Here is a 144179-nt window from a genome sequence, read left to right on the forward strand (position 1 = left end):
GCAATTTTCTCCGCCAGAGTGGGAAAGTCAGTGACTGTCGAGGGCAGATATTAATAGCCTAGAGAGGGACCATCGTTATTGCCCCCCCTTCCTCCGGCTAAAAACATCTGCCCCCAGCCACCCCAGAAAAGGCACATCTGTAAGACATGCCTATTCTGGCAGTTAGCCTCTTTCTTCCCACTCCCCTGTAGTGGTGGGATATGGGGTAATGAAGGGTTAATGTCACCTTGCTATTGTAAGGTGACATTAAGCCAGGTTAATAATGGAGAGGCGTCAATTATGACACCTATCCATTATTAATCCAATAGTACGAAATGGTTAATAAAACACACACACATTATTAAAAGGTATTTTAATGAAATAAAGACACATGGTGTTTTAATATTTTATTATACTCTTAATCCACCTGAAGACCCTTGTCACCTGAAACAAAGTTAAAAAAAACAAACAACAATATTCCATACCTTCTGTTGTTAAAGTCTTTTCCCACGCTGTAAATCCATCTGAAGGGGTTAAATCATTTTACACCCAGGAGCTCTGCTAATGCAGCTGTGCTCCTGACTGTAAAACTTGGTGAATGAATGGAATACAGGGGAATGTACTGTAGTTGCCTCGAGTCGCGGTGATGCGTCCTCTGCTGGATAAACTCATATGAACTCGAGCGTGGGAAAATAATCTGAAAAGTTCCCAGGCTCGAGTTCATATGAGTTCATCCAGCAGAGGGCGCATCAAAGCGACTCGAGGTTACTACAGTACATTCCCCTGCATTCCATTCATTCACCAAGTTTTACAGTCAGGAGCACAGCTGCATTAGCAGAGCTCCTGGGTGTAAAATGATTTAACCCCTTCAGATGGATTTACAGCGTGGGACAAGACTAACGACGGAAGGTATGGAATAGTGTTTGTTTTTTTAAAATTTGATTCAGGTGACATGGGTCTTCAGGTGGATTAGGAGTATAATAAAATATTAAAACACCATGTGTCTTTATTTCATTGAAATACTTTTTAATAATGTGTGTTTTATTAAACATTTCGTACTATTGGATTAATAATGGATAGGTGTCATAATTGACGCCTCTCCATTATTAGCCTGGCTTAATGTCACCTTACAATAGCAAGGTGACATTAACCCTTCATTACCCCATATTCCACTGCTACAGGGGAGTGGGAAGAGAGAGGCTAAGTGCCAGAATAGGCGCATCTTCCAGATGTGCCTTTCCTGGGGTGGCTGGGGGCAGATGTTTTTAGCCAGGGGGGGTCCTATAACCATGGTCCCTCTCTAGGCTATTAATATCTGCCCTCAGTCACTGGCTTGCCCATTCTGGCGGAGAAAATTGCATGGGAGCCCACGCCAATTTTTTCCGGGATTTAACCCTTTAATTTAATAGCTAGAGACCCCAAATTTGACACAAAGACACTTCTTACATTACTAAAGAGGAATATGTAATAAAAAAAGGGATATGAGATGGTTTACTGTATGTATACCATGTCTCATAGCCTGTCGGGTTTGGGAAAGGGATAGGAAAAGCCGGAAATTGAATTACTGACTTTTCTGCTATCTAGCGCTGAATATATATATATATATATATATATATATATACATATATATATATATATATATATATATATATATATATATATACCTATACTATGTGTACACATTTATTCTACCTATTCTATTCTGTTAGTGTGATTTTACTGTACACCGCGCTGAATTGACGGCTTTTCTATAGAACACCGTGCGTATTTCTCGCAAGTCACACTGATGTTCCGTGTGTAATCCGATTTTTTTCTCGCCCCCATAGACTTTCATTGGCGATTCTCAGCCGAGATACGCTGACAATCGCAGCATGCTGCTATTTCACTTGGATCCTGAATACGGCTGAGCAAACAACGGATAATAGGAGCTGCCCCATTGATTAACATTGAGCCGAGTTCTATGCGATTTTTTATTGCATTGCACTCGGCCGTATTACGGTCTAGTGTGACTCCGGCCTTACAGTTGTTATATCCAGTTCCACTGCTAAGCTTTGCTAAGCGTGTTTGGAATGCAGCAGCTATCAGGATCCATCTCATCAAGTGAGACCTAGCACTTTGGGAGTATTTCCCAACATATTCCACTGTATAGGAGTGTGGTGCCCCAGGGTCCCGATCGTCACTGTAACATCGCTTTCTTCACGGGGAGAGTGATGTTATGCTTGGAGGCAAGGAAGGATAACTTTCCCCAGGTAAACACAAGCATGTTCACACTCCAGGCCACAAGGGGGAGCTTTTGATCCTATTCCTACGTGACTCCACTATATATTGTGGTCTTGGAGGGAAACTTCAGTTAGTTCCTGTCAGAGAGACAGAGGGGAAGGAAACAGAGGAGCCGTGCAGCCACAAGAAAGTGCTGCAGCTCCAGGACAGAGACAACACCAAATGCCGAATACAGTTAGGGCCAGAAATATTTGGACAGTGACACAAGTTTTGTTATTTTAGCTGTTTACAAAAACATGTTCAGAAATACAATTATATATATATATAATATGGGCTGAAAGTGCACACTCCCAGCTGCAATATGATAGTTTCCACATCCAAATCGGAGAAAGGGTTTAGGAATCATAGCTCTGTAATGCATAGCGTCCTCTTTTTCAAGGGACCAAAAGTAATTGGACAATGGACTCTAAGGGCTGCAATTAACTCTGAAGGCGTCTCCCTCGTTAACCTGTAATCAATGAAGTAGTTAAAAGGTCAGGGGTGGATTCCAGGTGTGTGGTTTTGCATTTGGAAGCTGTTGCTGTGAGCAGACAACATGCGGTCAAAGGAACTCTCAATTGAGGTGAAGCAGAACATCCTGAGGCTGAAAAAAAAGAAAAAATCCATCAGAGAGATAGCAGACATGCTTGGAGTAGCAAAATCAACAGTTGGGTACATTCTGAGAAAAAAGGAATTGACTGGTGAGCTTGGGAACTCAAAAAGGCCTGGGCGTCCACGGATGACAACAGTGGTGGATGATCGCCGCATACTTAATTTGGTGAAGAAGAACCCGTTTACAACATCAACTGAAGTCCAGAACACTCTCAGTGAAGTAGGTGTATCTGTCTCTAAGTCAACAGTAAAGAGAAGACTCCATGACAGTAAATACAAAGGGTTCACATCTAGATGCAAACCATTCATCAATACCAAAAATAGACAGGCCAGAGTTAAATTTGCAGAAAAACACCTCAAGAAGCCAGCTCAGTTCTGGAAAAGTATTCTATGGACAGATGAGAAAGATCAACCTGTACCAGAATGATGGGAAGAAAAAAGTTTGGAGAAGAAAGGGAATGGCACATGATCCAAGGCACACCACATCCTCTGTAAAACATGGTGGAGGCAACGTGATGGCATGGGCATGCATGGCTTTCAATGGAACTGGGTCACTTGTGTTTATTGATGACATAAGAGCAGACAAGAGTAGCCGGATGAATTCTGAAGTGTACCGGGATATACTTTCAGCCCAGATTCAGCCAAATGCTGCAAAGTTGATTGGACGGCGCTTCATAGTACAGATGGACAATGACCCCAAGCATACATCCAATGCTACCCAGGAGTTCATGAGTGCCAAAAAGTGGAACATTCTGCAATGGCCAAGTCAATCTCCAGATCTAAACCCAATTGAGCATGCATTTCACTTGCTCAAATCCAGACTTAAGACGGAAAGACCCACAAACAAGCAAGACCTGAAGGCTGCGGCTGTAAAGGCCTGGCAAAGCATTAAGAAGGAGGAAACCCAGCGTTTGGTGATGTCCATGGGTTCCAGACTTAAGGCAGTGATTGCCTCCAATGGATTTGCAACAAAATATTGAAAATAAAAATATTTTGTTTGGGTTATGTTTATTTGTCCAATTACTTTTGACCTCCTAAAATGTGGAGTGTTTGTAAAGAAATGTGTACAATTCCTACATTTTCTATCAGATATTTTTGTTCAACCCTTCAAATTAAACGTTACAATCTGCACTTGAATTCTGTTGTAGAGGTTTCATTTCAAATCCAATGTGGTGGCATGCAGAGCCCAACTCGCGAAAATTGTGTCACTGTCCAAATATTTCTGGCCCTAACTGTATATTGCAGTTAGCATGTAGAAGAGAGGAGCACAGTCGAGGACACCAGGGGGAGGACAGCAGCGAGCAGACTGTCTCCCTGGCCAAGCGCAGATAACCGGTAACTGGAACACCAAGGTTGTAAGGGACTCTAGGACTTACATGAGAGACTGGCAGGACAGCTGAATTGCAAGTTACCTGTCCACCACACACACCTGAAGACACAGTAATGCATAGAGCCCGGGGCGTGATAGAGTTCCTGTAAAAAGGCTTGAGTTACCTGTCATATGGGTATTGTCCTATCCTATATGGGGGACCGAGATAAGAACTGTGAGGACCTTATCCGAAGCCATAGGTAGTAAAGTACTATAATACCACCGTGCTAGAGGGAAGGCTCTTAATCTCCACTTGGAAAAGGGGACTCCCAACTTGCCTCCAAGCCGGCCAGACTCTGCCTATTCTGTGTTCTGGTACCCCGGACTGTGGCTGCCTGAAGTCTTCAGTAAACAAGGTAAAGAGACTGCAAACCTGTGTCCTCGTTCCTTACTGCACCATTCACCATCATCTTCCATCTACACACCGGGAGCCCTGAGGATACACTTCACCTGTGGGAAGTTATACCATCTAGCTGCCATAACATCACCCCAGAGGACCCCTAAGCAGCGTCGGTCCCCACTGACCAAATACCACAGGTGGTGTCACGAACACAAACTATATTTAATTTCCTTTTTACATGGGCGCCCAGGGCCACAGACCGGGTCGCCACCGTGACAACCCCCTGTGAACACCGGACCCGGTACCAAGTACCCCACGGCCCTGGCGAGCGACTCAGGTATATAGTAGAGTATATAGTCTAAATTGTGAGTAAAAAAAAAAACATGTACCGCCTTATATATTCTTTGTTGTGGATCACTGCATAGGAAAAAACACTTGTTCTACTTTCTTATATAGCTGTAAAAAAAAAGGGGGAAAAAAAGAAAGAATGCTGACACAGCACCTCGAAAAAGACAGCAGGATGCTATTTTGGGTGAATGGAAGCCGTGGGAGACCTTTGCCTTATACAGAAATTGTAAGGTCAGAAACCGGGTGCACAGAGATAACCGTTGGTGGGTAATGTGAAGCTTCACACCTTTTTGCTCAACTAGAGTTGATCAAGGAGTTTCTCACCATTTGTTGAAAAAGGAAAAAGTGATTCCCGTCCCAATGGCTGTTACATACAATCCATATATAGTAACCTATGACACGTCGAGAAAGAACTACGGCCTCTATAACATGGGGATGAAACATTGCCCGACTTGCCATAGAGGCGCAGATAAATGGTGAATAGCAATCCAATGAAATCATTGACAAAAATGTTGCTTCTAAGAGTAAGAAACCGCGTTCCTGACCTGAACTGGATGACTTCATAAGTCTCAATAATAACTTGCTGATAACGGAAATGTAAAGAAGCTAAATATTGTAGCTATATATAGTCAATTCCTGCCTTAAGATCTCCCAGGGTTATTGCATTTTCTGGATCACTTTGTGGGATCGGAAGCTTTATGAAGTCATGAGAAAACCTTGCAATGTAGAATTCATGCTGAGGCAGGAAGGTTCGTTCACAGTTGGATGTATGTGATGCTCTTCACGCAGTGCTTTGTTTTCTATATGTGCCTAATGTAACATCGCACTGACACTAACAGCCAGCCTACATAGGACACAAGTTAGGGATACATGTATGTGCAGAGTCCAGCTTCTGTACACACCAGCACTACCAATACTACAGTCATTTCTTATTGTTGTGGTAGAACAGTCGGCAATAATTTGTCCTACAGAAGTCATAACAAAATGTTTATCTCTCTTTGTGGTTTCTGTCCTCTTCCTTCTTCTTTGCTTGTTCTGCTCCTGGATGTGGTTTGGCTCTCAAATCATGAGCGTCTGATACCTGACCTCAACATCTGAGGTAGTTTGCTTCTACTCCTGAGTCTTTGTGCTTACAAAGGTTCCATATGTGAGCCATATGTTTGTTATTAAAATGTCATACTGGAAAGGAAATGTATCTTACAATTAAGGCTATGGACAAATTTGGGGACATTTATTTTTACTTGAAGCACCACTGTAGCGTTTATTTTGCTGCTGGAGTGGTGTCACTAATGTAAGTTCCCGGCCCCTATTGCTATACTTACCAGTAGTGTTGAGCGATACCTTCCGATATCGGAAAGTATCGGTATCGGTTGGGATCGGCCGATATTCAAAAAATATCGGATATCGCCGATACCGATACCCGATCCCAATGCAAGTCAATGGGACCAAAATATCGGAATTAAAATAAACCCTTTCTTTCCTTGTAGGTTCATTCTACATCAAGGAAAACAACTAAGAATAATGTAGGATGTATTGTGGGAGGTGGCGGAGACATTAAAGGCAATGAGGTTTAGCCCAATCAAATAGAATAGCATGTTTTTTTTTTTTTAAGACGTTCGGAGTGAAAAAGATATTGAGTATGTAAATTTTTTTTTATTTTGTCAGATATTGATGTTTCAGTATTCCATGCCCTTCCCCTTCTTTTTTTTTCTTTTTTTTTTTACTTTTCCCACACTTTCATCTTCATCATCATCAGCATCTTTGACATCAACTTCTTCTTCACCTTATTCATCTTCTTCTTCATCTTCTACCTATTTTTTTTTTTTATTACATTCTTCATATTCATTTTATTCAACTATTATTATTCTTCCTATTCTACATATTCTTTTTATTCCACTGTTATTATTCTTCCTATTCTACTTCTTCATCATATTCTCATTTGTGACAGGCATTCCCGTAGTTGTTATCTATAAAAGTTGGAAGATTACACCTTCCGTTCTGCCAGTCACAAAAGTTACATTTGTCCGCGTTCAGTTTGGCCTGCAGCATCAGGCTTTATCCAGGGGCACCACGAGGAGGAACGGACTCACCCCCATACACTGCTTAGTCTTCTTCTGCATATAATTTAGATAATATCTTTTGCTCTGATATTAAGTCTTATGCTTAATGTTCTTCTGCTCTTTGTTCTGCAGCCTCTTGTTCTTCTGCTTCTCGGTCTTCCATGTCGTCGTCTCCAGGGTCGTCGTCTCCAGTGTCGTCATCTCCGCCGTCGTCGTCTCAGCCGTCGTCGTCTCCGCCGTCGTCGTCTCCGCCGTCGTCATCGGGGTGGTCTTCCGGGTCGTCGTCATCATCGGGGTGGTCTTCCGGGTCGTCGTCGTCGTCGTCATCGGGGTGGTCTTCCGGGTCGTCGACTTTAGGGTCTTAAACTTGGAAATGTAGCAGAAGGTACAAGAAGGCTGAGAAAATGCCAAGAACCAGCTGATGGAACTGGAACTCGGATGGCTACCCGAAGGTTCAAGAGCCTATGGAACTACCGAGGACCAGCTGACGTTACTGGAACCCGGTAACTAAGCAGGAGGTACCCGTGCTAAAAAGCACTACCAAGGACCGCCTGGTGTTGGCGGAACTCTGATACCCAGAAGGAGGCACCTAAGCCAAAGGCTCTGCCCGGAACCAGCTGACGTTACTGGAACCAGGATGGGGAGCAGAAGGTACAAGAGCAAAAGACACTGCCGAGAACCAGCTGACGGTACTGGAACCCGGATGGGTAGCCGAAGGTCCAAGAGCCAATGGAACTACCGAGGACCAGCTGACGTTACTGGAACCCGGTTACTAAGCAGGAGGTACCCGTGCCTGAAAGCACTACCAAGGACCACCTGACGTTGGTGGAACTTGGATACCCAGAAGGAGGCACCTAAGCCAAAGGCTCTGCCCGGAACCAGCTGGCGGTGCTGGAACCCAGATGCGTTGCCCCAGTGTGCAAGAGCCAATGGCACGACCGAGGACCAGCTGGCGGTGCTGGAACCCGGTTACTAAGCTGTAGGTGCCCGCGCTTAAAAGCACTACCAAGGACCGCCTGACGTTGGCGGAACTCGGATACCCAGGAGGAGGCACCTAAGCCAAAGGCTCGGCCTGGAACCAGCTGACGGTGCTGGAACCAGGTGGTGGACCCCAAGGCCCACAGGAGAGGAGAGAACAGCTAGGCCGCGAGGCAGCCGCAGTTACCGAACCCCAACAGTCCTACAGGGGGAGCTGGGCCTACTGGCACTACAGAACCAGCCTTGACTACCAGTTCACGCAGCCCACATAGGAAGCTCCTAAACTGGAGGCACCCTGGAGTTGGCTAACCCGACCGCACCACGACGGGGCAAACATAGGCGTCTCAGCGAGTTTGACACACCCCGGAAACAGCTGACGGTGCTGAAACCAGGTTTGGCACGAGGGAGTACCTGTGACAAAAACACTGCCGAGAACCAGCTGGCGGTGCTGGAACCCAGATGCGTTGCCCCAGTGTGCAAGAGCCAATGGCACGACCGAGGACCAGCTGACGGTGCTGGAACACGGTTACTAAGCTGTAGGTGCCCGCGCTTAAAAGCACTACCAAGGACCGCCTGACGTTGGTGGAACTCGGATACCCAGGAGGAGGCACCTAAGCCAAAGGCTCGGCCCGGAACCAGCTGACGGTGCTGGAACCAGGTGGTGGACCCAAGGCCCACAGGAGAGGAGAGAACAGCTAGGCTGCGAGGCAGCCGCAGTTACCGAACCCCAACAGTCCTACAGGGGGAGCTGGGCCTACTGGCACTACAGAACCAGCCTTGACTACCAGTTCACGCAGCCCACATAGGAAGCTCCTAAACTGGAGGCACCCTGGAGTTGGCTAACCCGACCGCACCACGACGGGGCAAGCATAGGCGTCTCAGTGAGCTTGACACAACCCGGAAACAGCTGACGGTGCTGAAACCAGGCTTGGCACGAGGGAGTACCTGTGACAAGAACACTGCCGAGAACCAGCTGGCGGTGCTGGAACCCAGATGCGTTGCCCCAGTGTGCAAGAGCCAATGGCACGACCGAGGACCAGCTGGCGGTGCTGGAACCCGGTTACTAAGCTGTAGGTGCCCGCGCTTAAAAGCACTACCAAGGACCGCCTGACGTTGGCGGAACTCGGATACCCAGGAGGAGGCACCTAAGCCAAAGGCTCGGCCTGGAACCAGCTGACGGTGCTGGAACCAGGTGGTGGACCCCAAGGCCCACAGGAGAGGAGAGAACAGCTAGGCCGCGAGGCAGCCGCAGTTACCGAACCCCAACAGTCCTACAGGGGGAGCTGGGCCTACTGGCACTACAGAACCAGCCTTGACTACCAGTTCACGCAGCCCACATAGGAAGCTCCTAAACTGGAGGCACCCTGGAGTTGGCTAACCCGACCGCACCACGACGGGGCAAGCATAGGCGTCTCAGTGAGCTTGACACAACCCGGAAACAGCTGACGGTGCTGAAACCAGGCTTGGCACGAGGGAGTACCTGTGACAAGAACACTGCCGAGAACCAGCTGGCGGTGCTGGAACCCAGATGCGTTGCCCCAGTGTGCAAGAGCCAATGGCACGACCGAGGACCAGCTGGCGGTGCTGGAACCCGGTTACTAAGCTGTAGGTGCCCGCGCTTAAAAGCACTACCAAGGACCGCCTGACGTTGGCGGAACTCGGATACCCAGGAGGAGGCACCTAAGCCAAAGGCTCGGCCTGGAACCAGCTGACGGTGCTGGAACCAGGTGGTGGACCCCAAGGCCCACAGGAGAGGAGAGAACAGCTAGGCCGCGAGGCAGCCGCAGTTACCGAACCCCAACAGTCCTACAGGGGGAGCTGGGCCTACTGGCACTACAGAACCAGCCTTGACTACCAGTTCACGCAGCCCACATAGGAAGCTCCTAAACTGGAGGCACCCTGGAGTTGGCTAACCCGACCGCACCACGACGGGGCAAGCATAGGCGTCTCAGTGAGCTTGACACAACCCGGAAACAGCTGACGGTGCTGAAACCAGGCTTGGCACGAGGGAGTACCTGTGACAAGAACACTGCCGAGAACCAGCTGGCGGTGCTGGAACCCAGATGCGTTGCCTATTAAAGATTGTCTTCCTAGAGCCCCAACTAGCGGTGTTGGAGCTAAGGGTAAGCAGGGGGAGCAGAGTGTAGGCCGAAGCCTGCACTGGAGGCAGCTTTGTGTCTGCGTTGCGTTTGCAGGACACTTTGCCGGCTACACAGTGGGGGAACAGCTGGCGTTGCTGAACCCCACTAACACAATGGCGTGTGTTTTTCTCTGTGCAGCTAGCACTTGCGGTCAAAAACTAGCGATGTTAGAGCCCGTGTTGAAGCAGGAGGAGGAGGAGAGGAGCAGAGTGTAGGCCGAAGCCTATTTGAACCAATTTCAAAGGAAACCTTTAACCCCCCCTCAGGTGTTACAAAGTACAAGAGACACACCTTGTGCAGTATTAATGCTGCATAAGTGAAAGGTTGCTCTATTAATTTGTCTACTTGCACACGCTGAATGAAAGACGTACACAATTTAGCCCATTCTACAGTCAAACTGTAGTGGATGCGTGACTTGGCTTTTTAAGGAGACGCAGCACAGGTGTCCCAAATAACGCCTTGGTGCTTGGCGCAGCTTCCTGAGCGTTGTTATTTGCTGTACAGGAGTCTGCGCTCTTGTGTTATCCCTTGGCAATGCCCTGTTAGAGCTGCCCGTCTTATGACCTCATTTCATGTCGGCCGGTGCGGTTAACGATGGCCATAAATCCCAGACCCACAGTGCCTTTTCATAAAGTCACACGGTGCTGTGATTCGTGGCCTTGAGCAGTAAATATTTTGGCCGCTCACACACGTCCTTACACCTGCTTCAGACTGGGCGGCCTCTGCTGATCCCTTCTCGCATGCCGCGGCCATGAGGCTGCACAGTCTGAAGAAGGCGGAAGGAGATGAGTTAAGACAGGTGAAGATATGCACTGCTCGTGCCCATCAATCACACCCTCGCAGTCAAAATAAGACAACGAGGAGCATTGTTTCAGGCAGGGCGGACGCACAGGCGCAACAAGCCAACCAATGATGTCAGAAGACGGGAAGCGCTACCAAGGGGGGTGCTGCGTATCATTAGAAAGGAAAGTCACATCTCAGGGACAGTGGAATGGTCTCAATGAGACACATTTTGTACGTTTTGAGTTCCACGTGGGCAAGGACAAAAAGTCAGCCACCTTGTACAAATGCAGCAGTACTGCTGTACAAGGTGGCTGTTATACATAGAAACACCTGGGGGTGGGGGGCAGGCTCCCTTCAATTTCAGTTCATGTGCCTGCGTGGCGTTTGCAGGACACGTTGCCAGCTACACAGCAGGGGAACAGCTGGCGGTGCTGAACCCCACTAACACATTGGCTGGTGTTTTTCTCTGTGCAGCTAGCATGTCCGGGCAGAAACTGGCGTTGTTTGAGCCCAGGGTCAGCAGGAGGAGGAGAGGAGCAAAGTGTAGGCCGAAGCCTGCACTGGTGGCAGCTTTTGGTCAGTTGTGCCAGCGTGGCTTGTGCTGGACACGATGCCGACTACACAGCAGGGGAACAGCTGGCGGTGCTGAACCCCACTAACACATTGGCTGGTGTTTTTCTCTGTGCAGCTAGCATGTCCGGGCAGAAACTGGCGTTGTTTGAGCCCAGGGTCAGCAGGAGGAGGAGAGGAGCAAAGTGTAGGCCGAAGCCTGCACTGGTGGCAGCTTTTGTTCTGTTGTGCCAGCGTGGCTTGTGCTGGACACGTTGCCGACTACACAGCAGGGGAACAGCTGGCGTTGCTGAACCCCACTAACACATTGACTGGTGTTTTTCTCTGTGCAGCTAGCAGTTCCGGGCAAAAACTAGCGGTGTTTGAGCCCAGGGTCAGCAGGAGGAGTAGAGGAGCAGAGTGTAGGCCGAAGCCTAGTTGAACCAATTTCAAAGGTTACCTTTAACCCCCCCCTCAGGTGTTGCAAGGTACAAGAGCCACACCTTGAACAGCATTAATGATGCACAAGTCAAAGGTTGCTCTATTTAATTTTGCTCCTTGCACACGCTGAATTAAACACGTACACTATTTAGCCCATTATACTGTAAAACAGTAGTGGAGGCGTGACTACTAGTCTTTTTAAGGAGACGCAGCACAGGTGTACAAATTTACACCTAGCTGCTGTGCGCAGATTCCTGAGCGTTGTTATTTGCTGTACAGGAGTCTGCGCTATTGGGATCCCTTGGCCATGCGCTGTGAGCGCTTCCTGTCTTCTGACCTCATTTAATGTCGGCCGTTACGGTTAGCGATGGACATGAATCCCAGACCCACAGTGTGTTTTCAAAAAATCACACTGCGTGGCTGGGATTCGTGGCCTTGTTCAGTAAATATGTTTGACGCTTACACATGTCCTTACACCTGCTTCAGACTGGGCGGCCTCATCTGATCCCTTATCGCCTGCCGCGGCCATGAGGACACCTAGTCTGAAGAAGGCGGAAGGAGATGAGTGAACACAGGCAAACATATGCACTGCACATGCCCATCAATCACACCCTCGCTGTTCAAAAAAATAAGACACCGAGGGGCGTTGTTTCGAGCAGGGCAGACGCACAGGCGCAGCCAGCTAACCAATGATGTCAAAAGACGGGCAGCGCTAACAAGGGTGGTGCTGCGTATCATTAGAAAGGAAAGTCACACCTCAGGGACAGTGGAATGGTCTCAATGAGACACATTTTGTACGTGTTGAGTTCCACGTGGGCAAGGAGAAAAAGTCAGCCACCTTGTACAAATGCAGCAGTACTGCTGTACTAGGTGGCTGTTATACATAGAAACACCTGGGGGGGTGGGGCCAGGTTCCCTTTAATTTCAGTTCATGTGCCTGCGTGGCGTTTGCAGGTCACGTTGCCGGCTACACAGCAGGGGAACAGCTGGCGTTGCTGAACCCCACTAACACATTGGCTGGTGTTTTTCTCTGTGCAGCTAGCACTTCCGGGCAAAAACTAGCGGTGTTTGAGCCCAGGGTCAGCAGGAGGAGGAGAGGAGCAGAGTGTAGGCCGAAGCCTGCACTGGTGGCAGCTTTTGTTCTGTTGTGCCAGCGTGGCTTGTGCTGGACATGTTGCCGACTACACAGCAGGGGAACAGCTGGCGGTGCTGAACCCCACTGACACATCACCTAGTGTTTTTTCTGTGTAGACAACACTTCCAGGTGGCAACTGACAGTGTTGAAACCCAGGGAATCAAAGAGGAGCAGAGTGTAGGCCGAAGCCTGCAGTGGAGCAAGTTGAAAGGGAACCTTTAACCCTCCCCCCCCCCCCCAGGCATTTGTTGCTGAAAGAGCCATCTTGTACAGCAGTAATACTGCACATGGAAAATGGTGGCTCCAAAAATTATGCTCCTTGCAAACGCTGAAGTACACACTCATATAATGTGTCCCCTCACACCGTCAAACCATCCCGGAAGTGGGACTTTCCTTTGTAATGTGACACAGCACAGCCGTCATTCCAACCCCCTTGGTGCCGGGCGCCACCTCCTCAACGTTGTTTGGTTCTGTCACGGAGCCCGCGCTGTAATGTTATCCCTTGGCCATGCACAGTTAGCGGTGCCCGTCTTCTGACATCATGTAGGTGTCAGGCTGGCAGTGCCTGTGCGTCCAAGCTGCCCGAGATCCAACCTTGCAGTGTCATCTAATGTAGTCCCACTGCGGGCCAGGGATCCATGGGCATGCGCAGTGCATATCATAGCCTCTCACTCACCTCCTTCCTGCTTCTTTAGACTGTGCGGCGTCACGGCCGTGGCATGCTATTAGGGATCAGCTGACGCCGCCTAGTCTGAAGAAGCGTGAAGAAGGGGAGTGAGAGGCTAGTATATGCACTGCGCATGGCCATGGATACCAGGCCCACTGTGGGATCACATTAGACGACACTGCGAGGTGTGATTTCGGGCAGCGTGGACGCACAGGCGCAGCCAGGACGACAACAAATGATGTCAGAGGACGGGCAGCGCAAACTGTGCATGGCCAAGGGATAACATAACAGCGCAGGGTCCATGACGGAATCAAACAACGCTAAGGAGGCAGCGCACGGTGCCAAGGGGGTAGCAATGACGGCTGTGCTGCGTCACATTACAAAGGAAAGTCCCACCTCCGGGACGGTTGGACGGTGTGAGGGGACACATTACATGAGTGTGTAGTTCAGCGTTTGCAAGGAGCATAATTTCAAGAGCGACCTTTCCCTTGTGCAGTATTAGTGCTGCACATGGTGGCTCTTTCAGTAACAAACGCCTAGGGGGGGGGGGACAGGTAACCTTACATTTTAGTTGTGCCAGCGTGGCGGTCGCATGACACGTTGCCGGATACACAGCTGGGGATCAGCTGACGTTACTGAACCCCAATAACAGAGGAGCGACTGTTGACTGTGCACACAGCACTTCCAGGCACCAACTGGCGGTGTTAGAGCCCAGGGACAGCAGGAGGAGCAGATTGGAGGTATTGCCGCACACACAGCTGGGGATCAGCTGACGTTACTGAACCCCAATAACAGAGGAGCGACTGTTGACTGTGCACACAGCACTTCCAGGCACCAAGTGGCGGTGTTAGAGCCCAGGGACAGCAGGAGGAGCAGATTGGAGGTATTGCCGCACACACAGCTGGGGATCAGCTGACGTTACTGAACCCCAATAACAGAGGAGCGACTGTTGACTGTGCACACAGCACTTCCAGGCACCAACTGGCGGTGTTAGAGCCCAGGGACAGCAGGAGGAGCAGAGGAACAGAGTGTAGGCCGAAGCCTGATTGGAGCAAGTTGAAAGGAAACCTTTAACCCCCCCCCCCCCCAAGACGTTTGTAGCTGAAAGAGCCATCTTGTGCAGCACTAAGGATGCAAAAGGAAAAGGTTGCTCTTTTAATTATGCTCCTTGCAAACACCGAAGTAAACACTAAAAATGTGTCCCTTTATACCGTTAAACCGTTCCGGAGGTGCGAATTTCCTTCGTAATGGGACACAGCACAGCTGTCATTCCTATCCCCTTCATGCCGTGCGCTGCCTCCTCAGCGTTGTTTTAAGCTGTCACGGAGCCTGCGCTGTTCTGTTAGCCCTTGGCCATGCCCAATTAGCGCTGCCTGTCTTCTGACATAATTTGGTGTCAGGCTGTCAGTGCCTGTGCGTCTACGCTGCTCCAGATCCCACCTCGCAGTCTCGTCTAACGTAATCCCACTGCGGGCCTTGGAACCATGGGCATGCACAGTGCATAACCTCGACTCTCACTCCCCTCCTTCCCTCTTCTTCAGACTGTGCGGTGTCACGGCCGTGGCATGCTAGGGATCAGCTGACGGCGCACAGTCTAAAGAAGGCGGAGGGAAATGAGCGAGAGCCCGAGGGGAAGATATGCACTGCGCATGCCCATGGATCCCAGGCCCGCAGTGTGACTCAATCAGAAGACACTGCGAGGCGGGATCTCGGGCAGCGCGGCCGCACAGGCGCAGCCAGCCTGACACCAAATTATGTCAGAAGACAGGCAGCGCAAATAGGGCATGCCCAAGGGATAACAGAACAGCGCAGGCTCCGTGACAGCTTAAAACAACGCTGAGGAGGCAGCGCATGGCACCAAGGGGGTAGGAATGACGGCTGTGCTGCGTCACATTACGAAGGAAAGTCCCAGCTCCGGGACGGTATAACGGTATCAGTGAACACATTTTATAAGTGTTAAGTTCTGCGTGTGCAAAGAGCTAAAAAAAAAGAGCTACCTTTTCCTTGTGCAGCAATACTGCTGCACAAGATGGCTCTTTCAGTAACAAACGACGGGAGGGGGACAGGTTCCCTTACATTTAGGTTGTTGTGCCAGCGTGGCGGTCGCAGGACACATTGCCGGCTACACAGCTGGGGATCAGCTGACGTTACTGAAACCCAATAACACTGGGTCGTATGTTTTTACTGTGCAGCCTGCACTTCTGAGCCGCAACTGGCGGTGTTGGAGCCCAGGAATAGCAGTTCAGGTGGTAGAAAGATGAACACAGCAGGAGACCTGGATGACACCCAATTACTTAATCAGGCAGAGGAGTGGCAAATTCCTGCGAGATCCAGGCCTGGTTCATTTTCAGGAAAGTAAGCCGGTCAACGTTATCGGAGGATAGTCGCATGCGACGGTCTGTTAGTACACCACCTGCGGCACTAAAGACACGTTCCGATAAGACACTAGCCGCAGGGCAAGCCAGCACCTCCAATGCATACTGGCTTAGCTCTGGCCATGTATCCAGCTTAGAGACCCAAAACTTGAACGGGGAAGAGCCGTCTGGGAGTACAGTAAGAGGGCAAGCCATGTAGTCTGTCACCATCTGACGGAACCGTTGCCTCCTGCTGACTGGAGCCGCCGGTGATGGTGTAGACATTTGGGGCGGGCACACAAAAGTGTGCCAGAGTTGTGCCATACTGGGCTTGCCTTGGGCAGAGGCACTGCTTCTGCTCCCTCTTTGGGCAGAGCCTCCCCCACTGCCTCGACGCACTGAGCTGCTTTGTAAAGCACTAGCAGCACTCCTCTCAGTTGGACAGGAGAAGATGATGGAATTCACCAGTGTGTCGTGGTACTCCCGCAATTTACGCTCCCGGGTCAACGCAGGGATCAGGTTTTGGACGTTGTCCCGGTAGCGAGGATCGAGGAGGGTGAACACCCAATAATCAGGCATGTTGAGAATGTGGTCGATGCGGCGGTCGTTTCTCAGGCACTGCAGCATGAAATCCACCATGTGCTGCAGAGTGCCAACTGGCCCAGAAACGCTGTCCCCTGCTTGAGACATGATCTCTGCCCGCTCGTCATCACCCCACCCTCGCTGTACACACTGACCACTGGACAATTGTGTCGCTCCCTCCTCTGGATGGAGCTCTTCCTCCTCCATTGACTCCTCCTCATCCTCCTCACAAATTGGCCCCTGCGTACCCCTTTGTGAGGAACCACGTGGCGCTGACTCTCCAGAAGCTGATGGAAAAGGTGACTCCTCATCCTCCACCTCTTCCACAACATCATCCCTTAACCCTTGCAAAGTTTGCTGAAGCAGGCAGATAAGGGGGACAGTCATGCTGACTAGTGCATCATCTGCACTTGCCATCCGCGTGGAATAATCAAAAGGACGCAAAACCTGGCAGACGTCCTTCATAGTGGCCCACTCTGTGGTTGTGAAGTCTGATCGGCGCTGACTGCGACTTCTTTGCGCCTGATGCAGCTGGTACTCCATAACTGCTTGCTGCTGCTCACACAACCGCTCCAACATATGTAACGTGGAATTCCACCGGGTAGGTAGGTCACATATGATGCGGTGTTCCGGAAGGCGGAATCGGCGCTGCAGAGCAGCAATGCGGGATCTGGCCAAGCTGGAACGCCGCAAGTGAGCACACTCTAGGCGGACCTTGTGCAGCAGGGCATCAAGATCCGGATAGTCCCTCAGAAAACTCTGCACAACCAAATTGAGCACATGTGCCAGACATGGGATGTGAGTGAGGTTGCCAAGGGCCAAAGCTGCCACCAGATTTCGGCCATTGTCACACACTACCATGCCTGGCTGGAGATTCGCTGGCAGTAACCACACATCGCTCTCCTGCTTTATGGCATTCCAGAGCTCCTGCGCTGTGTGGCTTCGATGCCCCAATGAAACTAGTTTCAAGACGGCCTGCTGACGTTTGGCCACGGCTGTGCTCATGTCGGTCATAGGTAAACGTTCACGGGTCCATGTGGAGGTGGACTGTGACGGATCCTGCAGAGAGGAATCAGAGGAACTGGTGTAAGAGGAGGAGTCGATGCGTACAGACTGGATTCCTGCAATCCTTGGAATGGGCAGGACACGTCCTGCGCCACTCGCACGATCTGTACCTGGCTCAACAACATTAACCCAATGGGCAGTGAGGGAAACATATTGCCCCTGTCCATGCTGACTGGTCCACGCATCGGTGGTGAGGTGGACCTTGCTACTGACGGCGTTCAGTAGCGCATGTTTTATGTTTGCCTCAACATGCCTGTGCAGGGCAGGGACAGCCTGCCTGCTGAAGTAAAAGCGGCTGGGCACCTTGTACTGTGGGACTGCCAATGCCATCAAGTCACGGAAGCTGTCAGTCTCCACCAGCCTGAACGAGAGCATTTCCAGGGACAACAGTTTGGCAATGCCTGCATTCAGAGCCTGTGCTCGGGGGTGGTTGGCCGAGAATGCCCGCCTTTTCTCCCATGCCTGGACTACCGATGGCTGTAGAGTAGACTGGGAGTGTGAGGATGACTGGGAAGGTGGTGCTGTGGGTGGAATTACACTAGGTTCTGTTATGCTGTAATGTCTATTGTCTGTACAAGTCCCCTCTATAATTTGTAAAGCGCTGCGGAATATGTTGGCGCTATATAAATAAAATTATTATTATTATAGGTCTCTGGACAACAGTGGAGGAAGAGGCAACACGAGATGAAGAGGTGGTAGCTGCCGCTGTTGGTTGGCCTACGTCTTCACTGTGTTTCTGTAACTCCACCGCGTGCCTGTTCCGCACATGTTTCCACATATTTGTGGTATTGAGGTTGCTGACACTTTTACCTCTTTTTACTTTCTGATGACACAGCTTGCATTTGACAAAACAAATGTCATCTGCAACTGTGTCAAAAAAGGACCAGGCACTGCAAGTCTTGGGAGCGCCCTTTTTGGCTTTGGAAAGAGACAGGCTCCTAACGGGTGCCAAAGTGGAGGCTACAGGCTCCGCAGTCTTCCCCCTCCCTCTCCCTCTTTGGCCCGTAAGGGGAAGCTCTTCCTCAGAGCTGCTCCCACCACCTTCCTGTTCCTCACGCCACGATGGGTCAAGGACCTCATCATCTCCACTACCCTCTGCCACCAACTGCTCCTCCTGGGTAGTCTCGGCAGCACAGTACGCATCAGAAAGCGGCACCTGAGTTTCATCATCAGATGCGTACTGCGCTGTGGTCACCGGAGGCACTGGCCCACCTGCCTCTTCAGAGTCAGAGAGATAAAGCTTTTGGGCATCACTGCACACTGCCTCTTCTTCCATTTCTCCAATGCTGCTTGGCTGGCCCCCTGTTTCCAAGCCAAGAGATTCAGAGAACAGAAGTAGAGACGGCTCCTGTCCTGGGCTCTCTGACTGCCTGGCCAATTTGGCAGGTGGTGAAGAGACAGATGGCTGCTCTCCAGTGCTCTGTGCCTGAGAGGATGTGGCACTAACTGAAGTCGATGCCGAGGCGTTAGCTGCCATCCACCCGACAACGGCTTCAATTTGGTCTTCACGTAGCAGCGGTGCACGGCGCTCTCCGACAAAGCTGCGCATGAAGGACTGTTCCCTGCTGAAACTGAGTGACGACGAGTCACCGGCGCCCGCAGCAGGCACAGAATCACCACGTCCTCTCCCTGCTCCTCTCCCTGCTCCGCGCCCACGCCCACGTGCCTTACTCCCTGCCCTCTTCATCTTGGTTGACAGATAAAGATAAGCAGAAAAGTACTAAGGCCTTAGTGTGCTTATTCCTGAAATGCTCCTCCTAACAGGTGTAAGAAACACTAATGTTGTAAATTGTGGACTAAACTTTATTATTTTTCAAATGTGGCCTACACAAGTGTTAAGTTGTGTTTGGTGAACTTAACTTTTTTTTTGGTGCAGATCGGGCTACAGAGCTAGTTTAAATCACACGGAGACCGTGTAGACAGCCGTAAACGGCGCTGCAAGGCCAAAAAACCCTCCTCTCGGTTATCCTATATAGTGTTTTTCCACTATTTAGCTGGATACGAGTGGAAAGACACTAATAGGAATTTTTTTTTTCAAATTTTAAACTGGCTGCACTATTTGAAAAAAAGGAAATTGTTTTTCAAGGTATGAGGCAGTAACGCACCCTGAGCTGAATCCAACCGGCTATGGCTGCACACAGACTACAGGGCGAGCTGCGCTCACACAGAGACCGTGCAGACAGCCGTAAACGGCGCTGCAAGGCCAACAAACCCTCCTCTAGGTTATCCTATATAGTGTTTTTCCACTATTTAGCTGGATACGAGTGGAAAGACACTAATAGGAATTTTTTTTTTCAAATTTTAAACAGGCTGCACTATTTGAAAAAAAGTAAAATTTTTCTCAAGGTATGAGGCAGTAACGAACCCTGAGCTGAATCCAACCAGCTATGGCTGCACACAGACTACAGGGCGAGCTGGGCTCACACGGAGACCGTGCAGACAGCCGTAAACGGCGCTGCAAGGCCAAAAAAACCTCCTCTAGGTTATCCTATATAGTGTTTTTCCACTATTTAGCTGGATACGAGTGGAAAGACACTAATAGGAATTTTTTTTTTCAAATTTTAAACTGGCTGCACTATTTGAAAAAAAGGAAATTGTTTTTCAAGGTATGAGGCAGTAACGCACCCTGAGCTGAATCCAACCGGCTATGGCTGCACACAGACTACAGGGCGAGCTGCGCTCACACAGAGACCGTGCAGACAGCCGTAAACGGCGCTGCAAGGCCAAAAAACCCTCCTCTAGGTTATCCTATATAGTGTTTTTCCACTATTTAGCTGGATACGAGTGGAAAGACACTAATAGGAATTTTTGTTTTTCAAATTTTAAACAGGCTGCACTATTTGAAAAAAAGTAAAATTTTTCTCTAGGTATGAGCCAGTAACGAACCCTGAGCTGAATCCAACCGGCTATGGCTGCACACAGACTACAGGGCGAGCTGGGCTCACACGGAGACCGTGCAGACAGCCGTAAACGGCACTGCAAGGCCAAAAAACCCTCCTCTAGGTTATCCTATATAGTGTTTTTCCACTATTTAGCTGGATACGAGTGGAAAGACACTAATAGGAAATTTTTTTTTTCAAATTTTAAACAGGCTGCACTATTTGAAAAAAAGTAAAATTTTTCTCAAGGTATGAGCCAGTAACGAACCCTGAGCTGAATCCAACCGGCTATGGCTGCACACAGACTACAGGGCGAGCTGGGCTCACACGGAGACCGTGCAGACAGCCGTAAACAGCGCTGCAAGGCCCAAAAACCCCCCTCTAGGTTATCCTATGTAGTGTTTTTCCACAATAGAGCTGGAGACTGGTGGAAAAACACTAATAGGAAATTTGAGAAAAAATGTGCAGCAGGCTGCACTAAGAGCAAAAAAGGACAACTGTGTGAGGCAGTGTGAACCCCCCCTGAGCTGAATACAACCGGGTATATGGCTGCACACAGACTACAGAGTGAGCTGCACACACACACACACAGAGACCTTGCAGAACGCTGTTAAAACAGCGCTGCAAGGCAAGAGCAAGGTGAACAGTGAAGAACACACAGCGTTTTGCTAAATTAGCCTTTGGAAAGGAAAATAAAGCAATTAGCTAGCTCGACTGGCCCTCAGTTAGAACACAGCGTCCTGTCCCTAACTGAAATCACAGCAGAGTGAGCGCAAAATGGCGGCAGCGTTTTTTATAGTGCAGAGTGACATCATTTCAGCAGCCAATCCAAGCCTTGCCAGTACTTACATGCCCACCATGCTAAACAGGATGTGCCCACACTTCCAATCATTCCTCATTGGCTGCTGCGTTCAGTTTGAATTCTGGGAACTTCCGATTCCGGTATCCGATACGCGGGAAGTATCGGAATTCGGTATCGGAATTCCGATACCGCAAATATCGGCCGATACCCGATACTTGCGGTATCGGAATGCTCAACACTACTTACCAGTCGTTGTCTTCTTTTGTTCTCGGTGGTCCGGTTGTTACCTGCCAGGTAGCTCCAGTGTTTGTTGGGCGATCCGGAAGACACGATTCAATGCAAGTCTATAAGATCCAGATCGTGGCCCTAACAAGGCTCAAATTGAGAGCTTATGACCAAAGATGGGCGAACCCGAACTTAATAGGGGCAGCACGGTGGTGCAGTGGTTAGCACTGCAGCCTTACAGCGCTGGAGTCCTGGGTTCAAACCCCACCAAGGACAACATCTGCAAAGAGTTTGTATGCTCTCTCCGTGTTTGCGTGGGTTTCCTCCGGGCACTCCGGTTTCCTCCCACATTCCAAAGACATACTGATAGGCAATTTAGATTGTGAGCCCCAACGGGGACAGTGATGATAATGTGTGCAAACTGTAAAGCGCTGCAGAATATGTTAGTTGGAGCGCCCCCAGATGCAGGGCCGCGGGTTACTCGGTACCGGTCCTCTGCTGGATCAATTCTGGGGATGTCACGGTGGCTGGACCCGGTCCGTGACCCTGCTAAGTGGCGTCCAATGAAAGGTGATACGAGTCTGTCAAGGTTTGGTGACGCCACCTGTGGTATTCGGTCAGGGTGACTGACGCTGCTTGGGGCCCACTGGGGTGATGTGATGGCAGCTAGATGGTAAACCTTCCCACAGGTGAAGTATGTCCCCAGGGCTTCCCAGTAAGGTGGATGGTGATGGTGTGAGGTGCAGACAATAACGAGGACACAGGGTTGCAGTCTCTTTACCTCTTTACTGGTGACTTCAGGATCCTCAATCCAGAGCACAGTTAACAGGGCTGTCTGAGACAGGCCGGTCCGAAGGCACATCCAGAGTTCCCTTTGCAGGTGGAAATCGTTGCCTACCACTAGCGCCTGTGTGTTGTAGTGCTTCCCTGTTGAGCATTCGGGATAGTCCCCCCAACTTCTGTTCTCGTTCTTTCTAGTTCTTTCTCGTTTCTTTCTAGTTCTTTCTATTCTCCGTCCCCCAGGTTTGTTATGGCTAGGACGCACCTGTTTGACGGGAAGGCTCGGAGCTCTTCCGGGACCCTAGAGACGCCCCTCTCCACGCGTTGCCCCCTATGTCTGCTTAGGTGATGTAAGGTAGACAGCCAACCTATAAATTAACTGTCCTGCGGTATTTGAAGTAAGGCATAAAGTCAGTTACTTCCTCGGTGTTCTGGGCACCGGCTACGCACGTCAGTAGGATGTTGCCGTTCTCTGGGCACAACTCCTACTGGCTCTCCTTTGTGCTTGATCTTGTTTCTCACTGTCCACAATATCCTTCGCTTCGTGTCCTTTCTTAGGATACCTGTTATGATGCGGTGGTCTAGGAGCAACATGGAACAAGCTCTGAAGGAAGTGGTAACTGTACTGACCGCAGTCCCTAAGCTCAACACAACACTAGAAGTAGCCGTGGAATGCTCCTAACTCTCCCTAGGCATCTCGTCACAGCCTAAGAGCTAACTACCCCTAAAGACAGAAGTAGGAAAACTATCTTGCCTCAGAGAAAATCCCCAAAGGATAGATTAGCCCCCCACAAATAATGACTGTGAGTGGAGAGGAAAAAGACATACACAGAATGAAACCAGGATGAGCACAGGAGGCCAGTCTAGCTTGATAGATAGGACAGGATGGAATACTGTGCGGTCAGTATTAAACACTACAAAAATCCATGCAGAGTTTACAAAAAATCTCCACACCTGACTAAAGGTGTGGAGGGTAAATCTGCTTTCCAGAGCTTCCAGCAAGACAGAATTAATTCATACTGATAACGCTGGACAAACATAGAAAGCACTGAACGGATAAGTCCACAATCTGTGAACAGAAAAGCGCAAGCAAAAACTTAGCTTTGCTGAACTGGTCAGGATAACAGGGAAATCCAAAGAGATGTGAATCCAACCAGGAACCATTTTCAAGTGGCACTGGCTGAAGGAACAGCCAGGCCTAAATAGCCGAGCAGAAGAGACAATAAGTGGAGGCAGCTGAAGACAGCTAACTCCAAGGAGCAGCCATACCACTTGAAACCACAAGAGGGAGCCCAAGAGCAGAACTCACAAAAGTGCCACTTACAACCACCGGAGGGAGCCCAAGAGCGAAATTCACAACAGATAGTAAGGTAGTGCAGGCACGGTTCCGTAATGTTCTGCCTTGTCGCTAGGTACCTGCCAGGTTCCCACGCCTGACAGGGACCCCCCTGAATCTTCCCCACAACACCCCCTGCCACGGGATGTTGCCTGGACAAAACCCAGTCAGCTTCTGACTAACTTCCTATCCAACCCCTAGTTTTACCAGTGTGAGGAGTGGCCTAATAAAACCTTTTGCTCCCCCTAGTGGCCGGAGTGTGAAGTATAATGTGTGCTGGTGATACCTGGTCAGATGAACTCCTTTAGTGCCATCAGACATACCATCACTCCCCTTAGTGGCAGAGCGACGTTACTGCAACGACCAGGTCTCTGGGGCGCTGCACTAGCGCTATATAAAAATGATGATTATTATTATTATTAAGTTTGGCGTTCGTACCGGACAGTTAGCTTCTTGTGCTACACGCCGAACACGGACTTCTACCTGGAAGTCTGGAGAGAGAGATTTCCATGGGACTCGGGTTCAAGTTCTGATATCAAAACCAAACTTTGTGATAAATTTTGGGTTGGGAACCAGAATCCAAACTTCCACGGGTCTGCTCATCCCTACTTGTGACCATTACCTCTTTTGGTCAGTCAGATATTACGGTCACTAAATAGTGGATCAGAATCATAGCAGAGCCGGGAACAGCTGAAGACAGTAGCTGGTAAGTATAAGACTAGGGTCCGGGAACTTTGATTAGTGGCACTCTAGTGCTGAAATAAAATATAATGTTTCATTAAAAATGATGAACATTTGGCTTCTACAGCCTCTATGTATACGGTACATTGCACAATGCAGAAGGAATGGCAGGCACGGTACCGCATAGGGAATGTGCCTCGGACTGCGGAGCCCCTTATGGAAAAAGCTAATAGGAACCACCGTGCAGTGCCTATTCCCCTCTCACACTACTCCCCCAGGTGATGCCCTAATTGGGACGCCCAGCTGACCAACAGGAAGAGAGAGGAAGGGGCGTCCGGCCACACCCACAAGGGTTAAATCCAGTTCCTTCCTCTTTCTCCCCGGCTGACCTTCTGGAAGCAATTGTCCCATGCTCCCTCCCCTACATATTTACTAATGTTTTTGTGACGTTTAAAAAATGTTTTTAATACTTGAACCTTAAAGCTGACGATAATAATACTGTTATTTTTAAGGGGTATCGTTTCTCCTTATGGAGAGTGACATACCATCTCTGGCTTGTCAAGGTAAGGAGGCTTATTCGCCGTGCAATGCTCCTCTGGGAAATATGCATGTTATTTTTAAGTCACAGCGGAAGTGGAGGGAGGGGCGAAGCTTCGTAGCCGCTCATTGGCTGGCCGCTTGTCAGTCGCAGACAAGGCCCACGGCTGTGAGCCCGTTGCGAAATGTAATTTGCCCCTTCCTGCTTATCAAATTAATAAACTGTGACCGACTAGTTCAACCCATCTGAGCCTGTTCGTGTTGTCTTTTCGGGATTGGTGGTAGGGGGGAGGGCACTATTTACGACACACGGGTCTCCACAGTCTTAACAGTGAATCAGTTATTGAGCTCATTCTGACAAAATCTTGAACCCTTATTGCCATATCCTTGATGGTCAATCAGATGAGAATATTACATGGACATGTACTATCCACGTAAAAGTCAGACAGCAAATAAAATATGTAAGACACCAAGAAACAAGGAGAAAATCCATTTAAAAATTATACATAGCTTTAGTTAAAAAAAATTCCAAGATGGGTATGTACAGTAGCTATATATATGTATACAAAAAAAGACAAGGTCAAGTGAAGGGCTCAAGTGGTAAAAGGCTAGCTCATCCAAGAAAAACGTAAAGTGGACATGGGAGAAAAACCATGAAAAATAATTATAATGGTAAAAAATGTCATTAATAAAGTGCCAGTGCTGCAGCATTTAATACAGTCCTAACACTATGCATAGTGGGATAGGTACTATTGATCAAATTGAGTCAGTCACCCAAGGAAGCCCACTCGAAATGCGTGTTGGCACTGCTGACTGACTGACTCATCCTGGTGTTATATCATGGGCAAGAAATTACATATTTTACCCTGAACACATGTATGGTTGCACTGGCTAGGAGTTTCCCTTACTACAGATTTTGATGGTTTATGATAGTCTAATTTTGACAACTTACAGTGGGGCAACAAAGTTTTTGAACCCTTCAGAATTTTTCATATTTTTGCATAAAGGGGACGTAAAGCTACATCAGATTTTCACACAAGTCCTAAAAGTAGATAAAGAGAACCAAATCCAATATGACATCTGTGAATAGTAAAAGTATGTGGACTTTTGCTTTCCATATCTGGAGTGACTCTCTTATGCAGTAGTGACTGCATCTAAACATTTATGGAATTGTTGAATAGTCCTGCGTATTGACTTGATGGAAGTTTAGCCCATTCCTCCTTTCAAAACAGCTTCAACTCTGTAATGTTGATGGATTTTCCCCTGTGAACTGCTCGCTTCAGGTCTTCCACAACATTTCTATACGGTTAAAAGGACTTTGACTTGGCCATTCCGAAACTTTATTCTTCCTTAATCATTCTTTTGTAGAACGGCTTGTGTGCTTTGGGTTTTGTCTTGCTGCATGATCCACATTCTCTTGATTTAGCTTATGGACCTAACATTTTCCTTTAGAATTTGCAGAGATGAATCAAACAGTCCCATATCAAGATAATACCACCACTGTGTTTCACGGATGTCATGAGGTTTTCATAGTGTAATGCAGTATTTAAATGAAAAGTGTTACGTTTGGAGAAAGATTAAACAATAAAACTCTATATCAGTCTCACTGAGCCACAAATCACTGTTGTAAAAGCCCTTTGGTTTGTCCAGGTGATAAGAAAACTACAGGATAGCGACATTTAAAAAAAAAAGTGGCTTTCTCCTTGCAAATGTGTCATGGACACTATTCTTGTTCCATGCTCTCCTGATTATAAACATACGATGGGCCTTTTGTTGCTTAGAATCCTCCTTGGGTTCCTTTGTAACATTGCAGACTATGATATGCCTTGCTGGTGGCATGATCCCTGTTGGACAGTTACTCTTGGAGAGTGCAATAATGGTCTTGAATTTCCTCCTCTCTATTCCATGTGAATTGAAGGAGTCCAATCTCTTCAGAGACTGTTTTGCAGCCTGATGAGTATCAACAACTCTTCTCCTGAGGGTGACAAAAATCTTCTTTGTTCCATGACACAAGTGTTTGTCTAAGTGTATTAAAAAAAGACAAAAATACAACAACTGAAATTCCACTTTATTAAAATAAAACAAATTGTCCACTCACACCTGATTTCAGACACTAGTATGACAGACACTTGACTTTTATTTGATCTTCAAATCAATTGCCAAGCCTAAGGGGTCACATACTTCTGCCTCTCAGCCATTTTATATGGAATAATTCCCCCCCACTCCTCAAAAAATAAGAGTAATATTTTTCACTCATTCATTTCATTTTAATCTCCTTATCTTCATTTAGAACCTGTGAAAATCTTGTCACTTACTCACTGATTTTGACGTAGGAGAAACCTACAAAACACTGAAAAAATTGACATGCTGCAAATTTTTAAGAGAACAAAAAAGCATTAATTTTCTGATTCTGCTGGGGTAGGGGTGGGGCACTGGTCCATGAGAATTCAGAAATCTCAGCCTTTTTGGTAGCACAACAGAAAAATAATTATTATTGTCTATAAATCTGTCCTGGTTATATTCAAACACTAGTAGGGGGCAACAATAATGGTAAACTATAACAAGGAAAAGTCGAGGGCACCACCATAAATAAGGTCGGGGGATCTACTAATCACATGCACAATGTGGAGCGTAGAAAAAGCAAAGAAGGTATGTTGGAATTCATTATCATTTCCGGGATTTGCTTTGTGTTCCACAGTGCACAGGGGAACATTTCCGGGTGAGCGCCTAGAACCTTCCAATTTCATTCTGAATTACATCTATTATGTTGGGGAATACTTTCTAACTAACAATGTGTCTGTAGCTCTAGTTGGTGACACTAAGTAAATATTTGCCCTATCGTTGTCTTTATTTGGTTACATATATGATGTTCGGTTTAGGTTTTGCGCTCCAGTGATGTCATTTCTGGTAGGTGCGTGTGCATTATGCCATTCCTATAAACCTTTATTGATAGGACCGAATGTCTCGAGGCAATGAGGGCTCGTTCACACCGGCCTCCCATGATTGGTATGAATCCAGGTGTATATGACCTAACAGGCCATACATAGCTACACATCTACCCCTGATGAAGCCACAGTTCTGAGTGGCGATATGCGTGGGGTGTCCTATCCATTTCTGTTTAAACAGGTTACCTTTTCAAGCCTTGACATTCTAATCTGTGTTACTTATGTGCATGTTATTAGTATTGTGCTAGCAGTATATACCATTTCCATGTCTGGTGTGTATATGGTATGTCTGAACAAGATCTAATATTATTAAGCACTGGATACCATTGCTGCACCAATAGTGCACACTGCGTGACACATTACGTATGTCAAATTCGCATTGAATGTTAGACTGTGTACTGTATAACTAGATACACCTAAACAAATCCCTTAAACAATGCCATGAAGTCATCATATATAAGACACCTACAAACAAAACTTTACACTGGGCCAATTAAAATGAACATGATCTTTATTAGAAAAATATTAAAGGTATTAAGAATGGGCAAAACCACAAGCACAAGAACAAAAGGGTGGGTAGCCCAAGGAGTAAGCCAACAACAAAGTGTATACATAAGGTAAATACAATCAAATAAATAACAATATTAATATGTACACACAAAAAGATCAAGAAGGTACTGTGTAACTATGCACCCAAGGCACATGTAAGCGCCACATCATAAAGCATTCTTCATACTTGTGTATGTACAAGCAGTAGATATAGTTACCTGCGGAGTACTCCTGGGGGACACACCACACCCGACGCGCGTTTCACACTGAAATGCTTCGTCCAGGGGTGGTTGGGTACTGGCCAGATAAGGTATATATACAACAGGAGGAGCAGATGCAAGCCGTCTAACCCTAAGGAAGAGGGGCAGAAGATTCAGGGAGTGGTATCCCACTTACAAAAGGAACACAAGACACAACAAGAAACTGTGATACCCAAGGTTAAGGAAATTAATTTACAGATTATTAATTTATCTCCTTACTCAGGAGGTAAAAACACTCCTAAGAATCTGCCATTCTCACCCTTGAGTACACTTGATAAGTGTATATATTAACTAAAGACTTGTATCTCTTTTGTAGACAATTGACCTTCAAACTTACTTACCTTAAGATACTTTACCTTAAGATAAAAAAAAAATGGTGTTCTGTAATTTGATTGAATTATTGACAGAAATTGAGGAGGGTCCAGACAAAAAGATCAGATTTCCTGGCAGATTACCATTTCAAGCCACTCCTTTCTTCTCCCTCTTCCCGGCAGTACAGATCTTCTTTGACGTCGTTCACTGGGATATTCAGCAACTGAAAATTGAAACTGGTAGGTCTAATAATATCTCGATACACTAACGAAAGGCACTTAGCTATTTGAGGGAGAACACTTCCTTTACCATTAAGGAAGCTGAAAAAGGAGGAAACATTGTGTTGTAGCCCCCTGAGATGTATATAAAGGAAGCCAGACGTCAATTAACAAATAATCCTGGTTATCGGTCATTAGCATCAGATCCCACTTTGGTTTTTAAAGCAAGAATGGACGGATTACTATCTTGGGCACTGCACCATAGCATAATCAACAAGATTCAGAAAATAGAGGGAAGGTGGCTGGATAAAGCGCTGCCAGGGATATAAGGATTATGATGTCACCAAGGATTATCATATAATTTTAATTTTAGCATTCAATAAAGGTCAAGTTGTATGATAATCCTTGGTGGCATCGTAATCATTACATCCCCAGCAGCGCTTTATCAAGCCACCTTCCCTCTATTCTCTGATTACATTTCTGGACCTCCGGGTGAAGCAACAGTCATCGGAGTATATGCCTTACCTTGCTCAGTGTAGTGACTGCAGTTGCACAACCAATCCAGGTGAGCACTTTCACAACTGAGTTTTTTCTACTTGTCTAGTTTAGACTGCACAAGGTGGGCTTTCCTCTCTACCGATCATCCACATTTTAAATGCTCCCCAAAGTACACAAATACCTCCAAGAACCACAAGGCATGACCACTTGTTTCAGGTATTGGGGGATTGTTTGAGCGACCTTGTATATACTTGGATCATTATCTACAACCTCTGGTTCTGTCTTTAGGATCTTACGTTAGAGACTCATCACATTTGATACAACTGGAAAAGGTGTCCATCCCGGCAGGTATGTTTTTGGTCACATTAGATGTAGACACTCTCTACACGAGTATTATACATGATCTGGGTCTAATGTCAGTCTCCCACTTCCTTAATTTACATAGCACTGCACTGGCAACAGAAAACATGACTCTTATTCTGGACCTCTTACAGATGGCACTCAATAACTATTTTATATTTTGATTGTGCTTTTTACAAACAGATCTCAGGCACTGCAATGGGGGCCTGATGTGCCCCATCATATGCTAATTTCTTTTAGGCTGGTGGGAGGAGACAGTGGTGCAAACAAAACCGGCTTTTCAACAACATGCCATGGATTGGTTTAGATTTATAGATGACATACTTATATTGTGGACTGGAACCCTTGAAGATTGCAGACTTTCATTGCCTCCTTGACTGACAACCCATGGAACATTACTTTGACTTCCAACTTTTCATGTTCCTCTGTAGATTTTCTTGATCTCAAAATTTCACTGGAAGGATCAACAGTAAAGATTAATCTGTTTTGGAAACCAACAGCTGTAAATAGTCTGTTACATTATGAGAGCTTTCACCCTCTCCATATACAGAATGATATCCCTAAGGGGCATTTTTTACGCCTTCAAAGGAATTGTAGCACCAGAGGACTTTAAAGTACAAGCACGTGATTTAACGGACAAGTGTGCAGCAAGGGGTTACCCATGTACAATTATTTCAAGGGCATATCAACACTCTCAGAAGACTGATCATAAGGATACATTACAGCCAAGATTGTAAGAAACAAGTACCATTGATTTGATAACCACGCATAAGAACCAGTGGCAAGACATCAGATTATGGATAACAATTGGGGGATACTCCTCAGTGACCCAAGATTACGACAGTTTATTTCAACACAACCGAAGATGATTGCCAGGAGATTAAAATAATCTGAAGGACTATCTCATGGTTAGTCATTTCGATCAATGGTCAATGGTTCGGTTGAATAGGGGAACTAAACTCAAGGGCTTATACCCTTGTGGCAATTGCACAATCTGCCGATTCAAGAGAATGAGTGAACAATCTCATTTCCCTACCTCTTTTGTACAGATTTGTTCACAAGACTATTTCAACTGTAAGACACAAAATCTTGTATATGCCCTTGTCTGTGTGTGTCTTAAAATCTATGTTGGGCAGACCAAACAGGAACTCAGACGTAGAATACAACAACACTTCTTGTACATTAGGACAGGAAAGAAGGACATAGATAAAGGCAAAACACTTACGTCTGTTGCTGCACATTACCTACATCACCATAATAGCAAAACTAAGGGGACTTGTGCCATGACGCTGGATTGGGTTTTTCCGAATATCCGCGATAGGGAACCAGTCAAGAACTCCTACGTTGAGAATCAATATGGATTTTGAACCTACAGAGCCTCGCTTCAGTGGGGTGGAATGAGGAGCTATTATTTTCTGGCTTCTACAAGCAGATTTAATACACATAAATAACATCATTCTCTGATTTTGTTTGATCTATATTTTACTATTTATGTAGACTCTAAAATTCTTTTACACACGTCGAATGCTTTTCTCTTTTATAACTAGATATAGAGTTCCCTCTGTTGAACAAAATTAATTAAAATTTTTCTTTTATAGATCACTCACTGGATTGGACAACTTTATTAATTACTTACCTTTCGCACGGATCCAATTGATATTGTTTCCACTGAAAATCTTGGCCTATATAATAATTTCTTCTTCCTACACTCCACTTATGATATTGTCATACTGCGCGAATTCTTAAGTGGCTCTATTATTTGTATGTGGCACCACACATCACTTTACCCCCAAGGGTGGTTTGCACGTTAAGGACCGGGCCAATTTTTACAATTCTGACCACTGTCCCTTTATGAGGTTATAACTCTGGAACGCTTCAACGGATCCCGGTGATTCTGACAGTTTTCACGTGACATATTGTACTTCATGACAGTGGTAAAATTTCTTTGATATTACCTGCGTTTATTTGTGAAAAAAACAGAAATTTGGCGAATATTTTGAAAATTTCGCAATTTTCCAACTTTGAATTTTAATGCAATTAAATCACAGATATGCCACACAAAATACTTAATAAGTAACATTTCCCACATGTCTACTTTACATCAGCACAATTTTGGAACCAAAATTTTTTTTTTGTTAGGGAGTCATAAGGATTAAAAGTTAAGTAAATAAGGCAGCACACTGCAGCGCTAGAACATGCAAACTTGAAATATGAAATTTGAACTGCATTACTGCACTAGAAATATGAAAAATGAGAGCGTTTAGCGCATAAAAATGGCCAATTTTATGTGTACCTGGTAGCCCCTTTACGGCATCTCTCTTATACCAGGTCCTACACTTGCCTTACCTCGCTGAGAATAAACGTCTCCATCTGAATGGGTACATTGGATGTACCGGTCAGGTTTTTGAAAGGATTAAAAGTTGACCAGCAATTTCTCATTTTTACAACAGCATTTTTTTTTTTAGGGACCACATCTCATTTGAAGTCATTTTGAGGGGTCTATATGATAGAAAATAACCAAGTGTGACACCATTCTAAAAACTGCACCCCACAAGGTGCTCAAAACCACATTCAACAAGTTTATTAACCCTTCAGGTGTTTCACAGGAATTTTTGGAATGTTTAAATAAAAATGAACATTTAACTTTTTTCCCCCAAAATTTACTTCAGCTCCAATTTGTTTTATTTTACCAAGGGTAACAGGAGAAAATGGACCCCAAAAGTTGTACAATTTGTCCTGTGTACGCCGATACCCCATATGTGGGGGTAAACCACTGTTTAGGCACATGGGAGAGCTCGGAAGCGAAGGAGCGCCATTTGACTTTTCACTGCAAAATTAACTGGAAATGAGATGGGACGCCATGTTGCATTTGGAGAGCCACTGATGTGCCTAAACATTGAAACCCCCCACAAATGACACCATTTTGGAAAGTAGACCCCCTAAGGAACTTATCTAGATGTGTGGTGGTGAGCACTTTGACCCACCAAGTGCTTCACAGAAGTTTATAATGCAGAGCCGTAAAAATAAAAAAAAAAATCATATTTTTTCACAAAAATGATCTTTTCGACCAATTTTTTATTTTCCCAAGGGTAAGAGAAGAAATTGGACCCCAAAAGTTGTTGTACAATTTGTCCTGAGTACGCTGATACCCCATATGTGGGGGTAAACCACTGTTTGGGCGCATGGCAGAGCCAAGAAGCGAAGGAGCGCCGTTTGACTTTTAAATGCAAAATTTTAACAGGAATTGAGATGGGATGCCATGTTGCGTTTGGAGAGCCACTGATGTGCCTAAACATTGAAACCCCCCACAAGTCACACCATTTTGGAAAGTAGACCCCCTAAGGATTATATTTTAGCCCCCAGTTTTGTATTTTCCCAAGGGTAACAGAAGAAATTGAACCCCAAAAGTTGTTGTCCAATTTGTCCTGAGTACGCTGATACCCCATATGTGGGAGGAACCACTGTTTGGGCGCATGGCAGAGCTCGGAAGGGAAGGAGCGCCATTTGGAATGCAGACTTAGATGGAATGGTCTGCAGGTGTCACATTGCGTTTGCAGAGCCCCTAATGTACTTAAACAGTAGAAACCCCCCACAAGTGACACCATATTGGAAACTAGACCCCCAAGGAACTTATCTAGATGCGTTGTGAGAACTTTGAACCCCCAAGTGTTTCACTACAGTTTAGAACGCAGAGCCGTTAAAATAAAAAATCCTTTTTTTTTCCACAAAAATTATTTTTAGCCCCCAGTTTTGTATTTTCCCAAGGGTAACAGGTGAAATTGGACCCCAAAAGTTGTTGTCCAATGTGTCCTGAGTACGCTGATACCCCATATGTTGGGGTAAACCCCTGTTTGGGCACACGGGAGAGCTCAGAAAGGAAGGAGCACAGTTTTACTTTTTCAACGCAGAATTGGCTGGAATTGAGATCGGATGCCATGTCGTGTTTGGAGAGCCCCTGATGTGCATAAACAGTGGAAACCCCCCAATTATAACTGAAACCCTAATCCAAACACACCCTTAACCCTAATCCCAACAGTAACCCTAACCACGCCCCTAACCCTGACACACCCCTAACCCTAATCCCAACCGTAAATGTAATCCAAACCCTAACTTTAGCCCCAACCCTAACTTTAGCCCCAACCCTAACTGTGGCCCTAACCCTAGCCCCAACCCTAACACTAACCCTAGCCCTAACCCTAATGGGAAAATGGAAATACATTTTTTTATTTTTTCCCTAACTAAGGGGGTGATGAAGGGGGTTTGATTTACTAGTTATAGCGGGTTTTCCAGCGGATTTTTATGATTGGCAGCCGTCACACACTAAAAGACGCTTTTTATTGCAAAAAATATTTTTTGCATTACCACATTTTGAGAGCTATAATTTTTCCATATTTTGGTCCACAGCGTCATGTGAGGTCTTGTTTTTTGCGGGACGAGTTGACGTTTTTAGTGGCAACATTTTCGGGCACGTGACATTTTTGATAGCTTTTTATTCCGATTTTCGTGAGGCAGAATTACCAAAAACTAGCTATTCATGAATTTCTTTGGGGGGAGGGGTGGGGGGTTTATACCGTTCCGCGTTTGGTAAAATGGTTAAAGCAGCTTTATTCTTCAGGTCAGTACGATTACAGCGATACCTCAGTTATATCTTTTTTTATGTTTTGGCTCTTTTATACGATAAAAACTATTTTATGGAAATAATAATTATTTTTGCATCGCTTTATTCTGAGGACTATAACTTTTTAATTTTTTGCTGATGATGCTGTATGGTGGCTCATTTTTTGGCGGGACAAGTTGACGTTTTCAGTGGTGCCATGGTTATTTATATCCATCTTATTGATCGCGTGTTATTCCACTTTTTGGTCGGCGGTATAATAAAGCGTTGTTTTTTGCCTCTGGGTTTTTTTTTTTTTTTTACGGTGTTCACTGAAGGGGTTAACTAGTGGGACAGTTTTATAGGTCGGGTCGTAACGGACGCGGAGATACTAAATATGTGTACTTTTATTGTTTTTTTTTAATTTAGATTAAGAAATGTATTTATTGGAACAATATATGCAGTCATGGCCAAAAGTATTGACACCCCTGCAATTCTGTCAGATAATACTCAGTTTCTTCCTGAAAATGATTGCAAACACAAATTATTTGGTATTATTATCTTCATTTAATTTGTCTTAAATGAAAAAACACAAGAGAATGAAGCAAAAAGCAATACATTGATCATTTCACACAAATCTCCAAAAATGGGCCAGACAAAAGTATTGCACCCTCAGCCTAATACTTGGTTGCACAACCTTTAGGCAAAATAACTGCGACCAACCGCTTCCGGTAACCATCAATGAGTTTCTTATAATGCTCTGCTGGAATTTTATACCATTCGTCTTTGGCAAACTGCTCCAGGTCCCTGATATTTGAAGGGTGCCTTCTCCAAACTGCCATTTTTAGATCTCTCCACAGGTGTTCTATGGGATTCAGGTCTGGACTCATTGCTGGCCACCTTAGAAGTCTCCAGTGCTTTCTCTCAAACCATTTTCTAGTGCTTTTTGAAGTGTGTTTTGGGTTGTTGTCCTGCTGGAAGACCCATGACCTCTGAGGGAGACCCAGCTTTCTCACACTGGGCCCTACATTATGCTGCAAAATTTGTTGGTAGTCTTCAGACTTCATAATGCCATGCACACGGTCAAGCAGTCCAGTGCCAGAGGCAGCAAAGCAACCCCAAAACATCAGGGAACCTCCGCCATGTTTGACTGTAGGGACCGTGTTCTTTTCTTTGAATGTCTCTTTTTTTCTCCTGTAAGCTCGATGTTGATGCCTTTGCCCAAAAAGCTCTACTTTTGTCTTATCTGGCCAGATAACATTCTTCCAAAACGTTTTAAGCTTTTTCAGGTAAGTTTTGGCAAACTCCAGACTGGCTTTTTTATGTCTCGGGGTAAGAAGTGGGGTCTTCATGGGTCTCCTACCTTTTCATTCAGATGCCGACGGATAGTACGGGTTGACACTGTTGTACCCTCGAACTGCAGGGCAGCTTGAACTTGTTTGGATGTTAGTCTAGGTTCTTTATCCAACATCCGCACAATCTTGCGTTGAAATCTCTTGTCAATTTTTCTTTTCCGTCCACATCTAGGGAGGTTAGCCACAGTGCCATGGGCTTTAAACTTCTTGATGACACTGCGCACCGTAGATACAGGAACATTCAGGTCTTTGGAGATTGACTTGTAGCCTTGAGATTGCTCATGCTTCCTCACAATTTGGCTTCTCAAGTCCTCAGACAGTTCTTTGGTCTTCTTTCTTTTCTCTTTGCTCAATGTGGTACACCCAAGGACACAGGACAGAGGTTGAGTCAACTTTAATCCATGTCAACTAGCTGCAAGTGTGATTTAGTTATTACCAACAACTGTTAGGTGCCACAGGTAAGTTACAGGTGCTGTTAATTACACAAATTAGAGAAGCATCACATGATTTTTCGAACAGTGCCAATACTTTTGTCCACCCCCTTTTTTATGTTTGGTGTGGAATTATATCCAATTTGGCTTTAGGACAATTCTTTTTGTGTTCTTTCATTAAAGACAAATTAAATGAAGATAATAATACCAAATAATTTGTGTTTGCAATCATTTTCAGGAAGAAAATGAGTATTATCTGACAGTATTGCAGGGGTGTCAATAATTTTGGCCATGACTGTATATATATTTTTTTTTAGGAATTTTTTTAAATTCTTTTTTTACACATCTGAATATTTTTTTTTTTTTACACTATAACATTGTGGATCATTGGGTGGATCATGTTATAGTGTAAGATCGCTGACGTGCACTCCTGGAGGCTTCCCGGCGCCTGCTCTGAGCAGGCGCTTGTAAGCCACCTCCCTGCAGGACCCGAATGCAGCCCCACGGCCATTTTGGATCCAGGGCCTGCAGGGAGAAGGTAGGAGACCCTCGGAGCAACGCGATCACATCGCGTTGCTCCGACGGTCTCAGGGAAGCACGCAGGGAGGGGGCTCCTCTATACCGCCGGAACACTTCGATCATGTTTGATCGCAGTGTGCCGGGGGTTAACGTGCCGGGGCGGTTCGTGACCGCTCCTGGCACATAGTGCCGGATGTCAGCTGCGATAGTCAGCTGACACCCGGCCGCGATCAGCCGCGCTCCCCCGTGAGCGCGGCTGATCGCGCTGGACGTACTATTCCATACTTGGGAAGTAGGGCCCACCCCACATGGACGGAATAGTATGTCCAATGGTAGAAAGGGGTTAATACACACACACAAAAAAAAAGATTTTTCCAGACTATATCTGTATTAATTTTTTTTTTCCAATAAATGCCAAGCCAAATGTGCTAACTTTATCCTTTATGCGAGACTTCCATAGTCAAGTTCTTCTTCTACATATGATTGTCTTCCCCATAAGTTGACTAAAATGCTTGTCTATGTGCAGGTCCCCATATCTTGCAAACATACGTCAAATTTGTGTTTTCTGTTCTCTACCCAATGTTTATCCATGATTGTATGGCCATGCCAATGTACCTAACTTCACATGTGCCTGTCATTTATGGTTATTATCATAAGTGCTTCAATTTATTTTTAAGAAGGGGAAAGGAAAGGGTGGTAGGTGGGGGAGGAAATAAATTGGGGGATTTTGTTTTGTATATATTTCTATAAATATTTACTATATGTTGCATTGCTGTATAATCAGGGATGTCTTATAATCTTTATATTCTTAATGTATATCTATATACATATCTAGAATTGGACGTATACTATATACTTCTATTGTCTAGGATGGGCCCTTAAAAATGTTTATTGGAGGGCACAACTGTCGGTGGCTGTTATTCAAGATCGCGACTACGGTGTTATCGATACACATTCATATCCTTTATATTATTTAATAGTGTATCCTAGCGCTTTGACTTTGTTGTCTTGGGACACATCACCACTTTTTGGAAGTGTTCTGCGTTCCACAGTGCACCTGGAAATATCAACTTCCGTTGTGTACTTGTGTATGATCGTTCTAGTTTGTTGGGGAATCATTATCAAACTAGCATTGGGACCAATGCTGTTGTTAGGTGGTGCTGGCACCTTTTTGGTTGATCCGCTGCTATGTCCACTTCCACCATTTCCAGCAGACATTTTGCGATCCACTCCTTTTGTTGGAACACATTACCATTTTCGGGATTGGGTTTGCGTTTCACAGTGCACCCGGGAACATTTATTTCCGATGAGCACCTAGATCCGTCCGATTTCTTTATGAATTTCATCTATTACATTTTGGGAATACTGTCTAACTAACAATGTGTCTGTATTGCTAGTTGGTGACACTACAGTGCTGGTCACAATTATTGGTACCCCTTCATTTTTTTCAATATCTTCAGAAATAAATGTATCAAAGTTATATCCTCAGGATTTTTGAATTAGTGTTCAAAGTAATAGAATAAAACATTGTTTTTCAACTTACATGTTGCAATTTCAAAGAATAAAGAGAATAAACACCCTAGGTGAAAGTTCCACCGGGGCAACAGTGCATCTACTTCCTCCGGGTGTTCTTCTGGATCAAGGGAGTAGAACCGGTTTACCGGTCGGTTTTTTCTTGTGGCAAATAAATCTATTTCCGGCATGCCCCAGATTTTCCCAAACACGTCTTGGTTCAGGGACCACTCGCCCTGGCGTAATACATGATGGCTTAAGAAGTCCGCCACCAGATTCTCTGATTGTCCTGATAAGGACAAAAGGTTGCTTTCTGCCCATTCGAACAGTTGTTTGGCTTCTGACATCAGGGATGTTGATCTTGTTCCCCCTTGATGTTTTATGTAAGCTATCATGGTACTGTTGTCGGATAGTATTGTGAGGTTTCCCTTTGACCCTTTTGCCTTCATGAAGAAGTGCTCGCCTTACCGCTGTCAATTCTTTTAGATTGGAGGATGATGTTCTCATTGAGGGTTCCCACGGACCCTGCAGAACTAGGTCTGACAGATGTGCTCCCCAACCTAATGGCCCTGCATCTGTAGTTAGTACTACCGGGTTTTGGATTGACCATGGTACCGCATTTTTTAAGTTTTCCGTGCTCAGCCACCAATTCAACGATTCTTGCACCTGCGGTGATAGAAAAATCTTCCGATTCAGGTTGCATGGAACCACTGACTGATCGGACAATATCTGGTGTTGTAGTTCTCTTTTATGGGCTTGTGCCCACTTTACTGCCAGAATTGTTGCTGTTAGGACTCCTAGCAGTGACATCGCGGACCTTAGAGAAACGGGTTGAGTCGTCTGTACCTGGTGTATTTTTTTGAAGGACGGAGTGGACTTTTTTGTCTGAGAGAACGCATTTTTGTTCGATCGAATTCATCTGGATTCCCAGGAATTCCTGTATCTGGGTTGGATCAAATCTTGACTTTTTGAAGTTTAAAGGGACACTGTCACCTGAATTTGGAGGGAACAATCTTCAGCCATGGAGGCGGGGTTTTTGGGTGTTTGATTCACCTTTTCCTTACCCGCTGGCTGCAATATTGGATTGAAGTTCATTCTCTGTCCTCTGTAGTACATGCCTGCACAAGGCAATCTTGCCTTGCGCAGGCGTGTACTATTGAGGACAGAGAATGAACTTCAATCCAATATTGCAGCCAGCATGCAGCCAGCGGGTAAGGAAAGGGTGAATCAAACACCCAAAAACCCCGCCTCCATTGCTGAAGATTGTTCCCTCCAAATTCAGGTGACAGTGTCCCTTTAATATCCAGCCCAGATTTGTTAGTATTTCTAGCACCCTTGTGCCAGCCTTCCCACATTTTTGTTTGTCGCCTGCTACAACAAGAAAGTTGTCTAAATAGGGGACCAGGAGTATATCTTCCTTATGTAGGATGCGATTTCCGATATTTTTGTAAATATACGGGGAGCTATTGAGACCCCAAACGGAAGGCACTAATATTGTAGGTGAGTGGGAACCTGAGCAATTTCCACTATCAATCTTAGGTATTGTTGGTGCTCTTCGCAGATTGGCACATGGTAATAGGCGTCGGTTAGGTCTATTACCACCATGTAACACGCTGGACTGAGTAATTTCACTGCCGACCTTAATGTCTCCATCCTGAATTTTTACACCCGGATATATCGGTTTAACGATTTGAGATTGAATACCGTTCTCATTGAACCATCTGGTTTTGGTGTAAGGAAAAGGGTACTGTAGAATCCTTCTCCCACCTGTTGATGAGGTACCTTTTTTAACATTTTTTTCTGTAGGAGTATCCAAACTTCTTTCTCTAACGTGGCCTGATTTTTCTTGGACACCTGGGTGAATATTACTCTCCATGGTGGGGTTTTGGTAAAACTCAGTTGCAGGCCGTTGGATAACAGATTTGTTATCCATCGAGAGGCAGGTAATGCTTCTCACTGATGGAGGAAATTTCGGAGCCTTCCTCCTACTGGATTCCTGGCGTCATTGCTGTTTTTTGGTGTGATCTAGGGGGAGGCTTATTGAAGAGGGATCCCTTATCTTTCCTCCAGGGACTTCCTCGCATGGACATATCCTCAGAGCATCCCCGGCCCCCTCTATTTCCTGATCCTCGAAAGGACGAACGAGTATCACCCCACCGGCATTTAAAGAAAGGAGGGAGTGGAAAGTTTCTTTTCATCCGACGCTTTCTCCAATAGCTCATCTGTTGTCCCAAAGAGGTACTTACCCTCGCAAGGGACAGCACAAAGTTTTACTTTTGACTGGAAGTCTGCGTTCCAGTTTTTAGCGATAATGCCCTCCTTAATTCTCCCAACTCTTCCTCCGAATCTACATCGGAGCTTTGGAGTTTTTTTTAGAAGTATGGGAAGGGGTGGGTTTTCCAGTGTTAAGCGCGGCTTGGTCTTTTAACTGTACTTTCACTTCATCCCTAATAATTGCTTTAATGCTTTGGAGTAGGGATGGCGACTCTTCAGCTACTGTTTTATCAGTACACGGCCGACAGATACTTTTTTCCTATGTTTTGGGGAGGGTTTCTCTGCATAACGCACAAAGCCTATTCTTCTGCTTTGTAGTGGCTTTTTTACCCTATAATATAAACATGATATATGGTTGTCACCAACGGTGTGCTTCGCCTTACAAAAGGCATTCACCCACCAACCCATGAATACCACAACATGCTGTGGGTCCTCCTCTGGTATGCGTCCATGTGCAGGGTCTGCCATGCTGGAGCTGCACTGAATGCTGTGCGCTGTTTTAATTTTATATGAATAGAGCAGTGCGCGTGCTCCTGGAACGACTTCCACCTGGAAGCGTCCAGCACACCCTCTTACTCCGGCGTGACATTACTTCTGGCACGACCGGAAGTCGTCACCCATTCAGTCTGCACCAGCGTCGTGATGGGCAAACCTGCACCCCGGCCCAGCCTCCAAGCAGGAGCGGACGCTGGGGGGCCCAGGAAGGGGGAGAAGTGCGGTCTAACAGCTCCCTATGGCAAGGATTACAGGCACGCACCACTGCGCCCAGCTGCAGTCCCCCCTGTGGACCTCAGCCTCCGGAGCAGAACATGAGAAGGAAATCCCTCTGGAGGTATTTTACCACAGGCATCCGCCTGCAAGAACAGGAAACCAAAACTGAGGAGACAGGCGCCACCCCCTTCTTTTATCTCTGCTACAGGTTTCCTGTTCCTGGGGGCGGATACCATCTCTCAATGTGCGGTGCTGTCATGGGGAAGGGAGGGAAGAAAAAAAAAAAAAAAAAAATGTACAGAAGACCAAATTGGCGCCACGAAAGAACCAGAGCATCCACTCCAATTGCTCTTGGATCTCGAGGCCGCGATAGAGATATATATATATACACACACACACACACACTTTATAGAACTTTGGCATTCAGTCTGGATGCCATCAGATCCACATCTGGGATCCCCCAGCGAAGACAGATCTGGTTAAAGACTTCCGGATGAAGCAGAAGCTCACTCTCAAGGCTGAGTAAGTCCCACCGTCCAGTTTTAGGGGAGAAAGGATATCGCAAGTGATGCAGACTCCGGAGTCATGGAACGATGGACGCTTGAGCAACAGGTCGTCCAGATAGGGCAGAACGATCACGCCCCGAGAGTGCAAGTTGGACATTACAAAAGGTCATGGCGGCTGTTAACACTCAGGGAGCTGTAGCGAAGCCGAAGGGCAGTGCAGTGAATTGGAAATGCTGGTCACGATCGCTGAAGCACAGGAATCTCTGGTTGGGGGGGGAAGAGAAAAAAAAAAAGTTCGGAATATGTAAGCATCTCGGATGTCAATTGAGGCCAAGAATTCCCTTCTTAAAGAGAAGTGATAACTGAGCATCATTTCCACATGGAATCACTGCAGACCTTGACAAACTTGTTTAGAAGTTTGAGGTCTAGTATGGATCTTACCTTTCAGTCCTTCTTTGGGACAATGAAAAGGTTTGAATAGAAACCACAAAACCTTTTGCTTTCTGGGAAGGGGACGCAATGCATCTACGGCCCGGGAAAAGGCCTTTGCCCTTGCCTCTGAGGAAGGAGAACGGAAGAGAAAAATGAGATGGGGGCGCGTAGCAAAAAAAAAAAAAAAAAAAAAAACCCCGATCATATATCCAGACTACCCCAGGTCTCTGACCCACTCGTTGGAGATGAAGGTAAGCCAGAGCTGATCAAACAGAAGTAGGCAGCCGCCTACCCAGCTGGTGTTGACCGGATAGCACCAGTAGTCAGCGGGAGGAAAATCTGAGACCTAGGTCCTTTAGGTCTCAACTGTTTGGGTCGAGATTTCCAATGCTGGGTTAGGTCATGTACGAGACCTGAGCTCCTCCATTTCTGCGTGGAGAACGCCCTGAACCGGAAGTAGTGGACCAGCCTGGATTGGAGCGAAAGGAATAGAAACTGATTTGTTGTGGTCTCCGAAGGCTATGTGCACACGTTCAGGTTTTTTCGCGAAAAACACGCCTACATATGCATCCTATCATTTAGAATGCATTCTGCAATTTGTGCACATGATGCGTTTTTTTTCCCCCCACAAAAAAAAAAAAAAAAAAAAAAAAGCAGCATGTTCATTAATTTTGTGGATTTTTCCCAGTATTTAATGCATTGGGAAAAAACGCAAAAAAAAAAAATGCATGCGGATTTCTGGCAGAAATGTCCGTTTTTTGTCAGGAAATTTCTGCAAGAAATCCTGAACGTGTGCACATACCCCAAGTGTCTGTTAGGGAAGAAATTTGCTCTTTCCTCCCGTAGCATTCGTAATAAGCTGATCCAGCTTCCCTCCAAATAAGCGGCCACTCTCATAAGGAAAGGAAGAGAGACTTAATTGATGCAGAGTCCGCTTTCCACTCTGAGCCATAATGCTCTTCTGATAGTGATTGTATTGGCTGCTGACAGAGCAGCACAGCCAGCCGCATCCAAAGAGGCATGTACCAGGTAATAGTCTGCCCGAGAATTTTGGCTGGCAAGGTGCGCAAGGAAGATTACTGCTCTGAAGTGAATAGCTAAGATCTCCAACAAGAGGGCCATAGCCTTAACTATTCATGCTGCGGCCAAAGATGGAAAGAGCCGAACCTGAGGCCTCAAGACAGACATTTTGTGACAGGCCGTGGGACTTTTGATGGATGAGCCATCCGGCACGGACAGAAGGGTTTTGTATGCTAGACAGGATACCAGGGAATCTACTACCGAAGATTCAGTCCAATCTTTCTTCAAATCAGCTGAGAAAGGATACTTTGCTTCAAGAGGCCTCTGTCCTGTGAAGCGTTTGTGGTCGGTCCCTGTGCCGATTAACTATGGCCCGAAACTCAGCCGGCTGAATAGCAAATGCCTTATGAGTTTAGTCCTCTTAAAGGACACTGTTTGATCTGGAGCAGAGCCGGAAACTTCCTCATCCTCTTCCTTAAGTCTGTATGGCAGCATCAATCAGCGAAGCCACAGTTTTCTGAAAATCTGGTGAACTCAGATCTAAGGAACCATCAGATTCACATTTGCTACTGACCTCTGGAGGAGAGCAAGAAACTGAGCTCTCAGGTGACAAGGCACGTGTCTACTCGGGAGACATGCTACAGATAAGTTTTCTAGGCGCCTGTAGGCTTCTAGAGTGCTTTCGGCCCCTGCTGACTGCTCCCGCCTTGGGGAGGATCCATCTACCTCAGTCCTGCAAATGCTCCAGTCCCCTGAAGGATCAGAGGGATTCAGTCGCTTTGGCCAGAGAAGCCATAGATTGAGACAGTGTCAAAGCCCACTCAGGGGGACTAAGTACAGTGGGCTCCGTGGCAGCAGAGGGCTCCTGAGCGCATTTGGAGTCAGGCATTGCAGAACAGCAAACTGAGCCTTAGGAAACGCAGACTGGTAGGAGCATGAAGTAAAGAGATTGCCATAGTCTTGTTAGACTTTTTAGATGCCTTAGAAGGGTACATCATGTACCCTTCTATGTGGCCCTATGATGATAGGTACTGCTGAAAAGGGTTACTCCTGGAAAGGGTTACAGCAGGGAGGATGTATATAGCTGTGCTCCCTTACCCAGATCTGGGTCCCCCACTCCTCCTTTGTGGCTCGCCAGCTGCGTAGCCCCTGGGCTGTGAACACCTGCTGCCAGGATCCTGGTGGCAGTCTATGTCCTGAGGTGGTCGTGGAGGGGAGAAAGATGGCCATCGAGAATATCAGAGGCACTTCTTGTTCTGCGTGAGAAGCGACAGGAAAGGTAGGCGGAACCTCCGCAGCACATCATTGTGTGGGCAGAAATGGGGGTGGGGTGGGGTGGGGGGGGGGTTTGCGGCCTAGTAAGTGACCGAAGCCGGGGACTACATTTGCAGCGCCAATGCAGGAAAGGGCCATATGCCGATGCGGAAGAGGAAACATTGAGGCAACACTCCCATGTGCTCGTCTTTTAAGGGTGCGGGGAGATCGGTGTCCTTGAAAGGACCTGTTGCCCCCCCAACAAGACAAAAAAAAAAAAACAAAAAAAAAAAAAAAAAAAAAAACAGCCCAGGCATGGCATCCCACCTCGCAGGAGAGGATGATACGGAGAGGCAACACTCCCCACGCTTGCCTGTTGCTGGTTCGGGGAGATCGGAACCTTGAAATGATCAGTCACCCCTTCATTCCACTTTGAAAATTTAAAAAATTGGTTAAAAAAGGTAAAAATAAAACAAGGAGCTTTCAGTCTGAATAGCAGGCCCGTGTGCCTCCTACGGACACCAAGTAAGAACTGGTTCTCCTGGAGCCAGCATGAGGGTGTATACTGCAGAGGAGGAGCTAACTTTTTTGTGTTAACTTAGTGTCTGCAACATACACCCATGGTCTGTGTCCCCCAATGAGATGGAGGTTTTTTGTTTTTTTTTCTTAAACCAGGACATAAGAAAAACACAAGAGCCATTGGATTTGAAAATGTTCATAAACCCATATACCAGTGTTAGACATTTTGGCCCCAATTAATCCTTTGCAGGTATTTTTATTTATTTTTTAAAAGGTCTGGCATTAAAAATGGCACCCTGAAGTCATCAAAATGGCAATGTGATTCATGAACTTAACATGCAAAGTGCAGCAATAATGAAAAACCTCTGTATATTAGCCCTGTATCTAAATATTCACATGTCGGCTATGCGTACCCATGTTTGAGGTGCAGTAGTTACCATGGACCCATTAAATGAGGGGGAAACAGATTGCATCACTAAAGAGAACAAAAACGAGCCTTATTTCTTGTATCCTTTATTAAAAAATACTGCTGTACATGTGAAAACAAAAAGAAAAAAAAAAGTGACATACAGGAAACATTTTTTATGAGGTGTCTGACAATACAGGATTCACTTTAGGGCAAATAAAAATATGTACCATTCAGTCATATTTACACACCAGAACGAAAAATGTTACATGTGTACAAAAACTGTAGAAGAAAACTTATGCGACTGGTTTTGTGTGCTTTTATTTCTGCAGAAAGAATGATCTTTAATCCCCATCACCAGGTGTGTGTTTGGGAAGCATGCCAGGGATTTTTTTTATTTAGTTTTGCATTTTAATTAAGAAAAAAATATATATATATTATACGTCCATACAATACCTGTACAAGGCCATAGACTAGTGCTTGAAAAAGTTTCTGCAACTTAAAAAGTGCATGCGTTACTAGACCACCAATTTTCTTTTCCTTAAATTTAGTTGTTTTTTGTCAGTTTTTCTTTAACATTTTATAATCAAATCCTGAGATTGAGTGACCCAAAAGTACGGAGGGTAGAAAGAAAAATAGTAGGACCCAAATAAGTTGAATACCCCCCACCCTCCATAATATTGCAAGTGGTCTGCTGGTCTAAGGTTGATGTGAAACCCCACACTGGTCCCCAGGGGACCTAAACAAAACAAAAAACACTTAGTTACATAAACCTGATCCCCTTGTCCTATGCAATGCGGAGCATGTATTTTTATTGTTTTTTTAAACACTTTCCAGTATTGATAGAAGACTTCCTCTGATGAGGAGGGAAGGGCAGGAACCATGTATGTTTGTACATGCATGGCCAACAATTCAATGCAAGGAGAAAAAAAAATAAATAAAAGCGTCGCTTATAAATTAAGCATATTTTTCAAGAGTACAAGTACTGGTTTTGTACAAAAAAAGTTGCAATATGATTTGTCAAAAAACAGCTGCTTTTCTTCATACACACAAGCTAATGATAAAACACATTTCTTGCTTAAACCACCCCTCCCACAGTGGCAAGGGGTTAATCATCCTTAGAAAAGTTAAGTGTGGTAAGAATTGTCTTTAGCCGCAATAGAGGAAAGGAAATGTGTGATGTATATATGCAAGGCAATAGATGTGCATGTTTCTGTATGACTGAGAAACACCTCTCTATTTTATGGATGCATGTGTATGTAGGAATGCTTGTAAGAAAGTATGTATGTTTGTAAGTGCGTGTGTACCTCTATGCAATTCTATGTATAGATCAGTGTGTACATACAGATATACTAGCAAATATATGTATGCATTTGTGAATGTCTACTTATATATGTATGCCTGTTAGTATGTGTCCATGAAGGTCGGCTTATATGAAAGTATATGTGGGTGCAGGTGTGTATATATAGATATACATGACTGCTTTTAGGATTTACAAGTATGGATGCATGTATGCTAACAAGCCACTATACTTGCAGGTCAGGTATATGGTTATGTAAACCTGTATGCAGCTGTGCCCTAGCCTGCCGACCCCCTGGTATGCAACTGTGCCCTAGCAGCTGCACCCCCTGTTCTGCAACTGTGCCCTAGCCTGCCGACCCCCTGGTATGCAACTGTGCCCTAGCCTGCCGACCCCCTGGTATGCAACTGTGCCCTAGCCTGCCGACCCCCTGTTATGCAACTGTGCCCTAGCCTGCCGACCCCCTGGTATGCAACTGTGCCCTAGCCGCTGCACCCCTGGTATGCAACTGTGCCCTAGCCGCGGCACCCCCTGGTATGCAACTGTGCCCTAGCCGCGGCACCCCCTGGTATGCAACTGTGCCCTAGCCGCGGCACCCCCTCCCCACGGTATGAAACTGGTACAGCCCGCCTCCCCTGTATGCAAGTCTATTAGTATATATGTGCACACATGAATAGTTGCATGGAAGTACAACTGCATGTAAGCATGTCCGCTAGTAATGAAAACCTATGTGCATGTATTAACTTGATGTATGAAGTTACGTGGGTATATTTTTATTTTCCCTAGGTGTACACACATTGAATGCAGTTTAAGTTGCATGTTTTTCTCGAAATGCAAGATCCGCTTTAGGGTTTTAAAGCAAAAAAAAAAACAAAAAAAAACAAACAAAAACAAATTGACAGCTGAGAAGCAGTAGAGGCTCAAAGACTTCTCCAAATAATACAGATTATGAGAATAATTAAAACTGAAGTCAACGCATATACTGAAACTTCACAAGAGTCTTTCCGGTAGTTTTGGAACTTCTCGTACTCCATTCCGCATTGTATGATGTAGCATTTTGGATCATTAAAATATATCCATATTAAGTGCCAAAAAGAAAAAGGTTTAGTCAGTTCTTCTAAATATTTGGCAGTCTAACAGGCTTTTTTTCCCCCCTCTTTTTATACTAATAAATTCATGGGATAATTGGGGCCACAGCTTTATAGGTAAGAAAACGATGAGGGGAGACATCTAAAACAATACTTTCAAATAAAGATTGTCCATAAAGCGCCAAAGATCCTGGCCCCAGTTTTTACTAAGTTATTCTTAACAGTGTCTCCATATCCAGTGTAACATACCCTAGTGAAGGAGGTTTTTTGACTTGACGAAGAAAAGGTTTGGTAGATATTCCTGAAATTTGTGGCCATTACTACAATAGAAAAAAAAAATAAAAATTATAGGAAACGTTTTGCATAAGCAGAAAATTGTCTATATAACAGGTGGCGGCTGGTTGTGTTTTTACAGGTTACAAAAATAAACTTGAGGTCCATGAATGGTTGTAATCGTGCGCACTGACCCCAGAGATGAACGCCTCTTGGTACATGGATGGCTCCCATCTACCTTCACAAGCCAGTATGCCAAAGCTTGCATCCTACACAATTCTCCGAAAAAGGTTAAAGTTGAAGGGGGAAGGGGGGGAAAAAAAAAAAAAAAAAATATGCAGGCTCTACAGAGCGAGACAACCAGGACACAAGCGATTCACAACTTCAGAATTTGAGAAGATGAAACGGTGTCCCTGAAGAATAAGTTCTTAGGAAAAAAAAATATATAAAAATTCCCTTAAGTGTCAGAAAAATCTTCAAAAAAAAAAAAAAAAGTAGTGCATACAAGTGGAGAAAAAGTAAAATGGAGGAACATCATGCGTGTTCCTAGATTTTTTTTTTTTAAAAAAGGAAAGGATTCTTCACAGATAAAGCCTCCGGGTAACTGAAACGACACATTGTGTTTTCCCTTCAAGTAACAGTGTACCTGACTGAAGTGCAAGCAGCTTTGCTCATCTCCGGTTTTGATTCCCAATAGTGAAATGAGATGACAATGACGACTCAGCTGTAGTGCAATTTGCAATCGGGTTAGTTCCTCAGCAATGTCCTGCATGCTTTCAGCAAATACTACAACTGACCATTCGCTGCCGCTACCAGTTCTTGAAAAGTGTTCTCAAAGCAGCGTTTTAGATCACTGTAAGTTACCACAAGCACGCTCTTCTCGTCCCTGGAGACGAGGCCGATCTTCTCCGGCACGCCGGCGTCTAACTGCAAAGAAATGGGAAAAAGACAAAACAAAAATCAAACAAAACGCTTGTGGTTTTATGTACAACTGTGCTCATATAGAGCAACTACTAAAAGGTGTCCAGATCATCAGATTTTAGCTGCAGTTCCATATCAGCACCGAGACCAAATGCTGTGTGAAAGGGGGCTGATCCTCATTTCAGTAGCCAAGCCAGCCCCCTTCTCTGTATACATCTGTGGCTAAGTTATTTAAACAAGCAGTCCACACTGATGACCCAAGTAACGGTGACCTGGAACCCAAAGCTGGAGGTGGAATTACCAGGACTGACACCAATATCCAAAGATCAGGTAACCCTTGTTAAACCACTTGCGCAGGTATGCCAGTTTATCTTGCCATTTTTAGGACTTTTCCCAAGCTGGACAACCCCCTTTAAATGAGAATTAAAAAGGAAGCCATGTAAATACAGTATGTGCCCCCACAAACCTCCAAGTCTCACACCTGCATAGTGGCAGCAGACCGGCGACGCCGTGCCTTGTTAGCCAGTGAGCCGAGGACGTACAAGTGAAGCCGGCTCCTGCGCATTACATGGCATGTCTGATTCCACTACACTGGAGCAAGACTACGAGCATCGTGTGAATCTATAGACTTCATCCAGATAGAAAAGGTGGCGTTTGAAGGGACTGAGGCAGCACTCACCGCAATCTGGATTCACCCATTGGACAAGACTACACAATTTTACATGCAGTACAGGACAAAACATTCAGAGGTATGCAGGAGCATCCATGAAGATGTACATCATTTTAAAAGGGTGATTGGTGTGGTTTTTAAGCCAGAAAAGGGTGACAGGTCCCCATTAAAGCAGAGATACCAGATAGGAAGACTGCCGATCAGCAGGGATTCATTCTACCGGCAGGAGCCTGAACTTCATACGGAATATTGATATTAGTCATCTAGCAAGAAGTCTGTATTATGCTGGTCTGTTAAAGGAGGATACAGCTGCATCTGAAGGGTAAATCTACTAGGAGACATAGCTGCTTGTAAAGGGTTAAGTCTTAGGCAAAACAAAGCTTTTCATTGTCTGGGTTCTGTGCATGTCTCTTTACAGATTTCTTCTAGCCTCCTCCTACTGTTTCATAATACACAGGAATCTATCAGATTGCATCATATGTATATTCCATTCAGAATGAATGGCAACACAGGAAATCTTTATAAATTAATTGATGATACATTTTAGTTCTTACCAGAAAAGCGACGTCCTTTTTAAAGGTCAGCTCCCTTCCAGGTCTTACTTCCATGGAAGCACCGACTGGCCTATGAGTCCCTACATCAGATACAGTAGCACAGACAACTTGCCATACATTACCTTGTTAAGACAAGAAACAATATGACTGAGGTCAATCCAGGGAGTGCCCGCTTCTGTCACCTGGTGGAAAAGATGATCCCGGAAGAGTTTCAGCAAATACCTGTCCCCCGTTTCTGACCAGGCTGGATCTTTTTGAAATCTGATAAGGGTAAAACATTTTGCAAATATTATTGTATAGGTTTCTCCAAGGAAAAAAAAAAAAAAAGGGGGAACGGAGATTTATCTCTAGGATTCCAGATTAGTACACGAATATTCCCACAGAGTAGTACATGAGGAAGGGGAGAAGTTTAGTTTGTGAAAGAAGTCTTCTCCCCTCTTTACCAATCGTCTGTTTTTCTATACACAACTGCCTGCAAACCACTATAGTGGTCCTCCCCAAGCACAGCGCCGTGTGCCCTCCACTTCCCTTGGTCCGTTTGCCTGCAGCAGTTAAGGTCAGTGCCACCATCAACATGATTTAAGGTGTGCGGCTCACGTAGTCTGACATCAGCGCTGCAGCCAGTCACAAGTAGCAGCGAAGACAACCCTGGACCCAGGGAAGTTAAGTAAAGCTCAGGTTTTCTGCACATTTAACTGTAGTCACATTAGTAAAAAAGGAAAAACCCTCTCACAGCCAATGTCCATTTAGTCTTTCCTGAGCCAGTTTATTTTATTTTTTTATTTGTCCGGACAAATCAATATTATATATACATACACACAAAAATGATTAGTCCCCTTTGGGGACTTGGACCTGCAAAGCTGTCTGACTTTTGCAATATACTGTGATATCACTGTATAACAAGCATTCTCCTTTGAAGCTCATCCACAGGCTATGTTTGAATGGCGCTCTGATGACCAGCACAGATCTCCTAGACACCCGGCTTCCATAGCAAACCACTGGTATCCTATGATCACACCAACACCATTAATGCCGCTGTCAAATTGACAGCAGAATATAACAGGTCAAATACCATCACACCACCTGTAGCACAGCAATTATCACCCCCCGGACCACACACCCATTTCCAACTTGCACCGTACAGGTCAGGCAGATGTATCCAAGGGGATAAAAAGCAATGCTTAGGCATAAAAACTACTTATGAACTAGCTGCAGGAAATCAAATTGGTGAAGTTCAACCAAAATATGAAGATCAGAGATTACTGTCAATATGTTAACACCAAGTAGGTTGTTCATGACCTTCCATATTGTGCAATGGGAAGTGTCAAAATGGGCAAATGTATTACCAGCCAGTTCATCATGCCCACAGAGGAACCATTATTGATATAATTACCAGTGTCATATTCCCTTGTTTGCTTGGTCGTTCGAAAACAAATTAGCTTTGAATTGGAGCACGTCAAAAATGTTCAAACAAACCATAATCACAACTTACTCTGGTCTCTCGTTTATTGTTCCCAATTTGGCCAAGAGTCTAAACAATCGACCGTTCTGTACCTCCTGCAGAAACGCAACGACAATCCGGAGTTAATACTGTGCAAACTACAATGATCACAGAGGCCACAATATTACAAAAATAGAATTCAGACAAGTAGCCATAATGGCAAAATACACGCGAAGGCCCCAAACTTGCCGAGGACGGCTGGAGCAGGGGCTTACCTTGGCCAGGTCCTCCTCTATGATGTCATTCCGCATCTGCGCTGCATCCAATTGAGTATAAAATCTAGCACCAATCATTGGCATGATGTCATTGACACTATGCAGCCGGTTTTGGTCTGTCAGCAAATATCTGTGGACAAATCATGAGCATGGTGAACACAATTACAGGTATGGCCAGCCTACGTAATACCAGCACCTTTGTATAATTTATAAGATCAGCACATTTTATTGTTTATGCAGTTTAAGCTTTAGTTCAACACCAATGGCAAATTCCTCGAGAGGTTGTAATGCCCTCGATCGTGGGACTTTGTGGCAGTGTGTCAGCCCTCACATAGGGAGGACACCTGCACCCATACTGCTGTTTGTGGGAACACCGCTCGCATAGTGACGTATATGTATGGCGCATGTCGGGAAGGCGTTCATGCTAAACCAGCTTCATTTTGCATTTAAGAAGCAAATGAACAGTTAAAAAATAACAATTCTGTGGAAAGGTATGTGCACAGTTCTGGAGTAATGGAGAGTTTTCACAGCACATCTGATATAGTTTTGCAGAGACAACTGATGGAGTGTGGAGACACTAAGGATTTGTCAGCCTTTGCCCTTCTTGCACCTGCCGGGAACACTGCTGTGGGTGCTCTGCCTCCAGAGTAGTGGAATTGACAGCAGGGAGAGAATAAATAAAAAAATATATATTATACACATACACAGTTGTGGCCAAAAGTATTGACACCCCTGCAATTCTGTCAGATAATACAGTTTCTTCCTGAAAATGATTGCAAACAAATTCTGTGTTTTTTCATTTAAGACAGATTCATTTAATCTAATAAATTGTCCTAAAGCCAAATTGGATATAATTCCACACCAAACAAAAAAAAGGGGGTGGACAAAAGTATTGGCACTGTTTGAAAAAATCATGTGATGCTTCTCTAATTTGTGTAATTAACAGCACCTGTAACTTACCTGTGGCACCTAACAGGTGTTGGCAATAACTAAATCACACTTGCAGCCAGTTGACATGGATTATAGTTGACTCAACCTCTGTCCTGTGTCCTTGTGTGTACCACATTGAGCATGGGGAAAAGAAAGAAGACCAAAGAACTGTCTGAGGACTTGAGAAACCAAATTGTGAGGAAGCATGAGCAATCTCAAGGCTACAAGTCCATCTCCAAAGACCTGAATGTTCCTGTGTGTACCGTGCGCAGTGTCATCAAGAAGTTTAAAGCCCATGGCACTGTGGCTAACCTCCCTAGAGGTGGACGGAAAAGAAAAACTGACAAGAGATTTCAACGCAAGATTGTGCGGATGTTGGATAAAGAACCTCGACTAACATCCAAACAAGTTCAAGCTGCCCTGCAGTCCGAGGGTACAACAGTGTCAACTCGTACTATCCGTCAGCGTCTGAATGAAAAGGGACTGTATGGTAGGAGACCCAGGAAGACCCCGCTTCTTACCCAGAGACATAAAATAGCCAGGCTGGAGCTTGCCAAAACTTACCTGAAAAAGCCTAAAACGTTTTGGAAGAATGTGCTCTGGTCAGATGAGACAAAAGTAGAGCTTTTTGGGCAAAGGCATCAGCATAGAGTTTACAGGAGAAAAAAAAAAAAGCCTTCAAAAGAAAAGAACACGGTCCCTACAGTCAAACATGGCAGAGGTTCCCTGATGTTTTGGGGTTGCTTTGCTGCCTCTGGCACTGGACTGCTTGAGCGTGTGCATTGCATTATGAAGTCTGAAGACTACCAACAAATTTTGCAGCATAATGTAGGGCCCAGTGTGAGAAAGCTGGGTCTCCCTCAGAGGTCATGGGTCTTCCAGCAGGACAATGACCCAAAACACACTTCAAAAAGCACTAGAAAATGGTTTGAGAGAAAGCACTGGAGACTTCTAAGGTGGCCGGCAATGAGTCCAGACCTGAATCCCATAGAACACCTGTGGAGAGATCTAAAAATGGCAGTTTGGAGAAGGCACCCTTCAAATATCAGGGACCTGGAGCAGTTTGCCAAAGAAGACTGGTCTAAAATTCCAGCAGAGCATTATAAGAAACTCATTGATTGTTACCGGAAGCGGTTGGTCGCAGTTATTTTGGCTAAAGGTTGTGCAACCAAGTATTAGGCTGAGGGTGCCAATACTTTTGTCTGGCCCATTTTTGGAGTTGTGTGAAATGATCAATGTTTTGCTTTTTGCTTCATTCTCTTGTGTTTTTTCATTTAAGACAAATTAAATGAAGATAATAATACCAAATAATTTGTGTTTGCAATCATTTTCAGGAAGAAACCGAGTATTATCTGACAGAATTGCAGGGGTATCAATACTTTTGGCCACAAGTGAGTGTGTATTTATATATTTGTAGATTGTGAGCCCTCGTGGGCAGGATCCTCTCCTCCTGTACCAGTAGTGACTTGTATTGTTCGAGATAATTGTACCTGTTTTTATTATGTATACCCCTCACATGTAAAGTGCCGTGGAATAAGTGGCGCTATAATATATAAAAAAAAATTTTTATTAGACAGGTAAAGTCTGCACAATTTGGTGGCTCATGTTACCAGTGAATGAAAAAAAAAAAAAAAAAAAAAAAAAAAGTGCGGAAACGCAGTGGTTTACATTCTGCAGCATGTCAATTCTTTGTTCAGATTCTTCAGTGGTTTTACACCTGCTCCAATAGAAAACTGCAGGTGTAAACCCGCAGCGGAATCTGCAATAGAAACCGCGATAAATCCGCAGGAAAAACTGCAGCGGATTTGCACTGCGGATTTATCAAATCCGCTGCAGAAAAAACCGCAGCCCTCACAGATACGTGTGCACATACCCTAACAGTTTAGGCCGGGTGCACGATCCAGAATTGGCAGCACTTCAGACAGCATCTAGAGTGCTGCAGTCTATTGAACGCAGGTGACTGCGTGTGATCTCTGAACCAATATTTCTTGAAATCCCATCCGCTATGCTGTAACATCTGGACGCTGCATAAGTATGCAGCATCCAACCCGCAACAATTCCGAATCATTTTCACATACCCTTATAGTAACAGGGTCAGCACTAATCACAGGTACATCATCCTGGTGAGCAATGGCATGGATTCCTTGATGAAGCACATGCGAAACGTGTGTTCGGGATATCCCTGGGACTTTACACTGGCACTTAATCCAATGAGCAGCTTTACCCATTATATAGACTTTTGTCTTCCTTCGCTTATTAGGCTTCATCCCTTTGAGTATCTAAAGTAATATTCATGGACAGGCTTTCAACACGATCCATCACTGCCAACCTGCAGGGGTTCATTGTTAGCCAGGTTATTGATGTCTGCAGTAATCACAGGTACACTTACTATACATAGTCATTAACTTTCAATGTTTTCGGTGGGAGCAGTTCACACGTTATTTCGGATTTTTATTTTCTGGTAACATGAGCCCCCTAATTGTTTAGTGACTTTAGTTGTACAAATTACTATTCCTCCCAGGTTTTTTTTCTTGGATCCCGTTTGGGTACACATGCCTTACCTTTTATTTGCATTGTCTTGTATTTTAATCTAATATGTCAATAAATGTATTTTTTTATTTCATGAATATAGTACGGTCTTGTAAATATGGCTTAGAGTTTATTCTTGAGTGATTTTGTTTAGGAGGGGCCATGCATCTATAAAAGGTAACATGCTCCTAACCAAATTAACTTTATACAGGTCTAAGAATTATATTGTATTCATGGACATACTGCAATTAAAAGGTTATTTGGCGACCAAGCACTCCTAATTTCATCCCTTTAGAAAGTGTGACATGTAAGCAGAAAAGCACAATGTGGAGACAAAACCCAATTTAACACTGATTAAAGAAAAAAAAAAGAAAAAAAAAAAATTCTCTGAATTAGCAGGTTTGCTAGTCCTTAGTGGTCTGCTGCCAGGTAGTCCTCCACATTCATGGGCTCTGTATACCCCCACCACTGCATAGGCAGAAAGCTGCCAAATCATTGGTGGAGGTAGGGTTATACAGGGCTCATTAATATGGAGAACTACCCGTCAGCAGGTTTACTAGTCCTTTAGCAATAATCTGCTGATAAAAACGGGATTTTATAAAACCTCAGCAACTGATATTGGATGGATTAACACCAAATTTAGATAAGAGAAAAAAAAAAAAAAAAAAAAAAAAAAAAAAAAAATAGAAAGAGGGGGGGGGGCCTATAAAGAATATAATGCCGTCTGCAGGAAATGCAGAGCAAGCATTAGAAGAGCTAAATGATTTAGAAGAGCTAAATGAAGAGCCATGGAATAAATGGCGCTATAAAAATGTATAATAATAATAATAATAATAATAATAATAATAATAAAGATTTCTAAAGGAGACAGGAATAAAAAAGGGATTTTTGGTACTCACCGTAAAGTCTTTCTTGGAGCCTTCATTGGGGGACACAGATAACCGTGGGTGTATGCTGCTGCTGGGAGGCTGACACTATGCAAAAAGGAAAACGAACAATAGCTCCTCCCCAGCAGTATACACCCTGACAGGCACTGAGCATCCCAGTTGGTGGAAAAAAAAAAAAAAAGCAGTAGGAGAAACAACCACAACTTAAAAACACATGCGTTCCAACTCAATCGGGGCTTGTAGGCCCAAAAACGGTACCAGGAACAAATAACCAGGGAGGGTGCTGTGTCCCCCAATGAAGGCTCCAAGAAAGATTTTACGGCGAGTACCAAAAATCCCTCTTTATCGCTTCATTGGGGGGACACATAACCGTGTGACGTCCAAAAGCAGTCCCAGAAAAGGGTGGGTAGAAAGGAAACGAGAAAAGGTCTAAGGTCGGCCGGTGTGCGACCGCAACCTGCATTACCTTCCTACCAAAACCTGCATCTGATGAGGTCTGGGTATGAACCCTGTAGAACCTCGTGAACGTATGCAAAGACAACCAGGTGGCAGCCTTGCAAGCTGAGGCATGGTGACGAACAGCCCAGGAAGCACCGACCGCTCTGGTGGAGTGGGCCCGTACCCCAGGAGGGGGCTGTGTCTCGCGAGCACAGTAGGATTCCGTTATAGCAGAACGAATCCAGCGAGAAATTGGATTTGGAACGCTTGAAGGCCTTTCCGGCAACCCTCAGCAATGACCGAGTCGGATTTGCGAAAATGGGCAGTTCTAGAAAGATACATCCGAATGACCCTGACAACGTCAAGCTTCTGAAGAGACTTCTCCAAGGGGTGAACAGAAGGGCAAAAAGGAGGAAGAATGATATCTTCTGATGTGGAAAGTGGAAACCTTGGGAAGAAACTCGGGGACAGGTCTTAGAACGACCTTGTCCTGATGAAGACTCAGGAAAGGGGGAGCAGCAGGATAATGCTGCCAACTCGGAAACTCTTCTAATTGCAGTTATGGCAATGAGGAAGGCCACCTTCCAGGAAAGAAAGGAATAAGACGTTCTGAAGCGGTTCAAAAAGGAACAGTCTGAAGGGCACTGAGAACCAAATTAAGGTCCCAAGGTTCCAGCGGAGGACAAAAAGGAGGAGCAAGATGAGCAACTCCTTGCAGAAAGGTCTTCACTTGAGAGATGGAAGCCAAGTCCCTTTGGAAAAGAAATGGACAAGGCAGAAACTTGACCCTACCTGATATATATATATATATATATATATATATATATATATATATTTTATACCTTCCAGTACCTGTGGTAAATGCGAGAAGCAGCTGGCTTCCTGGCTCTGATCATGGTCTGTATGATCAGACTCACTAAGAACCGTGGCCACAGCCATGCCGTTAAATGCAGGGACTGAACTCTGGTGGAAGAGTGGGCCCTGTGAGAAGATCTGGGCGGTCTGGGAGTCTCCAAGGGGTATCCACGAGCGTGTTGATGAGCTCTGCGTACCAGGGGCACCTTGGCCAGTCTGGAGCTATGAGTGACTGGAATCCCCTCTAACTATCTTTACTACCCTTGGGATCAAGGGGAGAGGGAGAAACAGGTAAGGAAACAAACTGCGGCCATAGGATTACCAGGGCGTTGTGGCTGATGGCCAGAGGATCCCAGGATCTGGCCACGAATAAAGGAACCTTGTGGTTCATCAGAGACGCCATGAGGTCGATGTCTGGGGTGCCCCAACGAAGACAAATCTGGTCGAATACTGAGGGATGGAGAGACCACTCGCCCGCAGCCAGGCCCTGGTGGCTGAGGAAGTCGGCTGCTCAATTTTCAACCCCTGGAAAGTGGACAGCTGAAATGACTGGAACGTGACGTTCCACCCAATGAAGTATCTTTGCTGCTTCTGCCATCACCTGACTGCTGACCGTCCCGCCCTGGTGGTTTAAGCACGCCACGGCCGTGGCATTGTCTGACTGGATGCGGACGGGACGACCCGCCAGGAGTGATTGCCAGTGGAGTAGGGCAAGGAAGATTGCTCTGATCTCCAGTAAGTTGATAGGAAGAAGAGCCTCCTGAGGGGTCCAGCAACCCTGCGCTTTGAGATTTCGGAAGACCGCTCCCCAACAGAGCAGGCTGGCATCTGTGGTGATGACCTGCCACTGAAGCGGAAGGAAAGACCTCCCTCTGAGGAGCAATGAAGACCGGGTTCACCAGGTCAGTGACTGCCGAATGTGGCGAGGCAGACGAATGGGGCGGTCCAGTGAGGTTGTGGATCTGTTCCAAGTGGAGAGAAGAAACAGTTGGAGGGGGATGGGTGTGGAATTGGGCAAAGGGAACGGCCTCCATGGAGGCAACCATCTTTCCCAGGACTGCCATGCAGAACCGAAGCGAACGAGGAGCTGGGTGTTTGAGAGATCGGGCTGCCTTGCAGAGACCGGAGAACTTGTCCAGTGGGAGGAAGACCCGAGCCAAGTTTGTGTCGAATTCCATGCCCAGGAAGGACAAACGCTGGCAGGGAATCAGAGGACTTGTCCCGGTTGATGATCCAGCTGAGGCGAGTCAGTGTCCAGAGAGATCTGGTCTCGATGAGATGAACCCTTGATCAAAAGATCATCCAGGTAGGGGATGATGTGTATCCCCTGGAAAAAAGGATGGCCATGACCTTGGTGAAGACCCTGGGGGCCGACGCCAGGCCGAATGGGAGGGCCGCGAATTGGTAGAGCTCTTCCTGGATTGCAAACCGAAGGTACCTCTGGTGCCGTACGCAGATAGGAACATGAAGGTACGCATCCTGAATGTTCACCAAGCACAGGAACTCCCTGGGCTCCCTGGCGGCAATCAGACCGCAAGGACTATCCTGAAGTGGTGGAGTCGAACATGGCAGTTCAAAAACTTGGCAGAATTGGGCAAGGGGGAACCGTCCTTCTTGGGGACTACAAAGAGGTTCGAGTAGAACTCTGAAAAACGCTTGTTTGAAGGGACAGAACGACTACGCCAGCTGTGACCAGGGAAGAGAGGGCCTGAAGAAAACCGGGCAGTTGAGACGGTTGCCTTGGTGGACGAGAGAGGAAGAAATGATTTTCCGGAAGGGAAGAAAATTCGATCTTGTAACCGGAGGTAACCATCTCTCTGACCCAGGTGTTGCTGACTACCGACAACCAGGTGTCCCGGAAGGAAAGAAGTCTGCCTCCCACCCTGGAAATCATTCCAGGTGGGGGCAACTCACTTAGAAAGAAATCTATTGGAACGGGAGCCAGAGGGCCTGAAAGGCTGGCTCTTAGTTCTCCATCTGGGGGCTGGCTTGTAAGAGGGTCTCCTCCGCTCTCCTGAAGCGGAAGGTTGCTCCTGCTGGGAAGAGGAGTCAGAGGTCCGAAATTGACAAAAGTGCCTAAAAGGCCTAGGGCCCTTCTTGTTGAAGAAAAGTCTTGGTCTAGACTGAGGGAGGGAAGTACTTTTTTCTCCAGTGGCATCAGAAATGATCTGGTCTAACCGAGAGCCAAAGAGTTTGGAACCCTGAAAGGCTAGGTTGGTGAGAGACTTCTTAGAAGTTGTATCTGCGCTCCATGCTTTAAGCCAAAGGATGCGGCGTATAGCAATGATGTTGCCACTTGCCCTTGCAGAGCAGGCTGCTGCATCCAAGGAGGCAGCCAAAACGTATTTGCCCACGTGACCAATCTGGTCTGCCAAATCAGCCAGTTCCTGTGGGGATCCAAAGCCAAAATGCCTCGAAGAATCTTGGCCCAGGCGGAAATAGCCTTTGCCACCCAAGTGGAGGCAAAACTGGGGCAGAGGGAAGCTCCTGATGCCTCGAAAGCTGATTTGGCTAGAGTCTCAATCTGTCTGTCCGTAGCGTCTTTAAGAGACGCACCGTCTGGTAAGGACAGGACCATCTTTGATGAAAGACGGGAAACCGGCGGGTCCACCTTTGGCGATTCTGCCCATTTGGCAAGAAGGTCAGCACTAAAAGGGTATAATACGTCCTGGTGTTTTCTTCCTGGGAAACGCTTCTCAGGATGTTCCCAGTGCTTAGACAGGATAGACTCAAATTTCTCGTGATTGGGAAAGGAGCGAGAAGGACGCTTGACCAGTTTGAAGGAGACAGAAGGATCCTGTGAGGGAACTTGGTCCTGTTTAAGAGTTTGGGAGATTGTCTGTATGCCGGACGTCTGGTCAGAGTCAGACCTGGACTGGGAATCTATGTCCAACCCAAGGTCCTCCTCCGAAGAGGGGAATTGGGAAGAGGTGAGCAGCTTGGGAACTGCTGAGGGACCCAGAGAGCTGGAAGAGGAGCCAGACAGGGACCTCTTTCTAGAATGGCCGGCGCGTTCTTCTGAGGGTCGATAACAGGTGCGTGCGACTCGCCATGAGACGGTCGGAGCACTGGTGGCTGTAGATAGATGCGGAAGACGTTCAAGCGCCTGGACCAGAGATTGGGATACTTTAGTCAAGTCGGAGACTGACTGAGACAGCAACAGCCCACTCTGGGAGAGTGCACTCATCCCAAGGTTCGGAAGCTTCCTGCGGGGCAGACATGGTAGGTGGACTGCAGGATTGGCAGAAGGGTGACGACTGACCTGCTGACCACTTTCTTGCAGCGTGAGCAAGCGTAATGAATGATGGTGGGTTTGGAAACAGAAGCCCCAATAAAGTTGGACATATGTAGGCTGTGAGCTTATAGTAAGGAAGAAAAAAAAAAAAAAAAGAAAAGATGGAAAGCGCTGCCTGTGTAAGTCTAAACTACTGCAGTGCTGCCTCCTGCAGGGGAGGATGCTAGGGTACGGATGAGAGTCTACTGTACAAGAAGGAAAGGGCTGCAGCCAAGCTGGTATTTGTGCCCCCTGAGCGGTGTGGCGTCTGGATAGGAAGCAGAAACCAAGATGGAGGCAAGAATAGAGGCCTCATGGGGAAGGGGTGAGTGGATAAGCGCACAGCCAATGACCGGTAAGAGAAAGAAAACCCCCGATAGGTCCAGCGGTAGAAGGGGGGTGAAGCTGCATTAAAATATCGCTGGGTGCCAAGAATACGCAGGCGATTAGGAGGTGTGGCCGATTGGCCCGAACTGAGGTAAAGTGAAAGTAAAAAAAAAAAAAAAGAGAAGCCGCGGCGCCGATGATTTACTAGAGCCTGCGCGCATGGAATAGACGGCAGGCAGCGCAGACAGGTCCAGGGGAGGGAAGGGATCCCGTGTAATTCAAACAATCCCCTTCCCCCCCGGTATATCTTCATTACCTTGATCTTCAGCTCTGTATGGTGAGGGTCGGCCAGGGGCCCAAGGGAAGGCAGGGACGCTGGAGAGTAGAACCCTCTTCCAGGAGACTGCATCAACCCCCTTATGGAAAAAAGGGGGAGGGTCACCACTGGTGACTACCGTCTCCCTCTCAGTTATGTCCGAGGAGAGGGGTGAGGAGGAAATTCGGCAAGGACCGGCCACCAAGCTCACCCTGAGGCACCAATGAAGGCGCAGGGGAGAAATGTCCTGCCAGCAGGCCTGAGTGTTGCGATGCAGGTGACACCACAATGCTAGCTCAGCTGCTAATAATGGGAAGGCAGAGTGAATCAACACCCTGATTCCCTTACCAGTTGAATCTGGAAAACAAAACAATCAGTAAAAAAAAACAAAAATGATTAGCTGCGCATCTGGGAGATCCAGGTCTGCCTCCTTCAGACACTAAGCACAAACTGGGATGCTCAGTGCCTGTCGGGGGTGTATACTGCCAGGGAGGGGCTATTCCTTTCCTTTTTGCATAGTGTCAGCCTCCTACCAGCAGCATACACCCACGGTTATCTGTGTCCCCCAATGAAGATTTTTTTTTTTTTGGAGGAGGAGGCATGTCAAACGCAGAAGAAAAGTCAAAGATGCTAAAGGAAGAGGTCTACAGGATGAAGGTGAAGAGGTCAAATTTATGCTGAGAAAGACAAACTTAAGATTCATTTTTTGCAGATGTTTTCTCTGATCTTCATGGTGCCATCAAAGATATAAAATAATTCACACTATCTATAAACAGATAGATGGTGAAGGAAGACTTCGCTAATTTACAGGAATTTCTCTCTCCTGGTCCAGATGAATTACATCCTAGGGTACTGAAAGCATTTGCAGAGGAAATTGCAGAAACTTTGCAAACCACTAGCCAGAAACTTTGAAAACTCCTAGAGAACAGGAGAAGAGGAAAGATGGATCCAGAAGATTCCAGGCCAGTGAGCCTTACTTCTATACCAGGAAAGATCTCTGAACAAATTATTAAAACAGCATGGATGCAAGTACTTGGATAAATATACAGTAACTAACCAGAGCCAGCATGGGTTTGTTTGTAGCGAACAAGTCATGCCAGACTTATCAGCTTTCCTTCTATGATGGAATCACTGACTGCGTCCATCAGGGAAATGCGGTAGATATAGTATATCTTGACTTCACAATCTCATACTGTCCTTATTGGAAAAAAAATGACCAAGTACGGGATTGACAAGGCTATGGTTAGGTAGAGTCATAACTGGCTCAGTGATCGTACCCCAAGAGTGGTAATAAATGGTTGCACATCTAGAAGTGTTTCAAGTGGGGTACCACAAGGCTCTGTCCTGGCCCCAGTGCTAACATTTTTATAAATTATCTAGATAAGGAAACTGAAGGCAAACTAATCAAAGTTTGCAGACAATGAAAAAAACAGGAGGGATAACTAGCACTAGAGAAAAAAAAAAAATTCAGAAGAATCTAGATAAGCTTGAACGGGCAGTGACTGATAAATACCATTCTAACAGGGAGAAAGGCAGTATTCTACATCTGGGCAAGAAAAAAAAAAAAATAAGATTACAGATGCATAGAGTCTAGATCAGATGAAGTAATTATCCCACCCACTCCTGCTTGGTCAGGCCTCAACTGGAATACTGTGTCCAATTCTGGGCACCACAAAAAAAAAAAAAAACCCAACCAGGAGCAAGTTCAGAGAAGAGCTACTAGGATGGTGAGCAGACTCCAAACTATGTCCTACAAGGAACAGTTAAAGGATCCGGGAATCTTTAGCTTGCAAAAAAAGAAGGCCAAGAGGAGACTTAATAGCTGTCTAAAAATATCTAAAAAGAGGTCAGTGGTGAGGGATCATCGTTATTTTCACTTGCACATTGAAACACGAGAAGTAATGGGATGAAACTGAATGGGAGAGGATACAGATTAGATATTAAAAAAAAAAAAAACACTGACAGGGAGGGTGACCAATGAGTGGAGCAGGCTACAACGAGAGGTAGCAAGTTCTCCTTCAATCGAAGTCTTCATACAGAGGCTGTCAGATGGTTTAGTGAATTCTTTTTGAGCAGGGGGGGTTGGACACGATGACTCTGGAGGTCTGGTTTAGTTCTAATTTATGAAATTGCTGGCAACAGTTTGCGTCTCCACATTATGCTGCTCTCAGATTAAGTGGAAGAAACCTGGTGACAGATTCCCTTTAAATATTAATCCTTGTTTTGTTGCAGCACTGAAAACAAGTGATCAGGGGAAACAGGATAGCTTCAGAGAACCTGGACAAATATTGGGTTGTTCGCAGCCTGGGAATAAATCTGTACGGACTACTATCACAACAGGGCACTGCATTTCAGGATAATTACAACCTATGTGGTAGGATGATAAAACTTGAGGCGAGAAAAGAACCCGTTAACCATCAGGTTCCGAAGTTCTCCAAAGTGTATAGCAATTGTTAACATAACTAAGTCCTAGGATTAAATTCACTAATATTAGGCATTAAATACAGTTTGTTAATGGAGCAATCTTAGAGAATATATATATATATATATATATATATATATATATATATATATATATATATATATATATATATATATATATATATAACAGTGTTTATAACTTTGGTTTAGCTGCAAAAAAGAAGAAGAGTGGTCTTATGTAATATGTTGTCAACCCAAACACCGAAACTGAAGGGTTTCTATGCAGTTAGAAATGGGGAACTCACAAAAGTTCTACTTCCCTTTTGAAGTTTCCATATAGAAGGCATCATTTACACTTAAGTAATTTATGGCGGCCTGATTAGATCTAATCTTCTTCGTAGTGCCTTATAGAATATGCTACACATTGTGCTTCTATACACTATGAATGCACAGTAGTCAGACAATACAAAGACTGCCATCAGCACCATGGACCACAGTGTAAAAACTACAGATCAAATGTTGTTGTTCAATGCCATGATGAAATGCCATGCTTTTTTCACAACGCTTTGTACTGTGACTGCATCACAGTACAAAGCGTTGTGAAAAAAACATGGCAAGTCAAAAACATGACATGACAACTGCTAACCACTGAAACGATCATTACAATGTTATGGAGGTGTCAGCCTTACAAGATTAGATTTTTCAGGTCAGAGGAATAGTTGATGTTCACAAGTTCCATCGCCTTTTGCAGGTTTTCCCGTTGGATTCCAGCCAAAGAATTGCACGATAACGCCAACACAACTTTCCCGAGGGAGATCAGATCCGCTTGCTAAAAGCAAGAAATAAGTGATAAAAAGCAGTTAACAAGACAGGCAATGAATGCATAGTCTTATCTAGGGTCATTCATATGAATGGGAGCAAGTATGAGAGTCTCGTGTCAGTACTGTGCGTGCTATCAAAAAGACATTTCCTATATCTGAAATATAAAGTGGCTGCACATGAGCAACAACCCTATAGGGGCTATCCCATAAACATACATCACTGGCCCACAGTTAAGAGAAATGCAAGTAATAGTGACTGGCCGCTGAAACACTGATCTCAGGGAAGAGCCCCACATTTTCCTGAGTGAATTAAGTTATGGTTCATTAAAAGCTTATGGGAAATTTTAGACCTTGACCGCAGCAGGGTCGCATCTGCTCAGCTTGGGTCCTCTCTGGAGATAACACCGAGGGCTTCAGCATCTGACTCCCAGTGATCACACATCTATCCTGCGATTAATCCTGTTTATGGGCACTCAAATGTTAAGAGGGGGAACAGTTTTTCTGCAACGGTCCCAGACATATTAAAGCATATCCATTTATTTGTATTCTTACTGGGAAAGCTCCCCTTCAAAAAACAGACAGCGACCAATATGGAAACTAAAGGCATTACAGCATATCTTTAGTAAGCTTAATAGAGTTACTAGAACGCGTCAGCTCACTATAGGACACCGAAATCCAAAATATGCTTAAATGGGGGAAAAATTACAAGAGGCAATGCCGACTGCAAGATGCTGGACAGTGAAACTGTAGAGTTGTTTGTGATGCCCATGTCCAGAAGTATGCCCAAATTAACTGATCAGCACATGGATAAATTAAAACAGATACCACCTCTCGTGTCTCCCCTTTTCCTCATAGTTTGTAAGCTTGCGAGCAGGGCCCTCATTCCTCCTGGTATCTGTTTTGAACTGTATTCCTGTTATGCTGTAATGTCTATTGTCTGTGCAAGTCCCCTCTATAATTTGTAAAGCGCTGCGGAATATGTTGGCGCTATATAAATAAAAATTATTATTATTATTATTATTATATATGAGCAGGCTTTTCAAGCATGTCTTGGATTTGACATCTGTAGTGACGGTTGGGCAGAGCCGTGGTTATAAAGGCAACATCAGGCGGCACAATCGCACCTAGTGTATTAGGAGACGTCCCAGGCTCATTAGATGTGGTCACAAGCACTGCTTTTAGTAAAGGAATATACAGTAAAAATCGTGCATGTGAATTCAGCTTTATTAATCTAGTCACTGAGCTAGCAGGGTAACGTGTCTGCATTAGGCCGTACAGGGATATAGATCTAAGGAGCGAGGTGTACAGTTAGGAGAGAAGGAATACCTGACAGTTTGGGTGCAGAATGGACTCACCTGGTATTGGGGCATTAGCGCTACAGGATTACTCTGACTGCCATCGTAGGTTAAAACATCAAAAATTCCAACACAGTTGACATGCAGCCTAAAAATACATAAAATGCACAAAAAAAAGTGACTTCCACTTTATACCAGTGAATCCACTCTAGGATACGGCGCTTGAGAAGTCCCTCATCAATATAATTTTATCAGAACACAAGCGCTGCTGTGTGAGGAGAGGTAGTTGCGATTCCCATTTTCTTGTACGGAAATCACCACTGAAAGTAGCACGCACAAGTACTTGTGGGTCCCATTGGAGTGGGGGCCCCACATTTATGGGTAATCATGTGAATATAACAAGTGTGCAAGGATTAGATACCTGGTTTTCCCAGTGATCAGGATCTTCGTTGGATCCATTACACGACACGCTAGGCCTGCGGTGTGGATGGTTCGCAGCGCTGAGCTTAGCTGGACGATGTAGGCCCAAATAAGAGACTCTGGTAGCAACCCGGCATGCTGACGGGGTAAAGGACCGTCGTGTTGGCCTAGCACAAAATACAAAGAATCTGAAATTATTTTTAGGGGAGAAAAAAAAAAAAAAAAAAAAGCGCAAAGTTTAATTGAGATATTTAAGTTTCACTGTAAAGGCAACTTCATGTAGTTGACGCATGGAATTAAATGGTCTACAAGGCTGCAGGTTACAGGGGCAAGACTGAATCAGCAGTGAGGAGGTCATCTACATTCATGACATTTTCTCCACTGCTGCCATTCTTAAGCTCCCAAGGATGGATAATGGAGAGACGCAAACTGAACACATTTGCACTATGCAGTGCAGACCCCCTGTAATGTCAAAACCAATCCAGAGAAATCATAAGTGACATTTCCATGGACTTTCCCCTTGTATCACCATCAACAAGGAAGCTTTACACATGACCCACATCTCATCACAACGATCAGCACTGGAGAAAGGCCACATTCGTCTACTTAAGGTTTCCGGGACACTGCAGTTTGCACCTAGATACTGAGCATCAGATGCCCACAGCCAAACCCCACAATTATGTTACCCCATTGAACAGTAACTGATGAGAGTCATCATTAGTGATGAGAGAGTGTACTCATTGCTCGGGTTATCCAGAGCATGCTCGGGTGGTCTTGAGAATTTATGAGGGCTCGGAGATTTACTTTTCATCCCAGCAGCTGAATGATTTAGATTTAATACACAGGCTGAGTACATGTGGGGATTCCCTAGCAACCAGGCAAACCCCACATGCACTCAGGCTGGCTAGTAGCTGTAAATCATTCAGCTGCCAAGATGAACACTAAATCTGCGAGCAGTCAAATATTCGGAGACCATCCGAGCGTGCTCAGAAAAACCCGAGCAACGAGTACACTCGCTCACCACTAGTTATCACCTATTCCACATCTTAACCCAAATTGTAAAGAACTGGTTGCAAGTCATCCTTACCCCATTTTCTTTTAGAAAAATAACCATCCGAACTGGGTTCATTAAAATGCCGGCTCATCATGGTCTCTGCTCCAGCGTGGAAGTCATAGGCAAAAACCAAGGCTGAAAGGAAAGGTGAGAGAATAATGCCACCCATGATTAAAAGATCAAGGGATTGTACAGAGCTGAATGTTCAGGTAAACCCAGAAGTGTGCACAGGAAGGGTACGTACCCAGTGTTACCAGCATTCTGGACAGCGCATTGTTGCTGCGTTGTACAGGACTGGCACAGTGGATGATTATTAATAGACTTCTATGCTCACTGTGCTTTACTCTACGTAAACTCCCTACAGTGCGTTTTTCCAACACAAAGTATGTCAACTTCTCATGGAGTCTTCTGTGTGGATTAGAGATGTCACCACAATCATGTGGTCTCATGTGAGCCGGAGAGGCTGCTGCTCAAATCCTATGGAGCCTTATAAGTGTCCATAGCCTTTGATCTAGGTCAGTGTTCCCAACTCCAGACCTCACGAGCCACCAACAGGTCATATTTTCAGGATTTCTTTTGTATTGCCCAGGTGATGAATTGTTGCCTGTGAAGGTGACGCAATCATCACCTGGGCAATACTAAGGAAATCCTGAAAACAAGACCTGTTTGCAGCCCTCGAGGAATGCAGTTTGACACCCCTGCTCCGTAGTACATGCCTGCACATGGCAATCTTGCCTTGCGCAGGCGTGTACTATGGAGGACAGAGAATGAACTTCAATCCAATATTGCAGCCAGCATGCAGCCAGCGGGGAAAGGGTGAATCAAACACCCGAAAACCCCGCCTCCATGGCTGAAGATTGTTCCCTCCAGATTCAGGTGACAGGGTCCCTTTAACTACCCCAGTAGCTTAAATCTCAGATTTTCAGACTGGGGGGGGCGCTACACCCCTATTCCTGACCGCAGTTTTAATACAGCAATGAGGGAAGGTGGCCCCTTAACAGTCGCCATTTTAATGTGTCGACGGTCATGAAGGGGGTTAAGCTGACATCAACCACATGCTTCATTACCCAGATTAGTGCAAGCATGGTGGGGAGTCTGGCCATGAACAGGTTAGTTTTTTTTGTTTGTTTACCAAGCACAGCGCCATATTTTTTTTTGGGCAATTCCTGCTTGACAAAATTAGAAAAAAAAAAAAACACGAACACTTGTGTCCCCCCATATTTACATACAAAGCGCCATGTAACTTACAATGCTCGCCAAATGCTTTGGTTGTAAACATTTCTCGTAAGCTAACGATATTGGAGTGCTGGACTTTTTTCCACGTGTCAACCAAAGACATGCATTTTGTGTTCACCAGACGAAAGCCTGCGATATGGAGGAAAGATAATATGTAGCTCAGTTACACCGAAACGTTAACTTGAAGTTTACTACTGGATTTAATGCTTTCCCCATAAACCTGAAGACGTTCCTTCTGAGCCCCCTCCAGGATGTTTGCTGTGATAATACCTGTGGCTGCCAGAAGTCATGGTTTCTACCCATGACCATTCACAGGTACTGACTCCACGGTCGGGCTATCTAGTCGGGCTCACCGTGGACTCTCTTCAGACAGTACGTCAGATCGTCTTTGCCATTTACAGCTTTGTAGCACGAAGTGATGTATCCAAAGTTACTGGACTTGTGAATTCTGTTGGGAGGAGGAAGCGGTTCCAGAGGAAAAAGGCTGTGGTAGCTATCAACCTCTGCAGGAACGGCTGAAAGGGAGAAGAGGACCACAGCTTAATCCACCAGTAGGTTCTACGTGCGAATGATCCATATACATATGGCGAGTTAGGTGGGGTGGAGACTTAACATGCAAGGGAATGGGGGGGGAACCATCTCAATCTACTGCAAAAAATGTATGAGAAAAAAAAAAGTAATAAAAAAAAACAAAAAACACAAAGATGAGAATTGTGTTGGGGCCCATCCTGCACAACAGATGCAGAAGAGGAAGCGTGCAGAAAGCAGGACACTTACCAGGCATATCTGCTTGGTCAATCTGTGCCATCGTTATCAAATGTCGGTTGATCAGTTCCTAGTAGTCACATGAAAAACAAGAGAAGCTGTAAACATTTGACACCATGTAAAAAAAAAAAAAAAATTATCTAAACATAACCATGTAGTTGTCTTGCATAGTAGAGGTTTCATAGTCGTACTGACATTGCGGTGGCTGGGTCTTCAGCTGCGCCGTGTGGTCTCATCCCAACAGCCTTATTATTAAAGGTGTATTCCCATCTCATAGGTCATAATCATATTTTCAAATACCTCCAATTAGGAATGTACATATTTTTTTATTTGCCATGTCTTTCCTCATGTGCAGGACCTTCGGTATCCATGGTTACAACCACTAAGAAAACAAGTCAACTCACTATCAGTGGTTGTAACCATGGATACCGAAGGTCCTGCAATGCCTACGCATGAGGAAAGACATCAGAAGAACTATACTAAATTTCTAATTGGAGGTATTTGTGAATATTATACCTACTACACATTGAGATAGGATCTTGGAGATGGGAATACTACTTTAAACAGCTTTCAGCTTGATCTCGGGTTATGGCAACTTGATGAATGACCAATCTGTAGGAAGGCCGATCTTCTACAAGCCTAGAAAGGTTATCTGGATTGTCTCAAGCCATCGGGTTGCCGGTCTTCCTCTTCACAGCCTTATTAAACCTGCTTCTAGCTGTGCTGCAATGTGCTATATGCAGGCCATAAAGGGTGCAGTCTGCAGATTAGCATACCCATAACCAGATTTGTAGCAGACTGGGAAACCTGGGTTGTAGTGCACGTTACTGCAGCGTTAGTATAGAGACTGCCACAACTGAATAATGGAGCCATGGCCGTTGCCGCACAGTTTGTAAACTTATCCCAATATACAAAGAGTCACAGCTTCAGAATCTAACATTAAGAAGTTGTGCAGCCTACACCATTAGTGCCGCAGAACATTCACTAGAGAGCAGTAATGTGAATGGAGCCCAAAGCCTAGTGAAGAGATTGGAGATGGCCATGGAAAATTGCTGATTGACTATGAGCAATGGATCACAAACCGATCAGTCGCAGCATGAGGGACAGGGTGAGATCTGGGCCACCTCACAAGTGTCAGTCACCCCTACAATTTGCAGACGAGACTGGACAGCTTTTACAATGGCAGCCTCTGTCATGCCCAACTTTAGAGGGAAATTTTTTTGGAGCAATTGCTGTGACGTTCTCCTGCTGGAGCAGCCGGTACCTGTCTGAGTTCATCCGCCATGAAGAAGGAAGGTGCATTTGCTTTGGGCTGCATGTAAGCAACATGAGGAGCAGTTGGAGGATAGAGGTGATAATTTGGAAAAACCTTTTGGGAAGAAAAGAACACACGTTAGCAGGTCTAGATTTACCCTCCATGATAACTTCAGTTTCCTACATTCCCTTGGATGACTGCTTTACCATTCCGGCGGGAGGCGCAGGCGTGGTGTCCGTGTAGAAATATGTCGTTCCACCAACAGTTTCTTTCTGGATAACCTGTCCTGCAGATGGGGGCTGAGAAACGGAGTTTGTCACTGGTGTTGAGGCACTGGTGGGCACCATGTAGGTGGCTGGGTTGGGTGTGTGGCTTCGCCGTCTTGGAGATGGGGAGGTGTGTGGTGTAATTTTAGGCGAATGAAGCGGGGAAGACCCAGCTGACAGAGACATCCCTTGAAGGGGAGGAAGGAAAAAGAAAAAAAAAAAAAACCTTTTTTATAGACGGATTAAACAAGATTATACACCAAGCTTATCGAGTTACTATTTAAAATATTCCTGTGCACTTAGTTTTTACTAGACAACTCCTTTATCGCTGGTCTGTAGGATGGGTGGTCACTTACTGATTCGTAGGGAAGGGGGGGTGCGCGATAATCCAACACTATTGACGCATATTCACATATCACCTACTGTCTGTCCTACTCTGGGCCATCACAATATGCCTTCCATGTAGAACTACCCGGTCAGGTCTAGGCAAAACCACCACTTCAGGCACATGGGTGTAGTATGAATGAGCAGCCAAATGAACACAAGCAGAAAGTTCACAGGTTATGCTGTCTGATCACCGCCAAACCATGCCACAGATACTGAAACAGCAGTGCCAGATTGACAGCGCCATAGGTTTGTTTTTCTTAGGGTGGAAACTTTCGATGAAGTGTGCACGCTGTTCCATCTAATAATTAGAAGTGGTAGTTTTTAGGGCATACAGAAACTACGCTACGTACACAGCAGATGGTGCGGTGATACTAGCCCCAGGGGATTTCAGCACAGCTGTAGCAGCACAGGCATCACTGACAACGAACCTGGAACGTTAAGGGTTTTAAAGGGACACACCTGAATTTGGAGGGAACAATCTTCAGCCATGGAGGCGGGGTTTTTGGGTGTTTGATTCACCCTTTCCTTACCCGCTGGCTGCATGCTGGCTGCAATATTGGATTGAAGTTCATTCTCTGTCCTCTGTAGTACACACCTGCACAAGGCAAGATTGCTTTGTGCAGGTGTGTACTATGGAGGACAGAATGAACTTCAATCCAATATTGCAGCCAGCGGGTAAGGAAAGGGTGAATCAAACCCCAAAACCCCGCCTCCATGGCTGAAGATTGTTCCCTCCAAATTCAGGTGACCGTGTCCTTTAAAGCCAATAAAAGTTTCCCTGATAGACACTATTGATATATAGAGCCACAAATCTGGGAGTGCAATGGCTGTGGAATGAATTACAGTACTCTGCTGCCCTCTACAGCTTCTAAATGGGTACTACACAGAATCAAAGATCAATAACCTGCTAAGCATTCAACACTTAACAGGGGTAGTCCAGTAGCTAGAAGCCATAACTTAGAATGGTGGGAATCTGACCCAATGAGTGCCAGAATAGGGGGCCATCCTCTGTGGGGTTGCTGGAAAGCTAAATGCAGTGCCCCAGCATACTATATAGACATTGAGCAAGAGCATTGCAGCTCCATTATATTGGGGGAATAAAGGCACTCCAATATGGCAATCAAAGGTGGTAACTTGTTGCATCCAACTGCTGGGACCACCAATCCTATGGATGGCTCAACTCCTTCCATGCAGAATATCCCCCTTACAGAGGTGGTGGAGGCACTGCCATCCATTAGGAATCAGGTGACGCCTGCACAGTGGGCGATCCAGTTAGAGGCCACATCTAATGCCCTGCAGGTGCCAGGATGAGCTATAAGACAAGCAGCAGTAGACCGCACAATGGCCCTAGTTGTTCTGCTGGGACACTTTGGGTCGTGGCATCCTGCACGTAGCACATAGTGTACAGACCAACCCCAGTGGGCACTCAGGGGAACAAGCCATGCCACAGCACAGGCACAGGACAGCGAGCACACGTCCAGATTCAGAGATCGCAATCTGATTATATCTGTGGAATGTGCTCAGGGTGGGGAACAAAAAAAAAAAAAAAAAACACCCAGAGCCCCATCTCTCCTTGTATGCACTTTACATTCTTGATTGATATTTATCCATAGGTTTTAGTTCATGAGTTTTGTATTGACTACTTTGTATCACCCTGAGAATCGCCCTTTTGGCCCGATTACTCTGCAGTATTTAGGGTTTGTGGCCAATTCTCTTCTCTGGGTGTGCGGCCTTGTTTTTAATTGTTTTTTTACACATTGATTTTTTGGCTCCCATTCATAATTCCTCTATATTCTTGACACTAACAAACATTATATTGTTACCACACTATTTATTGGACTTTATGGTCGGTTTTCTGCTCTCGTTTTCCCCCACTACATCAGGCAAGTGTATAACATTATGGTTGTTTGGTGCACACTCCCAGCTAAGGGAATGACCGGACTGCTGTGTACCTTGTCAAAAGGTACCGCTTTAGGCAGTATGAGTGCCCAATTCTACAAGAATAGCCATTCGGGGGGGGGAAAGAATTTTTTTCCCTTCAATGCCCCTCGTTTCCATGTAGCCCCCCTGCTGTTAATAACCGGTCCTCTGTGCAATAAATTTGCAAACAAACACGTTGCTTGATATCTTGGGGAGGGAGGATATAAACTTCTATATCACAGAGATTGCCCCTCATGAACACCTGGGAAACATGTTCTATAGAAGAAGTTGTAGGTCACAGCTGAACACCCCCGATACAAGGGAGAAGAGGAAACTCCCCTAAGACGCTAGCAAACCTCTACATGGGGCGGGGGGCACCGAAAGTCTGATTTTCAGTTTTGAAATAGTTCTTAGATTCCTATTATCACAATTGGGGCCAAAAAGGAGAAGTGAAGAGATTAAACCTGAAGAGAAAAACAAAGTGTTCTGCGCAGAGAAAGTCATTTTGAGATCTGAAGATATGACTAGAAGATGGGGACGGAATTTGACAGCAGCCACACATGCAGGGATCGCCTAGCGGGCTACGAGACACAGCCACGGGGACCCGAGCACGCCAAAATACGCGATTAGGACACCTTATCCTAGCATGCTCGCTCATCACTATTCAGCCATTTCTAAATGAAGTGCTGATTTTTCTTCTTTTAGAGCTTTGTAACTCCACATTTCTTCTCTTTGCAGGAAAGCAGATTTCACAGATCTGTGAAGCACCGTTCTAGTATCGGAAGGCACAGCCGGACCGCTGTGTCTCCCATCCTGAGCTATACCACCTTGTGCACATTGGTCTGGGCTCTCCAAAGTGAGCGGTGCATGTTTCATGGATGTGTAGAATCAGAAAGAAGCTACATAAAAAAAAATTAAATTAAAAAGCCTCACCTGCAGCCATCAGTGAGACCAGACATATGCTGATGAGAGTAGTACTCATTAGCTGACGCCTGTGACTGGCGGTAACCTTTCACCACTGGTCACAGCTGCTGGCTCACACACGGTCATGTCTGACAGCGTGGGAACTGCAGCGCTCTGACCAATGATAACTTATCGCCGTTAAGAGCTGGTGTTTCTTGTGCTACCACACAGAATAGTGTGGGAATGGGAAACACCCAATATTTGGGCTGCCGAGCCTGAACTGCAACACAGACTTCCTGGAGAAGTCAGTGTTTGAGGTCGCCCATTCCTAGTCTTCCCCTCCCCACCCAGTAATCAGCTTCACCTGTGATATTTGCACATAGTAATTTCCCCCCAACCTTCTAGAAATGGTTACCTGGAGCTAGACCAGCTGCAGCAGGACCTGCCATAGATGGGTGGGAGAACAGTGCTTGGGAGAAGGCAGATATGTTGGATTGGGACATATTACTCAACCGGGACGTGGATCCTCCTTTGGGGATAAACTCACTGGCAGTGGGGTTGGGTGTCTATAACAAAAAACAGAACATATTATAAATCTTAACCTAACAGAACAGATTTAAGACTTAGAGAAAATAGAATTGTCAGTACAAGTAATAAACCGGAACCATTAAGAGGTTGTATAAGAGCAGGATGCACTCGAGCATGACATCTGCTGAGTTAAGGTCCATTCCCAAGGAATGACATGCGGCCAGACATTAAACCTTTACCAATATTCGGATATTTAATTGCCTACAGATACAGGCAGAGCAAAGTACACAACGCACATGGAGCAACCTGGTAAATACTAGATCATTCGGTGCAGAGGCGGCCATAGTTCTCTGCGGTTCGAGTCCTGTTCACACAGTGCGACACCGCCAGGAACGATGATCTTTTACACGGCACAAAAGACCATTTTCCCCAAATGAGCATTGATTGGCAGGCTGTTTACATGGCAAGACAATTGGGAAATCAGCACTTTAACACCTCGTTCACAGTTATCCTGCAGTGTAAATGCCCCTTTACAATACAGTCCTGCTGCAGTGATAGGTGGTTTACCATTCAGGACCATTGGAAAGCTGGGAGACCAAGCTCAAGGCTGCAGTTACAGCCACATCTGCTACTCAAATCCCAGAAATAAGTTGGTCTTTTTACTTTAAGGTGGGGTGGACTTGGGTACAATCACACTTGATTTTTTTTGACCATGCAGATTTTGGCAAGTATTCCATGACGAAATCTGCTTAGAAAAGCTATCCACAATGACACCCAGCCTATTGCTGCTCATACGGCAATGTATTTTCAACTAGCTATTGAACCCGTTCTACGCCCGGGTGGCGAGCATTTATATTGGTATATGGTCTCCATCCTGGTATGTGCTGCTCCATCCTGCGTCCCCATCCTGTCATGTGCTGCTCCATCCTGTGCCCCCATTCTGTCATGTGCTGCTCCATCCTGCGCCCCCATTCTGTCATGTGCTGTTCCCATCCTGCGCCCCCATTCTGACATGTGCTGCACCTATCCTGCGCCTCCATTCTGTCACTGGCTGCTCCCATCCTGCGTCCCCATCCTGTCATGTGCTGCTTCCATCCTGCGCCCCTGTTCTGTCATGTGCTGCACCCATCCTGCGCCCCCGTTCTGTCATGTGCTGCCCTATTCTGTCATGTGCTGCTCCCATCCTGCACCCACGTTCTGTCATGTGCTGCTCCCATCCATATGCCCCATACGCTGCTCCATAAAGGTTTATGACCCCCATCAGGTGGCGTAAGTAACAAATAGCTGTGGCATGAAGTTCCACAGCCTCATGGCACAGCAATTTGTTACTTGCGCTACCTGATTCTTTTCCGGCGCCATTGTCTTGCTCCTCCTGGTGCCGGAATTGGCGCCTGCGCAGTCCGCGCTTTCCGGCGCCATTTTCTTGAAGACACAGCAGTGTGTCTTCAAGAAAATGGCGCCGGAAAGCGTGGACTGCGCAGGCGCCGTTTCCGGCACCAGGAAGAGCAAGACAATGGCGCCCAAAACGAATAGCGTAAGTAAAAACTTACTATGGCGGCGGATTATTTGCATAATCAGGGCGCAAATATGTAGACGGCGTCCCCGTGCTCCCGGCGGCATTTTTTCTATAATGCAACGCTAGGAGCGTCGCGCCTGCGCAGTCTATAGAGGCTTCGGACAGAGTGACGCTCCCAGCGTTATATTATAGATGTGGATTTGAAAACTCCTTCAATAAGTGACAAGTTTGTGTCAGGGAACCAATACACAAAGATAATGGAGTGTTCACAAGTTCAGTATTTGTAGCCAAAACCAGGCGTGGGTGATAAATACAGAAGTGGTGACGAGTTATTACTACACCTCTGTTCCTCTCCTGATTTTGGCTTACAAATACTGATAAAATACTGAAAATACTAACCAAATACTGAACGTGTGAACGTGGCCTAATGCAGCAAATCTGGGTGCGCACTCACAGCAGGGCTACACTGCAAATCACAGCAAATATCTGAAGATCTTTTACTTAAGGGGGACATCTTGGATTTCACATCAATGGTCTAATCCCAATGCAGTAGGAGTCGACTTCGATGGATAAGCAAAAACCTGCTGAGATTGCCCCTACATCATGCTGCTCTCAAAGGGATCGACCCCAGCAATGCATCATGTACTGGGTGATACAACATTAAGCAAAACTTGTTTTATCTGCTGCAGATCTCTGAATGCGGAGCTGTGTATAACCCTACTCCACACAGTGTCAGCTTTCTGCCTATGCACAGTGTTCATAGCAAGCTGACAATCTGGTGTTAGCATGGTTTGACTACTTTGCAGAAGGTTTACTAGTGATAAGCCACTGCTGGTAGAAATCATGATTGTTTGAGAACTGCAGCAAGCAGCCCAGTAATTGACACATTGCTTGAATCAGGGTCTCTGTCTGTACATCATGTAGCTTGCAGGTTAAATGGCAAAACATGGTGACAGACTTAATTTATTCTTTTATGCACTTCTGTGTACAATGTGTTGATAACAGAACTAAAGCAAGAGTACTGGAAAATTAAAAAAAAAAAAAAAAAAAGAGCAAAGCTTAAATTTTAACATGTTCTAGGGCTATGCAGTATAGGGGCTCAGCAAGTCTCAGGCTGCAATCACGGGTGCTTCCAAAATAAAGAAAAGTAGTGGGGTAAAAACTGAGGTCTCATTTCTTTGTAGCTACTTTTATGTAGCACTTAGAGCAGTGGTCCCCAACTCCAGGCCTCGAGGGCCGCCAACCGTGCAGGTTTTCAGGATTTCCTTAGTATTGCACAGGGGTTGGAATCATCACCTGTGCAGATGATCACATTACCACCGATGAAATCCTGAAAACCTGCACTGTTGGCGGCCCTCGAGGCCTGGAGTTGGGGACCCCTGACTTAGAGGGACAAAAAGACTGCAATACATTCATGTCATTTTTGCATCATTTTGTGTGGATTAGCTGAGAAATTCCACAGCAGGAATATCCAGTGTGGACATAGCCTTGGAGAGGTTGCTAGTTTGGCACTTTATAGGTTTAAAGTGTTTTCTAACGAGGAGAGGATTAGCGGGTGTCACTGCTAAAACCTGAAGGAAAACCCCAGAGCAGGTCAATGTCTCTGCAGCACAAGTCACCACTGGCCACATGTGCAGTGTATGGACTTGTAATGTACTGGTGCGGCAACCTCGGCCACAGCAAGATGTGATTTGTAGATGTCCTGCTGACAAGGATGCTACACACGGGCAGAAGACCGTTACTATAGTATATGCCATGGTCAGGTTTTCTAGCAGGCAAGTTGTACAAGAATAAAAATAACAGATCCGTGGCAATTTTTACCCATTTTGGAATGCGTGGGGTTTTTTTTATTTAAAAAAAAAAAAAAAAAAAGTCAAACAAGTTCCAAAATGGGTGAAAATTTCCACTGATCAAATAACTTGTATATGCATGAGAAGTGACTATGCATGCACCCCGTTCCTTTAGATATCAAAACACACATCTGGGAATGAGTGCCCATCACCTACCTTTCTTCTTTGAGAAATGCTGAGACCACCAAAGTCATTAAAGATAGAGGAAGCAGGAGAGACTAGGGGATCTAGAGGGAAGAAAAAAAGAAAATAAAGATCATTGCTCCTGTAATATTGTATTAGATAGATTATGCAAATTGAAAGCTTGCGTAAAAAAAAAAAAAAAAAAAAAAAAAAAAAGTTGAGCAAAAGCTTGACTTGCGCCAAAATTTGGTTTAACATTAGTTCCTCCTTGTTCTGAAGTTTACAGAGCTGGGGAGGGCCGGTGGTGCGACACCACAGCGTGTCTGATGACAAGCAGTGGTGGTTCCCTGTGCCAGAAATCCCATTCCAGTCCGTGGCTGGAGAAGATCTCATGGTGGTGCATGCCACTTGTCAGAAGCTCCTGATCCATGAAGAGACATTATGCACAAGGCGTCTGACTCCACCGCGCCCCTCGCTGGTCTTGATGCATTGGGGCCTTGGCTCTATGAGCGGTCCCTTATGGTGTGCTCATTGGCAGTGTTGTAAGGCAACTACTACCATTAATGGGAAGCGAGTCCTGTGGTACGAGTGAAGAGTGTAGACCGGCTGCTCTGATGAGGGGACATGACGGACGAGAGCTGGTACAGGAGGCTGCAGAACTACAATGTATATTAATACTGACTACAGCGGCCATACGAACATTTACTGAAATAATCTTACGGTTCAGATCCGTGACCGGCGTGCCTAGCTGTGTGCACTCGCCCCATCACCGATAGGGGAAGGAGCTGCCCGTCATTACACCAACAGCTCTTCACTGCAGGACAGTGGCCGCAGTTTTGTCCCTGCTCTCCACAAGAGTGTCAAGTATTGTCTATGTGCACTTCGAGAGACCACCATTAGTCCCTGACCTGTAGGCAGTCCTCAGCACACAGACACTGGAACTAAGCTTCTTAACACCGAGTTCAAGCAAGGACCACAACCCAAGGACCTCATACATGAGCCTGCAGCGCTTAGGCAAGCCGACCTGTAACCAATCCGTGCATCATCATAGTTCATACCCCGTCCATGAAACATGGACGCCAGGCTGCTTGGCCAATGCATTAACCCTCTTCACATCAATGCAGTTTTTCAAGCTTTTACCCCCTCCCCCCACATAGCTGTAATTCGTTCCATAGACATTGCCATAGGAAGACATATCAATATATAAACCCAGACTCATAATGCAAAGTGTCCAAAAACCATGTCCTGGACACTACCAAATTCAGCTCCAAATAGCAATCAGATTAATCAGGAGAAAAAAGGAGCGTTCAAAATGCAACGTTAACAAGTACAAAATTTTATTAAGACCCTGAAAATGCACATACAAACATGTATCTAAAATAAGGATACTAAAGACCATCCCTTTAACCCGCACAGTACTGCAAAGAGATCATATAATAGTACAGAGGAATTGCCATGTCCGGAAAAAGCCTATAGGCCTGTGTATATTGTACAAAAACGTAATGCTATGTCGATAGTCCAATATATGGACCAATTTGTAACTTGCAGACAATACTATTATATCCGCGATCCAAAGTCCGGAACCAGCTAAAGAAGACCCACCCTACTGCCAATACCGTAAGTGCACATAGCGTAAAGAGCGCAGTAATGGTAATCTCCTAAAACTCCTCTTACCCAGGTGCAGGAGACAGATAAAGTCAGGCGACACCCCCGACGCGCGTTTCGCTCCAGCGTTCTGTTAGCTTTCTCAAGGGGAAGTGTTGTGCTTTTTATTGGCACCATTCAATTTACTATATCATATACTGAATAAAGTGGGGTGACATGGGGAAATACGTGCAGTTCCAACTTTTGGATTTTGTTTTTAACTATGTTCATTGTGTGGCAACAATTAACTGGAAATCTGATTGCTATAGTCGTAATTGTATTGATTTGGACAATTTATTTTTTTTATTTATTCATTTTTATTTAGAGTAGAGTAACATGATTCTGTTTCAATTTTCACCATCTGCATTGCAAAGGGGCAAAATCCACACACTGGATTGAGCTAGACTAGACATTATACACTTCTCACATAGCAAACATTGCCCTTACCATGGCCGGCATATTGCTTGGCACTGTCATTCAGAAGGCTGGGAGAACTGCTGCTGTTTGTCATCCGCTACAAAAAAACACATTTTGTTTAAAACCTACATAGATGAAGAATTATAGGTCACAAGTTACTTCAGTGCCCATAACAAAGTTTATATGGCAGCATGTGAACATGGTCTATAAAAACCAGACTGAACATGGCCCGATTCATTCTCCTCAAGCTGTGTAACCTTTGTAACACATCTGACAGGTAACAGCTGCTAGCACCTATGAGATGGCCAATGTTCAATTGATCTAAAGACATTAAAGGGATTGTCTGGTCTAGAGATATTGAAGACATGTCTGCAGGATAGGAGATCGGCGAGGGGTCATCCAGGTGTAAAGAGACTGAACGGAGCTGCAATATTGGTGCTGGACACTGCAGGACGAGCTCCGGTCAATGTTTACACCCGGCCGCAGCCTACAATGGCTGATGTGATCTGTGCTCATTTATTACAACAGTGTTAAGAGGTGATCAGTGAAGTGCCAGGTGTTGGACCACCCTCCCCACAGATCTGACACCCTATAGTGATGAGCTAGATGAGACATCTCCATTATGTGCATGTATTTGAATACAAGTTAATGCTTCAAGGGCCTTATTCTTGCTTTTCAAAAACAATCAAAAGGGATCCAGATCCTGTAGAGCACATTTAAACTAAACTTCAGACTATAATGTCATTATGAAACTATGGACTAAAGGTACCTTCACACATAACGATATTGTTAACGATATTGTTGCTATTTGTGACGTAGCAACGATATCGTTAATGAAATCGTTCTGTGTGACAGCGACCAACGATCAGGCCCCTGCTGGGAGATCGTTGGTCGCTGAACAAAGTCCAGAACTTTATTTCGTCGCTGGACTCCCTGGAGACATCGCTGGATCGGCGTGTGTGACACCGATCCAGCGATGTCTTCACTGGTAACCAGGGTAAACATCGGGTAACTAAGCGCAGGGCCGCGCTTAGTAACCCGATGTTTACCCTGGTTACCATGCTAAAAGTAAAAAAAACACTAGATACTTACCTACAGCCGTCTGTCCTCCAGCGCTGTGCTCTGCACTCCTCCTGTACTGGCTGTGAGCCGGAAAGCAGAGCGGTGACGTCACCGCTCTGCTTTCCGGCTCACAGACAGTACAGGAGGAGAGCAGAGAAGCAGAGCGCAGCGCTGGAGAACAGACAGCGGTAGGTAAGTATCTAGTGTTTTTTTTTTTTTACTTTTAGCATGGTATCCAGGGTAAACATCGGGTTACTAAGCGCGGCCCTGCGCTTAGTTACCCGATGTTTACCCTGGTTACCGGCATCGTTGGTCGCTGGAGAGCGGTCTGTGTGACAGCTCTCCAGCGACCAAACAGCGACGCTGCAGCGATCCGGATCGTTGTCGGTATCGCTGCAGCGTCGCTATGTGTGACGGTACCTTTACTATGGCACCATAAAGGAGCGTGAATGCACATGTGCTGCCATAACCATTGTTTTGCAAGGAAACGCTATTCCTGAACTGCTCACCGTCATTCATATATTTAACAGTGCAAGAGGTCAGAGCTAAAATGGCTCAATGGGGTTCTGGAAAAGTGATGTGCACAGCACGTCATCTATTGTGTAACTTTGGGAAGCAAACCGCTGAGAGGGGCAACAGTGTGGACGGATGGATGGATGCTTTCACATCTGTCCACTAAATGGATCCAATGCAACAAAGTTACAGAAGAGTGCAGTCTGTGGGGCTTTCCAATATAGATAAAGGGGTTGTCCCCAAACAAGTCAGTATCCTTTGACAGATTAGAGAAATATAAACACTATTAGGAATGGGCAAATTCCCCCTCTTAAGGCATGCAATTGGGGCCAAAATGACTTTTGCAAGTTGGTGTCAGTAGAAATTTTGCACAGTGATCTTTCCAGACGGAGAATTGTCAGTAGTGTGAACGCAGCCCAGAGTCACAATTGTCTGACAAGTCAATGTGCCCTCTATTCTTTCCCAGAGACCGTACATGGACCCTTCCAAACACCTTCGTTTACCCAAAACGAGCATCTCTGGTCTGATCATGGCAATTCTCATGAGTTCTACACATCAGACTGCCATTAAAGACTATGGGGGATCTGTATTAAACAGTTGTCCCAAGTGTATGCGCCCGACAGCGAGCCTAAGAAATAGCCGGCTGGTTTCCCTGCAGAATAAGCTACGCGAGAATCAAAGCTTGTAAATGCCAAACTGTGCAACATTAAGAAAACCCAATTGACAAGTTGCTTTTAGCCATAAACCTTGAAACTCAAAAAAAAAAAAAAAAAAAAAAAAAAAAGGTTCCACATCGTTTACATACAAGTTATGGGGATGTACAGCAGCCAGAAGAACACACTTTTGACCTCTACATTGTTAATAGGATTTGTAGATAAATTGCACAAACATGGTGTGCATCTAGTTTTAAGGTTTTCAAGAAAGTTGGACCAAAGGTCCCTTGGCAGATCTTGCCTTCAGATAGGGATGTCTACGAATGTGGAAAGTTTAAAGAGCCTTTCAGAAGATGGGACTTCATGACTTCTCTGTCCAGTTGCATAGTTTGGAAAACTATTCAAGTCATCTGGGTTAATCAGGAGCGGTCTGCCATTAGGTGAACCAAGTGTTAGCCAGAGAGACTACAATCATTGCACTGGAGGATGCACAGCATCCGTGCATTACAGAGACGGTCCATGTAGGGCTTCATTTGTCCGGTGGTCACACTGAAGGGAAACGAAGACTTGCTGTGGAGAGGTCACATCACAAAACATAGAAACAGTGATCACAATATGAAGGGCACGGTTTACCTGCATCCTAGGGTAATTTGCCTCTGCGGGGCTTCCAAAGCCATTCATTCCAATAAAGCTGGTACTGAAATAAGAATCTGTAAGACTGGAGTCTGGTAACACACCATCGATTCCAGGAACTGAGGAGACAAAATGGCAAGGTTTTCAATAAAAAAAAAAAAAAAAAAAAAAAGTGTAAATGAGGGAGAAGGGTGGGGTATAAAAAAAATAAATAAAAAACACAAGCACACAGGACAGTCACATTACACTGAACAACTTAGCTCCTCATCTTACACATGTATAAAAAGAGGATCACATCCACACATTTTAATGCAAACTTGTGTTTTCGGCTAGTTATGGACTATAGTCACATGCAAAAAAGGTTAGAAACTGTTCCAGTTTTCTGCTCAAAATCCCAATAAAAATGAATGCAAACTTTGGAGACTAAAAGGCATCCTCCAGTCTGACAACTCCTTTAGTCCCTATGTTGCCCCCCCACCACCAGCAAAACACTTAGTTCCTGCTACATCGGCTCCGTAGAGGTCAACACTGGCTCTCCCAAGGCTTGCATGACATTATGTCACATCATGCAATCCCGTGGCCCTCAATTATGCCCACAGAAGAGGGAGAGAAGCCAGCATCGATTGTTATGTCACATGAACCCTGTGGCCAATGTCACAACGGGAGAGCTAGCGAGGACACAGCTGGAGTCATACTGGTGGCGATTATACGTGTTATTTTACTGGGCAAAAGCGTAGGGATTCAGAAGGGGTTTTGCCCAGTAGTGGACAACCCCCATTAGAGAAAAACTTTTCAGCCTCATGTACAGGGGCTGAATGGGTGCCCCCAAGGAAAATCTCACTCCGCACATAGGGCAATAAGCCAATCGCCATACATGTCAAAGCCAGACAGAACCTGCATTTATTCAGACAGAGGTCTTCTGCACCAGTCCCAAAAACTTTACATAAAAGGCCTTGTGCCCCATCACAATGTATCACTGAGGACAATTGTATGCATTAGTTCCTATTGTGGTCAATAAACCAACTAATAGGTCCATTTTGAATTCCATATAAAACTGCAAAATCATTGTGAACGAGAGGCTTGTTTCACAACTATCTTGCTGTGTACTGAAAACTAGAATGTCGGACAGAAGATCCTATAAAGATTAGGACTACAGGTACAACAGACAAGGGGCGAGTGGTGGGAAGATTATAGCTTATGCCCCATGATAGCATACAGGGTTGGAGGCAGGAAGCTCCTCACTTCAGAAGCCAGGTGTCACTATGACAGACCCTGCTCCATAGATCAGCTTAACTGCCTGCTTACAAGCCTTAATCATTTTTCCTTCTCTATACACGGTCCACAAAAAAATAAAAACCAAGGACAAAAACCAGACTGACCATGTAAAAAACGCCTGAATGAAGCCTTATACTGATCTAGATGCAATTTACCCAAATTTTGCACTTTCCAGCTTAGAGGCTTCACCCACTAAGGTTAACATGGGGATCAGTGTACCAATAGAGAAGTCAATGGCACCTCCAGTGTAGAGCAACGCAAGGATACATAAAACGTAGTGCTAAATACCTGTCCAGTGACCGCCACAGAGATACATAGAGGACAGCAGATATCGGGTCTATCCCTCTCACTTCCCTATAGAGGAAGCCATAAAGATTGTGATCGTCCGATGCCTTGTCAGAAAGCATGGCCTGGAGGCAACCATCACCTTCACCAGTCCACTGTACATCATGGAGACACCTGTCACTGATGATCGCTGTAACTCTTGGAGTATCAGTTTCCCACGTGCTGCCATGGTAGATCGAGATACAGGCGATTCTCACAAAATTAGAATATCAACAAAAAGATAATTTATTTCAGTTCAATACAAAAAGTAAAACTCATATAGAGTCATTACAGTGATCTATTTCAAGTGTTTATTTCTGTTGATTATGGCTTACAGCCAATGAAAACCAAAAACTCATTATCTCAGTAAATTAGAGTAATTAACAAAAAACACCTGCAAAGGCTTCCTACGCGTTTAAAAAAGGTCCCTTAGTCTGTTTCGGTAGGCTCCACAATCATGGGGAAGACTGCTGACTTGACAGATGTCCAGAAGGCAGTCATTGACACACTGCACAAGGAGGGTAAAGTCATTGCTAAAGGTACCGTCACACTAAACTATATCGCTAGCGATCCGTGATGTTACAGCGTCCTCGCTAGCGATATCGTTGTGTTTGACACACAGCAGCGATCAGAATCCTGCTGTGATATCGTTGGTCGCTGCAGAAAGTCCAGCACTTTATTTCGTCGCTGGACTTCCTGCTGACATCGCTGAATCGGCGTGTGTGACGCCGATTCAGCGATGTCTTCGCTGGTAACCAGGGTAAACATCGGGTTACTAAGCGCAGGGCCGCGCTTAGAAACCCGATGTTTACCAGCGTAAAAGTAAAAAAAAAAAAAAAAAAAAACAAAAAAAAAAAAAAAACACACTACATACTTACCTTCCGCTGTCTGTCCCTCGGCGCTCTGCTTCTCTGCCCTGTGTAAGCACAGCGGTGACGTCACCGCTGTGCTTACACAGGGCAGAGAAGCAGAGCGCCGAGGGACAGACAGCAGAAGGTAAGTATGTAGTGTTTGTTTTTTCTTTTTACTTTTACGCTGGTAACCAGGGTAAACATCGGGTTACTAAGCCCGGCCCTGCGCTTAGTAACCCGATGTTTACCCTGGTTACCGGCATCGTTGGTCGCTGGAGAGCTGTCTGTGTGACAGCTCTCCAGCGACCACACAGCGACGCTGCAGCGATCCGGATCGTTGTCGGAATCGCTGCAGCGTCGCTTAGTGTGACGGTACCTTTAAGAAGCCGGCTGTTCAGAGTGCTGCATCCAAGCATATTAATGGAAGGTTGAGTAAAAGGAAAAAAGTGTGATAGAAAAGGTGCACAAGCAACTGGAATAACTACAGCCTTGAAATGATTGTTAAAGGGCCACTGTCACCCCCTCCAGCCGTTATAAACTAAAAGAGCCACCTTGTGCAGCAGTAATGCTGCATTCTAACAAGGTGGCTCTTTTAGTTCTTGGTGCAGTTATTGCCAAAATAAAGAGTTTTATAATTTCGCCAAAATACCTGTCTTTAGACAGGGAGGCAGGTCTTAACCCCCTGCTGGAAACGCCACACTGCAGTCACTCAAATCTTCTGGGGCACCGGGCGCCGCCCCCTCAGCGCTGTTTTCCCATGAAATCCGGCGCCCCCGCTGTTTAGTACTGGCTGCACAGGCGCAGTCTGCAAGACTGCATGTGAGGTCAGATGGCCAGAGCTCACTGCGCCTGCACCAGACAGTACTACACAGCGCAGGCGCCGGATTTCATGGGAAAACAGCGGAGGGGGCGGCGCCCCAGAAGATTTGAGTGACGTCAATTTCACCGCACTTGGAATTGTTCCCCCCCCTTTCCTAATACATGACATGGTAGAACCAATGGTGTCGCTCAAAAGTACAACTCTTAAGCCCTGTTGACGGGAAAAAAAAATAAAATAAAAAAAAAAAAAAGTTATGGCTCTGGGAAGGAGGGGAGCTAAAAACAGAAAAAGCTCCGGCTTAAGGGGTTAAAGACCAACAGTATTGCGGTGCTTGATTGGCCAGCAAACTCGCCTGACCATAACCCCATAGAGAATCTATGGCGTATTGTCAAAAGGAAGATGAGTGACACCAAACCCAACAATGCAGACGAGCTGAAGGCTGCCATCAAAGCAGCCTGGGCTTCCATAACACCTCAGCAATACCACAGGCTGATCGCCTCCATGCCACGCCGCATTGATGCAGTCATTGATGCTTAAGGAGCCCTGACCAAGTAATGAGTGCATTTACTGAACATACATTTTGGATTTTGATATCATTTTTTCAAGCTGGACTTATAAAGTATTCTAATTTACTTAGACAATAACTTTTGGGTTTTCATTGGCTGTAAGCCATAATCATCAACATTAACAGAAATAAACACGAACCAGATCACTCTGCATGTAATGACTATAATATGAGTCACTTTTTGTATTGAAAAACTGAAATAAATTAACAAATATTCTAATTTTGTGAGGAACATGGGCGATGGAGCACTTCAGGCAGAGGTCACAGCTAAAGTTCAGCGTATTTGGCAATCTATAGCTGAGTTCGCATCTCAACTTCAGGAAAATGGCCACCGCGATCTCCATCTGCGAACGCGCGGCATCCCGTGGCCATTTTCCTGAAGCCCCGGGCAGCAGAGGACTCCATATGCGCACGCGCGGCCTCAGGAAGATGGCCACCTCCACAGATCACCAGGGAAATAGCGCAGATCGCGCGTTTTTTTTCTTCTCCTGCGCAGTGGATTCAGAAGATGGGCATGCGCAAACCACTACGCCACCAACGGAAAGATATGCAAGATCTGGGGGAAGAAACAGCGATGTCGCCACGCCCATATGACCTGACCAGCCTGATTGACAGGCGAAAACGGCGACTTTAGTAAGTTATTTCGGCAGCATAGGTGGGGAATCAGGGTACACAAAATACACTATAGTAACGCACAGCTCAGCCCCTATTTAACAGTATTTTTACCTCGTACTGAAAAAAACGGGGTGACAGGTTCCCTTTAAAATAAAGAGCCATGTGCCTAACCCCCTCCCACCCCCTGTGCGCCCGCCCGCTGTTCTTAAAATACTCACCCGGCTCCCTCGCTGGCTGGCACTGTTTCCTGTCCTGGCCGCACCTTCTACTGTATGAGCGGTCACACGTTGCGGATCCACAGCCAATTCCGCAACGTGTGCACATACCCTAAGGCTGCAGTCATCAGCGGAGACTGACATGTGCCGCATCTTTCAAGACCACAGCAGGTCAGTTTGCGGAGATGCTAGTGAACACATGCAGATTTACCTGCCTTTAAATAGAAGCCAGCGCTTTGGATGCAATGAGCATTAAATGCGTCCAAATCGCTGCTAGTTCCGGATTGTGGGAACCGGGCCTAAGGCTGCAGAAGTCAGGTCAGGACCAGCGGCCCCTCCGTACAGAACATGTGGATGCAGCATGTGTGGGGCATAAGATGAGCCTGCCATCTGTATAAGGCTGAGTTCACACCTGTGTATGACCGCCATCCCTGGATCAGCTATATACCCCCTATAAGGCTGCAGAGCTCAGGACCTGTGGCCCCTCCATACAGAACATGTGGATCCTGCAGGAGATGGGCCTGCCATCTGTATAAGGCTGCGTTCACACTTGTGTATGACCACCACCCCCAGATCAGTCATATATACCCCCCTTATAAAGGTTGCGGAGTCCAGGACCTGTGGCCCCTCCATACAGAACATGTGGATCCTGCATGAGGTGGGCCTGCCATCTGTATAAGGCTGCGTTCACACCTGTGTATGACCGCCATCCCCCGGATCAGCCATATATATCCCCCTATAAGGCTGCAGAGCTCAGGACCTGTGGCCCCTCCATACAGAACATGTGGATCCTGCAGGAGAAGGGGCTGCCATCTGTATAAGGCTGAATTCACACCTGTGTATGACCGCCACCCCCAGATCAGCCATATATACCCCCCTCCATACAGAACATGTGGATCCTGCAGGAGATGGGCCTGCCATCTGTATAAGGCTGAATTCACACCTGTGTATGACCGCCACCCCCAGATCAGCCATATATACCCCCTATAAGGCTGCAGAGCTCAGGACCTGTGGCCCCTCCATACAGAACATGTGGATCCTGCAGGAGAAAGGCCTGCCATCTGTATAAGGCTGAATTCACACCTGTGTATGACCGCCACCCCCAGATCAGCCATATATACCCCCTATAAGGCTGCAGAGCTCAGGACCTGTGGCCCCTCCATACAGAACATGTGGATCCTGCAGGAGAAGGGGCTGCCATCTGTATAAGGCTGAGTTCACACCTGTGTATGACCGCCACCCCCAGATCAGCCATATATACCCCCTATAAGGCTGCAGAGCTCAGGACCTGTGGCCCCTCCATACAGCACATGTGGATCCTGCAGGAGAGGGGGCTGCCATCTGTATAAGGCTGAGTTCACACCTGTGTATGACCGCCATCCCCAGATCAGCCATATATACCCCCTATAAGGCTGCAGAGCTCAGGACCTGTGGCCCCTCCATACAGCACATGTGGATCCTGCAGGAGAAGGGGCTGCCATCTGAATAAGGCTGAGTTCACACCTGTGTATGACCGCCACCCCCAGATCAGCCATATATACCCCCCTATAAGGCTGCAGAGCTCAGGACCTGTGGCCGCTCCGTACAGAACATGTGGATCCTGCAGGAGAAGGGGCTGCCATCTGAATAAGGCTGAGTTCACACCTGTGTATGACCGCCACCCCTAGATCAGCCATATATACCCCCCTCCATACAGAACATGTGGATCCTGCAGGAGAAGGGGCTGCCATCTGTATAAGGCTGAGTTCACACCTGTGTATGACCGCCACCCCCAGATCAGCCATATATACCCCCCTCCATACAGAACATGTGGATCCTGCAGGAGAAGGGGCTGCCATCTGTATAAGGCTGAGTTCACACCTGTGTATGACCGCCACCCCCAGATCAGCCATATATACCCCCTATAAGGCTGCAGAGCTCAGGACCTGTGGCCCCTCCATACAGCACATGTGGATCCTGCAGGAGAAGGGGCTGCCATCTGTATAAGGCTGAATTCACACCTGTGTATGACCGCCACCCCCAGATCAGCCATATATACCCCCCTCCATACAGAACATGTGGATCCTGCAGGAGAAGGGGCTGCCATCTGTATAAGGCTGAGTTCACACCTGTGTATGACCGCCACCCCCAGATCAGCCATATATACCCCCTATAAGGCTGCAGAGCTCAGGACCTGTGGCCCCTCCATACAGAACATGTGGATCCTGCAGGAGAGGGGCTGCCATCTGTATAAGGCTGCGTTCACACCTGTGTATGACCGCCATCCCCAGATCAGCCATATATACCCCCCTATAAGGCTGCAGAGCTCAGGACCTGTGGCCCCTCCATACAGAACATGTGGATCCTGCAGGAGAGGGGCTGCCATCTGTATAAGGCTGCGTTCACACCTGTGTATGACCGCCATCCCCAGATCAGCCATATATACCCCCCTATAAGGCTGCAGAGCTCAGGACCTGTGGCCCCTCCATACAGAACATGTGGATCCTGCAGGAGAAGGGGCTGCCATCTGTATAAGGCTGCGTTCACACCTGTGTATGACCGCCACCCCCAGATCAGCCATATATACCCCCTATAAGGCTGCAGAGCTTAGGACCTGTGGCCCCTCCATACAGAACATGTGGATCCTGCAGGAGATGGGCCTGCCATCTGTATAAGGCTGCGTTCACACCTGTGTATGACCGCCATCCCCAGATCAGCCATATATACCCCCCTATAAAGCTGCAGAGCTCAGGACCTGTGACCCCTCCATACAGAACATGTGGATCCTGCAGGAGAAGGGGCTGCCATCTGTATAAGGCTGAATTCACACCTGTGTATGACCGCCATCCCCAGATCAGCCATATATACCCCCCTATAAAGCTGCAGAGCTCAGGACCTGTGACCCCTCCATACAGAACATGTGGATCCTGCAGGAGAAGGGGCTGCCATCTGTATAAGGCTGAGTTCACACCTGTGTATGACCGCCATCCCCTGATCAGCCATATATACCCCCCTATAAGGCTGCAGAGCTCAGGACCTGTGGCCCCTCCGTACAGAACATGTGGATCCTGCAGGAGAAGGGGCTGCCATCTGTATAAGGCTGCGTTCACACCTGTGTATGACCGCCACCCCCAGATCAGCCATATATACCCCCCTATAAGGCTGCAGAGCTCAGGACCTGTGGCCCCTCCATACAGAACATGTGGATCCTGCAGGAGAAGGGGCTGCCATCTGTATAAGGCTGCGTTCACACCTGTGTATGACCGCCATCCCCAGATCAGCCATATATACCCCCCTATAAGGCTGCAGAGCTCAGGACCTGTGGTCCCTCCATACAGAACATGTGGATCCTGCAGGAGAAGGGGCTGCCATCTGTATAAGGCTGCGTTCACACCTGTGTATGACCGCCATCCCCAGATCAGCCATATATACCCCCTATAAGGCTGCAGAGCTCAGGACCTGTGGCCCCTTCATACAGAACATGTGGATCCTGCAGGAGAAGGGGCTGCCATCTGTATAAGGCTGCGTTCACACCTGTGTATGACCGCCATCCCCAGATCAGCCATATATACCCCCTATAAGGCTGCAGAGCTCAGGACCTGTGGCCCCTCCATACAGAACATGTGGATCCTGCAGGAGAAGGGGCTGCCATCTGTATAAGGCTGAGTTCACACCTGTGTATGACCGCCATCCCCAGATCAGCCATATATACCCCCCTATAAAGCTGCAGAGCTCAGGACCTGTGGCCCCTCCATACAGAACATGTGGATCCTGCAGGAGAGGGGGCTGCCATCTGTATAAGGCTGAATTCACACCTGTGTATGACCGCCATCCCCAGATCAGCCATATATACCCCCTATAAGGCTGCAGAGCTCAGGACCTGTGGCCCCTCCATACAGAACATGTGGATCCTGCAGGAGAAGGGGCTGCCATCTGTATAAGGCTGCGTTCACACCTGTGTATGACCGCCACCCCCAGATCAGCCATATATACCCCCCTATAAGGCTGCAGAGCTCAGGACCTGTGGCCCCTCCATACAGAACATGTGGATCCTGCAGGAGAAGGGGCTGCCATCTGTATAAGGCTGCGTTCACACCTGTGTATGACCGCCACCCCCAGATCAGCCATATATACCCCCTATAAGGCTGCAGAGCTCAGGACCTGTGGCCCCTCCATACAGAACATGTGGATCCTGCAGGAGAAGGGGCTGCCATCTGTATAAGGCTGCGTTCACACCTGTGTATGACCGCCACCCCCAGATCAGCCATATATACCCCCTATAAGGCTGCAGAGCTCAGGACCTGTGGTCCCTCCATACAGAACATGTGGATCCTGCAGGAGAAGGGGCTGCCATCTGTATAAGGCTGCGTTCACACCTGTGTATGACCGCCATCCCCAGATCAGCCATATATACCCCCTATAAAGCTGCAGAGCTCAGGACCTGTGGCCCCTCCATACAGAACATGTGGATCCTGCAGGAGAAGGGGCTGCCATCTGTATAAGGCTGCGTTCACACCTGTGTATGACCGCCATCCCCAGATCAGCCATATATACCCCCCTATAAAGCTGCAGAGCTCAGGACCTGTGGTCCCTCCATACAGAACATGTGGATCCTGCAGGAGAAGGGGCTGCCATCTGTATAAGGCTGCGTTCACACCTGTGTATGACCGCCATCCCCAGATCAGCCATATATACCCCCCTATAAAGCTGCAGAGCTCAGGACCTGTGGCCCCTCCATACAGAACATGTGGATCCTGCAGGAGAAGGGGCTGCCATCTGTATAAGGCTGCGTTCACACCTGTGTATGACCGCCATCCCCAGATCAGCCATATATACCCCCCTATAAAGCTGCAGAGCTCAGGACCTGTGGCCCCTCCATACAGAACATGTGGATCCTGCAGGAGAAGGGGCTGCCATCTGTATAAGGCTGCGTTCACACCTGTGTATGACCGCCATCCCCAGATCAGCCATATATACCCCCTATAAAGCTGCAGAGCTCAGGACCTGTGGCCCCTCCATACAGAACATGTGGATCCTGCAGGAGAGGGGGCTGCCATCTGTAGAAGGCTGCGTTCACACCTGTGTATGACCGCCACCCCCAGATCAGCCATATATACCCCCTATAAGGCTGCAGAGCTCAGGACCTGTGGCCCCTCCGTACAGAACATGTGGATCCTGCAGGAGAGGGGGCTGCCATCTGTATAAGGCTGAATTCACACCTGTGTATGACCGCCACCCCCAGATCAGCCATATATACCCCCTATAAGGCTGCAGAGCTCAGGACCTGTGGCCCCTCCATACAGCACATGTGGATCCTGCAGGAGAGGGGGCTGCCATCTGTATAAGGCTGAATTCACACCTGTGTATGACCGCCACCCCCAGATCAGCCATATATACCCCCCTATAAGGCTGCAGAGCTCAGGACCTGTGGCCCCTCCATACAGCACATGTGGATCCTGCAGGAGAAGGGGCTGCCATCTGTATAAGGCTGAATTCACACCTGTGTATGACCGCCACCCCCAGATCAGCCATATATACCCCCCTATAAGGCTGCAGAGCTCAGGACCTGTGGCCCCTCCATACAGCACATGTGGATCCTGCAGGAGAAGGGGCTGCCATCTGTATAAGGCTGAGTTCACACCTGTGTATGACCGCCATCCCCAGATCAGCCATATATACCCCCCTATAAGGCTGCAGAGCTCAGGACCTGTGACCCCTCCGTACAGAACATGTGGATCCTGCAGGAGAAGGGGGCTGCCACCCTCAGGTCCCCCCACCTGTAGGACATTTGTGGGGTACACCATGACAGGCCTCCGCAGACATGGACGCAGGCCAGGGGGCACCACAAGGCTGAAGTCCGGTCCTGCAGTGACAGCCGTAGAGGAAGCCATGCTGGTTGTCACCCAGCGAGGAACTACAAGCCCCAGCATGCCCCCACACTCCGTCACGCTGCTCCTGACGTCAGCGCGGAGCCGCACACTCACTGGTCAGCCGCGGTCCGTCCAGTCCGCCCAGCTCCACCTTCTTGCCCACCGGAGTGACAGGCCCGGGCAGCGGGTACCCCGCCAGGCTGTTGCCATGGATGCCCAGCGGCTCTTCGTGCAGGAACTGGCACTCGTCCCCGTAGAAGCACGTCTTGTCCTTCGCGTAGTAGCGGCAGAACTTCAGCTTCACCCCGGGCCCCCCCATAGGAGGCAGCTGGGGCGCCCCGGGGGGAGACACCACCGCGGAGGGGGTCGGGGGCAGTCCGCTGTTCATGACCGCGGGTCAGAGCCGGACGCCACCATGGAGGGAAATATAAAGGGGGGGGAGATTCCCGCAGCACAGAACAGCTGGCTCGGTAATCACGGGGCGCCTGCGGGATAACGAGGCCTCCCCGCCCCCTCCGCTCTTCTCTTGTTTTTCTCCGCTGTTTTCCTATTTTCCTCTTCCTGAGCTGCGGGCGCTCTAGGCATGCGCAGCGCGGGGCATGCTGGGAGTCGCGGCCTCCTGGCTTCTAGACGGCGCTTGTACGGCCGTGCGTCATTTCTGTACCTGTACTGTAGCAGCCAGCAGCGGTGTGGTGGGCGATGCTCCGGGACGGCTCCCCGAGCTCCACACCTGCCTTGCCCGTTGTGTGACGCTTCCACACCGGCACCGCTACATTAAACTGCTGCATCTCACGGGAGTTGTACAATGTCTTATAAATAAAGTTTATTCATAAACTTCAGCCTAATGCAAAAATCTGTTTTTGTTGCCCATAGCAACCAATCAGAAATCAGCTACTATATTTTTTTTTTTAAAACCTGTCCTGGAACAGTGAAAGCTGCGCTTTGATTGGTTGCTACGGGCAACAGTTTTTGCTACTACTCAGTTTTGAGGCCCAGCTGAGGGATTTGTCATAAGAACCTTGTTTTAACCCCTTAAGTATCGTACGATTTTCTGGGGGGGGGGGGGGGGAATTCTGCTGTTTTTTTCCTCTTCTTAGGGCCGTAGGGTTTTTATTCCTCCATTTCTATAGTTATATGAACGCTTGTTTGTAGCCGGACGAATTTCAGACCTGACATAAGTTTTAGCATGTAATGTGCAAAAAGAAAACTGCAAATAACATAAAATTGGATTTGTATCGGCTGGATGGTTTCGGGGCGCGCTGAAGTTTTTGTTTGTATCATTTCGGGGTTCATTAAAGGGGTTGTCCACTACTTTTACACCGATGGTCTATCCTTGGGATATGTCATCAATGTCTGATCGACCGGGGTCCGGCACCCCACCGATCAGCCGGAAGTGCTCGCTTTTGGAGCCGCCGCCTCCTTGTAGTGTCCGGGCTTGTTTCTGCACATCTAGAAGGTGTCGGCGTTCATCCGATATCGGGTGAACGCCGATACAGGACCCAGCCCCCCACAGGTATATTAATACAAATGATTGCTGTGCTATTTGGAGTTTTGCCACACATTTGCACCTGATTGTTGTGGAGTGCACAGGCTATGACCTTCTTTGTGGTCACAGCACGCCAGCACTTTATATTCGCTGCTTATATATAAATTGCACAGTAGCACTTTTCAGTATCACACAATTTCCTTTTTACTCATATCAAATATTTATATATTTTTATATTTTTTTTAATATATTTTTGAACACTAGTTTTTGTTTATACTCTGGCACAGCCTTATTTGAAAGAATCCTGATTCAGTATATCTGGGGTCATTTTTCTGCTGGGAACAATCTTGTTTTTATCCTGTTGTTGCGTAATTCTTGTAATCTATTTTTTTAAAATGTATGATCATATATAATTTTTGCACTTTTGTAATCAATTGCCATTTTCTGATAATAAAGGCTTTAATTTTATAATTTTCCCTGGATTGGTATGCTTGTTTGGTAGTTTTCCTGTTCGGTGCTCTGGTTTTTAGTCTTTCTCTGGCAGTGATTCTCACTGTCCGCTTCCATGGCGCACCCTGTCCAATGATGTATTGTGTGATATAAAGTAATTTTTTATGATTTGTGGATACTCTGGGGTATACTGTGGTATTTAATTGTATGTGCAGACATTATACAGTATGGAGCATCATGTGTGGCCATTGTACAGTATTGAGCATCATGTGTGGCCATTATACAGTATGGAGCATCATGTAGGGCCATTATACAGTATGGAGCATCATGTGTGGCCATTATACAGTATTGAGCATCATGTGTGGCCATTATACAGTATGGAGCACTGTGTGGCCATTATACAGTATGGAGCATCATGTGTGGCCATTATACAGTATGGAGCACTGTGTGGCCATTATACAGTATGGAGCATCATGTGTGGCCATTATACAGTATGGAGCACTGTGTGGCCATTATACAGTATGGAGCATCATGTGTGGCCATTATACAGTATTGAGCATCAAAATAGTCTGGGTGAAATGGTGGATGAGGATGAGGAAAAAGCCAATATGCTAAATGACTTTTTTTCATCAGTATTTACAAAGGAAAATCCCATGGCAGACAAAATGTCTAGTGATAAAAATTCCCAATTAAATGTCACCTGCTTAACCCAGCAGGAATTGCGGCGGCGTCTAAAAATCACTAAAATTGACAAATCTCCGGGCCCGGATGGGATACACCCTCGAGTACAGCAGGAATTAAGTACAGTCATTGATAGACCATTATTTTTAATCTTTAAAGACTCCATAATAACAGGATCTGTACCACAGGACTGGCGCATAGCAAATGTGGTGCCAATATTCAAAAAGGGAACAAAAACTGAACTCAGAAATTATAGGCCAGTAAGCTTAACCTCTACTGTGGGTAAAATCCTGGAGGGCATTCTAAGGGACACTATACTGGAGTATCTGAAGAGGAATAACCTCATGACCCAGTATCAGCACGGGTTTACTAGGGACCGTTCATGTCAGACTAATCTGATCAGCTTCTATGAAGAGCTAAGTTCCGGACTGGACCAAGGGAACCCAGTGGATGTAGTGTATATGGACTTTTCAAAAGCTTTTGATACGGTGCCACACAAAAGGTTGATACATAAAATGAGAATAATGGGGATAGGGGAAAATATGTGCAAGTGGGTTGAGAGCTGGCTCAGGGATAGGAAACAAAGGGTGGTTATTAATGGAGCACACTCGGACTGGGTAGCGGTTAGCAGTGGGGTACCACAGGGGTCAGTATTGGGCCCTCTTCTTTTTAACATATTTATTAATGACCTTGTAGGGGGCATTCAGAGTAGAATTTCAATATTTGCAGATGACACTAAACTCTGCAGGGTAATTAATACAGAGGAGGACAATTTTATATTACAGGATGATTTATGTAAACTAGAAGCTTGGGCTGATAAATGGCAAATGAGCTTTAATGGGGATAAATGTAAGGTCATGCACTTGGGTAGAAGTAATAAGATGTATAATTATGTGCTTAATTCTAAAACTCTGGGCAAAACCGTCAATGAAAAAGACCTGGGAGTATGGTGGATGACAAACTCACATTCAGTGGCCAGTGTCAGGCAGCTGCTACAAAGGCAAATAAAATAATGGGATGCATTAAAAGAGGCATAGATGCTCATGAGGAGAACATAATTTTACCTCTATACAAGTCACTAGTTCGACCACACTTAGAATACTGTGCACAGTTCTGGTCTGCGGTTTATAAGAAAGACATAGCTGAACTGGAGCGGGTGCAGAGAAGAGCGACCAAGGTTATTAGAGGACTGGGGGGTCTGCAATACCAAGATAGGTTATTACACTTGGGGCTATTTAGTTTGGAAAAACGAAGACTAAGGGGTGATCTTATGTTAATGTATAAATATATGAGGGGACAGTACAAAGACCTTTCTGATGATCTTTTTAATCATAGACCTGAGACAGGGACAAGGGGGCATTCTCTACATCTGGAGGAAAGAAGGTTTAAGCATAATAACAGACGAGGATTCTTTACTGTAAGAGCAGTGAGACTATGGAACTCTCTGCCATATGATGTTGTAATGAGTGATTCATTACTTAAATTTAAGAGGTGACTGGATACCTTTCTGGAAAAGTATAATGTTACAGGGTATATACACTAGATTCCTTGATAGGGCGTTGATCTAGGGAACTAGTCTGATTGCCGTATGTGGAGTCGGGAAGGAATTTTTTTCCCCAATGTGGAGCTTACTCTTGCCACATGGGTTTTTTTTGCCTTCCTCTGGATCAACATGTTAGGGCAAGTTAGGCTATGGGTTGAACTAGATGGACTTATAGTCTTCCTTCAACCTTAATAACTATGTTACTATGTAACTATGTATGGCCATTATACAGTATGGAGCATCATGTGTGGCCATTATACAGTATGGAGCATCATGTGGGGCTATTATACAGTATTGAGCATCATGTGCAGTCATTATACAATATGGAGCACTGTGTGGCCATATTTTTTTGTTTACAATTATTCTTTATGAAACAGTTTGATCAGCAGTGCTAAATGGGTGTGGTTGGCACGTGGATATGGGTGTGACTAGTTATGAATGGGTGTGGTCAGAGGCGTGGCCTAAGATTTGCCGCGCGGCATACTTTGTCCGTCTTTCCCATCTTCAAAAGTTGGGAGGTATGGGTTAAAGGGTTTGTCCACTGCTAGGACAACGCTGTCTCAACCTGAATGTTTGCCTCAGTTAAAATAAAAACACCTATACTCACCTCTGGTGCCGGCGCCATTCCAGCAATGTTGAAAATGGCATTACCGGGGCTCAGTGAGGTTGTGGCGTCACTCAGACCCTGCGCCCAATCAGCGCTGGCGTGTGGCCTTTGGACGTATAAGTAATCAAGAGGAATTCGGGACTGTGGCGCTCTCTGATTTCCTCTTGATGTTCAATTTGTCCGAAGGGGACAGTGATGCCAGCGCGAGTGCTGACACCGCTGGAATGGGCGCCGGCACTAAAGGTGAGCGTAGGTGTTTTTATTTTAACGGGGACAAACATTCAGATTGAGATGGAGTTGTTTTAGTAGTTAACAACCCCTTTAATCGTAATTTTAGTTCAATATTTTTTGTGTTTATTAACAAATATCAGAAATTTGATATACATTTAAAAAAAAATTCTCAATTGTCAAACTTTTGAATGATTATCCCTTTAAGGCCGGGGTCACACTAGACCGTAATACAGACGAGTGCAATGCGATAAAAAAACGCATAGCGCTCGTCCCAATGTTAATCTATGGGGCAGCTCCCATCATCCGATATTTTCTCGGCCGTATTCAGGATCCGAGTGAAATCGCAGCATGCTGCGATTGTCAGCGTATCTCGGCCGAGAATCGCCAATGAAAGTCTATGGGTGTGAGAAAAAATAGCACAGCACACGGGCCATCAGTGTGACTTGTGAGAAATTCTCAGGCATTGGGCAGGTGACAGGAAAGGCTCAGCCATTATTTGCTCATTTTGCAAGTGTGTGAGAAAATCTCACCATACGGATGCCATACGGATGTCACACGGATGTCATACGGATCATTTGATGCGAGAAAATCGCATCCTCGCACTGCACACGGATCACTGTTTTGGTAACATTTGTGCGATTCTTGTCCGTCAAAAACAGACCTTTTTTTATACGTTGTGTGTGTCCCCGGCCTAATCCAGATAGTCGTGCCACACAAAATAGGAGTCCAAATCGATGAGCCTGCAGACCCTCTGTGTGTGACTGCATTCTTCTGAACCCCCCCAGCATAGGCCCGGTGCACTGCAGGGATTCGCTGGTTTCTGAGCCGGGACTGCAGGGCGTGTATGCGTTATACATACTCCCAGCCCTGCTGCATACACTTGTATGGAGTGAGAACATGCCCCCTGGACAGTCCCTGGACCAGGGTCTATATAAGGCCGGGGTCACACTTGTGATTGTGATGTGAGAAACTCGCGAGAGCCTCTCGCATCAAGTCCCGGAACTGCCGCCAGCACTCGGGACCGGATCTATATATCTAACTATAACTATATCTATAATTTATATATAACTCTAAGGAGTTAAATGGCCGGTGCAAATACTGATCGTTGCTGATGCTGCAGGGTGCCAGCTGTTGTTCAGATGACAGCTTCTGCATTTTCACCCATCAGGAGATGCTACATCTCTTACATCTCGGGTCAGTAAAAAGACGTATTGGTCACTAAGGGGTTATACTTTTATGTATATTTTTATTTGATTATTTTCTTTAGGCCATGTGCACTTGAATTTCCTGGCGTCCCCGCCGAGTATTACTAGGCGAAGCTGCTTCAGGGAGAAGCCAATGGTCGTTTTCCTGAGGCATCTTCTATGGCGATTTTGCTGTCCTCCTTGCAGTAACTCTTTTTCTTTGTACTTTGAAGGTAAATATAGTAGAATCTGCAAAACTTACCATCCACTGGTCCAGCGCTATCTCTCCGCCACTGTTTCCAGTCTTTGTTGACAAGATTCAGTTATGCCATCACGACTACAGTGGCATAACCGCTGAGAGTGGTGATTGACTGCAGCGGTCACGTGTGCTCTGAATGTGCTTAACCAATTGCTTTAGTTGGGACCGGCCAATGCTTACTCAAGACTAATTGTATTCTTAGTAAGGAAGAGAATAATAAGATGCTGTCAGACAAGAAGTGATCTGCGATATAGAAAGTCAACTGACGATTATTCTTTCCCCCAACATCTGTCATCTTCTCACCCCTATATACAGTTGTGCTCAAAAGTTTGGATACTCCAGCAGAGTTTTTGCTTTCTTTGCCTTTTTTCAGAGAATATGAATGATAACACCAAAACTTTTTCTCCACTCATGGTTAGTGGTTGGGTGAAGCCATTTATTGTTAAACGACTGTGTTTTCTCTTTTTAAATCATAATGACAACCCAAAACATCCAAATGACACTGATCAAAAGTTCACATACCCTGGTGATTTTGGCCTGATAACATGCACAGAAGTTGACACAAATGGATTTGAATGACAACTAAAGGTAACATCCTCAACTGTGACCTGTTTGCTTGTAATCAGTGTGTGTGCATGAAAGCTGAGTGAGATTCTGGGATCCAGACTGACTCTTGCATCTTTCATCCAGCAATATCCTAAAAAATACTTTATTGGTAATATCTAAAATTATAATAGAGAAAAATATACTTAAATGTATGCTACCAACATCAACCACCTGGGTTCGGGTAGGGTAGGAAAAAATGCAGGAAGTAGTAACAAATGTATTCCTGACACAGTCCCTGTTAGGTGGCCCTATAGTATCTTACACCTGCCTAACAGCGGAGGTTGGCACCCTAAATAGCGATGTGGCGCCCCCGCTCCACGTCGACTGTCCCCTCTTGCCCTGCTGGGCCCTAACAACTACCCACGCCCAGGAGCCCCACAGACATACACACAAATTGACCAAAAAGGTCACACTAACCAAAAACGTGAAAACAGGTGTAAAAAAGTGTAGCAAAACCTACTAAAAAACACCGCAGCAAAAGAATAGTGCTGCGTAAAAGTCCACTAAATTACATGTAACCCAAGGCTATGTCAGCCAAACTGGTATATATATTGCTCGAAAAAATAAATAATAATACACAAGCAACAATCAAAAACCAGAGTTATGGGGTACAGTAGAGCACCAATATCTTGTGCTCATAAATGCTTCAGAGGTCATAAAGAATAAGAACCTCTAGTATTTATACTCATATGTCACGGTCTTTAACCCCTCTGTGACCTTGGACGTACTATCCCGTCGAGGTGCCCTGGGCCTATCTGACCCTTGACGGGATAGTACGTCCTGCCCTTTAATGCGATACCGCGACTTAAGTCGCGGTGATCGCATTAAAATTCCGACGCCATCTCACCTGGGGGGAGATGGCCTCAGCATCCAGGGCATTGTCGCCGCCCACCCGCCCTCTCGATCGCTGTGATTGGCTGTTCAATTCTGAACAGCCAATCACAGCCATTCTCATTGTTTCAGCCAATCGGAGCGGCTGAAACAATGAGGTCACAGGCTAGGATCGAGTACCGATGTACTCGATCCTAGGTCCGGTGCCTGGCAACGCCAGGCACCGGCAAGAACACCCCGGATTGGCGCGATCGCCGATCGCATCGATCGCGCCAATCGCAGGGCACCGCGCGGTATTACCGCGCTGTGCCCTGCCGGAACCTGCGTGGATCGGTGCTCTAATAGCACCGATCCTAGGATAGGACACAGTGCAGGCCCAGCAGGGCCTGCAGGAGCCGATTGGCGCGATCGATGTCATCGTCGATCGCGCCAATCACAGGGCGCAGCGGCGATCACGCTGTGACCGCTCTGTGCCCTGCAGGTGACCTGGCTGTGACCTGCCTAGGATGGCGCGAACAGATCCGATCCTAGGCAGGTCACAGCCAGGTCACCAGGAAAGCTCTGATTGGTGGGATCGATGTTATGGTCGATCCCACCAATGACAGGTCACAGCAGCAGCATGACCGCTCTGTGACCTGTCTGTGTCACCTGCCTGACCTGTGTATGACCGCTCTGCAGGGTCCTCATTCTAGCTGAGGATTCCTACAGAGCGGTCATACTGCTGGATCTCCCTGCTGGATTTTGTGCCTGGATCTCCCTGCCGTGCTGGGTATTGTGGTGCCACAGCAGCCTGTAGCACCACAATCCCTGCTAAAGAAAGAAGACAACTAAACGTAAGTTTTATCCCTGATCCCTGCCCAATCCCCGTTCATCCACCCCAATCCCCGTTCATCCACCCCAATCCCCGTTCATCCACCCCAATCCCCCCTTCCCCCTCTTTTTACCCCCTCCACCCCCATTTGTGCCGCCTCCGTGCGCACATTTAGTAGCCGCCGAGCGTTGATTGGTGACGCAGTTCACCGATCAACGCTCGTGCTCGCTTTTTTTCCCTCGCCCCCGTTGCGCCAACTCCGTACACACATTCCGCAGCCGCCAAAGTTTGATAAGTGACGCAGTTCACTTATCAGAGTTTGTGCCTGCCGTTTTCCTTTTTTTTTTTTTCACCCCCCTTTTGCGCCACCTGACTACAACCGTACGTTTTGATCACTGATCCCTGCCCAATCCCAACTTCCACCCCCATCTCCCTTCCCCCTCTTTTTACCCCCCTTTGCACCTCCTTCCGTGCGCCCATTTAACAGCCGCCGAACGTTGATTGGTGACGCAGTTCACCGATCAACGCTCGCGCTCGCTTTTTTTCCCTCACCCCCGTTGCGCCAACTCCGTACACACATTCCGCAGCCGCCAAAGTTTGATAAGTGACGCAGTTCACTTATCAGAGTTTGTGCCTGCCGTTTTCCTTTTTTTTTTTTTCACCCCCCTTTTGCGCCACCTGACTACAACCGTACGTTTTGATCACTGATCCCTGCCCAATCCCCACTTCCACCCCCATCTCCCTTCCCCCTCTTTTTACCCCCCTTTGCACCTCCTTCCGTGCGCCCATTTAACAGCCGCCGAACGTTGATTGGTGACGTAGTTCACCGATCAACGCTCGCGCTCGCTTTTTTTCCCTCACCCCCGTTGCGCCAACTCCGTACACACATTCCGCAGCCGCCAAAGTTTGATAAGTGACGCAGTTCACTTATCAGAGTTTGTGCCTGCCGTTTTCCTTTTTTTTTTTTTCACCCCCCTTTTGCGCCACCTAACTACAACCGTACGTTTTGATCACTGATCCCTGCCCAATCCCCACTTCCACCCCCATCTCCCTTCCCCCTCTTTTTACCCCCCTTTGCACCTCCTTCCGTGCGCCCATTTAACAGCCGCCGAACGTTGATTGGTGACGCAGTTCACCGATCAACGCTCGCGCTCGCTTTTTTTCCCTCACCCCCGTTGCGCCAACTCCGTACACACATTCCGCAGCCGCCAAAGTTTGATAAGTGACGCAGTTCACTTATCAGAGTTTGTGCCTGCCGTTTTCCTTTTTTTTTTTTTCACCCCCCTTTTGCGCCACCTGACTACAACCGTACGTTTTGATCACTGATCCCTGCCCAATCCCCACTTCCACCCCCATCTCCCTTCCCCCTCTTTTTACCCCCCTTTGCACCTCCTTCCGTGCGCCCATTTAACAGCCGCCGAACGTTGATTGGTGACGCAGTTCACCGATCAACGCTCGCGCTCGCTTTTTTTCCCTCACCCCCGTTGCGCCAACTCCGTACACACATTCCGCAGCCGCCAAAGTTTGATAAGTGACGCAGTTCACTTATCAGAGTTTGTGCCTGCCGTTTTCCTTTTTTTTTTTTCACCCCCCTTTTGCGCCACCTGACTACAACCGTACGTTTTGATCACTGATCCCTGCCCAATCCCCACTTCCACCCCATCTCCCTTCCCCCTCTTTTTACCCCCCTTTGCACCTCCTTCCGTGCGCCCATTTAACAGCCGCCGAGCGTTGATTGGTGACGCAGTTCACCGATCAACTCTCGCGCTCGCTTTTTTCCCTTCAGCCTTTTTGCGCAACCTCCGTACACACATCCCGCAGCCGCCAAACTTTGATAAGTGACGCAGTTCTCTTATCAGAGTTTGTGCCTGCCTTTTTTTTTTTTTTTACAGGTTTTTCTTCTCCTTTTAGCATTTTCTTTTCAGATAAGTTTGCACAAATCACTATCCCCCCACACATACACATACAGTTATCAATAAAGTGCACCCAATCACCATATTCACACAAAAATGTCCCGCTCGTCCCGTTCGTCCCAACAGCGCTATTCATTGGAGGAGGCATATGCTTTCCTTGCCTCCGACACTGATAGCGAGGGAGAGGATCCCACTTTTCTTCACTTTTCTGATTCTTCATCCTCTTCCTCCTCCTCCTCCTCTTCCTCCTCGGGTCCTGCGGAACCACCACGCAGACGCCCCAGGACAGAAGATGAGGCAGCCCCCACCACTCCTGAACCAGCGCTCCCCACTGCGGAACCCACATGGACCTCGCCCCCCGAAAATTACGAGCCACTGATTCCTGATTTTGTGGCAGAATCAGGAATCAAGTTTGACACCACGGGCCTCACAGAAACAGACTTTTTCAAAGTCTTTTTCTCTGAGGATTTTATTAACCTCATGGTGGAGCAAACTAATTTGTATGCTCGTCAATTTTTGGAGCAAAACCCCGGTACATCATTTTCCAACTGGTCTCCTGTAGACGCAGTTGAAATGATGCAGTTTTGGGGCCTGGTCCTCCACATGGGGATCGTGAAGAAGCCAGAAATGCGGCAATATTGGAGTGTAGATGTTTTATATAACACTCCAGTATTCCGAATGGCCATGGTTCGGAGACGTTTTGAGGCCATCCATAAATTCCTGCATTATTCCGATAATGCACAGTGTCCCGCACAAGATGACCCCAACTTTGACCGTCTGTTCAAAGTTCGGCCGGTCATCGAACACTTCAACAAAAAGTTTTCTGAAGTGTACGTGCCCAAAAGGGACATCTGCGTGGATGAGTCCTTGGTCCATTTTAAGGGGCGGCTCGGATTCCGTCAATACCTGCCCAACAAAAGGGCCAGGTACGGAATCAAACTCTACAAGCTGTGTGAGAGTGCCTCAGGGTACATCCACAGGTTTAGAGTGTATGAAGGGAAGGACAGCAGGATTGAACCCCCTGAGTGTCCTCCTGTCCTGGGAGTGAGTGGGAAGATCGTGTGGGATTTGGTGCACCCACTGCTGGATAAAGGTTATCACCTCTATACTGATAACTTTTATACCAGCATCCCACTCTACAAATCCCTCTCTGCGCGAGGTACCGCAGCCTGCGGTACTGTGCGCAAAAATCAGAGAGGCCTCCCAAAGACGCTACTTCGGCAGATGCTCAGAAAAGGTGAGAGCAAGGCCCAATGTAGCGACCACCTGCTGGTGGTCAAGTACAAGGACAAGAGGGATGTCCTTCTCTTGACCACCATACATGGTGATGGCAGAGCCCTCAGCACTGTACGGGGTACCTCTACACAGGTCTGCAAACCGGACTGTGTACTGGGCTACAACAAAAGCATGGGGGGGGTTGATCTCTCTGATCAACTCCTCCAACCATACAGTGCTTTGAGAAAGGCCAAGGTGTGGTACAAAAAGTTGGCCGTCCACATCGTACAAATGGCAATGCTCAACGCTTTCCTGCTGTTACGATGTGCACGCCACACCGATACGTCGTACCTTCAGTTCCAGGAGGTAGTGGTTAAGGCCCTGATATTTGGTACTCCGGAAGGAGAGGGCCCCAGTACTTCCGGAACTGAAGGTGCTCGTATCGTACCAGGCCAGCATTTTCCGGGGGTGGTCCCGCCAACCGGCAGAAAAGGTAAGCCGCAAAAAAGGTGCCGAGTGTGTTACAAAAGGGGAATACGCAAGGACACCATTTATCAATGCGACACCTGCCCCGAAAAACCTGGCCTGTGTATGAAGGATTGCTTCAGATTGTACCACACCTCCATGCACTACTAATTTACTTTACAAGAAAGCGTACATTAGTTCCAAAAAGGGGGCACATCTAGATAAGTTCCTTGGGGGGGGGTCTAGGTTCCAAAATGATGTCACTTGTGGGTTTTTTTTACTGTTTAGGCACATCAGGGGCTCTGCAAACGGAACATGACGACCGCAGACAATTTCTGCATTCCAAAACGTCACAACTTCCCTTTCGAGCCCCAACGTGTGCCTAAACAGTTTTTTCCCACATATGGCGTACCAGCGTAATCAGGACAATTTGGACAACAACTTTTGATGTCCAATTTCTCCTGTTACCTTTGGGAAAATTAAAAATTGGGGACTAAAATATCATTTTTGTGGGAAAAAATAGGATTTTTTATTTTCACGCCTGGGCATTATAAACTTTAGTGAAGCACGTGGGGGTTCAAATTTCTCACCAAACACCTAGATAAGTTCCTTAGGGGGTACAGTTTCCAAAATGGGGTCACTTGTGGGGGGTTTCTACGGTTTAGTCACATCAGGGGCTCTGCAAATGGAACATGATGCCAGCAGAACATTCCATCAAAGTCTGCATTCCAAAACATCACTACTTCCCTTTCGAGCCCCAACGTGTGCCCAAACAGTAGTTCCTCCCCACATATGGGGTATCAGCGTACTCAGGACAAATTGGACAACAACTTTTGGGGTCCAATTTCTCCTGGTACCCTTGGGAAAATTAAAAATTGGTGACTAAAATATCATTTTTGTAGGAAAAAATAGGATTTTTTATTTTCACGCCTGGGCATTATATACTTTAGTGAAGCACGTGGGGGTTCAAAATTCTCACCACACAACTAGATAAGTTCCTTAGAGGGTCTAGTTTCCAAAATGGGGTCACTTGTGGGGGGTTTCCACTGTTTAGGCACATCATGGGCTCTCCAAACGCGACATGGCGTCCGATCTCAATTCCAGCCAAAGTTAGCTTGAAAAAGTCAAACGGCGCTCCGTTCCTTCTGAGCCCTGCCATGCGCCCAAACAGTGGTTCCCCCCAAATATGGGGTATCAGCGTACTCAGGACAAATTGGACAACAACTTTTGGGGTCCAATTTCTCCTTTTACCCTTGAGAAAATAAAAAATTGGGGACTAAACGATCATGTTTGTGGAAAAAATAGGAATTTTTTTTTTCACGCCCGGGCGTTATAAACTTTCGTGAAGCACTTGGGGGATAAAAGTGCTCATGACACATCTAGATAAGTTCCTTAGGGGGTCTAGTTTCCAAAATGGGGTCACTTGTGGGGGGTTTCCACTGTTTAGGCACATCAGGGGGTCGCCAAACGCGACATGGCGTCCGATCTCAATTCCAGCCAAATTTAGCTTGAAAAAGTCAAACGGCGCTCCTTTCCTTCTGAGCCCTGCCATGCGCCCAAACAGTGGTCCCCCCCCACATATGGGGTATCAGCGTACTCAGGACAAATTGGACAACAACTTTTGGGGTCCAATTTCTCCTTTTACCCTTGAGAAAATAAAAAATTGGGGACTAAACGATCATGTTTGTGGAAAAAATAGGAATTTTTTTTTTCACGCCCGGGCGTTATTAACTTTCGTGAAGCACTTGGGGGATAAAAGTGCTCATGACACATCTAGATAAGTTCCTTAGGGGGTCTAGTTTCCAAAATGGGGTCATTTGTGGGGGGTTTCCACTGTTTAGGCACATCAGGGGGTCGCCAAACGCGACATGGCGTCCGATCTCAATTCCAGCCAAATTTAGCTTGAAAAAGTCAAACGGCGCTCCTTTCCTTCTGAGCCCTGCCATGCGCCCAAACAGTGGTCCCCCCCCACATATGGGGTATCAGCGTACTCAGGACAAATTGGACAACAACTTTTGGGGTCCAATTTCTCCTTTTACCCTTGAGAAAATAAAAAATTGGGGACTAAACGATCATGTTTGTGGAAAAAATAGGAATTTTTTTTTTCACGCCCGGGCGTTATAAACTTTCGTGAAGCACTTGGGGGATAAAAGTGCTCATGACACATCTAGATAAGTTCCTTAGGGGGTCTAGTTTCCAAAATGGGGTCATTTGTGGGGGGTTTCCACTGTTTAGGCACATCAGGGGGTCGCCAAACGCGACATGGCGTCCGATCTCAATTCCAGCCAAATTTAGCTTGAAAAAGTCAAACGGCGCTCCTTTCCTTCTGAGCCCTGCCATGCGCCCAAACAGTGGTCCCCCCCCACATATGGGGTATCAGCGTACTCAGGACAAATTGGACAACAACTTTTGGGGTCCAATTTCTCCTTTTACCCTTGAGAAAATAAAAATTTGGGGACTAAACGATCATGTTTGTGGAAAAAATAGGAATTTTTTTTTTCACGCCCGGGCGTTATAAACTTTCGTGAATAACTTGGGGGATAAAAGTGCTCATGACACATCTAGATAAGTTCCTTAGGGGGTCTAGTTTCCAAAATGGGGTCATTTGTGGGGGGTTTCCACTGTTTAGGCACATCAGGGGGTCGCCAAACGCGACATGGCGTCCGATCTCAATTCCAGCCAAATTTAGCTTGAAAAAGTCAAACGGCGCTCCTTTCCTTCTGAGCCCTGCCATGCGCCCAAACAGTGGTCCCCCCCACATATGGGGTATCAGCGTACTCAGGACAAATTGGACAACAACTTTTGGGGTCCAATTTCTCCTTTTACCCTTGAGAAAATAAAAAATTGGGGACTAAACGATCATGTTTGTGGAAAAAATAGGATTTTTTTTTTTCACGCCTGGGCGTTATAAACTTTCGTGAAGCACTTGGGGGATAAAAGTGCTCATGACACATCTAGATAAGTTCCTTAGGGGGTCTAGTTTCCAAAATGGGGTCATTTGTGGGAGGTTTCCACTGCTTAGGCACATCAGGGGGTCGCCAAACGCGACATGGCGTCCGATCTCAATTCCAGCCAAATTTAGCTTGAAAAAGTCAAACGGCGCTCCTTTCCTTCTGAGCCCTGCCATGCGCCCAAACAGTGGTCCCCCCCACATATGGGGTATCAGCGTACTCAGGACAAATTGGACAACAACTTTTGGGGTACAATTTCTCCTTTTACCCTTGAGAAAATAAAAAATTGGGGACTAAACGATCATGTTTGTGGAAAAAATAGGATTTTTTTTTTTCACGCCCGGGCGTTATAAACTTTCGTGAAGCACTTGGGGGATAAAAGTGCTCATGACACATCTAGATAAGTTCCTTAGGGGGTCTAGTTTCCAAAATAGGGTCACTTGTGGGGGGTTTCCACTGTTTAGGCACATCAGGGGGTCGCCAAACGCGACATGGCGTCCGATCTCAATTCCAGCCAAATTTAGCTTGAAAAAGTCAAACGGCGCTCCTTTCCTTCTGAGCCCTGCCATGCGCCCAAAAAGTGGTTCCCCCTCACATGTGGGGTATCAGCGTACTCAGGATAAATTGGACAACAACTTTTGAGGTCCATTTTCTCTTTTTACCCTTGGGAAATTAAAAAGATTATTGCTGAAAGATCATTTTTGTGACTAAAAAGTAAAATGTTAATTTTTTCCTTCCATGTTGCTTCTGCTGCTGTGAATCACCTGAAGGGTTAATAAACTTCTTGAATGTGGTTTTGCGCACCTTGAGGGGTGCAGTTTTTAGAATGGTGTCGCTTTTGGGTATTTTCTGCCATATAGACCCTTCAAAATTACTTCAAATGTGAGGTGGTCCCTAAAAAAAATGGTTTTGTAAATTTGGTTGTAAAAATAAGAAATTGCTGGTCAAATTTTAACACTTATAACTTCCTTGAAAAAAAAAAGTTTGTTTCAAAAATTGTGCTGATGTAAAGTAGACATGTGGGAAATGTTATTTATTAACTATATTGTGTCACATAACTCTCTGGTTTAACAGAATAAAAATTCAAAGTTGGAAAATTGTGAAATTTTCAAAATTTTCGCCAAATTTCCGTTTTTTTCACAAATAAACGCAAGTTATATCGAAGAAATTTTAGCACTATCATGAAGTACAATATGTTACAAGAAAACAATCTCAGAATCGCTAAGATCCATTGAAGCGTTTCGGAGTTATAACCTCATAAAGGGACAGTGGTCAGAATTGTAAAAATTGGCCTGGTCATTAACGTGCAAACCACCCTTGGGGGTAAAGGGGTTAAAAACACCTTTTGAGTGAGCTGATATATCTGCTAATTTCGTATCTTAGACACTTATTCTAGGAATTTACCTCTTGTATGGGTCCTAGGTATAGGTCTGCCGTTTATGACATGTAGGTCATGTACTAACAAAGACAGTGACATATGAGTATAAATACTAGAGGTTCTTATTCTTTATGACCTCTGAAGCATTTATGAGCACAAGATATTGGTGCTCTACTGTACCCCATAACTCTGGTTTTTGATTGTTGCTTGTGTATTATTATTTATTTTTTCGAGCAATATATATACCAGTTTGGCTGACATAGCCTTGGGCTACATGTAATTTAGTGGACTTTTACACAGCACTATTCTTTTGCTGCGGTGTTTTTTAGTAGGTTTTGTTACACTTTTTTCACTTTTTTACACCTGTTTTCACGTTTTTGGTTAGTGTAACCTTTTTGGTCAATTTGTGTGTATGTCTGTGGGGCTCCTGGGCGTGGGTAGTTGGTAGGGCCCAGCAGGGCAAGAGGGGACAGTCGACGTGGAGCGGGGGCGCCACATCGCTATTTAGGGTGCCAACCTCCGCTGTTAGGCAGGTGTAAGATACTATAGGGCCACCTAACAGGGACTGTGTCAGGAATACATTTGTTACTACTTCCTGCATTTTTTCCTACCCTACCCGAACCCAGGTGGTTGATGTTGGTAGCATACATTTAAGTATATTTTTCTCTATTATAATTTTAGATATTATCAATAAAGTATTTTTTAGGATATTGTGTTTTTTTTTGGTTGTCTAATCTAAATATATCCTTATAGTATTTTAGTTGGTTGTCATCTTTCATCCAGCCACTGATGTTTCTGGATTGGGAGTCGTGGGGAAAACAAAAGAATTGGCAACGGATCTACGGGAAAAGGTAGTTTGAACTGTATAAAACAGGAAAGGGATACAAAAAGATATTCAAGGAATTGATAATGCCAGTCAGCAGCGTTCAAACTGTGATTAACAAATGGAAAATCAGGGGCTCTGTAAAAAAAAAAGGTCAGGTAGACCAACACAACTAAAATGTTGTCCACAACTACTAGAAAAATTGTTCGGGATGCAAAGAAAAACCCACAAATAACATCAGCTTAAATACTGGACTCTCTGAAAACTAGCAGTTTCAAGATGCACAATAAGGAAGCACTTAAAGATAAATGGGCTGCATGGTCGAGTCGCCAGAAGAAAGCCATTACTGTGCAAATGCCACAAAGTATCTCACCTGTTATGGACCTGGTGGTTAGGAGCACCCGGAACGACCTGATGGTTAAACTCACACAGGACAAGCTCTGGGAAGTGGGAACTCTACTGACCGCAACCCCTAATCCTATCACACAAATAGAAATAGCTGTGGAGCGTACCTAACACGACCTAGACGCCTCTTCACAGCCTAAGAGCTAACTAGCCCTAAAGATAGAAAATAAAGCCTACCTTGCTTCAGAGAAATTCCCCAAAGGAAAAGGCAGCCCCCCACATATATTGACTGTGAGTTAAGATGAAAGTCACAAACACAGAAATGAAACAGGTTTCAGCAAAGGGAGGCTAGACTTACTAAACAGACTGAGGATAGGAAAGGTATCTTTGCGGTCAGCACAAAAACTACAAAAGACCACGCAGAGTGTGCAAAAAGACCTCCGCACCGACTCACGGTGCGGAGGTGCCACTCTGCCTCCCAGTGCTTCCAGCTAGCAAGACAAAATCATGATAGCTAACTGGACAAGGAAACAATGAACAAATAATTAACTAGCAGTGACTTAGCTTCTGCTGGAGTAGACAGGTCACCAGAAAGATCCAAGAGCGAACTGAACCAGTACAAGAACATTGGCAGCTGGCATGGAGTAACGATCTGAGTGGAGTTAAATAGAACAGCCAGCCAAAGAATAAACTACGTCACCTGTGGAAGGAACCTCAGAAGCAGCAGCTCCACTCACAGCCACCAGAGGGAGTCCATGGACAGAACTCGCCGAAGTACCATTCATGACCACAGGAGGGAGTTCGAAAACAGAATTCACAACAGTACCTCCCCCCTTGAGGAGGGGTCACCGAACCCTCACCAGAGCATCCAGGCCGATCAGGACGAGCCAAATGAAAGGCACGAACTAGATCGGCAGCATGAACATCAGAGGCAAAAACCCAGGAATTATCTTCCTGACCATAACCCTTCCACTTGACCAGGTACTGGAGTTTCCATCTCGAAATACGAGAATCCAAAATCTTCTCTACCACATACTCCAACTCCCCCTCGACCAACACCGAGGCAGGAGGATCAACGGAGGGAACCATAGGCGCCACGTATCTCCGCAATAACGACCTATGGAACACATTATGGATGGCAAAAGAAGCTGGAAGGTCCAAACGAAATGACACAGGATTAAGAACTTCAGAAATCTTATATGGCCCAATGAAACGAGGCTTAAACTTAGGAGAGGAAACCTTCATAGGAACATGACGAGATGACAACCAAACCAAATCCCCAACACGAAGTCGGGGACCAATACAGCGCCGGCGGTTAGCGAAACGTTGAGCCTTCTCCTGGGACAATGTCAAATTGTCCACCACATGAGTCCAAATCTGCTGCAACCTGTCCACCACCGTATCCACACCAGGACAGTCCGAAGGCTCAACCTGCCCTGAAGAGAAACGAGGATGGAAACCAGAATTACAGAAAAAAGGCGAAACCAAAGTAGCCGAGCTGGCCCGATTATTAAGGGCGAACTCAGCCAAAGGCAAGAAGGACACCCAATCATCCTGATCAGCAGAAACAAAGCATCTCAGATATGTCTCCAAAGTCTGATTAGTTCGTTTGGTTTGGCCATTTGTCTGAGGATGGAAAGCCGAAGAAAAAGACAAATCAATGCCCATCTTAGCACAAAAGGACCACCAAAACCTCGAAACAAACTGAGAACCTCTGTCCGAGACGATGTTCTCCGGAATGCCATGCAAACGAACCACATGCTGGAAAAACAATGGCACCAAATCAGAGGAGGAAGGCAATTTAGACAAGGGTACCAAATGGACCATCTTAGAGAAGCGATCACAAACCACCCAAATGACCGACATCCTTTGAGAGACAGGGAGATCTGAAATAAAATCCATGGAAATATGCGTCCAGGGCCTCTTCGGGACCGGCAAGGGCAAAAGCAACCCACTGGCACGAGAACAGCAGGGCTTAGCCCGAGCACAAATCCCACAGGACTGCACAAAAGAACGCACATCCCGTGACAAAGAAGGCCACCAAAAGGATCTAGCCACCAAATCTCTGGTACCAAAGATTCCAGGATGACCCGCCAACACCGAACAATGAACCTCAGAGATAACTCTACTAGTCCATCTATCAGGGACAAACAGTTTCTCTGCTGGACAACGGTCAGGTCTATCAGCCTGAATCTTCTGCAGCACGCGCTGCAAATCAGGGGAGATGGCAGACAAAATTACCCCCTCTTTGAGAATACCCGCCAGCTCAGGAACACCCGGAGAGTCAGGCACAAAACTCCTTGACAGGGCATCAGCCTTCACATTCTTAGAGCCCGGGATGTACAAAACCACAAAATCAAAACGGGAGAAAAACAGCGACCATCGAGCCTGTCTAGGATTCAACCGTTTGGAAGACTCGAGATAAGTCAAATTCTTGTGATCCGTCAAGACCACCACGCGATGCTTGGCTCCTTCAAGCCAATGTCGCCACTCCTCGAATGCCCACCTCATGGCCAACAACTCTCGATTGCCAACATCATAATTGCGCTCAGCAGGCGAGAATTTTCTAGAAAAGAAGGCACATGGTTTCATCACCGAGCCATCAGAACTTCTTTGCGACAAAACAGCCCCTGCTCCAATCTCAGAAGCATCAACCTTGACCTGAAACGGGAGCGAAACATCCGGCTGGCACAACACAGGGGCAGAAGAAAAACGACGCTTCAACTCCTGAAAAGCCTCTACAGCCGCCGAGGACCAATTGACCACATCAGCACCTATCTTGGTCAAATCAGTCAATGGTTTAACAACACTAGAAAAATTAGCGATGAAGCGATGGTAAAAATTAGCAAAGCCCAGGAACTTCTGCAGGCTCTTCACAGATGTCGGCTGAGTCCAATCATAAATGGCCTGAACTTTAACAGGGTCCATCTCAATAGTAGAAGGGGAAAAAATGAAACCCAAAAATGAAACCTTCTGAACCCCAAAGAGACATTTCGACCCCTTCACAAACAAGGAATTCGCACGAAGGACCTGGAAAAACATTCTGACCTGCTTCACATGAGACTCCCAATCATCCAAAAAGAAGAAAAATCTCATCCAAATATACAATCATGAATCTATCCAGGTACTCCCGGAAGATGTCATGCATAAAGGACTGAAACACAGATGGAGCATTAGAAAGCCCGAATGGCATAACCAGGTACTCAAAATGGCCCTCGGGCGTATTAAATGCTGTTTTCCATTCATCACCCTGTTTAATTCGCACAAGATTATACGCCCCTCGAAGATCTATCTTGGTGAACCAACTAGCCCCCTTAATCCGAGCAAACAAATCAGACAGCAGCGGCAAAGGGTACTGAAATTTGACTGTGATCTTATTAAGAAGGCGGTAATCAATACAAGGTCTCAAAGAGCCATCCTTCTTGGCCAAAAAAAAGAACCCTGCCCCCAACGGTGATGACGACGGGCGAATATGACCTTTCTCCAAGGATTCCATTATATAATTCCACATAGCGGCGTGCTCTGGCACAGATAAATTAAACAGTCGGCCCTTAGGAAACTTACTACCAGGAATCAAATTAATAGCACAATCGCAATCCCTATGAGAAGGTAAGGCACCGGATTTGGGCTCATCAAATACATCCCGATAATCTGATAAAAACTCAGGGACTTCAGAAGGAGTGGAAGGCGAAATTGACAGCAATGGAACATCACCATGTACCCCCTGATAACCCCAGCCGGACACAGACATAGATTTCCAATCCAATACTGGATTATAGACCTGTAGCCATGGCAACCCCAAAACGACCACATCATGCAGATTATGCAACACCAAAAAGCGAATATCCTCCTGATGTGCAGGAGCCATGCACATGGTCAATTGAGTCCAGTATTGAGGCTTATTCTTGGCCAAAGGCGTAGCATCAATTCCTCTCAATGGAATAGGATACTGCAAGGGCTCCAAGAAAAAACCACAGCGCCTGGCAAACTCCAAGTCCATCAAATTCAGGGCAGCGCCTGAATCCACAAATGCCATAACAGAATAGGACGACAGATAGCAAATCAGAGTAACGGACAAAAGAAATTTAGACTGTACCGTACCAATGGTGGCAGACCTAGCGAACTGCTTAGTGCGCTTAGGACAATCGGAGATAGCATGAGTGGAATCACCACAGTAAAAACACAGCCCATTCCGACGTCTGTGTTCTTGCTGTTCCGCTCTGGTCAAAGTCCTATCACATTGCATAGGCTCAGGCCTATGCTCAGAGAATACCGCCAAATGGTGCACAGCTTTGCGCTCACGCAAGCGCCGATCGATCTGAATGGCCAAGGACATAGACTCATTCAGACCAGCAGGCGTGGGAAATCCCACCATGACATCCTTAAGGGCTTCAGAAAGACCCTTTCTGGAAATTGCCGCCAGGGCACACTCATTCCACTGAGAAAGCACAGACCACTTTCTAAACTTCTGACAGTACACCTCCGCTTCATCCTGACCCAGACACAAAGCCAGCAAGATTTTCTCTGCCTGATCCACAGAATTTGGTTCATCATAAAGCAATCCAAGCGCCAGAAAAAACGCATTAACATCACGCAATGCAGGATCTCCTGGCGCCAGGGAAAATGCCCAGTCTTGAGGGTCACCACGCAACAAAGAAATTATAATTTTTACTTGTTGAACAGGCTCACCAGAGGAGCGGGGTTTCAAAGCTAGAAACAGTTTACAATTATTTTTGAAATTCAGGAATTTAGATCTATCCCCAGAAAACCAATCAGGAATTGGAATTCTAGGCTCTAACATCGGATTCTGAACCACAAAATCTTGAATGTTTTGTACCCTTGCCGTGAGATGATCCACACAAGAGGACAGACCCTGAATGTCCATATCTACACCTGTGTTCTGAACCACCCAGAGGTTAAGGGGAAAAGAAAGACAAAAAACACTGCAGAGAAAAAAAAATGGTCTCAGAACTTCTCTTATCCCTCTATTGAGATGCATTAATACTTTGGGCCAGCTGTACTGTTATGGACCTGGTGGTTAAGAGCACCCGGAACGACCTGATGGTTAAACTCACACAGGACAAGCTCTGGGAAGTGGGAACTCTGCTGACCGCAACCCCTAATCCTATCACACAACTAGAAATAGCCGTGGAGCGTACCTAACACGACCTAGACGCCTCTTCACAGCCTAAGAGCTAACTAGCCCTAAAGATAGAAAATAAAGCCTACCTTGCCTCAGAGAAATTCCCCAAAGGAAAAGGCAGCCCTCCACATATATTGACTGTGAGTTAAGATGAAAGTCACAAACACAGAGATGAAACAGGTTTCAGCAAAGGGAGGCCAGACTTACTAAACAGACTGAGGATAGAAAAGGTATCTTTGCGATCAGCACAAAAAACTACAAAAAACCACGCAGAGTGTGCAAAAAGACCTCCGCACCGACTCACGGTGCGGAGGTGCCACTCTGCATCCCAGAACTTCCAGCTAGCAAGACAAAATCATGATAGCCAACTGGACAAGGAAACAATGAACAAATAATTAACAAGCAGTGACTTAGCTTCTGCTGGAGTAGACAGGTCACCAGAAAGATCCAAGAGCGAACTGAACCAGTACAAGAACATTGGCAGCTGGCATGGAGTAACGATCTGAGTGGAGTTAAATAGAACAGCCAGCCAAAGAATAAACTACGTCACCTGTGGAAGGAACCTCAGAAGCAGCAGCTCCACTCACAGCCACCAGAGGGAGTCCATGGTCAGAACTCGCCGAAGTACCATTCATGACCACAGGAGGGAGTTTGAAAACAGAATTCACAACACTCACCTTCAATATGCAAAACAGCACAGAGACAAGCCTAAAAACTTCTGGAACAAGGTAATTTGGAGTGATGAGACAAAATTGAACTTTTTGGCCACAACCATAAACGTTACATTTGGAGAGAGGTCAACAAGGTCTATGATGAATGGAAAACCATTCCTACTGTAAAGCACGGATGTGGATCACTGATGTTTTGGGGATGTGTGAGCTACAAAAGCATAGGAACCTAAGTGTCATGCAACTGCAGTGCAGTACAGCGGAACCTCCACCAGGGGGAGCTTGGTAGGGAAGCCAGACTGCACACACAGAGCAAATGAACAGACGCCACCTAGTGGCGAGAGCGAGATCAGGAAAGCTAAGTCAGAGCACAAGACAGCACAACAGTACAAAAGGATTTAGACAGAATGGATAGTCAGGTCGTAGCAAGGGATCAGTAAACCAGGACGGGAAAAATACGATACAATAGGGACAAACTGAAACAGAGTCAAAATGCCAAGCCAGGAGGTCAGAACCAGAGAGTCAAGCAGAACTACAGACAAAGAGACACTGGGAAAGGGCAGGCAGGGGGAGATAACAAACACAGGACAAGTGAGTGTTCACTGAAGGACAAATCAAGGGCTTCCAGAGTCAGGTTCACATGCCAAAGACAGAGCTATAGCTTACACCACCCTCAGGATACCTGGGAGCTAAGTAGCACACCCGAGCCCAGAATGAGGCAGAAGAAAGATAAACCTTGACATGATCCTCCCAGAGAAAGAGCAGTCAGGACTAAACTCCGGAATGGATCATGACACTAAGTTAAAGGAAAGATGAATACAGCACATTATCAGCAAATACTAGTGGCAAATTTGCACTCATCGGCCCGGAAGCTGAGCATGGGACGTACTTGGGCGTTCCAACATGACAACGATCCAAAACATAAGGCCAAGTCGACCTGTCATTGCATTGGCTACAGCAGAACAAAGTAAAGGTTCTGTAGTGGCCATCTCAGTCTCCTGGCCTCAATATCATTGAGCCACTCTAGGGAGATCTCAAGTGCGCAGTTCATGCTAGACAGCCCAGGAATTTACAGGAACTGGAGGCTTGTTGCCAAGTAGAGTGGGTAGCTTTACCATCTGAGAAAATAAAGAACCTCATCCACAAATACCACAAAAGACTTCAAGCTGTCATTTATGTTAGACAGGGCAATACACGGTATTAAGAAATGGAGCGCGTAAACTTTTGATCAGGGTCATTTGGATGTTTTGGGTTGTCATTATGATTTAAAAAGAGAAAACACAGTAGTTTCACAATAAATGGCTTCACCCAACCACTAACCATGAGTGGAGAAAAAGTGGTGTTATCATTCATATTCTCTGAAAAAAGGCCAAGAAAGCAAAAATTCTGCTGGGGTATGTAAACTTTTGAGCACACCTGTACATAACCCATGTTGTAAAAGCTGTAAATTAAATAAATCACCAAAATTGCAATTTTTTCCAAAAAAATTCAATTAAAAGTGATCAAAACATCATGTCAATAAAGTCAGCTCAGCACCAATAACAAACCCTCACACAGCTTCATCGGCGTAAAAATTAAAATGTTATTGCTTTCAGAAAAATGGCGACAAAAAACAACATTTTTTTAGCTTACAAATTTTTGACATTTTTTTCACTGCTTAAAAAAAAGGAAAAAATCTTTACAAGTTTGGTCTTGCCTTAGTCGTACTGACATGAAGACACAAAAGAGAATAGTGAAACCAAAAACACTCAGTTTGAAAAAATGTTGCAGTAATCCGCAAGTGCTAGTAAAAGATGTAAAAAACAGGGTATTTGGTTGATACGTTTTTTGCAAAAAATGTATACTAAGCTGCTCTACCAATCTTCACGGTATACCCTTATCAGAGCAGTCCTAACTAATGTATGCAATCCCTATCTGATGTATTTAAAAACCTGATCATCTGTATATAACCTGTGTGAACAGGGTTCAGAGAGGAAAAATCCATGTGTGCATACAGGGTAGAACAGCTTTTGTGCAGATAGCCCAAGAGGAGTGGTGGAACTCCCCAGTCTTGTAGACACAAGAGAACAATTATGGAAACAGGAACACATGGGCTACTTGCACAGTGAACAAGTCTGTATGATCATGTTCACACACCACCAAGAAACCTGAAGACACAAAAGAGAATAGTGAAACCAAAAACACTCAGTTTGAAAAAATGTTGCAGTAATCCGCAAGTGCTAGTAAAAGATGTAAAAAACAGGGTATTTGGTTGATACGTTTTTTGCAAAAAATGTATACTAAGCTGCTCTACCAATCTTCACGGTATACCCTTATCAGAGCAGTCCTAACTAATGTATGCAATCCCTATCTGATGTATTTAAAAACCTGATCATCTGTATATAACCTGTGTGAACAGGGTTCAGAGAGGAAAAATCCATGTGTGCATACAGGGTAGAACAGCTTTTGTGCAGATAGCCCAAGAGGAGTGGTGGAACTCCCCAGTCTTGTAGACACAAGAGAACAATTATGGAAACAGGAACACATGGGCTACTTGCACAGTGAACAAGTCTGTATGATCATGTTCACACACCACCAAGATCTATCCCCAGAAAACCAATCAGGAATTGGAATTCTAGGCTCTAACATCGGATTCTGAACCACAAAATCTTGAATGTTTTGTACCCTTGCCGTGAGATGATCCACACAAGAGGACAGACCCTGAATGTCCATATCTACACCTGTGTTCTGAACCACCCAGAGGTTAAGGGGAAAAGAAAGACAAAAAACACTGCAGAGAAAAAAAAATGGTCTCAGAACTTCTCTTATCCCTCTATTGAGATGCATTAATACTTTGGGCCAGCTGTACTGTTATGGACCTGGTGGTTAAGAGCACCCAGAACGACCTGATGGTTAAACTCACACAGGACAAGCTCTGGGAAGTGGGAACTCTGCTGACCGCAACCCCTAATCCTATCACACTACTAGAAATAGCCGTGGAGCGTACCTAACACGACCTAGACGCCTCTTCACAGCCTAAGAGCTAACTAGCCCTAAAGATAGAAAATAAAGCCTACCTTGCCTCAGAGAAATTCCCCAAAGGAAAAGGCAGCCCTCCACATATATTGACTGTGAGTTAAGATGAAAGTCACAAACACAGAGATGAAACAGGTTTCAGCAAAGGGAGGCCAGACTTACTAAACAGACTGAGGATAGAAAAGGTATCTTTGCGATCAGCACAAAAAACTACAAAAAACCACGCAGAGTGTGCAAAAAGACCTCCGCACCGACTCACGGTGCGGAGGTGCCACTCTGCATCCCAGAACTTCCAGCTAGCAAGACAAAATCATGATAGCCAACTGGACAAGGAAACAATGAACAAATAATTAACTAGCAGTGACTTAGCTTCTGCTGGAGTAGACAGGTCACCAGAAAGATCCAAGAGCGAACTGAACCAGTACAAGAACATTGGCAGCTGGCATGGAGTAACGATCTGAGTGGAGTTAAATAGAACAGCCAGCCAAAGAATAAACTACGTCACCTGTGGAAGGAACCTCAGAAGCAGCAGCTCCACTCACAGCCACCAGAGGGAGTCCATGGTCAGAACTCGCCGAAGTACCATTCATGACCACAGGAGGGAGTTTGAAAACAGAATTCACAACACTCACCTTCAATATGCAAAACAGCACAGAGACAAGCCTAAAAACTTCTGGAACAAGGTAATTTGGAGTGATGAGACAAAATTGAACTTTTTGGCCACAACCATAAACGTTACATTTGGAGAGAGGTCAACAAGGCCTATGATGAATGGAAAACCATTCCTACTGTAAAGCACGGATGTGGATCACTGATGTTTTGGGGATGTGTGAGCTACAAAAGCATAGGAACCTAAGTGTCATGCAACTGCAGTGCAGTACAGCGGAACCTCCACCAGGGGGAGCTTGGTAGGGAAGCCAGACTGCACACACAGAGCAAATGAACAGACGCCACCTAGTGGCGAGAGCGAGATCAGGAAAGCTAAGTCAGAGCACAAGACAGCACAACAGTACAAAAGGATTTAGACAGAATGGATAGTCAGGTCGTAGCAAGGGATCAGTAAACCAGGACGGGAAAAATACGATACAATAAGGACAAACTGAAACAGAGTCAAAATGCCAAGCCAGGAGGTCAGAACCAGAGAGTCAAGCAGAACTACAGACAAAGAGACACTGGGAAAGGGCAGGCAGGGGGAGATAACAAACACAGGACAAGTGAGTGTTCACTGAAGGACAAATCAAGGGCTTCCAGAGTCAGGTTCACATGCCAAAGACAGAGCTATAGCTTACACCACCCTCAGGATACCTGGGAGCTAAGTAGCACACCCGAGCCCAGAATGAGGCAGAAGAAAGATAAACCTTGACATGATCCTCCCAGAGAAAGAGCAGTCAGGACTAAACTCCGGAATGGATCATGACACTAAGTTAAAGGAAAGATGAATACAGCACATTATCAGCAAATACTAGTGGCAAATTTGCACTCATCGGCCCGGAAGCTGAGCATGGGACGTACTTGGGCGTTCCAACATGACAACGATCCAAAACATAAGGCCAAGTCGACCTGTCATTGCATTGGCTACAGCAGAACAAAGTAAAGGTTCTGTAGTGGCCATCTCAGTCTTCTGGCCTCAATATCATTGAGCCACTCTAGGGAGATCTCAAGTGCGCAGTTCATGCTAGACAGCCCAGGAATTTACAGGAACTGGAGGCTTGTTGCCAAGTAGAGTGGGTAGCTTTACCATCTGAGAAAATAAAGAACCTCATCCACAAATACCACAAAAGACTTCAAGCTGTCATTTATGTTAGACAGGGCAATACACGGTATTAAGAAATGGAGCACGTAAACTTTTGATCAGGGTCATTTGGATGTTTTGGGTTGTCATTATGATTTAAAAAGAGAAAACACAGTAGTTTCACAATAAATGGCTTCACCCAACCACTAACCATGAGTGGAGAAAAAGTGGTGTTATCATTCATATTCTCTGAAAAAAGGCCAAGAAAGCAAAAATTCTGCTGGGGTATGTAAACTTTTGAGCACACCTGTACATAACCCATGTTGTAAAAGCTGTAAATTAAATAAATCACCAAAATTGCAATTTTTTCCAAAAAAATTCAATTAAAAGTGATCAAAACATCATGTCAATAAAGTCAGCTCAGCACCAATAACAAACCCTCACACAGCTTCATCGGCGTAAAAATTAAAATGTTATTGCTTTCAGAAAAATGGCGACAAAAAACAACATTTTTTTAGCTTACAAATTTTTGACATTTTTTTCACTGCTTAAAAAAAAGGAAAAAATCTTTACAAGTTTGGTCTTGCCTTAGTCGTACTGACATGAAGACACAAAAGAGAATAGTGAAACCAAAAACACTCAGTTTGAAAAAATGTTGCAGTAATCCGCAAGTGCTAGTAAAAGATGTAAAAAACAGGGTATTTGGTTGATACGTTTTTTGCAAAAAATGTATACTAAGCTGCTCTACCAATCTTCACGGTATACCCTTATCAGAGCAGTCCTAACTAATGTATGCAATCCCTATCTGATGTATTTAAAAACCTGATCATCTGTATATAACCTGTGTGAACAGGGTTCAGAGAGGAAAAATCCATGTGTGCATACAGGGTAGAACAGCTTTTGTGCAGATAGCCCAAGAGGAGTGGTGGAACTCCCCAGTCTTGTAGACACAAGAGAACAATTATGGAAACAGGAACACATGGGCTACTTGCACAGTGAACAAGTCTGTATGATCATGTTCACACACCACCAAGAAACCTGAAGACACAAAAGAGAATAGTGAAACCAAAAACACTCAGTTTGAAAAAATGTTGCAGTAATCCGCAAGTGCTAGTAAAAGATGTAAAAAACAGGGTATTTGGTTGATACGTTTTTTGCAAAAAATGTATACTAAGCTGCTCTACCAATCTTCACGGTATACCCTTATCAGAGCAGTCCTAACTAATGTATGCAATCCCTATCTGATGTATTTAAAAACCTGATCATCTGTATATAACCTGTGTGAACAGGGTTCAGAGAGGAAAAATCCATATGTGCATACAGGGTAGAACAGCTTTTGTGCAGATAGCCCAAGAGGAGTGGTGGAACTCCCCAGTCTTGTAGACACAAGAGAACAATTATGGAAACAGGAACACATGGGCTACTTGCACAGTGAACAAGTCTGTATGATCATGTTCACACACCACCAAGATCTATCCCCAGAAAACCAATCAGGAATTGGAATTCTAGGCTCTAACATCGGATTCTGAACCACAAAATCTTGAATGTTTTGTACCCTTGCCGTGAGATGATCCACACAAGAAGACAGACCCTGAATGTCCATATCTACACCTGTGTTCTGAACCACCCAGAGGTTAAGGGGAAAAGAAAGACAAAAAACACTGCAGAGAAAAAAAATGGTCTCAGAACTTCTCTTATCCCTCTATTGAGATGCATTAATACTTTGGGCCAGCTGTACTGTTATGGACCTGGTGGTTAAGAGCACCCGGAACGACCTGATGGTTAAACTCACACAGGACAAGCTCTGGGAAGTGGGAACTCTGCTGACCGCAACCCCTAATCCTATCACACTACTAGAAATAGCCGTGGAGCGTACCTAACACGACCTAGACGCCTCTTCACAGCCTAAGAGCTAACTAGCCCTAAAGATAGAAAATAAAGCCTACCTTGCCTCAGAGAAATTCCCCAAAGGAAAAGGCAGCCCTCCACATATATTGACTGTGAGTTAAGATGAAAGTCACAAACACAGAGATGAAACAGGTTTCAGCAAAGGGAGGCCAGACTTACTAAACAGACTGAGGATAGAAAAGGTATCTTTGCGATCAGCACAAAAAACTACAAAAAACCACGCAGAGTGTGCAAAAAGACCTCCGCACCGACTCACGGTGCGGAGGTGCCACTCTGCATCCCAGAACTTCCAGCTAGCAAGACAAAATCATGATAGCCAACTGGACAAGGAAACAATGAACAAATAATTAACTAGCAGTGACTTAGCTTCTGCTGGAGTAGACAGGTCACCAGAAAGATCCAAGAGCGAACTGAACCAGTACAAGAACATTGGCAGCTGGCATGGAGTAACGATCTGAGTGGAGTTAAATAGAACAGCCAGCCAAAGAATAAACTACGTCACCTGTGGAAGGAACCTCAGAAGCAGCAGCTCCACTCACAGCCACCAGAGGGAGTCCATGGTCAGAACTCGCCGAAGTACCATTCATGACCACAGGAGGGAGTTTGAAAACAGAATTCACAACACTCACCTTCAATATGCAAAACAGCACAGAGACAAGCCTAAAAACTTCTGGAACAAGGTAATTTGGAGTGATGAGACAAAATTGAACTTTTTGGCCACAACCATAAACGTTACATTTGGAGAGAGGTCAACAAGGCCTATGATGAATGGAAAACCATTCCTACTGTAAAGCACGGATGTGGATCACTGATGTTTTGGGGATGTGTGAGCTACAAAAGCATAGGAACCTAAGTGTCATGCAACTGCAGTGCAGTACAGCGGAACCTCCACCAGGGGGAGCTTGGTAGGGAAGCCAGACTGCACACACAGAGCAAATGAACAGACGCCACCTAGTGGCGAGAGCGAGATCAGGAAAGCTAAGTCAGAGCACAAGACAGCACAACAGTACAAAAGGATTTAGACAGAATGGATAGTCAGGTCGTAGCAAGGGATCAGTAAACCAGGACGGGAAAAATACGATACAATAGGGACAAACTGAAACAGAGTCAAAATGCCAAGCCAGGAGGTCAGAACCAGAGAGTCAAGCAGAACTACAGACAAAGAGACACTGGGAAAGGGCTGACAGGGGGAGATAACAAACACAGGACAAGTGAGTGTTCACTGAAGGACAAATCAAGGGCTTCCAGAGTCAGGTTCACATGCCAAAGACAGAGCTATAGCTTACACCACCCTCAGGATACCTGGGAGCTAAGTAGCACACCCGAGCCCAGAATGAGGCAGAAGAAAGATAAACCTTGACATGATCCTCCCAGAGAAAGAGCAGTCAGGACTAAACTCCGGAATGGATCATGACACTAAGTTAAAGGAAAGATGAATACAGCACATTATCAGCAAATACTAGTGGCAAATTTGCACTCATCGGCCCGGAAGCTGAGCATGGGACGTACTTGGGCGTTCCAACATGACAACGATCCAAAACATAAGGCCAAGTCAACCTGTCATTGCATTGGCTACAGCAGAACAAAGTAAAGGTTCTGTAGTGGCCATCTCAGTCTCCTGGCCTCAATATCATTGAGCCACTCTAGGGAGATCTCAAGTGCGCAGTTCATGCTAGACAGCCCAGGAATTTACAGGAACTGGAGGCTTGTTGCCAAGTAGAGTGGGTAGCTTTACCATCTGAGAAAATAAAGAACCTCATCCACAAATACCACAAAAGACTTCAAGCTGTCATTTATGTTAGACAGGGCAATACACGGTATTAAGAAATGGAGCACGTAAACTTTTGATCAGGGTCATTTGGATGTTTTGGGTTGTCATTATGATTTAAAAAGAGAAAACACAGTAGTTTCACAATAAATGGCTTCACCCAACCACTAACCATGAGTGGAGAAAAAGTGGTGTTATCATTCATATTCTCTGAAAAAAGGCCAAGAAAGCAAAAATTCTGCTGGGGTATGTAAACTTTTGAGCACACCTGTACATAACCCATGTTGTAAAAGCTGTAAATTAAATAAATCACCAAAATTGCAATTTTTTCCAAAAAAATTCAATTAAAAGTGATCAAAACATCATGTCAATAAAGTCAGCTCAGCACCAATAACAAACCCTCACACAGCTTCATCGGCGTAAAAATTAAAATGTTATTGCTTTCAGAAAAATGGCGACAAAAAACAACATTTTTTTAGCTTACAAATTTTTGACATTTTTTTCACTGCTTAAAAAAAAGGAAAAAATCTTTACAAGTTTGGTCTTGCCTTAGTCGTACTGACATGCAGAATCATATCGACAGCTCATTTTTACTACACAATGAATGCCGTAAAAATAAACCTCTGTCATGTTAAAGACAATGCGTCACCAGGAAAGAGCCCACTGTTTAGAACAGGTTTTTCTGTTATAGGAATAAGGGTACCGTCACACTATACCATTTCGATCGCTACGACGGTACGATTCGTGACGTTCCAGCGATATCGTTACGATATCGCTGTGTCTGATCAGGGATCCTGCTGAGAATCGTACGTCGTAGCAGATCGTTTAGAACTTTCTTTCATCGCTGGATCTCCCGCTGTCATCGCTAGATCGGTGTGTGTGACACCGATCTAGCGATCTAGCAATGCGATCCAGCGATGCGTTCGCTTGTAACCAGGGTAAACATCGGGTAACTAAGTGCAGGACCGCGCTTAGTAACCCGATGTTTACCCTGGTTACAAGCGTAAAACTAAAAAAAAACAGCACATACTTACATTCTGGTGTCCGTCAGCGGCTGTGCTTTCACTTTCACTTTACGGCCGGCAGTCACAGTGCGGGAAGCAGACGGCAAGGGACCTGACGGACACCAGAATGTAAGTATGTGCTGTTTGTTTTTTTTTTAGTTTTACGCTTGTAACCAGGGTAAACATCGGGTTACTAAGCGCGGTCCTGCGCTTAGTTACCCGATGTTTACCCTGATTACCCGGGGACCTCGGCATCTTTGGTCGCTGGAGAGCTGTCTGTGTGACAGCTCCCCAGCGACCACACTACGATTTACCTACGATCACGGCCAGGTCATATCGCTGGTCGTGATCGTAGGTAAATCGTATAGTGTAACGGTACCCTAACTCTATTAACCTGCAGATATGGGGTTAAGGATTTGCTTACTTTAGCATATAAATCGGATAAGAGCAATGAAAGACAAAAAAATTGCAATTTTGATAACCAGCATAGGTAAAGCAGACAGCTGAGAGCTTATATTATCAGGCTGGGAAAATCCATGGTTATTGGGCTCATCACAGCCCAATAACCAATCAGCCCTAGGCCTCCCCAACATGTTTCACCAGACAACTGACGTCATCAGGGGTTGGGGCTATGTGAGCAAACACATGGAAAACCTGATCCTTTAAAGGTTTGGTTCTGATGTCATTTAGGAATATCCAATCACTGCTAGCTATGAATAGGACCAATGGGTAACCATATCATATAAGGTTCCATATTACCTCTTACCAATCACTACATCCATTACACCCTCCTCATTTTTTACTGGTCTATCAAAAACTACTCACCCATCCCAGCACAAGCAATACAGGGAATGTCAACATTTTTTTCTAAAGAGAACGAGATCTTATATATTTTTATGGGTCTATTAATGTTGCCTTTTGGTAATTTGCAATTAATGTTTAGTGCCCTATGCTGACAGCATTTATTGTGATATAGTTACTGTTGTCATATGGAGTGACATGCATGACACTCGTCCAACTTTTCGGGTTGAACACCGGAGCGGCTATTTATACGCAGATGTGAGCGATCCCTAATCTGCAGGCTAATAGCGTTATGAAGGTGTCCATCCGTTGTACTGAAAGTGAGGCACATGGGAGAAAATGAACTTAATTTCTCATGGGAGCTGCCGATACAATTACAGTCCCCACTCACAGCACTGAGAGCGGCAGCTGGGACCACACTCTGACACTGACTGACAGCTCACACTGCATTACATCGGTGCTGAGCCGGCTGTCAGTCAGTGCCTGGCTGTGCTTACAGCTGCTGCTCTCAGTGCTGTAAAGTGCATTCTCTCCAAGCAGTTGTACTGCGACCGGGCATCTACATAACACTCAGACTGCAGACTGACCCCATATATGCAGGTAAATAGCATTATCGCACATGGCAAGTTCCCCTTAAAGGGGTTGTCCAGTCCTGCACAACCCCTTTTGAATGCCCTCCATGTTCTGTGTTCTGCAGCGATCTTTTGAACAGTAAAGGCTGCAGCTCATTAGTAGACTGATAACTTGCTGCACACGTGTGCAGGAAATTGGGACCTACTGAAGGGAATTGCAAAGAAGGGAAGCAGGAGTGTAGCGAGGAGAGAGATTAATTAGTTGGGCAGCAGAGTTAAGGACGGACTGGAGAGATGCGAGAGTGTTAGCAGGGAGGCCACAGGGGAGGATGTTGCAGTAGTCGAAAAGGGAGATGATTAGGGCATGCACAATCATTTAGGTAGAGTGAGGGTTGATGAAGTGACGGATTCTGGAAATATTGTTGAGCTGAAGATGATAGGAGGTGGCGAGAGCTCGGATGTGCAGTTTGAAGGATAGGGCAGAGTCAAGGGTTACTCCGAGGCAGCGGATTTTCAGGACAGGGGAAAGTGTGATGTCATTTATTGTGATAGCTAGATCCAGTAGGGAAGATATGCGAGATGGAGGACAGATAATTACTTCAGATTTGTCCACATTGAGCTTGAGGAAGCAAGAGGAGAAGAAGGAGGATATGGCCGATAGACACTCTGGGATTCTGGAGAGCAGAGAGGTGACATCTGGGTCAGAGAGGTAGATCTGAGTGTCATCGTCATATAGATGGTACTGGAAGCCATGGGACTTTATAAGTTGTTCCAGGTCAAGGGTATAGATTGAGAAAAGAATGGGTCCTAGGACAGAGCCTTGAGGGACACCAACAGAAAGAGGGTGAGATGAGGAGGTAGTGTGGGAGTAGGAAACGCTAAATGTGCGGTTGGTAAGGTATGAGATCCAGGATAGGGCAAAGTCTTTGACACTGAAGGAAGATAGGATCTGTAGTAGGAGGCAGTGGTCAACTGTCGAAGGCAGAGGACAGGTCTAGTAGAAGGAGTATAGAGAATTGTCTATTAGCTTTGGCTGTAAATCACTAGTAAGTTTGGTCAGGGCAGTCTTAGTGGAATGGTGTTCACGGAAACTAGATTGTAGGTTGTTGAAGAGAGAGTTAGATGTAAAATGAGAGGAAAGTTCAGCGTGCTGCTCAAGGAGTTTGGAAGCAAATGGGAGCAAAGATTTGTTGCGATAGCTAGACATAGCGCTTAGGTCAAGGTATGGCTTTTTGAGGATAAGTGTGATCATGGCATGTTTGTGTGGCACCCCAGGAGTTCGTGTACCACAGTAGTGCTGCCTTCCTCTCGGGGAGGGTAGTGCTATGCCTGGAGACAAGAGGAATTCCTTTGGCAGGTAAACCACACATACAACACCTTCTGAATCCAGGCCAGGAGGGGGAGCTCAAAATCCTGGTTTAGGGCAGCTTCCCTGAATAAAGATCTTGGTCTGGAGGTGGAGCTAGGTAGTTGGTCCCAGGAGACCAGAGAGAAAAGACATCAAAGAGAGAAGTTTAGTCTGGATCAGACAGTCTGGATAGCAGACAGGAAAGGAGCAGAGGAGAGATTTCAGGGCTCAAGGAGGCTACAAGTAGGCCTCCAAGGAGCCAAAGCGCAGAGACTGGGTACTGGGAGCCCGAGGCTAGAGTGGAACTGTAGGACACCTAGCAGAACCGGAGGGCACAGAACTACACGTATGCTGCCCAAATTAAGCATGTGGTACAGCAGCACCCTGGAGCCTGAAGTCACCTTGCAGAGACCCCAGAAGGAACGACTCAAGCTGCCTACCATACAGGTACCTGTCCCAGGACAGGGGAAGGAACCAGGACCTTGTTAGGACATTCCAGACAGCAAGTGACTATAGCAAGCGCGCAGTGGAAGGCTCCCAACCTAACTTGCCAAGGGGATTCCACTTGTTTCCGGGCTTCCTGGACTTCTAATGTAACTGTTGCCAGTACCCTGGACTGTGGCCTGCCAACTACAGTAAACCAGGTAAAGACTCTACAACTTGTCCTTTACTCATTGACCGGCAAACACTATCACCATACACTCTGGGAGCCCCGCTTCACCTGTGGGAAGCGTCACCATAATTGCTGCAACAACATCCCCCAGAGGACCCCTTTAAAGCAGCATTGGTCCCCCCTATTGACCGAACACCACAGGTGGCGTCACGACAGACTTATTCTTGGTGATGATTGTTAATGGCAAACTCGGCCTCCGGCAAGTAAGATGCCCTATCCTCACAGTTTTCTGAGACAAAATACCTGCGGTAAATGTCCAAATTCTGGTTAACACGCTTGATCTGTCCATTCCACTGGGGATGGAAAGCAGAGGAAAAGGACAGCTGCATCCCCAGTCGAGTACAGAATACTTTCCTGAACTTTGAAACAAATTGGGTCCCCCGATCTGACACCATATCAGAGGGAACCCCGTGAAGCTTCTCGATCTCATTAACAAAAACCTGAGCCAGAGTCCTGGCATTTGGAAGTGCCGGTAAAGCAATGAAATGCACCATTTTACTTAACCTATCCACAACCACCAGAACCACAGTCTTGCCTGCCGATACCGGTAGGTCAGTAATAAAATCCATGGAGAAGTGTGTCCATGGTCTGCTAGGAATGGGCAGTGAAAGAAGAAGACCAGACTGATGGGTATGCAATACTTTAGAACCTGCACAAACACTGCAAGCAAACACCTGTTCCACCACATCCTGATGCAACCCCAGCCATCAAAAATGATGAGAAAGGAGGTCCGCGGTTGCCTTACCACCTGGATGACCAGCAAGTACAGAGTTATGATGTTCCCTAATTGCCGCCAAATCAGAGGATACAAATAATCTCCCCGAAGGGCAGAGGCAGGAGCATCTCTCTGAGCCTCCAACACATCACCCTCCAGGTCAGGGTATAAAGCCAAGGTGACTACTCCCTTCTGCAAAATTAGGGCAAAATCTTTGATCGGAGGGTTTCTTTATTATGGAAGCTTACTTTACATTTACATGAAAATATCTGACACAATTATAAATTCCTGGCTGACATTTACATTTGAGTGGAAAGGTGACTGTGTTTGCATGCATATTTCAACTGAAGTATATGGAGAATACTCCGCTGCCTATGCAGAGTGCAGCAGTCGAGATGAGTTTGTCATTGCCTGTTGTGCTCTGCATAGGCAGCAACCGAGATGTTAAAACTCCTCTATACCAAGAAATTTGGCATCTTGGTTACTGGATAAGCAGACAGCAGCAGCTGATGACAAATTATTCTTGACTGCTCCACTCTGCATAGGAACGGGTGGCCGCAACACAGATTACAAATCAGTTTTCCAGCCACTGGATGAGCATATTTCCAAGAAGGAGCCACGCTTACTGCACACTCAATGCATTGGAGGTCCTCCTGCCTTATTTGATAGTGGGGGCAGAGGGTAGAGTCTGAAATTTTGCACCCCAATGGAATTTGACAGCTGGATTAAGCACCTGTGATGCCCACCTCTGACCCTCATTCGATGCCACTGGACCAAGCTCTGCCCTCTTAAATGACAAGTCTGCAGAAAAGATCAGAGAGGTGTACGAGATCCTAAATCATCTCAGTGACTTCTGGAAGCTCAGAATTGTGTTGCCATTGTGGGTGGATGTGGTTTGGCAGGAAGTGCGGCTCAACCACGCTGTCTAGGTGTCCCTGTTCAGTTTGCATGTAGCATATTCCTGTTTTCTCAGGGCCAGAGTATAAAGCAGAGGCGTAGCTAAAGCTTTTGTCGCCCGGGGCTGTTCCCGAGTTTGGCGCCCCCCCCCCCCCCCCTCAATACACACAAAGGTTACCAAAAATAGTTTTCCTGTTTTGTAGAACTTAAACTGGGCCTAATGGTGTCACCCCCACATGCCAAACCTGTGACTTTTAATTAATTAATATCAGAGAGAACAAATGACCGCCATACACAACACAATCCACTATACCAAGACCAATAATATCATATACAGGAAGAAACACCACCACACCATGACCAGACCACGTAGTGACCGAATAATACTATATACAAGAGACAAATACCGCCACACCATGACCAGATCACATATTACCACCACTTGGTGACCAAATAGCACATACAAGGGACAAATACCACAACACCATTTCCACACCACATATTACCACCACATAGTGACTGAATACTACAATACTGATCAGTAATAAAACAAAACACAATACTATCACCATAAGTGCCAGTATACACAGGAGATCTGTACTTAGTATGCAGTGTCTGTGTAGAGGTAATACAAAGATCACTGGTGGTATTATACACAGGAGCTCTGTATATAATGTATAGGTAATTCAGTGATCACTGGTGACATTGTACACAGGACCACTGTATATAGTGTATAGTGTCAGTGTATAGGTAACACTGACTCACCAGTGACGTCTCTAGATGAAGTCCTTCATCTTTCATGCAGCACAGACCGCCATCATTTCTTCCAGCCAGGACTCGTTTCTGCAGGAAATAACACAGTTATCTCGAGCTCCGCTTGCTGTTATGATCCGGTGACCTTGGAGTTGCATGAGAACTTTCACTGGAGAAAGTGGCCACTATACTGACCGCAAACCTAAACTTAACACCGCAACTAGAAGTAGCCATGGAGTGTACCTAACACAACTAGACACCTCGTCACAGCTGGAGGACTAAATATCCCTAAAGGTGGAAATCGGAATACTGTCTTGCCTCAGAGAACATCCCCAAAGGATAGACAGCCCCCCACAAATATTGGCGGTGAGTCGGAGAGGAAAAAACATACACAGGCAGAAAAAACAGGATTTAGCACAGGAGGCCACTCTAGCTAGATAGGACAGGATAGGACAGAGTTCTGTGCAGTCAGTATTAAAAAAACTACAGCGGAATATACAAAAAACCTCCTACATCTAACTAAAGATGTAGGAGCGTATATCTGCAACTCCAGTGAAACCAATCAGACTGAGAAAACACAAACACAGTCTAATCTGGACAAAAGAAAAACAAACGAATAGTACTGAAAATAAGCACACTGCATGTGTGCCACAGGAAAAGAAACAACCACTTATCTTTGCTGAACTGGCAGATAAGCAGGAGAGGCCAGGCTGAGATCCAACACTTCCAGAGAAACATTGACAACTGGCAAGGGCTAATGAATCCTGCACACTTAAATATCCCAGTCAGAACAGCAATTAGCAGATACACCTGGCCAGGACTGTGACTCAGAGACAACTGCATTCCCAGCTACAACCACTGGAGGGAACCCAAGAGCAGAATTCACAAGAGTACCCCCCCCCCTTGAGGAGGGGTCACCGAACCCTCACCAGGACCTCCAGGACGATCAGGATGAGCCAGATGAAAGGCACGGACCAAATCAGCAGCATGGACATCAGAGGCAAAAACCCAAGAATTATCCTCCTGGCCATAACCCTTCCATTTGACAAGGTACTGAAGCTTCCGCCTCGAAAAACGGGAATCCAAAATCTTCTCAACAATATATTCCAACTCCCCATCAACCAACACAAAGGCCGGAGGATCAGCAGAGGGAACAATGGGCTCCACATATTTCCGCAACAAAGATCTATGCAAGACATTATGGATAGCAAAAGAGGCCGGAAGCGTCAGTCGAAAAGACACCAGATTAATAATCTCAGAAATCCTATCAGGACCAATAAACTGAGGCTTAAACTTAGGAGAAGAAACCTTCATAGGAACATGACGGGAAGACAACCAGACCAGATCCCCAACCCGAAGCCGGGAACCAACACACCGACGACGGTTAGCAAAACGCTCAGCCTCCTCCTGGGACAACACCAAATTGTCCACCACATAAGCCCAAATCTGTTGCAACCTGTCAACCACAGAATCCAAACCAGGACAGTCAGAAGGCTCAATCTGCCCAGAAGAAAAACGAGGATGAAAACCAAAATTACAAAAGAAAGGCGAAACCAAAGTAGCCGAACTAGCCCGATTATTAAAGGCAAACTCAGCCAATGGCAAAAAAGCCACCCAATCATCCTGATCAGCAGGCACAAAGCATCTCAAATAAGTCTCCAAAGTCTGATTAGTTCGCTCGGTCTGGCCGTTTGTCTGAGGATGAAATGCAGAAGAAAAAGACAAATCAATGCCCAGCTTGGCACAAAAGGCCCGCCAAAACCTAGAAACAAACTGGGAGCCTCTGTCGGACACAATATTCTCCGGAATACCATGCAAACGGACCACATGCTGAAAAAACAATGGAACCAAATCAGAAGAAGAAGGCAATTTAGGCAAAGGCACCAAATGAACCATCTTAGAGAATCGGTCACAAACAACCCAGATAACCGACATCCTCTGGGAAACAGGAAGATCGGAAATACAGTAAAATCCATAGAAATATGCGTCCAGGGCCTCTCAGGGACCGGCAATGGCAAAAGCAACCCACTAGCACGGGAGCAACAAGGCTTGGCCTGCGCACAAGTCCCACAGGACTGCACAAAAGAACGCACATCACGCGACAAAGAAGGCCACCAAAAGGACCTACCAACTAAGTCTCTGGTACCAAAAATGCCAGGATGACCAGCCAACACGGAACAGTGAACCTCAGAAATAACTCTACTAGTCTATCTGTCAGGAACAAACAGTTTCCCCACAGGACAACGGTCAGGTTTTTCAGCCTGAAATTCCTGAAGAACCCGTCGTAAATCAGGAGAAATGGCAGAAAGGACCACCCCTTCTTTCAGAATAGCGACCGGTTCCAAGACCTCAGGAGAATCAGGCAAAAAACTCCTAGAGAGGGCATCAGCCTTAATATTTTTAGAACCCGGAAGGTACGAGACCACGAAATCAAAACAAGAAAAAAACAAGGACCATCGAGCCTGTCTAGGATTCAACCGTTTGGCAGACTCGAGGTAAATCAGACTATTATCATCGGTCAAGACCACAATACGGTGCTTAGCTCCCTCAAGCCAATGTCGCCACTCCTCAAACGCCCACTTCATAGCCAACAACTCCCAATTGCCGACATCATAATTGCGTTCAGCAGGCGAAAACTTACGGGAAAAGAAGGCTCACGGTTTCATTAAGGAACCAACAGGATCCCTCTGAGACAAAACAGCCCCTGCCCCAATCTCAGAAGCGTCAACCTCAACCTGAAACGGAAGAGAAACATCCGGTTTACGCAACACTAGAGCAGAAGTAAAACGACGTTTAAGTTCCTGAAAGGCAGAGACAGCCGCAGGGGACTAATTCACCACATCAGCACCTTTCTTCGTCAAATCAGTCAAGAGTTTAACCATGCTGGAAAAATTAGCAATGAAACGGCGATAAAAATTAGCAAAACCCCAAAATTTCTGAAGGCTCTTCACGGATGTGGGCTGAATCCAATCATGAATGGCCTGAACCTTAACAGGATCCATCTCTATAGATGAGGGAGAAAAAATAAAGCCCAAAAAGGAAACCTTCTGCACCCCAAAAAGACACTTAGACCCTTTTACAAACAAGGCATTGTCACGAAGGATCTGAAATACCATCCTGACCTGCTGCACATGAGACTCCCAATCATCGGAAAAAATCAAAATATTGTCCAAATATACAATCAAGAATTTATCAAGATAATCCCGGAAGATATCATGCATGAAGGACTGAAAAACAGATGGAGCATTAGAGAGTCCGAATGGCATCACAAGGTATTCAAAATGGCCTTCGGGCGTGTTAAACGCAGTTTTCCATTCATCACCCTGCTTAATACGAACAAGATTATAAGCCCCCCGAAGGTCAATCTTAGTAAACCAACTAGCTCCCTTAATCCTAGCAAACAAATCGGAAAGCAGAGGTAAAGGATATTGAAACTTGACCGTGATCTTATTCAAGAGGCGATAATCAATACAGGGTCTTAAGGAACCATCTTTTTTAGCAACAAAAAAGAACCCCGCTCCCAACAGTGAAGAAGATGGCCGAATATGCCCTTTCTCCAAAGACTCCTTAATATAGCTCCGGCATGTTCAGGTACAGACAGGTTGAAAATTCGGCCCTTAGGAAACTTACAGCCTGGAATCAAGTCAATAGCACAATCGCAGTCCCGATGCGGTGGAAGGAAACTGGACTTGGGCTCATCGAATACATCCTGAAAATCAGACAAAAACTCCGGAATTTCCGAAGAGGGAGAAGGGGCGATAGACATCAGAGGAACATCATTATGAACCCCCTGACAACCCCAACTAGTCACAGACCTGGATTTCCAATCCAAAACAGGATTATGTACTTGTAACCAGGGAAAACCCAGCACGATAGCATCATGCAAATTATGCAACACCAGAAATCGACAATCTTCCTGATGGACTGGCACCATGCGCATGGTCACCTGTGTCCAAAACTGGGGTTTATTTTTAGCCAAGGGTGTAGCATCAATGCCCCTTAAAAGAATAGGGTTCTGCAAAGGCTGCAAGGGAAAACCACAACGCCTAGCAAAGTCAAAAGTCCATTAAATTCAAGGCAGCGCCTGAATCCACAAACGCCATGACAAAAAATGACGACAATGAACAGATCAAGGACACAGATAACAGAAATTTAGGTTGTACAGTACTGATGGTAATTGAACTGGCGATCCTCTTTGTCCGCTTAGGGCAGACAGAAATGACATGAGAAGCGTCGCCACAATAATAACACAACCTATTGAGACGTCTGAAACCTTGTCGTTCTGTTTTAGACAGAATCCTATCACACTGCATAGGCTCAGGAATATGCTCTGAGAATAACACCATAGCGTGCACTGTTCTGCGCTCCCGCAAGCGCCGGTCAATCTGAATGGCCAGAGACATAGAATCGCTCAGATTGGAGGGTGTGGGAAACCCCACCATAACATCTTTAACGGATTCAGAAAGACCCTTTCTGAAAATTGCCGCCAAGACATAATTATTCCATTTAGTCAACACAGACCATTTTCTGAATTTCTGACAATACAATTCAGCCGCCTCTTGCCACTGAGACAGGGCCAACAAGGTCTTCTCAGCTTGATCCACCGAATTAGGTTCATCATACAGTAATCCTAACGCCTGAAAGAAGGAGTCTACATTAAGCAAAGCAGGATCCCCAGATTCCAGGGAAAATGCCCAATCCTGTGGATCACCACGCAGCAGGGAGATGATGATTTTAACCCGTTGAATGGAATCACCAGAGGATCGAGGTCTCAAAGCAAAAAACAGTTTACAGTTGTTTTTAAAACTCAAAAATTTGGACCTGTCACCAAAAAACAAATCAGGAGTAGGAATCTTCGGTTCTAAAACAGGAGTCTGAACAATGTAATCAGAAGTACCCTGTACTCTAGCAGCAAGCTGGTCTACATGAGAAGCTAATTCCTGAACATTCATGCTAGCACAAGGCTCTTCAGTCACCCAGGGATTAAGAGGGAGGAGTAGACAAAGTAGACTGCAGAAAAAAAAATAGCTCAAGACCTTTCTTCCCTTCTTCTGAGATGCATTTAACTCATTATTGGCCAGTTGTACTGTTATGATCCGGTGACCTTGGAGTTGCATGAGAACTTTCACTGGAGAAAGTGGCCACTATACTGACCGCAAACCTAAACTTAACACCGCAACTAGAAGTAGCCGTGGAGTGTACCTAACACAACTAGACACCTCGTCACAGCTGGAGGACTAAATATCCCTAAAGATGGAAATTGGAATACTGTCTTGCCTCAGAGAAAATCCCCAAAGGATAGACAGCCCCACACAAATATTGGCGGTGAGTCGGAGAGGAAAAAACATACACAGGCAGAAAAAACAGGATTTAGCACAGGAGGCCACTCTAGCTAGATAGGACAAGATAGGACAGAGTTCTGTGCGGTCATTATTAAAACCCTTCAAAAAAACCACAGCGGAATATACAAAAAAACTCCTACATCTAACTTAAGATGTAGGAGCGTATATCTGCAACTCCAGTGAAACCAATCAGACTGAGAAAACACAAACACAGTCTAATCTGTACAAAAGAAAAAACAAACGAATAGTACTGAAAATAAGCACACTGCATGTGTGCCACAGGAAAAGAAACAAAGACTTATCTTTGCTGAACTGGCAGATAAGCAGGAGAGGCCAGGCTGAGATCCAACACTTCCAGAGAAACATTGACAACTGGAAAGGGCTAATGAATCCTGCACACTTAAATATCCCAGTCAGAACAGCAATTAGCAGATACACCTGGCCAGGACTGTGACTCAGAGACAACTGCATTCCCAGCTACAACCACTGGAGGGAACCCAAGAGCAGAATTCACAACAGCTTGCAGAACACATTACTTAATTTTTAACAACTTCTACATTACACCACATGAAGAAAAAAAGGTGATATAGTGTCACTCTACACAGTAACAGGCCTGCCCCCTCATTTAAAACAGTATACTCAAAAAATAAAATAAATACATCACTGCAGTAATAATATCCCTTAATTAGCCCCTATGGTAATACTATTCCCCACCCTGGCCCCGTTTATCTCATTCCTGGCTCCAGCCATATGTTCTCGCATCCTGCCCTCATGAGTATCCATTCTACCCCATATGATCTCCCCATCCTGCCCCATCAGTCTCCATCGTATCCATCCTGCCCCATGATCCAATCCTGCCCCATGTCTTTCATTCTGCCCCGTGTCTCCAATCATGCCCCGTATCTACATTCTGCCCATACCTCAAGTCCTGCCCCCAGTGTGTCCAGCATATTACCCCCAGTGTGTCCAGCAACCTGCCCCAGTATGTCCAGCATATTGCCCCAGTGTCCAGCAATCTGCCCCAGTGTGTCCAGCATTGCCCCCAGACAGTGTGTCCAGCAATCTGCCCCAGTGTGTCCAGCATATTACCCCCAGTGTGTCCAGCAATCTGCCCCAGTATGTCCAGCAATCTGCCCCAGTATGTCCAATTGTCCAGCATTGCCCACAGTGTGTCCAGCAATCTGCCCCAGTGTCCAGCATTGCCCCAGTGTGTCCAGCATTGCCCCCAGACAGTGTGTTCAGCAATCTGCCCCAGTGTGTCCAGCATATTACCCCCAGTGTGTCCAGCAACCTGCCCCAGTATGTCCAGCATATTGCCCCAGTGTCCAGCAATCTGTCCCAGTGTGTCCAGCATTGCCCCCAGACAGTGTGTCCAGCAATCTGCCCCAGTGTGTCCAGCAATCTGCCCCAATGTGTCCAGCATATTACCCCCAGTGTGTCCAGCATATTACCCCCAGGTTGTCCAGCAATCTGCCCCAGTGTGTCCAGCATATTACCCCCAGTGTGTCGAGCAATCTGCCCCAGTATGTCCAGCACTGCCCTGTTGTGAATTCTGTGTCGAACTCCCTCCTGTGGTCGTGAGTGGTACTTCGGCGAGTTCTGTCTATGGGCTCCCTCTGGTGGCTGTGAGTTAAGCTGCTGCTTCTGAGGTTCCTTACACAGGTGACGTGGTTTATCCTTTGGTTGGCTGCTCTATTTAACTCCACTCAGATCGTTACTCCATGCCAGCTGTCAATGTTCCTGCATTGGTTCAGTTCGCTCTTGGATCTTTCTGGTGACCTGTCTTCTCCAGCAGAAGCTAAGTTCCTGATAGTTATTATTTGTTCATTGTTTCCTTGTCCAGCTGGTTATCATGATTTTGTCTTGCTAGCTGGAAGCTCTGGGATGCAGAGTGGCACCTCCGCACCGTGAGTCGGTGCGGAGGTCTTTTTGCACACTCTGTGTGGTCTTTTGTAGTTTTTTGTGCTGACCGCAAAGATACCTTTCCTATCCTCTGTCTGTTTAGTAAGTCTGGCCTCCCTTTGCTGAAACCTGTTTCATTTCTGCGTTTGTGACTTTCATCTTTACTCACAGTCAATATATGTGGGGGGCTGCCTTTTCCTTTGGGGAATTTCTCTGAGGCAAGGTAGGCTTTATTTTCTATCTCTAGGGCTAGCTAGCTCTTAGGCTGTGAAGAGGCGTCTAGGGAGTGTCAGGAACGCTCCACGGCTATTTCTAGTGTGCTTGATAGGATTAGGGCCTGCGGTCAGCAGAGCTCCCACATCCCAGAGCTTGTCCTGCGTGAGTTTAACTATCAGGTCGTGCCGGGTGCTCCTAACCACCAGGTCATAACACTGCCCCCAGTGTGTCCAGCAATCTGCCCCAGTGTGTCCAGCATTGCCCCAGTGTGTCCAGCAATATGCCCCAGGGTGTCCAGCAATCTGCCCCAGGGCGTCCAGCAATCTGCCCCAGGGTGTCCAGCAATCTGCCCCAGGTGTGTCCAGCAATCTGCCCCAGGTGTGTCCAGCAATCTGCCCCAGGTGTGTCCAGCAATCTGCCCCAGGTGGGTCTAGCAATCTGCCCCAGTGTGTCCAGCAATCTGCCCCAGTGTGTCCAGCAATCTGCCCCAGGGTCTACAGCATTGCCCCAGTGTGTCCAGCAATCTGCCCCACTGTGCCCAGCAATATGCCCCAGGGTCTCCAGCATTGCCCCAGTGTGTCTAGCATTGCCCCAGTGTGTCCAGCAATCTGCCCCAGTGTCCAGCATTGCCCCAGCGTGTCCAGCAATCTGCCCCAGTGTCCAGCATTGCCCCAGTGTGTCCAGAAATCTGCCCCAGTGTGTCCAGAAATCTGCCCCAGGGTCTCCAGCATTGCCCCCAGACAGACAGAGTCAGACATAAAGAAAAAAAAAAGTAAAATCCTCACCTCTCCCGTTCCCAGGGCAGGTCCGGTGCACTCAGCGTCTCTCAGGCTCTGCAATGCTCAGGACAGGGGCTGAGCGCGCAGTGATGATGTCATCGCACCCTCTGCCCTGAGACATCGCAGAGTAAGAGGGCGCTGAAGATGCTGCAGCTACCACGCAGCCGCAGGAATTAGGAGAGGTGAGTATTAGCGCTGTCACCGGGGACGGGGGGGCGCCGCCCGAAGATTTAAAGGGCCCACGTTTTTTTTTTTTTTCCTCCTCCTGCAGCGCCAGCCGCGGCCCGGTGACCCGCCCCCCGCATTGTGCCGCCCGGGTGGCCCGCACCCCCCTTCCTACGCCACTGGTATAAAGTGTGTTAAGCTGATTGCTGGCAACTTTACAAAGATTGAACATTAATGGCATTTAGCAGGTGGTGGAATCTAGAATGTACATTTTACTGGACGTGTCATATAAAAGTGTCCTAAGGCTTCATTCACACATCCGTGTAAAACATGCACATAAAGAAGTGGCACCGGTGTCATCAGTGTGTCGTTACGTGTGTCACGTTTTATCATCAGTGTCATCAGTAAAGATGAGAGAGATATTTTCCAGCTCCAAAGTTGGAATCCCCATTGTTTTCAATGGGGCTCGAGTTCAGGTTCAAGTTCTGGTATCCAAACCAAACTTTGGACTAAAGTTGGGATCAGGTACCAGAACCCGAACTTCCATGGGTCCGCTCATTCCTAGTCATCATTTTTCCCTGCATGGATAAATTAAGAAAGAATTTACAAAGCTTCTCCTAAACTTTGCAATGTTAAACATGGACGGCACATGGAAGATTCACGCATGCCATCCGTGTGCTGTGCGTGCTTTTCACAGACTTATATTGGCTTTTGTCACCCAAGCTGCCGGAAAAAAAACAGACCTCTGTCCATGTGTTGTGCAACAGACACAAGGTTTGTGTAAAAATGTAGACATGAACAGTACCATAATATATAATAATAACAATTTTTATTTATATAGCGCCAACATATTCCGCAGCCCTTTACCACGGATTACAAGGGGTATCACTATAAAACGGATACCACTTGTACTGGAGACATGGATGTGTGAAGGAGGCTTAATACAGTTGCTCACATGGTCAGTATTGCTTTTTCCTGCGGGACGAGTGGAAATGAAAATAATGTTTGAAAGCTGCGTAAAAAATAATATAACGAGATATAGTGGACCTGTCGTTTCAGGTAAGTTTTCAGAATAATCTCTTCTGTCTGTTTTAATGAGGAATGGCACCATTTTTGGACATCAGATGACTTGCAATCTGCATTTATTTTCCAGTTTTTCACTTTGCAGGCTCCATCTCCAACTTACAGTTGTCCCTGAATTAGTGGGTTAAGACTAGCTGCCATGTTGTTTCCCATATACAGGAAACATCCAGAGGCAGCAACAGCAGTACTGAGCTATGTGACTGTGAATCCAGCTCTGTAGTGAGGTAGAACAGCTGTTTGAAGCTGCAGCTTGGTCTGCCTGGTCTCCCACTGTGCTGAGTGCTCCTCACTCTTCCCCTCTCCATAGAATACAAAAGGAGGTGTAACCTGACTCCTCAGTGTGCTGACTGTTATGAACTGGTGATTCAGAACCACAATGGACCTGGTGGTTAAGAGCACACAAAGTGACCTGATAGTTACTAATAACATAGGACGAGCTCTGAGACGTGGGAACTCTGCTCACCGCAATCCCTAATCCTATCACACCACACTAGAGGTAGCCGTGGAGCGCTCCTGACCAGACCTAGGCGCCTCGGCACAGCCTGAGAAACTAGCTAGCCCTGAAGATAGAAAAATAAGCCTACCTTGCCTCAGAGAAATTCCCCAAAGGAAAAGGCAGCCCCCCACATATAATGACTGTGAGTAAAGATGAAAATACAAACACAGAGATGAAATAGATTTTAGCAAAGTGAGGCCCGACTTACTGAATAGACCGAGGATAGGAAAGATAGCTTTGCGGTCAGCACAAAATCCTACAAACAACCACGCAGAGGGTGCAAAAAGACCCTCCGCACCGAATAACGGTACGGAGGTGCTCCCTCTGCGTCCCAGAGCTTCCAGCAAGCAAGACAAACCAATATAGCAAGCTGGACAGAAAAAATAGCAAACAAAAGTAACACAAGCAGAACTTAGCTTATGCAGGGAAGACAGGTCACAAGAACGATCCAGGAGAGAGCAAGACCAATACTGGAACATTGACTGGAGGCCAGGAACAAAGAACTAGGTGGAGTTAAATAGAGCAGCACCTAACGACTTAACCTCGTCACCTGAGGAAGGAAACTCAGAAGCCGCAGCCCCACTCACATCCACCAGAGGAAGCTCATGGACAGAACCAGCCGAAGTACCACTCATGACCACAGGAGGGAGCTTGACCACAGAATTCACAACAGCTGACAGTCCGTCCTGCTTTGCCCAAAATGGATATGAGCTGCTTTTGAGAGTGGATTATGAGTTTAGGTGGCAAAGGAAGGGAGGGAAAGTGTCTCATATGAATAGAAAGAAGAAGCAGATTACCCTGATAAGACATATTATAAAGTTTCTTATATTCTTAATATGCTATGATTGATTTTTGCAACGTTTGTTGAAACGACAGTGACCATTTAAGAGGAACAGATCACTCAATGTATCTAATGATAACTCATGGTAATTTCTCCTATTAGTGAAAATGAAGAAGTATCTTAAATAATGGTTTGTGGTTTCGGGGGGAGCTGGCTTTTAGGTGTGCAGCTGTTCATTACGAGTTGTAACTAGTCTGTACGCTGGGCATCGTTATTGTTGATCTGCCACCATGCCAGTACGCAGAGATACCGGCGCCTCCAGGACTTGGCTTCAAGGTAAGGTAGACCTCATCGGGTCCTGTCTGGCTCATATTGTAATGTGCAAACATTCATTATGCATGAGCGCTTTTCAGTATTATATCTAAGTTATACGGATGTAATCGGCCCATGGCTCGTTGCACCTTGCACTGTGCATAAAGGTAGGCCATGATCTCCTATCGGCATCTTTCTTATTCTTTTGGCCATACATTGTTTCTTCTCACCGGTTAGGCGAAACTGATATCAGAATTGATCACCTAAAATTTTGATGGGATCTTTCCATGCCATTAGACTGGCTCAAGAAGGGTCTCGGCTTGCAGCATTTTTTAATCTGGCCGCAACCGCTGGACCGATGCAAAATGTGCAAGACTTTGTCATCAGTTGTATCAAGCTCAGGCACAACACAACTGGCAGGACTCAACAGAAATGGGAACCCGGCTCTGCAAGTTACCTACAAAATGTGTAGGACG

At 46.0% G+C, this 144179-nt stretch overlaps 1 protein-coding gene and 1 long non-coding RNA gene across 3 annotated transcripts; both read right to left on the reverse strand.

Annotated features, from left to right (window-relative positions):
• Window positions 1-25416: 25416 nt before the first annotated feature.
• On the reverse strand, window positions 25417-33691 carry LOC138671112 (uncharacterized). The gene is made up of 3 exons (XR_011319429.1): window positions 30369-33691; window positions 28615-29191; window positions 25417-26923 (listed from the first exon to the last, which is right to left on the reverse strand). It is a non-coding gene; the product is annotated as an uncharacterized lncRNA (long non-coding RNA).
• An 11976-nt stretch (window positions 33692-45667) lies between these two features.
• On the reverse strand, window positions 45668-94441 carry PAN3 (poly(A) specific ribonuclease subunit PAN3). 2 transcript variants are annotated; one of them, XR_011319428.1, is made up of 19 exons: window positions 93966-94441; window positions 83338-83456; window positions 80507-80573; window positions 78449-78519; window positions 74814-74964; window positions 71129-71376; window positions 70932-71036; window positions 69680-69737; window positions 69256-69417; window positions 68915-69031; window positions 67700-67801; window positions 66614-66779; window positions 66253-66340; window positions 64766-64905; window positions 52100-52229; window positions 51876-51940; window positions 50506-50644; window positions 47229-49165; window positions 45668-47160 (listed from the first exon to the last, which is right to left on the reverse strand). XR_011319428.1 is itself a non-coding variant. In XM_069759030.1 (18 exons), the coding sequence occupies exons 1-18, from the start codon at window positions 94237-94239 to the stop codon at window positions 49025-49027; spliced, it is 2343 nt and encodes a 780-aa protein (XP_069615131.1). In that variant the 5' UTR covers window positions 94240-94441; the 3' UTR covers window positions 45668-49024. The 2 variants fall into 2 exon arrangements, 1 of the variants encoding a protein (XP_069615131.1); XM_069759030.1 differs by having other exon boundaries at window positions 45668-49165.
• Window positions 94442-144179: the final 49738 nt, after the last annotated feature.

The sequence above is a fragment of the Ranitomeya imitator genome, chromosome 3, assembly GCF_032444005.1.
Source record: "Ranitomeya imitator isolate aRanImi1 chromosome 3, aRanImi1.pri, whole genome shotgun sequence".
In the NCBI taxonomy this organism is placed as follows: Eukaryota; Metazoa; Chordata; class Amphibia; order Anura; family Dendrobatidae; genus Ranitomeya; species Ranitomeya imitator.

What these genes read in the sequence shown, in the direction of transcription:
- PAN3 (XM_069759030.1), bottom strand. Translation starts at nt 94,239, where the DNA reads ATGAACAGCGGACTGCCCCCGACCCCCTCCGCGGTGGTGTCTCCCCCC. An exon ending in TGGCGGATGAACTCAGACAG is followed by an intron (nt 69,738 to 70,931) that starts GTACCGGCTGCT and finishes TGTGACTACTAG; the next exon opens with GAACTGATCAACCGACATTT. An exon ending in CTGTCTGAAGAGAGTCCACG is followed by an intron (nt 69,032 to 69,255) that starts GTGAGCCCGACT and finishes TCCATATCGCAG; the next exon opens with GCTTTCGTCTGGTGAACACA.